The 130164-nt window shown below is 48.5% G+C and overlaps 2 protein-coding genes across 2 annotated transcripts; both read right to left on the bottom strand.

Annotated features, from left to right (window-relative positions):
- Positions 1 to 9430: 9430 nt before the first annotated feature.
- Positions 9431 to 73901, bottom strand: P3H2 (prolyl 3-hydroxylase 2; the record flags this gene model as incomplete). The annotated part of the gene is made up of 15 exons (XM_082287694.1): positions 9431 to 11002; positions 12081 to 12221; positions 13105 to 13180; positions 13342 to 13459; positions 13975 to 14125; positions 14216 to 14311; positions 14854 to 14981; positions 17636 to 17730; positions 18208 to 18248; positions 18732 to 18821; positions 20204 to 20346; positions 21460 to 21591; positions 24343 to 24532; positions 25457 to 25603; positions 73446 to 73901. 15 exons carry the CDS (start codon positions 73899 to 73901, stop codon positions 10910 to 10912), a joined length of 2097 nt encoding a protein of 698 aa, XP_082143820.1. The 3' UTR covers positions 9431 to 10909.
- Positions 73902 to 113047: 39146 nt separating this feature from the next.
- On the bottom strand, positions 113048 to 124358 carry CLDN1 (claudin 1). The gene is made up of 4 exons (XM_082288366.1): positions 124097 to 124358; positions 115942 to 116106; positions 115394 to 115478; positions 113048 to 114910 (listed from the first exon to the last, which is right to left on the bottom strand). The coding sequence occupies exons 1-4, from the start codon at positions 124317 to 124319 to the stop codon at positions 114748 to 114750; spliced, it is 636 nt and encodes a 211-aa protein (XP_082144492.1). The 5' UTR covers positions 124320 to 124358; the 3' UTR covers positions 113048 to 114747.
- Positions 124359 to 130164: the final 5806 nt, after the last annotated feature.

Genomic DNA, 130164 nt, shown 5'->3' with positions numbered 1-130164 from the left:
TGCTGTGCTGGCAGTCGTGGGCAGTGCTTGGTGTGGGGCCACCTCTCTCCTCGGCAGCAAGTCACCCCCGCTGCTCACCCCTGCCTCAGTCTCCAGGCCCAGCAGGGTTTTCCTGGCTGGGGTCTCATGTTCTGCAGGGAATCCAAACCACTCATTTGCACTCAAAGGTGTGGGCTGGGTGCTCAGCTCTCACGTGTGGACAGGCATTTTTCAGGCACTTCTGTTCAGGTGTTCAGCATTGAGCCCAACCATCTCCAGGCTTTACCTGCACTTCCCTCTCCCCATCAGCAGCACCAACATGAAGCTGGGCAGGAGCAGGTCAGAAGGGGAGGATGTTGGGGTGGCCCCTTGGAAGGGATTTTCAGCTCTGTCCTAGAACAGTGAACTCTAGCAAGGTGTTTCCCAGTTTTTTAAGAGAACCTCTGATGTCCTCCAGTTTTTCCTGAGCTTCCTAAGTGGAATCCCAGGAAATCTGCTGACTTCTTCCTGTTTTCTTCCTGAAGTTGTTTTCATTTGTTGGCTGGTTCTTTTTTTGTGGTTTGTTTGGTTTGGGTTATTTTTTTGGGTTTTTTTGTTTTCCCAAATCTCTTTGTGAGCCTCTGATTAATTCAGCTTCTGATTCCTTGGCAGTCACCTCTGGAGACAACGCTGAAGATTTCTACACATGTGATCCATCTTCTTCTTGGCTGCATAGCTCTCAGTGCTGGAATTGGGTAAGAAACGTTGCAACAGACCCAAGTACACCATAGCAGGGACGTTAGGAAATAAAATATTGCACAGTGCTGCGTGAAAAACTCTTTGATTAATTAAAGGCGTGGGTGGCTACACAATTGCATCAAATTATCCACGCACTGTGGCAAAATGCAAGATAAAGGCATTGATTTCTTTTTCCAAGGACACGGTCAAGCAGCCCCTTGCTGAGCCTGTAGAGAGTTGCTGGCCTGAAGGGGAACAAGAGTATTTCTTGGAGATGTTTTCCACAGAAACAGGAGGTAATGGATCATCTCCACCTGCTGTGCCTAGAAGATGCTGCAATGCCTGTGTGTAAGAAGCCTGGCCCAGGAGCAGTGCCCAGTGCCCTCCCCTCAGGGCAGTATTTGGCCTCTCAAGGCTACCCAGCCCTGAGCACTGGCATGTGGGAGCCAGTCCTCTCCCTCTGGCCTGAGCCTCAAACCCACAACATCCTTTGAAAATCCTAAGCAGGGCTTCCCTTAGCTGGAGGAGCAGCCTGTGGTGGTTCCTGGCTGCCACTGAGGGTGATTTGCCCTCCTTAGAGAAAAGTTTTATTCTACCTTTAAGTGACTGGGTAGCAATACAGTTGCTTCTATTACAGTTTATATTTTGGCTTTCCTGCTGCATAATTAGTGATTGAACAGGAGGAAGTCAGTGTTTAGGAGCTATCAGCAGGCAGGATTGTGCTGTGCATTGGAGGTTAAGGGCTCACAGTAAAAACGCATGCACCAAAACCACACACAACCTTGATTTTGCACAACTCTAACAGCAGTGACTCAGCTTGCCCTCAAGAAGAGATGGCTGAACGTGTTCCACCTGGCCCAGAACCTTATCGTTTCACCCAAGGGTAAAATATTAGCGAGTAACCATCAAGCCAAGTACGTTACAGTCAGGCCATGGGCAGCAGCTGTCTCAGATGACTTCAGCCTTGCCTCGGAGGTGAGGAAATTGGACATGGGTTGCCAGCAGCCACAGAAAGATGGGCAGGTGAGGAGGTGAAGGCACCCTGGATCCTATGCAGGCAGTGACCAGCTGCTGTCTGAAGAGGCCCCAGGAACCAGAGAGCTGACAGAAATTGGATTTTTGTTTGTTTATTTGTTTGCTGTTGTTTTTGTATTAGTGCCCCCATGGCCAGGAAGCAGAAAAGAGATGCCAAGGTGTTTCGCAGGACGTGAAGCCCAGCAAGAGAATCTAGATGGGAAGAAACTGTAGCTCTTGGGTCTCACATCTGCACTTGAAGTGAGGTGATGCTGGGTCCAAGGAGCACACAGGTTAACCCTTGCATGCCTGGTTAGGCCAGGGCATCTGGAATAGCTTTGACAAGGTTCTCAGCTAGTTGGGACAGGCAAATCAAACCCAGTGAGGCTGCAGAAAAGGATGGCCAAGACAACTATCTGTACTAATACAGGAAAATTTTCTAAGCCTGATTTGCTTCCCATGAATGCTGCTTTAGCTGGCTGTGAGCATCCCCCACTGTGAGTGAGAGCAGAGCAATGCTGACTGGGGTGGCCAGGCATGGCAGGGAGGGAAAAGGTCAAGGTGATGCTCCCAGAGCTGGCCTGTGTTCCAGGCAGCACTCTGCCCTTTTCCCCCTCCTAGGTTAGAACAGGATGATCCCTTTGGTGCATTAATCCCTGTTTATAGCAAGTGTGTCTGCAAGGCAGAGCTGCCCTCAGACTAATGCACGGTGACTAATGGCTTGCAGAGCTACTGAAGGAGGGCAAAGCAAAAAGTCCTGTTGGGTTTTCCCCAGAAGTTGCAGGCGTTTAGAAGGAATTAGCTGCAGCCATGTGATTTCTTGGGAAGGGTGGAAGTGCTGGAAGTGAGATGCAGTTTGAAGGCAGCAGGGGAGGACCCAGGGCAGTGCCTGGGGTGTGCAGCACTTGGGTCTCCCAGGACTATGCAGTGCTCACAGTGGGAGCAATTTGGGATTGCAGCTTTTCCCCATAGCCTGGAGCATGGGCTACCCAGCAGCAGCTTCTGACCTGGAAATTTTCATTTGCTGCTAGGCCCATCACAAGAGCAGGAGAGATGTTTGTTATCTTTCGTCTGGTGGCGCCAGCAGTTGAGCAAGAGTGGGAGGCTGGCTGCTGTATCCGTGCCATCCAGAGCTCCCACCTCATCCCGCTGGGTGGGGGACTCACAGGCTTGGTAGCATTCCTGGTATGGTGTATCTCCCCTTTTGTTTCAGCGTAATTAGTCTGAAAAGGATGTGGCATCTTCCACCTCAAGGGGAACTGCTAAAGACTCATTAGCAGGGTGCGGGTCGTGGCTGCAGGGGCAGCACGGCGGCGAACAGGGAGGGACGTGCACGGTGCCAGCTGAGCAGGGCAGGGTGTGTGCTCCTCAGCCAGGGTTTCTCGCTCCCTGCAGCGCCTGGCTTCGGTGCAAGCACGTTTACTTTCCCCGCGGCCTCTCAGGAGGCTCCAGAAGGGTGGGCAAGCCCGAGTTGCCCGGGAAGCCTGGTGGCAGCACGGTGGGCTTGCGGCTGGCAGCGTGGACCTGGCAGGTTGCTGGGCACAGAAGAGCACAGCACATCATTTGCTGGCGGCTGAACTTTTGGAAGATGCACGTGAACATCCGTCTCTTCATAGCCGCGAGCAGGATGGAAAAAGCCTCCCGGGCTGCTCTGCTTGCAGAGATGCTGTGAAGGCTGTGTGAGTCACCTGGGGATGCACAGGGTGCAGCCATGCTCCAGGGAAAGTCCGTATGCACTTCATCCCATCCCGAAGAGTCGGGGACACATTTCGGTGTGGGGATGGGTATTCTCAAAGTGTTTGCTCAGAGCACCTCAGGGTGTCAACCACACGCGGCTCAGGGCTTTCCCTGGGGACCTTTAGTGACAAACCCCTGCCCTGCAGCTGTGCAAAATGAGTGCGGCCATCACCCCACTGCTGATGGGGAGTTCACAGCCTGCCCCATCCTCTCCCAGTGCCACGAGCTGCTCATATGAAAGACTCTATTTTTCCTTTGACCCTCTGGCCAGAGGAAGGAAGGAGGGGCTCACACAGCAGCTTTTTCCAGTGTGCTTAGTGGGGGGAAAAAAATGCCGTGGGAGGTGGCCGAAGGCTTTCCCCGCCTAGACAGGGAGCCCATCTACCCACACCCAGTTCTGCTTGGAGGAGCCAGGCTGTGCCCTGATGCTGTAGGCAGGTAACTGTCACAGAGTAGATAGACATGAAACTACTCTGCCTCACCCAGGGCCAGAAGGGTTTTTTGAAAACAAAAATGAAGGGGAAAATACAGTCTCCACCCTTCCACCCATTTTGGTTGGCAAATCAAATAAAACTATCTCGGAGCTGGCACCACAGGAGCAGTGAATGCCAGCTCCCAGCCTCTCACATGAGGTGTCAAAATGAAAGATGAAAAAACAACTCCCAGGTGCCTGGGAGCCACAAACTGGTTTTAAGATGCAGGTAGGTTGTTTTTCCCCGTGTGGTGGTGGGAGCAGCCCCCCACAATCACCCCATGAGTGGGCAACTTCCCCCTGTAGCAGCTTGGTCACCCCTGAGCTATGGGCACACGTTGATTTGGCTCAATGAAAAGGACTTGGTGAGAAATGCATGTCACCACAGATGGCTTTCATGGGCATCCTGGCTTGGGGCAATGCAGCCAGTGACAACATGCTGAAGGGGACCTCAGGCTTGGCCATCACCTCAGGTGTGCCCAATGGTTGCAGGGACCCCTGCAAGGATAAACCAGGTACCAAGGTGCCCCACAGCTGGAGCTTCTGCCCTGGATGGGTACACTTGGCCCATGCATGTTTGGTTGCTGTAACTAATACAAGACTTTAAAATACAGGTGGGGGTGATTTCAGTGGTTTCACAGACAAAATTCCCCTACTTAGGGCTATGTACTCTCAGAGGTGGCTCTGGGTTTGCCATGAACAGACCTTGTCATGGGTGCAATGAAGATTTTTTCAAAGTTTGTCAGGGGATCCATGTTCTCCTCTCTGTGGGGGGGAAATCTTAAGACAGCTTCTTCACCTTTGCTACAGTCCAGTTACAGCATTGTGAGCAGCTGGGAGATGCTCTGCAGGGCAGTCACGCTTCTTCGCTGCTTCTGCCTCAATGCAGTCAGATCAACCACTCTCATTTCTTGCACTGGGGCTGCCCAAGGCACATTGGTGGCAAGTGGTGGCCTCATGTCTCACCAGTAAAGCGGGGAAAAGCCTTTAACCTGATGCTTTCAGCTGACATTAGGTGCAGAAGCACTGCAAGGAGATGATGTGACCCTGGGCTGCGCTGGGGTATCAGCAACACCCCTGACACTGCCGGGATCAGCCCGGCCAGTCTGATGCAATATTTTACCCCCGAGCTTAGGACCATTGCAAAAAAGCCATGTGTGATGGCAGGGTGGTTTTTTGTGGTGTTTTTCCCCTCGTGGCTCAGCTGCTGGGCTTGCACGCAAGGCCGGGCAGGAGCTGCTTATCAGCTCACCCCATCGCGGCAGCAGGAGATGGTGCGCTGCCATCTCTGCTGCTAATCTCATTACAAATAAAGGAGGAGTAGAAGCTAAACTGAGCTCATATTAATTCCCCCTGCCCTGCCCTGCTCAGCTTCAGGAAATACCTACTAGAATTGCCGTTCTTGTTACCCAAACCATCCCTGGAAACAATCATTAGCTGACTTGCTCCTTTGCCAAGGGTGGCCACTCACCAGCCTGCTCTCTTTGCCCGCAGGGCCCCCACGGTGCCTGCTCCCACCATGGCTCCCACCAGGGCACATACTGCAGGCTCCTGCACTTGTACCCTGCCACCACAGCCCCGCACGCTGCTGCCCGGCTGGACCACAGCTGGACCCCCTCCCCTGAAGTTCAGGGGTGCTTTCAACCAGAAACAAGGTGAGAATGGCCAGGCAGCTCTCTGAGTCACCTGTTTTGCTTTATCAAATTCCTCTAGTGTGCTGCACTTATTTTTTGTGGGGTTGGATGATGGCCAGGAGGTTGGGACGTGCTGACATTTATGATTTTTGTTTTTCTGCATAACAAAAGTTTTGCTAAATGAGAAGGAAACAAACTCAGTGCCAGCTTTCACCATGTGTTTAAAACAAGATAAAAGCAATTCTGGGCTGGCCGTGGTAACCTCTAGAGCTGTGGAGACAGCAGTTTCCACTGGGGGGATGGTCAGGTGGCCCACACACACTGCACCGTGCTCCCAGAGGATACTGGGGAGCTCTGTTGCTCTCAGGGACATCTATTGGACCTGTCCATGTGGAGCCCCAGGCCCAACGTGAAGGCAGGGCTGTGCTTGGGGTGAACAACAGTGCAGGATCTGACTGTGCATGGCTGCCTGTTGGTTCTGGTGCTCTCACTGACACCAGGGCATCCCATCTGTCTGGGTGCTGGTGTGGAAATGGGCTGGTGGGAGGAGCAGCACACATCTAAATGGGCCCATCCACACGTGGGGAAGAGCACAGTGTCTTGGGACCTGGCCAGGGTCATACCCCAATGCACAGACAAGCAGGAACACTTCCCCCAGGAAAAGGTGGCTCTTACAGTGGGGTGTGGACATAAGGAGCAGTTGTGGAAACAAAAGACATACTTCTTTTCTCTTTTAATATAGCTCTTCCCCGAAGCAGGACTAGCCCAGTTTTATCTCACTGCCAGCTGTTTTGTTCTTTTTTCTCTCTCCTCCCCCCTCCCCATCCCGGCTGGGCAAGGGTGTGGACAGGAGGAAACAACCTATTTTTTTTAATGACAGTTTTTCATGGGAAGATGTTCAGCTGCCTGTAAGTGCTCAGGTTGGCTCTGCCCAGGTGTAAGCAGGAAGGATGAGCAGGGCTCAGTGCAAACTCCATCTCCTTGTTCTGCCCACATCTTTTCCCTCTTGTTGTTGGAGACTCACTGTCCACATGGCCCTAAGCCTCCACAACAATATTGGCAAGGTTCAGTTGCTTAAAATTAATGCCTCAGAAAGTCTCTCAGGCTAATGCCTATGGAATGTCCAGGTTTCTTTAGACTGCAGCCACTAGACAAAAAGAGGTTTAGGTATTTCAGTCTTGAGTGTAGATTCAGCAACTTGTAAGTACCCACAAGTCTTATTTTCAGGTGATGTTTCAGGGGTGAGCTTTTGGCTGGAGAGAAGCTTTCTGCAGCCACTTGGAGTAAGGCATTTACAGCCCAAGGGGGCTCAGCCTCAGACTTTCTGCTGGCCTCTCTTGGAGGTTTTTCACTTACACAAGGTGTTTTCCATGCTCCTACCCTCTGCATGAGGCATCAGGTACCTTGCTGGGCTGTCATGACTCCTGTTAGCCACTGCTCCCCAAGCCTTGGTGCTTTTGCTCTCACTGGCTCTTCACACTCTGTTGCTGAATCCCTGGCTGCAAAGTGCAATCCTGTCCTTAATGCAGGCATCATTTCATCTGTATTGTCCTGAAATATGACTGACCTCCCTTTGCTGAGACATGCCTGTGGCACAGAGCAGGCTCCTCCAGGCTCCCCACAACCTACAGCAGCTTTGTGTAATGGGCAAGTGAACTTGGCTTGGGCCCACTTGGGCATCAAAACAAAACAAAACAAATCCTCTTGGTAGTGAAGGTCCCCTGGCATGGAGTAACACCATGCAGGCTTCACTTTCAAAACCACATCCACACCCAAACGCATGCACACACACACAGAACCACCTCAGTTGTTGTTTTAAATACTTTTAAATTCCATTACATTTCCTTTATGGGGAGTTGTTGTTTTTTTTTTCCTCGCTGACTGTCATAAATCAACCCTGCTAATCCCACTCTACTATTATTATTATTATTATTATTATTATTATTATTATTGGGAAGGGCATGGCAGAGTGCACAAGGAACTAAGGCACAGTTCAACCACCTCCATCTCCAAAAGGCTCCTGTTGCTGGTGATAGAACTGGGGAATGTATAACACATGACCAACACCTAAGTGGGTTGTGCTTCTCTTTGGTGGCCAAGCCTTGGCTAGAGGAGCTCGGAGCTGGCCTGGGAGCCATGAAGTGTGCTCTGGAATGCACATCAGCTTTGTGCTCAGTGCTGTGACTGCAGGCACTGCCTCCCTGCGGAGCTGCTTCACGATGGGGCTTTGGGAAGCAGCAATTACTAGACTGGCAGGTCAAGAGAGGAGTAACAATGTGAACTGAAGTAGGAGGAAGCAAAAATGTAAGTGCAGGTTGTCCCTGGGGCATATTTGACCAAGGAGGAGTGTATATGTTCAGTATTGTCGTCAGCTTTCTTTTCACAGGGATGCAGGTGCTCTGAGGCACTCTGGATGTGACCCTGACATCTCTGCCAGATACTAGGCCCCTGCATCAAATCTAAGAGTTAAAATTAATTTCTCAGAGTCCAAGCCACCTTGGTGGCAACCCATCCCACTGGGACACAAGAACCTGTGTTGTATTTTACCCCAAAGAGCTCTGCCACTTGCGCCTGTGAGGCTACAGAGTGCCAATAAACTTGGCACCCACCTCTGCTGTTGCAGCAGAAATACAGATCAACTTCTGAGCTAGACTTTGCCAGAGCAGAGAGCTGGAAAAACAAACAAACAGGAGAAGTGCCTTTGACTCACTGCATTCCCATTTCCTGGCTTCAGCCTGGCTCAGGCTGCCAGCAGGTCCCATTGGCAGAGCAGTGCAGTGAACAGCATGGCCCAGGCAGCGCAGAGTCTTTTCCCTTCTTGGGGATTCAGGGGCCATGTCTGCAACTGAGTCCTGAAATATTGCATCCCCCTGAGGCTGCTCCATGGTGCTGCACCAAAACTGTTTCACTGAGGTGTCTGTGGCCCTTCACACCCCAGCAGTGCACAGGGGCTGTGACTCCCTCTGCTCACCAAACTGCCTGAAGCATGTCCATGGTATGGAAGTTACTGCACAGCTGGATACAGAGCAAGGGAGATGGACAGGCAGCCAGAAGCCCACACACACAATCCACGCTCCTCCAGCATGGAGAGGGGGCTCTGCTCTAAGGTCTAAGGCAGGAAACCCCAAAGGGACAGATACCATCATGAAGCAGACCCCAAATTCCTTGATCTCTCCTTCTAACATTTCACTGAAGAAAGACAAAGACAGGCACAGATGTGTTTAGTTTATTTTCCCTGGATTTAGACACAGCTCTGGCTGACCACCACAGCAGCAAACAAACCATGACCTGTGCCAGCCCCTGCACCTCCTCACAGGAGAACCAGCTGGTGGGATCCCTGGGAGGGCTGGGGCTGCGCCGAGGGGCAGCTCTGCAGGATGCACTTGGGTAATGGTTGTTGGGGGATGGCAGCACAGAGCCATGCAGAAGGTGCAGCATTAGGAGTCAAGCCTTGGATGCAGCAGCGTGGTGCATGTGGAGGGACAATGAAATGGGTGTCAGCTCTCCAAACTGAACAGCTGCCCCCCCCTCCTTCCCCCCAGCTTCTCCTCTGGCTGTTTTGAAAAGGGGGAGGGGGCGTTAAGCACTTACAGAAGAGGCACTAAAGCAGGGAAGGCTCTTTGAAGGCAGAGACCTGGGGCAGTTCTTTGGGGAGCCCACATGATGAATCTTTTCAACCATCTTTGAGGAAGGGAGATAACCTCAAAGGAATAAGCAATGCTGGTGGCTCAGAAACACCCAGAGCTTTTTCCTCTGCAGATTCAGCATTGGAGGAAGTGCAGCAAAAAACTCTTCCAGCATTTTCTAGGCGGTAATAGTGCCCTCTTCACAGTCTGGGCACTTGTTTTTCCACAGGCACAGAGTTCCCCCCCCGTCTTGCCCAGGACCAGCTTTTGAGGAGGTCTCTACAGAAGGACAATCCTTGTCTACAGCCTTTGCAGCCAGTGACTGGATGGGAAGAGGGGGCTTCTGAGCCTGGGAGGTTTGAATAGAAACAAGCTGCAGGAGCAAAGACAATTCTCTATTGCAGATTTTAAGTCCTGGGAATGCCAAAACTGGCAGAGGGGAGCAGAAAAGGACTGAAGAAAGAGCCAATGCAGCAGGCAGCTGAGCAAAGCTGCTCAAGGATGTGAACTCCAGCAAAGGTCCCTGCAGTGTTTTCTGGATAGATTGCAGCCTTGCAGTAATTTCAAGGTTGCTAAAATCTGCCTTTTAGGAACTGCGTTCCAGCAGCAGAAGCAGCTGCTGGGTCAAAATAAAAGCTGTCCTTAGGTCTGGGACAGCAATTCTGTGGCTCAGTGCCTGTTCTGATTGAGATGGGGCTGCTCTGATCCCACACACAGGACTAAATTTAATAGCTGGGGAGGGATGATTTACTGGCTTAGCAGCAGTTACTTGACTACTTGCAAAAAGTGCTTTCACTGCAACAGGCTGGGTCAGAACCACTCTGAGCAAATAGATACTACTACACCATGAACATCTGCTGCTTCTGCACTGCCAGGATGGGAGGATGCAGCCAGGACACCCAGAGTACAGAGCTGCACCGTGACCATCCAACACCATGGTTCTTCCTAAGCTACTTTGCAACAGGAACTTGGAAATTATGACTGCAAACTTTGGGTTCTACCAGAGGCAGACTGGGCTGGAAGCTCTAAGTATGCAGTGTGAAACAGCATCCTTCATGTTCCCAGGCCATTAGCAAGAGAAGGGAATGAACATGAGTGACAGACCCTATTTCACCAGAGTCAGCTGCAAATCACATCCTTTCATGCCCGTGCACAGCTCATGCCCCTGCTCAGCAGCTGATTTCCGGAAGCTCTGCTCAGAATTAATGCCCAAACACCAACTTTGCATGGCTCCAGAGGTATCTTCATTTTGCTAGGATTTGGGTTTTCCTTTGTTTTTTCCCCTTAAAGGCATATTTCAAATGGTGAGGGACAGTCATTACTCCAGTTTTCGTGCCCCAATTTCCCCTAAGAGGAAGCAGGAGGAGGAAGACTGGTGCCTTAGGACACCTGAGATATTTCTCCAGCAGATGCGAAAGAGAAGCAGCTATTTTTGGTTGAAAAAGAAAAAAAATAGATTCTCCGAGGGTGTAGAGTGGGCTTGAATGAGTCCTGAGAAGTGCTAGAGAAGAACAGGGAATGCTGGAAGCAGAGTCAGCCCCACCAGGAGATGCTGGCATAAGGATGAGGGTTCCAGCAAAAGCTGTGCTAAACACAGAAGAGGCACTCCTGAAACTCCACAATCATATTAACCTGTTAATTTATACAGCATCTCTGTACAAAAATAGAAGGGTTCTAATAAGAATAACAATATTAAATAAATATTTAATAGAAAAAGTCTTTGGCCTAGTTCATAGCTCATCCTTTGGGTTGATGTTCATTTCACTGGGTCCTAGATGCTCCTGGTCCAACATTGCAATCACTTCATCTGCCTGGATTCGTTCCTGCAAGAGGGGAAGCGATGAAATGGTAACAGCAGAGCTTCAGTGCCTGCTCCAGCTAATTCAGTGAGGCTCAGGCTGCCGGGAGGACATGCAGCAAGGACTTTACGCCAGAACCAGCAGTGTAGGTGAGAGGATGGGGAGAGCCTGGGACTCGAGCTGGGGATTTCCTGGGCAAAATAAATCAAATCCTTTCCCCCTCAATACCCGATTTTCTCCTCCCTGCAGGGCTGCAGTGGTTGGGGCAGAGCTGATGTTTTGCAGCTCCCTTATCACACTCCACCAGCAGCCACTGCTGCAGCACAGCCTCCTTCTGTCCCCTCCACTTGAGGCTGATTTCCAGCTCCCTGGGCAGGGCTGATCTCCTACCACACAGGCACCAAGCCTGGAGGAATTTCTGCTAGTGCAAAAAATCTGAGAGACATTGAAGTACATGGCTGAAAAGAAGCTTTTCCCCAAACCTTGCAGCCCACCTCCATCACAAGGGAAAGGAACAAGGGGTTTGCATTCTCAATGCATTTAGTTTTGCTTGGTCTTGTATCTTTTATTTCTACAGACCAGAATTGCTATCAAAGAGAGGCAGGGGCTGGAACAGCAGCTTTTTAAAACAGAATGTGGAGGGTGCCTGGTGAAAGGCATCACAACCCAGATCTTGCAAGGCACCTTGGGTGCCCAGAGCCATGGACTTCAGGTGGCCAAAATGCCTATGAGCAGACTTAGCAGCACGACTCAGCACAGCACTCTGAGCTGTGGACGGCTCTGGAGGAGTTCCCCATCCATCAGGCTGCTGCCACTAGGTGTCAGAAATGGCCAGCCCAGCCCTGCACGGAGCCCTTCCATGCCCCACTCAGCACCCCAGCCCAGCACTGCACCCCACGGGCCAAGGGCAACGGGTGCCCAGGAGCAGGACTGGCAGCAAAAACCTGCCCCAGGACCACCAGCTCATATCATGGGAATGCTGCTGTGGGAGGTGTAATGGGAGGAAAACAGATGGACTGGGACTGGAGAATAAGATGGTCCTGGCTCCTGTGGGATGCTGGCTATGCCCCAACTCCCCTCACAGCAGAATGGAGGGACTCACCAGCTCTCTGTAAAGAGGGTCCAAGGTGAACCAGAGAGCCACAGCGCACCGCTGGCCTTTGGTGACCGCCTTCACCCCGTGGGGGTTCTCGCCACCCGACGAGAAGCTGATCATTCTCCCACACTTGGGCTTGATGGAGGCCTGCAGGGAAACAGCAACAGCAGGCTGGCAAGGAGCTGCACGTGCTGGCTGTGGCCAGGCTCACCATGGTCCAGGGCCTGGGACCTCACTGGACATCCCTTTGCATCGCCCCAGGACCTGCTCAGCTGCTCTGGGGGACATGTAGAGCTCTAGGCGTGCCTGGGAAAATGTGTGGAGTAAATAGGCAGGTGTGAAGCTTGCTCCTGCTGTGCAGACATCGTGCAGAAACGACAGTGGCATGGAGTCTCTGCAAAACTATAGCTGACCACCTAGAGCAAAATGGGGCCATGGTGTAACTCCAGGGACATCCAGGGTAAGCCTGGCATGGCTGTGAAACATCTCTTTCTTTCTTCTCTTGGCAGAGCCCACAAGAGTCCTGCAGGACCTCAGGAGGGAGCAGAAGTGCCAATCAAATCGACCCTCAGGCACTTAAGTAGACCCAATCTACCCTCCAGCTCCTCCAGAGACCCCAGCAGGGTGCCCAGACCTCTGTTCAACCACAAAGTGAGTGCCCAGCTTCCTTAATGGCCACAAACAGAGGTGAGGGCTCATGCCTGAGCCACATCCCTCTCAGGGTCTGATGTCCATCACGGTGACACACTCTGGAAGAAGAGACTTGGATCAGGCACTGCATCTGTGCAGGCACCAGTTCATGTTTGACCACGAGATGGGGTGGCAGCTCAGCAGTCCTCCAGGCAGGGACAACTACCAGCCAGCCCTTTGCCGGCACTGGGGGTGGGGAGAAACAGAAGGTCTGTGCTCCTCTGCAGCAGGATTTTGTATGGGCTGTTTGCAAGTTAGGAGCTGCAGGCTGCCCAGGGAAGTGCAGAGCCCTCAGCATGGACTACTGAGGAACAGCTTTTGGCCCGCAGCACCAACTCACCGTCACAGTTTTGGCATCCATCTCCGTGAAAATGAACTCGCCGCCTTCGAAATCTGCGTTCATGTACAGGAGGGCACTGGGGGAGGAAGTGGGAGATCCCCGTAAGGGCAGCACTGGGGAGGTCTCAAGGCTGACCCCCACCTCGTGGACAGATCCCACACTGCTCCACTAAGCCACAGGTGGGGGACAGCCAGAGGGAGGGAAGTCCCTAGGGAGATCCCCTCCCTTCCTTCCTACCTGTAATCCCGAAAGGTGTAGGCAGGAGGCTCCTTCCAGCACTCGTTGGCCTCGGGGTCCAAGAGGCAGTTGTCAGCATGGATGGGATGGCTCAGATCATTCCTTCTCTCCTGCTGGCCTAGGCAGAACCATGTGGAAGAAGGGGGAAGGAGAAGGGGTGGATGAGATGGAAATGCCATGCTCTGCGGGGTCTCATCATGGGGTGGGAGCCTACCCTGACCCCACATTGGATGATGTTCACAGGTGAGAGAAGGAAAGGAATGGCTGGGGAGAAAAGGCAACATCTAAGGACTCAGATCTGCACAGGTCTGCCTGTTCCTTACTGCAGGGAAGCGAGATGGAGAGCTGGGACTGGGGTGGAAAGGAGAAGGGAAAGACAGAGGAGGCAAGAGAAGAGGGAGGAGAAAACAGAAGAGTTGCAGACATGAAAATTAAGAGACATAACAAATGAGCTCCTTTGGGACAGCAGTGCCCACTTTTTGCTGCTGTGGGATGCTGACTTTGCCCAGCCCTTGGCCACCAATTTAAACATCAAGCAAAATGGAGCTACTCTGACCCCCCATTCATAAAGCCCCCACGGAGGGCTGAACCCCTGCCATCCTCCCTGCTCCACTGCTAGCTCCAATTCCTCACCAGAGAGGGCGGTGCGGCACACCAGGTGTGTGTAGGAGAAGTAGAGTGTGGAGTTGAGCAGGAAGTAGGACTCGACGATCCTGCGAGCCTTCTCACTGATGTCGTAGAACAGCCGGGCACTCTTCAGCGGGACACGGCCCTCGTAGCCATACTGGGCAAGGAGAAAGGCCAGGAGGGGTCAGTGTTATGTGCAGAATGGGAGGGAGGGCACAGGAGGAGGAGAAGGAAGAGGGAGCTGTACCTTGAGGGCTTTGAGGACAGTGGCTCCTTCAAATCTCTCATTTGGGGTGTGGGGGGAGGTTTTGCCCCTGTAGCCATCTCCAGCCAACATGATCCCCTGGAAGACATGAATACAGATGAGGGGTGAACTGGTTTGTCAGGAGAGAGGTGTCTGCAATGGAAGCACATGGCAGGCACCCTCTTCCCCAAATCCCCCAGGGCTGCATTCACTGGGCCAGGTGAGTTGGGTGGGAAGGTGCTGCAGCTCTCTGTGAACGGGGATGCTGGATATCAACCACCCACCTCCTACCTGGGGATGTTCTGGCACCCTCAGTCCCTTGCCAGGCTCAGTTAATGGTGAATGAGAAGGCTCAACCAGACTCATGGATTAGCATCCTTTGGGGTTGTGTATAACATGGAGAAAGAGCTCCTTCTGCCCAGGCTCTGTCTTGCAGCGTGTTCGTAAGAACAGCCCAAGATGGAGCAGCAGCTCCTGTGCTGCAGTTATGGGTGTGCTATGGGGACAAGCATCCACCTGCTCTCCACAGGCATCCCGGCATCAGCTGTAACACCCAGGAGCAAGGCATAAACCCAGAAGCTCTCCAGAGGCTGGTCATACATTCAGCTGTCACACTCAGCCCAGGGCCACTGCCTACTCACACTGGCCACCCTGTGCAGCTCCCGGCACTGCTCCTCCGAGATGACGTTATCCAGCAGCACTCGCTGGGTGCCATTCAGCTGCTGAGAGTTGTAGACAAACTTCACATCGCTGTAGAGAAGGGGGCCCCCTGAGCAGAGACACAAAACCATCCTGCTGAACATGCCCTGGCCTTGCTGACATCTTGTACAGCGGCTGGAGGCCAGCTGAAGTCACCCAGGTGCGCTGACAGGCAAAGAGCTCCACAGCAGAGAGCAGAGTTTGGCCTCCCATCAGTAACATAAGAAAGAGAAGCAATGGGAACACATGGAGATGAAACCAATTTGCTGCAGGAGCATCAGCATTTTCTACCATCTCAACAGCTGCCTTGCAAATGCAGGGACCACAGCCTGGAAACACCAAACCCCAGGGGGACACAGGGAGAGATATGGACAGTGGCTAACTTGGCTCTCTGGCCCAGCCATCAACACCATCAAGGCTGTAGGTTCCCACTGCATTTGTGCTGTGTGGATCCTGCTGGTTTGGCATGCAAAGCCACTCTCTGCAACTGTCATCAGTGTTTTTTGTCTTCTATACAGAGAGAAAACCTCAAGTGGTGCTGAGCTTGCAGCAAGCACTGCTCTCCTCCAAGAATGGGGGCAGGGAGTGGGTGAGCCAGAGCTCTCTGAGGACAATCCTCCTCCACTGAGGCAAAGGAGCTGCCATGGCTGTCCCTGCCATCCCTCACATCCTGCCTCCCTCTGCCTGCAAGCTTTTCACGAGAGGCTTCAATCCATCCCCATCAAATTTGACTGATCAAAAAACCAGAGCAAGGCCCCTAAACCACCATCTTTTGAAGTCTCTTTCTTGCATCTCCTCAAAGAGAGAAAATGAAATGAATGGTAACAACAGAAGCCTAAACCAGACGTTTCTCCAGGAGAAAAGTGAAATACATCTAAACTGTGGGGAAAATTATTTGTTGTCACAGAGACACAATGAAATAGAGGAAACAGAGTCACAGAGTTCCTCTCACCATGTGGCACTACGGAACTTCTCTGTGACAATGTTTTTGTAACTCTTCTTGCCTGTTGAGTCAAAACTGTGTTCTTGGCAGGTTTCCTTGGCCCATGGAGGACACATAACCCCCACAGAGCCCTGTCATTAGCCCACAACTTTATTTCTGAAGAGTTAGGTTTCTTGGAAATGGAAAAGATGGGATGTTTCTGGCGTTCACTGTGCTGATTTTGTTGCCTGATAACCACACTTACTGCAAATGCAGCTGGATCAGAAACAGGATTCTCAAATCCATACTCCTGGCACGCTCCAAATCAGTGCTGTGTTTTCCAGCTCAGATGTTCTTCCCCAGCCACAGGCACATGAGGGATGAACATGGGAAGCATCACTCACCACTTCCAACATTTCTTCTGTTCCTCCCAGGGATCTAGTGGGCCAGCTCTGTGCCATGGACACTGAACCCTTGTCCCACACTGACAGTGTGCTCCCACCTGCTTTCCTTGCCTCTGCCTCCTCTTAGCATCAGCAGAGAGACAGACCTGTTCCATGTCTCTGTGCTCTGTGAAAAACACCCCAAAGAAACTGAGGAATTCTTCGGACTTTTGGGAGTGAAGGCATTGGCAGAAAGGAGGAAGGGGGGAAGGGTAGAAGTATGGAAAAGTACAAAATTAAAACAGACCTTTTTCTTTCGGCCTTTTCTTTTTCCAAGTAAAAAGAGAGAAAGAAAAAAAGACAACAGAGAAAGGCAGCAGCTCGATGGACAAAAATCCCAGTTTCTTTTTGAATGGTTTCAGTTTTCTTTGTAAACAAAAACATTCTGCAAGTAAACCAGAATAAGAGCATAGAGAAAAATAAAAACAGAAAGAAGGACTCTGAAATTACTTGGTTATAAACGGCAAACAGGCCAACAAATGTAATTCAACCAGCTCTTGGCTTAAGCAAGATCTTTGGGATCTTACTGTGGTATTTGCCTATTTTATGTATGGCTAGAGAAGGGATAACAACACTCTGAACACAACACTGTGCAGCTGGACACAACTGAGGCTGGGGAAAGCTGTGAAATTCCCCAAAAAGCGCTACCATCCATTGCATTAGAGGGAGGTTTAATTGCCTGCTGCTGTGGAGCTGGCTTGCTAGAGACACAAGACACCTCCTGGCTTGAGACCCTGTTGTTTTGCAGCAAGGACTCTGCTTTGGTGCTTGGCTACAATATTGTTTTTCAAAATTGTTATGGGGAAAAATCCTGTCTTTAGTAGAAGATGTTATGGTATTTTCTGTGGTTGCCGAAAATGTGCTGAAATCAGTTGAAGTGTCTGCTGACAGGCTTATAAACAAGTGATTTCACGTGAGCTAAGACATGAAATCATAAGCTAATACAGTGTGATCCAGCACATTTAGCAAAGCATCAGGACCAGATGCTTCCAGCATCCCTCCTTCTGCAGCCTGGACAACAGGGAACACGTTGATCTTAAAAGCACCAAAAGAGGAAAGACTACTGTGTGCTGGTGTCACTTTCTCCACGGTGAGGAAGACCCAACCTCCCAGTTCCACATCTCAGGGCTCTGTCACCTCAGCAGGTGGGAAAAACACGTCCAAAAAGCAGTGCCCTGGGATCCACTGACCCAGAAATGCTGTGGCAGCACGAAGACTTCTCTGTCTCTTAAACAAAACTGGAACTCCTTAAATAGGAGTGGCTCTCACTGCTCAGTGGCCAGCCTTTGCAGTGTGTAGTCTCTAGCAATAGGAAAAAAAACCATCCCGATTTTGTTGAAACATCTCCATCAGCCTTACCCTCCTTCAGCTCTCGATCTGGCTTTGGCATGGGTTTCTTTGTCAGGGACAGCCGGGGCCCATCCTCTGGTTCACTGCTGATACTTGATGGGACACTGAGGAGCAAAAGAGAAGAGGAACATCCCAACTTTGGCCACAAGTTCTTGCACTTGCACTTTTGCACCCTTTGGAAACTAATATACAAAACCCCCAAACAGATCAGTACTTTGTACAAATGTCACAACATACAAGCTGAAGCCCTCACCCTGTCCTGTGGCAAACATCTGGGGATGGGAGCAACAGTTTCCACCAGCAAAGCACAGACACCAACAAATCTGACCAGCACCACTTGCCCCATCAATCAAATTCCCTCCAGACCATTGCTGGTTTTGAGGCACTCAGCTGAAATAAGGTCCTTGTGGGAATGTTTGTAATGGTAGGGGGCAATGGGCCCTAGTTCAGCCATGATGGTGAGCTGGGTGGATGGGCAGTACCCCCGAATGGCAGGCTGGTACCCCACCATGAGCACATCCCCTTGATCCCACCGTGGGGAATGGCAAAGCTGCAGCTCAGCTGGGGTGACTGTGGCTCACCTGTGCTCGTCCTGGCGGGGGCCATACCTGTTCCAGTAGTTCTGTGGGAAAAGAGAGAGGTCAAACTTCTTAATTTAATGCCCAGCCAAAGCCAGGGCATTACCTGCTCTGCCTGACTCCCAGGAACATCAGCCAGCCTCTCTGGATCCATCTCACACAACTTTGGGCAATGGCCTGAGGTCAGCAGATTGAAAATGTGAATCCAAACTGGCACATTGTGATGAGTACCTAGGAAGCCCAGCTTGCCCAGGCATCTCTGTCTCACCCCATCACCATGGCAGTGGCTGAGACTCAGACAGACCCCATGGCAGGAGAGCTGGACGAGGCTGTATGTGCCTCTCCATCACCCCAGGACTGCCTGCCTTTGCTTTGCCACCACTATTTTCCTATAGGGAACAAACCAGGCCAAGACCCAGCTCCCGAGTCACCTGCACAGGACTGGCTTTATAGCAGAGGGGAGGGGGGGAGCTGGTCCTACAGCTGTGAACTCCTACAGGTCCTGCCACAGCACACCCAGGCATTACCGGCTCCGTGTAGGCGTATCCCAGGCCGGCCGCAGCCACCTGCAAGAGGTGAGACTCCAGCTTGTGGCGCCGCAGCAGCGTTTTTGCTTCCTGAAAAGAGAAGGAAAACAGGAGTAGTTGCACATGGCAAGCTTTTGCAAGACAGTGGCAATGCACCTCTGCTTCAGAGGGGTTTGGTTTCCATGCAATGCTGCAAAGTCCCGTGGAGCGAGGGATGCTTGGAGCAGCCCCAGGAACAAGGCTGAGGCACTCAGTACATGACAGAAAATGTTCAGCAACTCATTTAGGAAGCCTGAATCCCCAAAACACATGTCCATAGCTGGAAGAAACTCCTGAGCGCCTTGGAGAGCCTCCAAATATCTGGGCAAAAGGCTGGCCAGAGAAATCCCAGGTGCAGAACAGGGGCAGGCTGATGGGGCAGGGACCCCGGCTGGACTGTGCCTCAGTTCCCCACATGGAGCTCATGGCCTGGCCCTGGGATGCACTCAGAGTGCTTGGATGGGGACCACAAAGCACAGCCAGCTGGAAATTGTCCATCAGAGGGCTTTATTTTGAATGAAAAGTCTGTAAACAAAACACTGGTATTTCTCCTAGAAAAGTATTGTGCAAAGCAAAAATCAATTCATTTGTTACAGAAAACTTCAAAACACTGTAAACAATTAAATGTTTTTGTCAACTTCAGGTTTTTTTCCTCGATTCATTTTGTGAGGAAAAACAACAATTATTCTTGTTTTCCTTTTTATCAGTTTGCTTTTATTTTTTAACACTTTACCAAATTCACCTCGATTTGCCTGGAAGTCAAGGAGTTCCCAAAGGAATGGAAAAACCAATTCCTGCCAACACTCTACTTATGGTGCAAGAGGAATGAGCAGGGCTGTGATGGGATGGGAGGAACTTCTGCATGGTGAGGAAGGCAGCCCCAGGGCCACAGATAAAGGCTGCCCAGACCAGAGAGGAAGCCAGTCCTGCTGGTTGATGGAACACACACAGTTTGGTTATTTGACCCCAGCCTAACCCTGTGACAACAAAGCTACTCCCTGCAGGACAGGCTGAGCCCTGAACTCCAAGCTAAGACACTTGAGAGTAATGCTGGGATCCCAGCCTCCCCTGGGAAATGTTTCTCAGCCTTTTGCTGGGTGTTTCATTGCATTCCTCCTCTGTGCATCCTCCGGAGCACTGGACAAGAGAAGGATTTACACTGTTGGTCACTGCCCTCCCTGCCCTTGCTCAGGCTTTACTAAGCTGAAGTCCCCATTTAAAGCAGATCCTGTTCACTGGCCTCTCCTCCACACCAGTGACTCTGAACTTGCACCCCAAAAATCACCACCTCAGCATCACCAGTGAGCCCAGCACTTCCACTTCTCTTTTCAAAGTGGTCTCACTGTGGGAAAGCTGCCAAGCTGCTTTTATTTTCAGCAGATTCTTTTACTAAAGCCTCCCACCAAGAGCTCTCAGGTGTCACTCACTCTCACCTTTCGGGGTTTGATGGTGGCTGGATCCACTGTACCTTCCAAGAGACCCTCGTAATAACCTGCGTTCTCCAGGACATCTTCATCATCCGGGTGGAAGAGCAGGTAGGACTTGGCACACTCCAGGGCTTTTACGTAGTCACCGACTGGGGGGCAACACAACAGTGGTCAGGGGGGCACAGGGGGCTCACACAGAGCCCAGGAGGGGACTGCAGGGATGAAGGCACAGCCTGAGCTCCCCATCAGCTGAAGGGGCAGCCCAGCACTTCACAAGGCTCTTTTCATGCCACTTTGTCTTAACCACTCCACTTCACCAGCAAGAAAACTGAGGCACAGACACGAGACTTTTCTGCCACCATGCACAGATCAGATGGTATCCAAATGGGATCCAACTGGATGGGCAGGATGTGGATACTGTCTGGCATCAAGCTGCTTCTCATCTGTGCAGCATCTCTCAGGGCCCAGGGGGTTTTACCCACCACATTAAACCTCTAACTGGGCAGAGGAATAAAGAAGCCTGTACACCACACATGAAACGCTGCTGACTCCTCCTTCTTTCTTTCCACTGTGTTGATGAATGAAGAATCTTTATGTCTGAGTAGAAATTTTGACCATTGTGCATTCTGCCCTCTTCAGGAAAGAGCTCTTTGCAGAATCCTGAGAGAGCAGATTTCTATTTTCTTTTATATAACAGAACATAATAAAATAGCACACAGAACCACACAACTGGCATTATTTTTTAGCACTGCTGACTCCTGACATTTTGCCATGCTGCCAGCTCCTGCGACTTTACTGCGAATCTTAAAATACTTGGCAATTGGCAAAAATTGGCATCTTGGGATAAACTTGAGCTAATTCATATATCTCTTATATTTTAATTTAGAAAATTTATCAGGTCATTTCAGAAATTGTGAAACATATAAATCCCAAGGATTTTAATATCAAAAGGCAAATGAAAGGATCCTAAAAAACACGATTTATTTAAAGAACAGTAATGTTTAAGCTAAAGGTTGGTCTTTTAAAACCTGACTGATGATCTAAAACACCTTCACAAAACTACTTAATTGTATTTCAGTCAACCTGACTTTTGAAGAGACAATTTCCACTGTTATTTGCTTCTCTTTCAGACCACGTCTCTGCATCACTGTAGTGTGGACACGAGGGGGAAATTGCCTTACTCCCACATGGAACAATATAAACTTGCACAAAATGAACAGAACTCAGCCAGGTGCTATGAGGAACAGTACAAGAGCCTTTACCTCTGTAATAGGCAAACTGCAAGTAGTCATAATGGAGGGGAAGGAAATTTTCAATGGGCGAGATCCGGCCCGAACGTGTGGCGAGCTCTCGGACACAGTCGTGTTTGCAGGCCAGGACCTGCATGTAGTGATCTGCCAAGAAAAGAGGGAGAAGGTGGCCTGAGCTGAGAAGGATGGCGACAGTGCTGAGACAAGGACAGACAGAGGATAAAACTCCTAAGCTGAGGGATGTGCAACTCACACTGCTTTGGTCCGGCAGGCGAGTGTGCACCGAGAGAAAGAGCTCAGGCTCCTCCCCAAAGCCAATTTGAGAGAGTTGCAGTTACAGCCTTGCCCCCCTTGAGAAACGCCTTCCTCCTTCTGTCAACTGTAGAGGGAGCTTGAGCATCTCTTTTGTGTGGCAGGAGCGCTGTTTCTGCCCAGGGAAGCTGGTGGCAGGGACTGCAGGTGGCAGGTAGCACTTCAACCCCAAGAGACAAACCCACAAAGCAAGCAGAGGTGTGAAGACAAGCGGCCACATGTGCTGCCACATGAAATCCAGCTCCAGACTCCCTTCCTTCACCTCATCTTTAATCCTCTCCTTTCCTGCAGCAAGGAAGGTCCTGTGAGGGCACGGGGAGGCTTAGCTAAGAGGGGTTGGTGCGGATTCTCCAGCACGGCCAAGCAAGGCACCTGCACCCCATCTGAAAGGTCTGAGGTGCAAATCTGGGCAGCAGAAAACCCCATGTCTGCTGCTTCTCAATGAGGAGGTATCTCCCAGGGAATCACGAACACATGGTAAACATCTGCCACTAACAAAGTTTCTTAATTGGTGGGAGTCCACAGTATAGGCATAGTACCAGCTGCACAGTTTTTAAAGCCAACACTGACATCTGATTCCATTTTAGAGCCTTTGCTGCAATGTACTTACAAATCTACTCTGCTTGCTCTGTCTCTGCACACTACTAAAAACCTTAAGGAACAAATACAGGCTTGAAAATAACCATGTGCTCAGCTACCAAAGCATTTCTTAGAGCTGCCATAAAAAACGCCTGAGGAATTTGCAATGAAATCAAGTGGAAACTCAGAACAGTGCCTATTTGCTCTTGACAGGTAGTCCGAGTAGTTATCTGACTTACCATACACACACAGGGTATTACATTAAGAAAAGCAAGAAGGGAAAGGACATAAATCATATTGTTGTAATTTAAAGCTGCTTAAGCATCCTAGATCCGAAATAATCCATCACTGAGAAGCACTGCTTTCTCTTGGTACTCTCAAAGTGCCCTAGAACTAGGGTTATATAGACTGGAATCAATTCACTGAAATGTATCTGTCCCTAGGGGGAAAAGGTGAGAGTGCTTCAACCTCAAGCAGCAGCACAGCAAAGCAGCTTGGGATTAAAGAGAGAAATGAGTTTCAAAGAAACCGAAACTCTCTTTTTTTTGTATATTAGTGTTCCCACTCCCTGTTGAAACATCTGTGCCTGAGCGCCTTGGACCAGGGGTGAACTTTGGATTATGCTGCCTTGGAAGGAACCACCTAGTTTCCAACAGGAAAGCAGTTGCATCACGTATCTTATTTCCCTCCCTCAACTCTCTGTTTTGTTGGGTACCTGAATGGTCCCGGGGTTTAGAGTTGTTATGCCCAGGCATCCCTGGCCAAGCCACAGCACTTGCAGGGACCATCTGGCCTGTTGTCCCTCCCAGGTGATGTGCTGCTCTGAGCACCACCACACCATGACCCTGTCTGTGCTCAGGATGGGCCAGCACAGAAACCCCTCTGCTCACTGGGGCTGCACCCGGCTTGCCCAGCACAGGAACAGTTTGTCCTGTTCGAAGAGCAGCAGCTTTCAGTGAGAAGGATGCTGGGTTTGCTTTGCCACTGAAGACTGCTCTCTTGATGTGGCCCCTGGGGTCCTAGTCAGGGCTCTAAAAGCAGGTCTGATCAGCTGAGAGCCACACTGGTACCAAGTCAGCCCTTCCAACACTTCTATTTTTCGCATGGGTAAACAAACCCCACCAGGGTAGCTTCCCGTCTGGTATGCTGGTGGTTTCTCCTCTTGGTTGTTTCAATTAGATTTCCTGTCTCGACACAAACAGAATTATGCAAACCCAAAAAGCAGTCTGCATCTGAGTGAAGTATTTTCCACACAAGAAGCAAGATTCCAGGGCTTGATGCTACTCCAAGACCATAAGCAGATAAATAAGATTTCTGTCACCAAACAAACCTTAATTTATTGCTCTTCCTTCCCTCCTGACTAATTAAATGTAATCTCATTTCTACTGAGAATGAACTGTTTTAATCCCCTCTGGCTCAGAGCCACACATGCAAATCTGAAGATTACATAGCAACGCTCAATTCTCTCCAGAGATTTCAGTCAAGATCATAATTAGGTGGGCCTCCACTAATGACAAATCCATCCTTTTGGATGGGGAGAAAATCCATGTTGCGAGCCTTTTTGGCAACTTTCCTGGCCCTCTGGAGCATGGCCAAGAGAACTCTGTTGCTCTTTTCATATGCTCTCAGAAACAGAAAACATAAACAAAGGCCAGCAGTGTCTAGATCCCAGGGAGATGTGCGAGATGTGTACAGGGGAAACGGAAGCAGTTAATGATAAAGCACCTAAACTTCAAGCTGTAATGGAAAGCTGCAAATGCTCCCACATCTGCAAATGCAATTCTTCTAGCCCAGCTTCCATTCAGGACCAAAACAAGATGTTCTAGTTCACTGTCTTCTGAGTTTGCACTTTCTGGGCTTCCAGGTGCCTCCTGCAGCGTTACTCACCAGCAGCAGAGATGGAAGGGAAAACACTTCACCAAATCCAGCCAAAGGCCCAAACTCAATAACTAAAAACATTTCAGGGCCAAGGGTGAGAATTCTAAAAATGCAAAAAGATCTCACCTGCAACAGCTTCATAGAGACCAGCCTTGTAATCCAGGTACTCGTGCTCCTCAAATCTCTGCGGTCCCTCGCACATGATCTGGCAATCCTCATCCTCGGAGTAGTATCCTTTCAAGGCACGCTCCAAGAATTCAATGGCCAGCTCGTACTCCTCCCTGTCATAGTGCCTCACTCCAGCACTGTAGTCCTCCTGCAAAGTAGGAAGGCAGAACACAAACCATGAGCAGGCTACACTGCCTGGACCACAGCACCCTGCCCTTGCCACCTGTAGATGCTTCTCAAAAGAAGGAACAAGGGGGCAGGGACAGGACAATCTCCCCAGATACCTACCAGATATAACCACTTGTACCAAACCGTGTTTAAGCCATCAGTGGACTTTTGGACCATTGGAACCTACTAAATCTGCCTAAATGCTCTTCTCAACTCCTCCATACTTAGGGAATTCTCAGTGCCACTCCTAGATTATGCATTATATAAAAAAAATCCTTTTTTTCTGTTTTTACCCTCCCAACAAATAACAACACTGAATGCCAAGGAAAAAGATTGGTCCTGACCTAGGAAGATTGTTCTTAGAATGGCCCTTAATGAGCACCTCCATTAATTACACCAAACAGCCACTCCTGCTCCCTTGAGTCTTGTGAAATTGGGAAGTTGGGGGTGGCCCTGGCATTTGTCTTGGGCTTTTGCTTTGGGGAGGTGGAAAAAGCTGACACACTCCTGCCTGCCACCCTGCACCCTCACCAGCACAGCCACTCAAGTGCATGTACCCCACCCAGGTGGGAGAACTCAGCTCAAAAGAAACACACAGGAGCCAAAATCTGTCATGGAGGCTTCCGTCGAAGCTGTCTGCTGGTGTGTGTTCGCAGCCATGGATGACCCCCAAGTTCTCTGAAGAGGGGGGCCAGGCTGGGGATGTAGCAATCAAACAAAGAGCAGAGTGCCTTGAGAAGGCAGGAGCAGGCTTACCTTAAAGGAAAATGCTGAAAGGGAAAGTTTGTTTTGCTGCACTGGTAAGAATCTCCCCATTTATAGATGCATCTCTCTTGGCCTCCTAAATCTCTCCTCTCCAGACTTGCTGATACTTAAGCTGGGCACCTCTTCAACTCAGACTCACCATGTGTTGCCTGGCCTCCTGGTCAATCAAGCTGACCTTCCCTGATGTGGTCTTGTAGTTCTCGAGGTCCTGTTGTATCTCCATGTGCTCAGGGTTTGCCATGAAGAAGGTGTGAGCTGCATTTGCTGCCTCCTCCAGCTTGTTCAGCTGTAACAAGGTTAGAAAGACCAGGTGAGGTTGGTGATGTAGGAAGGTGAACACAGTTTATGCATCCTCTGACATCCTTTTGACACCACTGGACTGGGAAATGATGGGATAACCAAGGAAAACCTGAATGCAGAGGCTAAAGAAAAAAGCTGAATTGAGAGGAAAGCCCCATATAAGTGAAATGGAAAGAGCTGGAGTTGCTGAGAGCCAGATATGTCACTGCAACTGGCGATGAGATCCAGCCTGTTTTCCAGCAGCACATCCTCTTAACTCAGCTGCTCCAACCCCCTGCATGGTCCCAGGTGGAAAGATGAGATGGAGAGAGAAGAAGAAAGCAGCTGCTGAGACTGCTCTGTCTACAAGCCTTGGAGGCTGAGCTATGTCCAGGCTGAGGGCTTCTACTTGGAGATGGGGACTCAGAACCATTTATTAAGCTCAGCTGTGTATAGCTGCAAAAGGCCTGACTCTGCTGATAGTGGCAGAGGTATAAAGAGAAGTTTATTTTGGTATACCAAGTTATTTTGGGTTTAGAGATTCAGAACTGAGACCAGACATTAGTTTCACCCTGGAGAAAGCCTCGTAAACAAACAGAACTGTTAGTGCTAAAAACATCCACAGCAGCTGCTGGGAGCATCAGGAGCAGAACAGATGTTCAGGTGAAACATCTGCATGAGCTAGCAGGAGAGAAGTCACTCAAGCACTTGCTCTGAAAGAAAGCCAACACCACTGAGTACCAGCAAGCTGCAGTGAGGTCCCTGGAACACATCCACACTCTGACCCAAACGTATCAGCCAGGGCCAGGCTAATGCTAGCCCTGGCTAGGCTGTGTCCAAGTGTTCTCCTTGACATCAAAACCCACACCAAGCCCTGTGCCAAGAGGCTGCTCCTGAGGCACCAGAGCCAGCAAGCTCAGGCACATCCATGTGACATGGTACAGCAGCTCACCTGCACAGGCACCCAGCAGACAAATCCCACCAGCAGAACGAGAACAGAGACCTGCAGCAAAGCATGAGCTTCACACCCTGCCATCCTGCAGCACAGCAGACAGGCTCCAGGGTAGAGACAGTCCAAGAAGCACACAGGAATATCCCCAAAAAGAAGGTGAAAGCCACAGCATCCCAGCCTGCTCCCCAAGTCTGCACACCAAAGCACAGCTGTGCTACAGTGCCCACATAAACGCAAAAAATTTGCCTTGTGTAAACTTCAGAAGTTTTTAAGGATTATCTCTGTACTGACAACATGTGCAGGGAAGCCAGATTTTACTGCAAAAACAACATCTATTCCAGTCTTTCATTTGGAGTTTTCCAAAGGACACCACTCTCCATAATAATCCCTTGGCTTTCCAGCAGGCATGAAAAATGACTGTAAGAAATTTTTAACTGGGACAGCACATAAAAAACCAAAACCCCTTCAGTGCAGAAGTTTTTTTTTTTTTTAAAGAGACATTCCTATTCAGAAACATACATTCCATTTTGAAACAGATCATTTCAACATAATCCCACTCTGGAAAAGTTCATTGCAGCTGGACACCATCGAATATGGAATAAAGGACTGACCAGAGCATCTCACAATGGGAATTTTCAGGTCCTGCTGAGTGTCTGCGGGAATGCCACTGCAGCTGGTAATTAGGACAGTCAAGATGGAACAAGAGGTTTGTTGGAGATACACAAGTTGCTGACCTGATCCAGAGGGCTCCTAAGAAGCCACGATTTGAGCTGCTTGGGGGAATTGCATTCCTTCACACCACAGACTTCTATTCACAAACAACACCCTGCCTGTGCAGATTTAAAAGAGACTGAAGGCATCTCAGAAGGGGAAGTGGTCCCTCAAGACACAACCTGCAATAGTCTGTTGTGGGATGTTCTTTTTCCCCTTAGTTCTAGATCCTTTCCAGAAGCTGTCAAAAACTGTCAGAGATCCCAGGATGGGCTTAGTTCTGGATAACATCCACCCCTGTGAAATGTGACAAGCCTGATTTCTAGACAATAGAAAATCCCTTTCAAACAAGGCTCACACTGTGTCTTGTCCTGCTGGCTCTTCACAGCAGAGATGACCTTTGGAGTTTGCTAAGCGGACTCAAAGCAGAACATTTCAACTCAACGCTTTTCAATTTATCATGTTCCATATTTGCCTTAGAAACACTCAAGTAACACAAAGAAGCCAACAGCTGCTAAGTTTGGGGGAGTTTTTAAGTGGGTGAGTGTATATAAAAGCAAAATTCCTAACTGGTAAGACACGTTCAGAGTCTAGCTCTGACATTAGTTATGAAACATTTTGGGGAAACTTTTGCCAAAACACTCTGAATTCACAAGGAGAGGGATATTTTGGTGCTTAAAGGTCTGGGCTGGGACTCAGGACACCTGGACTCAGTTCCTGGCCCTGTCACAATCTCACTGTGCAGCCACTGGAAAAAAACAATTTTGTTTTCTTCGTGCCTGGTTTTCCATTGTTTTAAGCTAATAACAATAAAAATAATAGCATTTCTCCCACAGAGTAGTAATTTTGTTTATTTGGATGGCAAGCAACTTGGGGGCCATAAGCATGTGCAAGCACGTAACACAAGGAGATTTTGATCTTTGTACAACAACTGCTGAATGAAAATCAGCAAGGAAAAAATGACAAATGTAGACTCACAACTTCAGTATGTGCTCAAAGGTCTGCTTGCTCACCCCACTGGAATGAGATCGCTGGACCATTGCTGCAGCTTTGCACCAAACCCTGTGTATTTCAGCCAGAGAAGACACATGAAATCAGAGCAGCAGCACTGAGAGAGCCCTGGGAACACCCTGCCCTGTCCTTCTTGATCTTAACATGCCAACATCTAGAGCCAAGAAGGGGAAAACACAACACGTAAGTGCTGCTGGGTTCTGATGCTGGAAGATGTTTATTTTCCTCATTGAGATTTAGGAGTGGTTCATTTCACAGAAAAATAGGAAAAAATATTTTAAGCAGCAGAACCTCAGGTGAAAGAATTTCAGCAAATGGTGAAGGCTCAGTTTCACTCGCATCTGGGACAGTGCTGGCTGGGCTTCGGTGGGATTGTGGCTTCCAGCCTGCAGAGGTGGCTTGGATTAGAAAGGCTGCTGTAACTGGAGCATTGTGCAGGAACAAAGGCTAGAGAAAGGACCTTGAGTGAGCATCTTGACCATCACTAGACAATTGAGCCCAATTCTCACTGATAACTGTTGAGAGAATCCTTTATGGAGCCTCCACAGGCTGCATGGTGACACATAACATAACACTAACAGACCCTTACTATTCATCGTCATTCTGGGACCTGTTAAGATATGTTTAAGTCAGCAAACTCCATGCTGAGCAATCTGATTTGTACCTGTGATACCACAGTCACCAACCACCTGGGCTTAAGAAACAAGCTGTCTCACTGAAACATGTACAACTTGCTGTTTGATTTTTCCATCACTTCGGCTGCTGTGTCCCCCAAAGAGAAACACAGAGCATTCACCTCATTGCTAACACCCACCCCAAACACCTCAGACTGGCTCCATGTGTACATGTTCTGAATTCACACTTGCCTTCACTACTTGCAAATGAATTCTTCCCAAAGCCCCTCTCATGCCAGATGCTCAGCAAGCTGGCACAAACTCCTGTCCCCTTCCCTAGGGAAAAGGCCTCACAGCAGCACCATGGCTTCAGATACAATGGCCCAAAAGTTTCAGTCCTTTAAGTTTGCTCTCTGGAGCTTGGCAGTGGGGATAAGGAAGTGGAACAGGCAGGGTGCCAGTGAGACAAGCACTGCACAGCTTTACAATCAGCTCACGCAGCCAGGGCTGCCCTCCCACCATCACTTTGCTTGTGTTGAGCACTGACACACTGAAGCTTATGGGGAGAAGCAGCTGTAGCCAGAGCAACTACAGGAATTCAGCTGCTCCCAGCTCACCCTGAGCTTTTCACAGCAAAAACAAGGATGAAATAGGTGCAAAAGTCAGAGGATTTTAGAGAGAATGTAGCCAAAGCAAACCAATTCTGACTGCCTGAGATGAGAGGTCACAGGTGTGACATAACCAAGACCTCAGATTATTTTTCATAATGAGTTCCCCTTGCATTAAACTTAATATCAGATTATTGGCAGCTGTCATGCATTCTGTGTTAGACTGTCCTATCGAACCTGCTTCTATATTAAGGTCTCTTCATCACATAAGATATAGCTTCAATTAGAACTTTTGTTTTTGAGGGGAAATGAAGTAAGGTTTATATACTGGAAAATATGTCAGAGTGCTCAGCATTTCTTGCCATGCCAGGACTGGACCTACCTGCACATGACCTCAGTTAATTCCACAGTGTATGAGCTTGGCCTGGAGCTTGTGATGAAAAATTTCAAACCATTCAGCTGACCTAGAAACCAAAGTCTCCAACCTTGAAGACAATCCCTGGTTTGCTGAACAGATAATGTTTTTCTAAACTTTTCCATGGCTCCACTGCTGCTGTGTTGTATTGAAGGCTTAGTGCACTGGACTCTGCAGAGGAAGGAGGCTCTGGAGTCTGCAAGCACAACAAGGGAAATAAAAGGTTCAGTGTCATGAAGGATTAATCTCGTTGTGTCTGTGCAAAGCTTACTGCCCAGGCGAGTAGGAGCAAGCAGCAGTGAGATGGCTATAAATAGCATCTGACCTTGCCTCAACTATTTTATTATTGCAAATAAGAAGGAAGAAATTCTCCTGAGAAATTAATCAGGAAATTTTTCCTCTGCTGATGGGTCACATATTTGCAGAATGATCCTTGAGCTGTTTGCAGCCCACCATGGCACCCACTGGCCCCACAAAACCACCAAAATCAGAGAGCGAGGCAAGTACACGGCAGGAAAGGACCTTAATCAAGTGCGGGGAATAGGCACCAAGAGCCAAAGGTGTGAGGCTGTCTCTAAGTTCCATACCACACCATCCCCTGCTCTCCAAACCTTTCACCAGTTTCTTGTCTTCCAACTCAAGATAAACAGGGTTGACTCCTATCCCTGCTACTGCTGTGATGAGGGGCAATAATGATGCATTCCTGGAGACTCCACATGTATCTTTTCAGAGGTCTTTTTCATTTTCAAAATGAAGACAACCTCTAGCCTGCTTTGGACAGTTCCTCTTAGACCACCCCAGCTTGTGTGCTGCTCCCTACCACTCACTCTGGTAGACCCAAATCCGAAACAGAACAAATTTGGACAATTGGCACAGGGAAAATCTCTCCTGAGAAAGGAAATTTAGAAAAGGTTTGGAGTTTTTTTGGTATTCCAACAAGCAATTTTCAAGACACAAACATAGCTGGATTGGTAGGTACATGGTCAAAAGAGCTGACTAGATGATGAATTATTCTCCAGAAAGTGGGAGATACTTGGAAATTTAAAATCAAACTGAACACACCACTTCAATATTTTTCATGGAAAAAATTATTTTAAATAATCAAGACAGAAATCATATTTCTTAATGAATCTCTCACTTGAGCCATGCTGGCATTATTTTATGTGTGCATGAGTCCATGCTGAGCAGACTGACTGGATAACCCTGTCTGAAAGGGCCATTTTGCATTGAGAAAGCGAATTAGATTGACACTTGCATTCTCCCTTCCTTCCCTCTCTGACATGCTCCTCCTGAACTGTTCCCAGGCATGTAAGAATGAAGATTTCCACACGTTCCTGGCTGTGCTTTATACGCTTCAGTGCACACTTGTGTAACAAATCCTGCACAAGGAACAGGGCATTACTCACAGCAAAACCACTTCCCAGCGGGAAGGACCCTTCCTGTACAAATTTCCAACACACTGAAGCATTGCAGGATTCATCTGCAGAGCAAGCAGTGGTAAATGTGTTTGTGTTTACTGAACCTTCGAGCTGACTGATTGTGAAATACACTCTGAGTTGTATTTTGTCCTATGTAGACACTCAGTTCTGTCCAACATACTCTGAGAGCAGCTGAGTTGCGTGTGAAACAGTATTTTCAATGAGGAAAACGTGGGATGTATTCAGCCCTCAGGAATGTGTGAGGATGGTTACCCATGAAGCTCCTACACCCCCGAGTTTTCCTTGGTCAGGTAATTAACCAGTGCCCTTGGAGATGAGTAGCATGGGAGAAGCAATACACTCACAGACTAATGACAACTATCAGTGCAACAAAAGGTGGACAGTATAAAACCAAACAGGCTTTCCACAGCAGAATTTTTTCTTGCATGTCCTTCCTCCTGTTGTTATAACATCCCTGTGGCAGCCTGAGTCTCTGCTCACCTGGAAAGTATCAAAGATTAGCCCAGGCATTTTAGGCTAATGAAATCGAGCAGCTGGGAACAAGCAGGATGTGACTATCCCCTCCCCAGGGACCACCAGCACTCCTGCAGGCCACTGCCTGTTAGACAAATAATGAGCTTTTAATCTGATATACTGACTGATACCAGAGAGGCAGGCAGTCCCCAGAGTCACGGAAATACCTGGGAGAAGAAAGGTGAATCTTGCTGAAGACACTGGCAAGGAGCAAGGGAGGCCTTTGCTATCAGGGGAAGAGGGTCTCATGCTTTTAGGGGAAAATCAGAACTAAACAAACTTGGCAGGCAGTTAAAAGCAGCTTTTCAGTTTAGATGTGAATTTTTTCCAGCATCCTGCCTCCCTGGATGTTGCAGCTAATCAAACTGCCCCGATTGATAACTGGGTCAGACTCCTAACCCAGCTGTCTCCACACTGGTATCTCTATAGAAATAACTACTAAAACACTTAAGAAAAACACGACAGAAAAATCTGAGACAAGCAGAAAAATTCTTACAGCAGGAACTTTCCTCCCTTTCTACGGTTTAGCAATGGCTCAGCACCTCTTAGAAGAGTCAGACATGATGAGCTGTTGAATGCCCTTTGGGAGCCAAAGTTTCCTGTGCAAATGCATTTGCTTGTCTGCTGCTACTTAACAACATCCAAACAGCTACGTGTGTCCCTAGAATACGCCCTCCTCAGAAGACACATGGTTTTCCATGACCATCCCGGAGCCAGGAACCCACAGCGACCTGGTGATAAATGATCCTTGTTTTTTGCAGCCCTTTTATGATGTAAATGGAATTTTGTCAATGGGTTTACAGCCTGTGCCAGCCTGGAAAGTCCTCTCCTGAAGAAGGTGCTGACTGACTCGCACAGTGACCATGGTCAGTTTATGGTGTTAGCACCAGAGCTTTAGTTTCAAAAGCAGAGTGCAGAGCCCTGAGGGTAGCTGCAAACAGGACTGTGCTATCTGAGGAAGAAGTTCTCTCTCCCTGCCCTGAGCTGTGATGGAGCAGCAAAGGGAGAAGCAAACAAACCATAAGTTTCAATGGGGAAACAGACTCACAGCATATCTATGCATCGTTCCCTCACCCAAAACCCTTGACAGTCTTCAAGGAAATGGTTTTAATTCACGTTTCTTCCAGACACATTGTTTCTTGAATACCTTTTCAAGGGCTCAAGTCATAAACCAGCGAATCATGCCTCACAGCTGCTGAATTCATGGAAACCATCATGATGGTGATGGACATTAGGGCACTGCAGATCTGATTAAATAACCATCGGATTCCAATTCAAGCATTTTGAAAAGTCTAAAGAAGACCTGCAGATTGGGGGTAGGCTTTGCTCACTGTGAGGGGAACTGACTGACACCAAGGGGAAGCAAACTCAGCTTATGCCTTAGTTGGGTTTGCAGAAAACTGCCATATTTGAAAAGAAATTTCTGTGCTGATTCACCACTACAGGGCCAGCATCAGGGCACTGCACTGGCAGCAGAGAGTTTGCAGAGGAAGGGAGAGAGTACAAGGAAAGAAGTGAAAATATATCCATAGTTCTGCAATTTAATCTTGGTTGGTCTGAAAAGCAAAGGAGAGGACTCGCCAGGGGTACTACCTGTATGGGCTGCCAAGTTCAGTCCAAAGGTTCAAGTATCCCAGGAATTTTCCCCCAGCAGTGGCTAGGGGTGGATACTTGTGGGCAAGGCACAAGGACGTGGCGGGTACACATTCACCCTCACACACAGGGCATTGCCTGCAATGTCCAGCAGCTTACAGGCTTCCTGAACCAGGATCTGCCTCTGGACCACTGTGCTTAAAAGCCACTGATGGATCTGTCCTCCATGGAGTTGTGTAATCCTTTCTAGAACTCATTTATACAGGCTGCAATAAATAAGGGGTTTAGGAGATTTTAAGACATCAGTGTATTATTTTCACCAGAGTACGTGTGTGGTTGAGAAAGACCTACCACTAGGCTATGTTAGAGTTTTCAGAAAAGGTGGAAGTTACTGCAAAGTACATGTTGACTCCTCAGGAAAGCATTGCAGCAGCACTGCAAATCTCCTCAGGTTCCTCCAATGCTCAATGTTCGTAAAACTCAAACCCATCTGAATAAACAGGGATAGGGCTTCCCACCAAAATGCATCTTCTGAAATGAAGGGACACGAAACAGGGCAGGGGAAAGGGTCCACAACCCACCCTCTCATCCAGAACACTGAGAGCACGTTGGGTCTCAAGGGCTGTTGACAGGATGAGTATGCTGGCATGGGATGGACTACACTGACTTCACAGCAGAGCAACTGCCAGACACGTTCTCTGCAAAATCTGACCCTGAAGTTTCCGGAGGAGAGGTTCCCTTTCATAAGAGCTGACACACGGAACAAAAGCATGCTGAAGAACCCACCTTCAGGCATTGCCACGTTCCGTTTACCCAGCACCACTGAAGAAATGTGTATTTCATCTGGAGAAGGTGTAACTCTACCCTTGCAAACGTGACTTTTACCCTCCTCCGGCTCCCCCAGCTTTGATGAGCATTGTTACTAATTTGAGAGAGGAATTGCTGGCTTTGAGAGAAGAGTAACACCAAGTCCCCAGACTGACACCTCTGACAGCCCCGGGGCACTGTATGGAGAAGTGTGCTCTGCTGTTCAGGCTCTTGGTGCAGCTCCAGAGGCTCCTGCGGAGTTACACCAGGGCAGATTTGGCTCATGCTCCAGTAGGCAAGGTCACATACCACTTGGACAATTGCCTCCATACATGACACACACCACAAGTCTCAGCTGGATTTGCTGCTTCTGAAATGAAAACACTTTGCTTGCTTTCCCCAGCCTTGGCTTGGTAATCGTTACTAAACACTTATCAGCTAGACAGCCTTCATTTCCTGAGAGCCTGGACCTAATTACCCCGGGAAACGTGCCGCTTTTTCTTCAGACGCTGAGAAATGCTGGTTTCTGAGCCCTTCTACTACAATGTTTAACTTTGCTCTGATTAGTAGAGGGTAGGGGAGGGAAGAAACACAGCCAGATCTCAAGAGGAAAATGCAGTGATCATTCACAGAGATGCTCTGGCTTCACTCTACATCATTAATAATAACAACAAAATGCCACAGATATTTCATCTCCCCTCCCTCCCTTATTAATCTTAGCTGAATGCTGCGAGGCCCCTGCAAAGAGGTATTATTTTCCCTGAGTTGCAGGTAAGGAGTCTGATGTCTCACAGCAAATCAGAACCAGACCTCGGGACTGCTGGTTCCTAATGCCATTCCTCGAAGGAGTCAAACAGGCCCTCACAGCTCCATCCCGTTATCAGGACATTCGATCCAGGACATTCGATCCAGCGGTGGGATGAAGGAGCCTTTGCCAAATGTGCTGCACACAGAGCGGTGCTTTCAAACCCCTCCTTTGTGCCATGGGGCCCACTGGGACGTTGAGTTACAATTGCCCACTTGTAATAGAGCCCAGAGTATCACCATCAAATCAAACTGTGGGTTAATTAGTGTATAAAAAGCCGCCTACAAATGCACAGTAATGGAGTTATAGAGTCATTAGCACCAAATCACAAGATCTGCTGCTGCAGCAGTGTCACTTTTACCCTGTGAGCTGCCCAGGAGCTGCTGCCCATTCCAGAGGGCTGCCAAACATCTGCATCCAATGGGAGCGACTTATGGCAAACCTGATTGGAGAACAAAGGTGAGGAGACTTGAGCTAAGGAGTTGTGCTTCCTCTGACTGAGGCTTCCAGGCACTCTCACTAATCCTGTTATCCTGGCTTGGTAAAGAGCTTACAGAAAGGCGGAGTGGGTCCTCCCAGTGGTGCGGCTTTCCTTTCACAATAATTTGTAGAATGAATGTGGGATGTGTCAGCTCCCAGTTGGACCGGTTCACATGTGGCCAAAGGAGTGAGTGACCCAAGAGGAAGTGGGCACATGTCTGTCCTTGAAAGCAGCCAAGAGATGTGCCCTCTGCAAAGGGCTGACCAGCGGCACATCCCACATTTTTGACTCTGGGTGCTCTCCTACAGGTGTGTACCTTCACCCTTCTTCCTCACAGCCACAAGCTGGAAATAAGACACAGACCACTACCCTGGGCAAGAGCAGTGCACAGACTGGGCACTTGGTCTGCACAGATTCCTGCACTGGGGGCAGATATGGATAGAGCCAGGCTGGATGCCAGCCACAGCCTGGAGGAACTTAAAGACATACAGTGTTCAACCTCTGACACCCTTGTGGCCCTGCTTGCTGGAAACCCTGTACAGACACACTCCTCCACAACCTTCTTCACATCAAGGGCTTAAAAGCATCTGTGGTAACGGATGACCTTTGCTGGTCTCTTACCCAAGCACCGGCTCCTCAGTTTCTCAGTTCTCAACCAGCACCAGGAAGCAACATCCTGAAGGATGCACATGTCACTTGAGGCATGGCACAGGTGTTTATTCCATCACTGCTTGCGTTGCTCTGCCTGCCTGAGATGGGGAAAGCAGCTGCTTGGTGCAGCTCCAGGGAGGGATGGCAGCCCTCCACAGAGGGAGCCCTGCCAGCGGCTGCAGGATGATCTGCAGCCCAGAGCCCGTGGGGAGCCGGGCAGGAATGCAGCAGGATTCCTGGGGAGCAGTGTGTCCCACAGGGATGCACAGGATGCACAGGCTATTGTCACTCACGGCACTGGCACACTCTGTGTCCCCGCTGCAGCCCCAGCACTGACATCACCCTGGCACCGAGAGAGACAGTACCTGCTGTCTGGGGCAAAGCTGTGCTCCACTATGCAAAAAATGAGGAGCTGTCTGCCCTTGCTGAGGACACAGCTGAAGTCATGCTCCCTGAGAAGCCAGTGTTTTCCAATTGCTGGCTCTGGTTCTGATTTAGTGGGAATTCTTCTGCCAGGCACTAAGCACCCCCATGACTCAGTTTCCCTGTTAAACAGGAGCACAAACCTTTTGGCCCTAACTGCTGGGAGGCTGAATGACAGCATTTAAATACCTCAGATGACATGTCAGGGCTTAGGACATTGCAAGATTTTTCTGTTGATCGGAAAATTATGCACTGGACTCCTGTAAGAGCTCACTCAGTCCTTATAAGTGGCTCTTTGTCATCGTTCCCATCCACACCCTGGTTCCTCTTTGAAAGGCAAATACCATATAAAGCTGTTTATAGAGACTGAGATCTAGAAAAGAGAAGTCAAATAGGGTCAGGCTCTCTATGGCTTTGCTGCCCTGAGCTGTGGCCAGGGGGTGGCTTCCTGCTCCCCCTGTGATTGCAGGGAACACTGACCCGTTTGTCTGAGGAGCCTCCGACGTGGGTGGGTGTCTCCTGCCCCTCCGCACAGAAACATTTCATCTCCAGTGGAAATAGCTAAGATGGAAAATGTGGATGATGCCAAGATTAAGAAAGAGAATTAGGGAAACAGCAAGCGTCCCTAATCAATCATGCTTGGACAGTGAGGGTTTTATGTGCACAAAGACTTCACTTAAATTCTTTTTTGCATTTATCCACAAGAAAGAACAAAAAATATAGTGGCTGAGGTAATTGCCAGATGTTGAGTCACCATTTTGCTTTCTGCAAATGTTTCCATTTTGTTGAAAACCCAATCAGCAAACTCAGGAACCCTTAAAAAAATTTATTTATTTAGAAAATAAAACCTGTTAGCAGCTTCAATGGCAGCACGTGACATGGATGAAGGCAGAGGAAGTCTGCCATCTAGCAGACTTCATGCCACTAAATTTTTCCTGGCCTGGAGCAGCAGAACCGAACCGGTCTCTCTCTCACTGGTACCAGGTCTGGTTTTCCCTGGCACAGTAAAGAGAATGCGTGATGAAACAGATATGTCAGTGCAGGGATTTTTAAAAGAAAATATAGCTGAGTATTTTAACAAAACTTCTGGTAAGGATACTAATCATCATCTGGTTCACAAAGATCCTTTAACTTGGTTAAATACAATCCAGGGTGACAACTGAGACAGGCAAAGACAGAAAGTCACAGAGGGCAGCAAGGCAGGCAGGATGTAATGACATCCTATGTGACCCACCCCAAACCCCTAAGAGGAAACTACAAGCCCTGAGAAATCCCATCACAGCCAGTGAGAAGGATCTGCCACCACGCACCTCTAACAATAGCTCAGAGCATCCCGGGCTGGAGAGCGCAGGAGCTGCAGCACTTCCCAACATTTCCGTTCTAAACAGAGATTTACAGCCAACTACTGACGGATTAAATAGGGTGAAGACTAAATCACAAGCCTATTGTTACATTTACTCAGTCTCTGGAACGTGCACCTAACCATAATACCGCATCTAATTTTGGTTTTAAAAATAATCACTTAGGACTTAGTTTCCACAAAACCCTTCTGTTTGACTTAGTGCACAACAGCTGTTCATTTCAAGAAGCTGCTGGAAAAACATTCATCTGCTCCCAGATAAGACTACTGTTAAAAAAGCAGAGCATCCTTTTAACACTACCAAAAAAAGAAAAAAAAAAAAAAAAAAGGAAAGATTTGTGCTTTAAAAAGTACAACTATGAAGAACTTTTGACGAATGTGTTTTGGTCATTGCTGAAGCTAATTCAAAACATAAATCCCTGCAGGTGTAACTTCACTGTAAACACGTGGCTTTCCATCCAAAATAAATCTGGGGCACAGAATAAAATCTGCATGACCTAAGTGGTGACTTGGCAAACGGCGCCATGGGCAGACTTGCACAGTTAGCACCAGTGCTGCATTCAGCTCTCTGGGTTATTATTTACAGGTGCTTCCTATGATGACAGCATCCCTCCCCTCCTGCTCTTGGGGAGCACTTCCCTGGAGCAAGATGCTCTGGAGTGCTCACGGTGCCGGGCTGTGGCACAGCCACTTGCAGCAGAAACGTTCCAGGAATGACATAAATGTAAAAAAGAACCCTGGTTTCCAGTGACAGCAGCAGAAAGTTCTCTGGCTGCCAGACCACAAACAAGCTGGAGGCGTTCCCCTCTCTCATCCTACTTGACACGAGACCTGAGCCAAGCTCCTTCAGCAGCTCTCCAAAGGATTTACCATGAGACCGCCCATATGTCCGATTCCCAGCTGCACAGGCCTGTCCCTGCCCTGGCAAGGGGAAAAGGCTCTGCTTTATGGGACAGATGCAGCAGCAAAAGCTCTGTCTGTGATGGAGCAGGAGAGACAACAAGCTCCATAAACCCTGGGCTGGATTTTATACCAGACCAACAACAGCAGTAGCAGCTTAAGACTCCTGGAAAAAAGAGATGCTCTGAGTGAAGCACCAGGGAGGGCCAAAGTCTCAAGAGCTGCACCCCTTGGTTTGCCCAGGACAGTGTGGGCTTCCCACTGCAATAGAGATTCAAACTCCCCTTCAGGTATGGGCTGAAGGCTTCCCACCATGCCTGGATGCTCAAACCAGTGCTGCAAAGCAACTGCTGTTTCTCATGTGCCATATCACTCATTTTTGTCTCATGCTCAATAGAGCAGGTCAACCAACCAACAGGTCAGCTGGCCTGGTGACATTTCTGGTCCCAGGCTGTTCAGGCAAAGGGGTCAGACTTAGGTAGCCATTAACTGCACAGAATAGTCTTCTTTGTCAGCAGATGACAGTGATCCACAGAGATGGCTCAGAGCAGGGCCAGTGCAGCCCCAAACATGTAGGAGAAGGTGGGTAATTCCTTCTCTCACCTCACCCCAGAGAGCTCATGAGCAAGGTTCAGGAAAGGCACCAGAGGCCAAGTCTGGAAGAGGAGAACAATAAGGGTGAGAGAGATAAAATAAACTTTCACTTTTGGAAAGCAGATGGGCCCAAACCATGGAAAAAGGCTTTATGATCCCTCAAGCAGGAAATAAGTGTTGACATGCTGTCATGTTGCTGTGTCAACAGCTGACACATCGCAGCAGGATAATTTCACAGGCTCCCACGTTAGTTTAAAAGCTCTCTTTGAAAGCACAGAGCTAGGGCAGAGGCACTTCAAGTCTTGCACAGCAATGGTTCTGCAGCAGATCCACTGCTGTGGATTCAGTGCCTCAAGAAGCAGCCTGCACAGAGAAGCCACAGCCAGCCCTGCCATCCACCGAAAGCATCTGCGGCTCACCACAGATGGCTGCTGATACAAGACCAAAGCACCAGCCTCCCTTCCCTTTCCCCCTCCAAGAAAACAGTACTCTGGCCCAAAGTGTGTTCAAAGGGTTCATTGTCTGGCCAACACACGCGATGCTTGAAGCTGGCCTGGAAGTTCTCAAGGTTCTGGACAAGGTTCTGCATGTCTCAAGCAGGCTACAGCACTTCTGAGAGTCTCTTTTATCCCTAAGAGGAGCTTTTTGTTTGCTTTTAACATTATGCGCCAGAAACAAAATATTGCTCCTTTCCTCTCTCCCTGCCTTTCTTACCGGAAGCAGGTACTGGCATTTTCACCAAAAAAAATTGCTGGGCAGTTTTTCTAAGGGTCTGCATATCTACATTCTCTGCATTTTTCAGCAGTGGGGTGCAAGAGCCAAATCCTTGAAGACTGGCCCACAGGGTCCTGCCAGGATGGAAACCAGAAGGGATATCTCCAGGAAACCTTGTATTCATTGTGTTGCCAACTGGAACTGCATTTCTTCTTCCAGCAGTGGGTCCAGCACAAGTCACATAGACAGATACCAGCAGAAAGAACAAAACCTGTGTCCCCTACAAGCCTGATGGAAAGGCTACCCCTATTCAGCACAAATTCTGCAAAGCCCATTCAATCTCTAAGGAATATCTCCTTTTAGAATCCAGTTTCATTTCCCAGCCCATGATACTAGAGACAGGCTCTGTGCAGATGCATCTCCCACCAACTTTTTCTTTTGAGAGTGAGCCTGCCTCTGGGAGAAGTTTGCTGAAGTTACCAAGTGAGTGCACACAACCCTCTCCTTGGAAAGCAGTACATTAGGAAACCGTTTGGGCTCTGACATCAGACAAGTGGTTTCGCCCATTAACCTATTAATTTACACTCTCCCCTGCCCCAGGTTAGTGCCTCCATGCCCTGCAGCAAGCAGGCACACTGGAGGAGCAGCAGCAGATCTGCTCTGCCCCAGCTGCAGTGCTGCTGGCCAGAGCAGGAGGCAGGATCCTGGGCCACAGCCATGACTCACGCTCCCAACCCTGCCAAATAAGTAGTTTTGGAGCAAGGAAGTGACAGGCAGACCAAATTAGAAAGCCGGTGAAACAAAATGAAAGAAAATCCTCCTCAGCTCTCCTTACTTGCATGCAGCAGGGAAGCAGGGTGTGCAAAGTGTGAGAGGTGTCAGGGCACGGTGTGGTGCTGCACTGACACACAGATGGGCTCTGTCCCTTCTTCTACCAGAGGGAAATGCCCTCTCCAGCATTTGACCACCTGCTCTAGTGGAGTGATGGCCATGTCTATGTTTGGCACACAGCAGGCAGGCCAATGCCCTGTATGGGTGAGTCACCACACTTCATGGGGTGCAGCCAACCACACTGGTGCTGGGTGGGTTTCCCTCCCTACCTTCTGCTGTAGAACAGTACAAGAAGCAATGCATGCCCCAAGTATTTCCCCAGCTACTGCGTGTAAGGCTCCATGGTTCTGGGCTCACACACAGGTGCAGGAAAATATCAATACTTACAGCCATGACAATCAATGGCAAATCTCCTAGTGCTAAGGGGAGCTCAAAATACAGCCCCAGGTAAAGTGGCCCAAAACCAGGTGCTCCAGGTTTGCCTGTTTCTTAACAGCCTGACTCCACAGCTTTCTTGGATGGTAGTACCAAATCTGCAGATGGGGAGAGGGGCACTTCTGAAGCTTCCCAGGGAGAAAGCCATATTTCTATTACTGTACCTTGACCACTGTAATGAATGACCCTAACAAGACTCAACCATGTGTTTAGCTGGCAAGAAGGGGTCAAAAGTACAGAAGATCAGCATGAACCACAAGCCCACAAATACTGGTGAAAGAAATCTGAACTAGGATGAGTGCCCTGCCCATAAATCCCATTGCTGTGAAGAAATCTGAAGGCATGGTGATGACGACCCCTCTTGCTTATGTCCCTGATCCAGGTGGTTTCCTACAGGAAGCTCTACTACATCCTGTCCCACACACACTTTGCCCCAAAACCTTCTTTGCCAAGTTTCGGCCCACAGCTGAGATTTGATAGCCAAGTTAATGACTTCAGTATGTGCCAGTTCAGAGCAAGGAGGATGAAAAAGTCAGCCTGACTTTTTCCCACAGCCCTCAGTGCCTGGTAAATGGGAAAAACATCAAGAAAGGGAGGAGGATGCTGTGCCACAGCCCTTGGGAAATCCTGCTGCGTGACTGGCAGGGCAGGGTGGATCAGCTCTCAGGCAGGCAGGGCAGATATTGTCAAGGAAAGAAAAGGGCTGATGAGGCTTTCTACCACTAATAATATCAAAATAGCATACTGCTTTCATTGGCAGTGAAGCAGAAAATGAAACGGTGCAAAAAGGAGAAGCCTCGGGTGAAGTGGACTGGAATAATGTCAGGTCTGCATGAATGACAACCCTCAAATGCCCTTAATACTTGAGTTTTTCTCTTGCACATTGGGAGGTCTGTGAGGTACAAGCTATCAACTCCTACTCTCCATCCCATAGGAATCCTCCCACACTCCTGCCTTTGCACTGCTGGTAAATTGGCAAGTGTCTGCAAGCTAAAGCAAGCCCCTGGGAAGTATGAGCCAGATGGCCCCACTGCCCACTCTGATGGCTGGGGGAAGAACATCCTCACTTGCTACCTCTGAGAACCATTAAAGTGCATTTCCTTCAGTGCAAAGGGGAGCAAAGATGCTTTTGCTGGCATTTAACTCCAATTATGAATTTTGGCTCAAGAGCCTGATCCACAGGCTCTCAGCTCTTAAATCAAAACCTGGAGAGGACATCTCCTTGCTGCTACACAGAATGACAGCTTAGACCTTGCCCGATTTTGGTGCTGTGGCTGTCCCATGCTGGGTCCCTCACACTCCACCAACCCACAGCCCAGACAGAGCCTGGGCTCTGTGGGGCAGGAAGGGTTTGCTAACATGCCTGTACACTGATTTATAAACTAAAGCACTGACTTTTTGTGACGGTCTACTGCTATGGCATTATAAAAGAAAAAAAGAAAATAACCAGCAGGAATACCAAAGAATAATTGAAGCAACTTACTGAAACTCTCTAGAGTGTTCCCAAATGACTTAATGAGCTTTTTTTTTTCTTTTTTCGTGCAGATCCTGTGTAGAATCCAGAGCACATGATGGGAGGGAAGCAGAATGCATATGAGAGCACACACCTAGCAGGTACACCCCACAGTGGGCCATAAAGGCACTGTAAGTCTTCAGGATGTTCCCAGGCCAAAGCTTCCTCAAGCATTACAGCTCTTATCATCTAAACACACAGGCATGCTCACACATGGCAGCAGCATGTTGTGACAGCATGCCAGCTGTCTGCAGACCTGCATGCACTTATATATAATGCATATATTGTAACAAGGGCAAACTGTATGCCTGGAGTCAAAGCTAGGTGGAAAGGATCAGTTTAGAAGTGGTGTGATGCTCCTCAGCTCCAGAATTCAAGCTGCTGGACAGAGTTCAAAGGTGTTTTTCCTTTTCTCTCTTTGTGCTGTCTTCTCCCCGATCACCCTTACCCCCAGGAAAAGCTGAAAGCAAATTATCTGTTAATTCACAAAAATAACTGAACAAATTGGGATGCAGCAGGGCTTAGCACAGTTCCCAGCTCAGCTGTCCTTCAACCCAAAACCAGCACAGCAGAGCTCAAGAAAATGACTGGAGACACCAGGGTGTGAGGCTCAAGCCTCACCCTGCCCAGGGCTCCACTGACCTTGCAGCCCAGCGACTGACACAGAGCGATGGGAACCTGCCAGCCTTTGCAGGAAGGGCCTTCAAAGGGTCAAAGGTAGGGACACTGGTGGCTGTGGGTGAGCAGGGCCATGGAGTTGGCAAACCCCTGTGCCCTCCCCTTCTCTGGGATGCTCAGACCCCGTGGCTTTTGCTGCCTTCAGCAGTCTGTGCAGAGAATAAGATGCCTTTTCCATACACAAAACGAATTATTTCCTTGCTCTCAAGGAGGAGACACTTCCCTCTCACACACCCATCAGGTTAATGCACATTTACAGCTCCTCCAGGGAAGGGAAAGTCCAGGGATCCCCACTGCACCTCAGATGTTTGGCACTTTGCTTCCAATAAGCAAGAAACCCCTTTGCTACGGGAGGGCAGCCTGGCAGAGCAGGGTCCCTGAGAGGGGAAGGGCAGTGCTGGGGGCCAGGATTTGGGTCTATTTGGCTGCTGGAAGCACTTCATCTGGCTGTGCCAGAGAGAAGAAAATAAATTAAATCAGTAAAAAAACCAGGAGGCTGGGGAGTTAATGTCATTAAGCATCTGACAGCTGGAAAATGTGAGCAGCCATTGTCTGCAACCCCCCACAGCTCCTCCAGCCAAAGCAGTTTGCTGAAAGCAGCAGCAATAAAGTGTAAAAGCCAAGACTGGAAACACTGACTCCCCTCCCTGCCCTGCTGCCCTCACTGAGGGAACAAGACAGCTCAGAGGTCACCCTGCCCCAGCTCGTGGGTCCTTGGCTTCCCTGCACCCCCTCCCTAGACCTTGTCCCCCCTTGCAGCTTTGAGGCAGCGGCTCTGGGATCGCTGCCGAGAGGCCTGAGGAGGCCATGGCGCAGCTCTCTCATCTGTCACCCACTCCAAGCAGCTGTGCTCCATCTCCACACACAGCTCTGATGCTCCTGCTGTCACTGTGGGGGTGAGCAAACTGCTTTGAGCATGGCTCCTGTCCCCACTGAGCTGCCATGGGGAGGGAAGGAGCAGGACAGCTACACCCCACACCACCAAAACCTCCAAAACATTGCTCCTGCCCCTTCTCCCAGTTCCACTGATGGGAGATGCTACAGACCTTAGGACCATGCAGCCAAAACAAAAGTGATCCTCTGCATCCCTTAACCTTCAGGCTACCTTCCCTTCCAGCAGCTGACCCTGAGCCCATGCCACCTTCCCCAGGCACAGGATGATGGTCACTGATCTGCTCCCAGCAGCACCCTGAGCCTCCTGCCAGTGTCAAACTGATCTGGTGCCAGCAAGAGTGGGAGCATTCTGAGAGCACTTTTGGGACAAACCTTGTGCTGGGGAGAAGATTTGATAGTAAACCACAGCTTTTCCCTTTAAAGCTTGAAGAGGATTTTCATCAAAAACATCTTCAGTCTAGTTCTGAAAGCACTGAGCTCAGGCACTGAAACTACATCTCACTTCACCTGGCAAAATGATGGGCAAGCAAACCAAAGATTCAATCCCAGGAAGTCCTTTTAAGCAACTCAAACTTATGGACAGATTTGTGGGACTCCTTTACCTCAGACCGTGTAGCAAGCTTCAGGTTTTATCTGATCACAGGCAGGCATTGAACTCCACTGTCACACCAGTCAAAGAACTTGAGGGAATTTCCATTGGTCCAGTTCAGTCTACTCCACACTTCAACAAGAAATGAAAAATTGCCTTCACAGTAGTGTGAGAATTAAATTTGACCTGTATCACACCCAGATGCTCCCTTCCACATGCACACACACTCTGAGGTCCCTCATAAGTTACTCTGGTGCACCAAATCCTGCAAAACACTGAATGACACCAATACCCCTTGGCCTGAAGAGCTCTTTGCTCAGCACCTCATCAGATGACACAGCTGCAACAGATCTACAGCAATAGCACAGCATGTTCACACTCCTACATAGCAATAACTGAGATCCCAAAGACATTAATTTCCTCACCACTTCCCCTGACGAGTCCCACGCACTTCTACAACAAACAGGAGGATTCTGATCAAGGCAATTCATATGGGTATAAGCCACGTTTTCCCTGGCATCTTTCTCACTGGATGCTCATGAACTCCAAAAACCACATAAGAGCACCTCACAGCAGCTTGTTCCAAAGTCTTTGTGTTCCCTTCCAGGCCATCTGCCTTCCTCTACCTTGCCTTCATCCAACTGGGAAACACACATTTAATTGCATTCATTTGTGTTCAAAAAGGCCTATTGAAAAGTAAGTGGATTAAAACCTGGTCTGGAAAAAAATTAAACCCTATTGCAGCACAGCACAGGCTGCCATGTAATGCAGGCAATGGGAATTCTCTTCTGCAAGAGGCATTAGGAATTTAATGTTGCAGCACAGCCAGCTGCAATGCACTTAGCAGATGTCTGAGACCCACAGCCTCATCCATCTACCTTTGATCTTATGTTCCACTCCTTCCTTCCAAGTCTGAACAGCCATTTAACCATGGCAGAGGCTCAGTGCACTTCTGCAGATGGATCTAAACCCCTCTCTGAACTCCAAGGGCAGGAGCTGCACATATCCATCTGCAGGCAGCAAAAGGGAACACCCACTCATTCACTCCTTCACCCATGCCACTGTCATCCAAGACCCACAGAGGGATAGTCTGCTTGAACGTGGCTTTTCCATTGCAGCAGACAGTTAATGCTAAAAACAGGCTGGCAGGGAGCTGGTGACTGAGTCTGAACATCAACACCTTCCTGTTTGCACTTCCCACCAGTGAGGCCAGCCAGGCCAGTGCTGCTCAGCCTCCAGCTCCCCACGAGAGGACCCCTGCACAGGAAGAGATTATGCAAGCCTTTCTTACCTCTGTAAGTCCAAGTCCAGGAGTGCAAGGTAGTAAAATATTACAAAAAAAAAAAAAAAAACCAACAAAAACCCGACAAAACAAAACAAACAAAACAAACAAACAAACAAAAAACCCCAAAAAACCAACAACCAAAAAAAGCAACAACCAAAAAAACCCCCGTGAAAGTAGAGTCAAAGAGTCAGACTAGTGAAGCACCAAGCTTGTCTACCCCATGGGTGCAGAGACATCTGAGTGCACAGCAGTAAGCAAACACAACCACTCTGCTTTCAGCCCCTTCTGGCAGCTCTGCTGGTGCTGCACTGCTCCACGCTGATGGGTTGCCCCAGATTCTGGCAACCACAGGACACCCACTCTCCACACACTCAAAGCAAACATAGGGATAGCCAGAAACAAACCTCCAGGACAGGCCATTCATGTCAGAGTTGGACTCAATAATCCTTGTAGGTCCCTTCCAACTCAGAATATTCTGTGATTCTGTGACTTGTTAAGCCTAAAACCTTCCCTTCCAATCCATACCATACCAAGCTGCTGGCTCGCAGATTTGGCTCCATGTGGGGAAGAAGGGACAGGAGAAAGAAGAAAAATTTGTAACAGTTTTTTGCAGTCCAGTGAAAAGGTTCAGCAGCATTTGGCAGATCATTAAAACCTGCACAAACCCACTGTGCTCCAGGCTTCCTCTGAGCTTTCCCCTCCCAGTTTTGCTTGCCTCCCTTCCCGGCGCAGCCAGGATGCAGAGCTGGCACGCTCTTACCGTTAATTAAGCAACAGCAATTAAGCAACACATTTTTAAGCGGTTCTCTCACAGCCGAGCTTGGGAAAAGGCTGGCTTCAGCATTGAACAGGCAGCTGTGTACAAAGTGCCAAATCAGTGCTTGACAACGAGGGAATTTGATATGTAAACAGCCTTGTCAGTAATTACCCCAACGCCTCCCGGTGAATTGCTGCGGCTTCGCTCCATTAGAGCCTCGACTTCCTCGGGGCTGAGCGAGCAGACAGGGATGCTGCACGAAGCAGGGGTTTGTCTGATGGCTAAAACAAAGCCCAGGACACTTAACAGGAACAACCTCACTGAATATTCAGTGTTGTGCTAACGGAGCCACGCGGTGACGTGGAGTGGCCCCTCTCAGCACGGTCTTGGAGGATTTATCCATCTGTCCCGCAGGCTCTGGGCTGATGTTTATTACAGCAGATTGCACAGGAGAGAGGCTGGCTTTCCCCAGTCCTTTGGAGCCGAATTCAGAGATTGCCGCTCTCTTCTCAAAAACTCCTTGGGAGGGGCCTGGCAGATAACAGGGATGGGGAGGTTTCCATCACACGGACAGGGAATTGGACCTAGCTTCCCTCTTCGCTCCAGCAGGAACCAGGGGCTTCATGTGATCCACGTGGTGCTGAAAACACGTTCCAAGATCCCTGAGAAAAATGCTGAGCAGCTCTCCCACAGACAGCGCTGAGCAGCTGCAGAGCAAGCAGTGCTTGGAGGATGCGGTCCGAGGCGCCAGGGCTGCGGCCGCGATCCACCAGGATGCAGCCACATGGAACAGCAGCGCCAGCACGGCTCTGCTCTGTGCCCCCTTTGCCTCCTCTCCGTGCCTTTGGCTTTCACTGGGACCTAAGAGCAAGGCCACCTAATCTGTGTGCTCAGGGACGCCTCAAGCAAAATTTAAACATGTTTACTGGTTTGTTGTTTTGCCTTTTTTTTTTTTTTTTAAATAATGGCTATTTCTGCTCTGCTCCAATAAACAGGCAAAGGTTGCCAAGGACACCCAGTAAATCCCACATATGCTCCGCTCTTCTCAGCTGAATATTTACAAATTTACAAAGTGCTGAACCTCTTCAAGCCATTCAGCTTCTGCTTTCATCTGTAAAGTCTATCTCAATGCTTCTGAGATTTTCCTCCAGCTATCCTAAATTAACAAGGATGGGAAACGAGGCTTCATCTGTAACCCTAAAGGTCAATCACATCATTTTGCTACAACGTGCCAAGCAGACACAAGACAAAAACAAACATACGAAGTTTCCCAAAGGTTTATGAGTGAAGAGCCCTCTCCCAAAGGAAAGCAAAAGCCCTAAAGTAAGGAGGATGATTTAAAGTAGTTATTTCTATCTGTCTAGATAGTTGTGACACATGCAATGCCTGGGTGCTAGCAAGATACCCCAAGCTATGTGGGTTTTCCAAGAGGTGATAAAAACATTCCTTGCTACTTTAGGATAATGCCACCACAAAAATTCTGCATTCAAATTTAAGTGCAGCTTCGCATACCTGCGGGGAGTTTGGCAGCCCCAGGACAGGCACAAACAGTTTCTCCCCACTCCAGCCCACAACACCCATGTTATGCTGCCAAGTATGAAGGAATCCCAGCCCAGAGACCAGGAAGATCTTTACAGCCTGAAACCACTGGGAACACCAAATAGCAAGTTCCAGATCAAAAACCACGTCACAGGATAGCCCTGATTTCACCAACATGGGCAACAGCATGCACTGCATGTCCTGAGCTCCACCAGCCCCATCTGGTACCACACTCCTTGGGTTCAGTTCCCAAGGAGGCAGTGGGCACTGGGAGCATGGGAGGAGACCTGCCTTAGCTCTGAGAAGATGGCACGCAGACTCCCAGTTATCCGGGGATGGTGGGATGTGCCCCACAATCTGCATTTCAAGGATCCAGAACCAGAAAGGTGAAGGCAAAGCCACGTCTCCAGCTAATGAGACTGGCTGGTTCTGCCCCTGCTACTTGTGCTGCCCAACAGGCTTTCACATTCCAGGGGAGCTGTCAAAAGGCCAAGTGAAGAGAAAAATACTGTCACTAACAGTTCTGAGCTATGGGGCTGGAGGTCCAAGCATGTCAAAATGAGTGACAGTGGTCTGAAGGGACTGCACACAGCTGGAAATTTGAGTTTCCTTGCTCCTGCCAAGGCAGAAGAAAATCCAGCATCCCACGGTAGCTTCCAAAAGGGTCTCCTTCCCTAACGCCCCCTTTTCCATCTGTGTGTGACTAGTGGGGAGAAGTGGCTGTGTCACCACTCATGGCCTGCTCCTGAGCTCCAGACCCTGTGCAGGGACTTGGACCACAATCCCCATCAGCACTGCTCTGGCTCTCAGTGCAACAGAGGAAATCATGCTCCACGTAAAAGTGGATTATGGATTTAAACTCCATGTTTGCAAGCTGTGTTTTCTCAGCACTTAAAAATAACCAAATATAAAGATGTATCATGAAAGCTTTTTCAGGGACCTCACTTTCTAGAAACTATTCAATTCTCAAAGTAACACCCCTCATTTCTAATTCATGCTTCACTGCCTTTAATAGCACTTTACCCCAAATCTGCACTCTCTCTTCTGCCTAAAGCACTAATTTCCATTACCTCAAGAGGTATCAAATTCCAAATTTTTGCTGCAGCTTCAGGTTTTCACACTCAGGTTACGGACACCTCATTAGCCTCCCCACATCTGGTTCAGGCTACAAGGTGCTCGTTCTGCGACACGCCAGAATCAGTCAACACGACTGTCTGGTTACGTACAGGCTCCAAAATGTCTCATGTATAAGGAAAAAAAAAGAAAAAAAAAATTAAATTAAGTAGACGGCCCATGAAGCACTGAGATTTGCAATTTTCTTCCTGGAAAACTTCTGGTAAGCCCAGTTCCAAAAATAATACTAGGAATAGCCCTCCGTGTGGGAAGGAAGAATTTTCTAAAAACCTTTGATCTCTGCGTTCCAGAGAAGGGAACTGACACATTAATCAGAATATATTGCTGAATGGGGTTCCTCTCTCACACCACGGGGCAAAACCAAAACGGGTATTTAAACATTGGTGTCCAGCTCCTGACAGAAATGTACTGTGTTGTTTTTTTTTTTTTCTCCCCAGGATATTTTTTCAATTAACAAAGCAGAAACATAACAGTTCCACACTTCCATAATGCCTGCTATCAACTCTCCCCTAAATCACTGCTCATCTCCTACTAAAATGTCTAACAGTTCTCACCTAGAATTTCATGCAGGTTTGTGTCCGGCCTTTTTGAATATGTATGTATGATGAAAATTTCCAAATATAATGAATTTATCCATGGCTACAAGCCTCATTTCACAGGTGAGACACAGGGGTGCACTTGGGGAGAACTTTGGTGGTTTCACTGAAGTGATAAATCCAGGTAGTCAACACTCCAGAATAACCTTGGAGCATCCCAAAACTCTGCAGGATAAATGTCACACACACATACCTCCCCTCCACCTAGGTTTCATCACAATGCAGAATTTACAGGAAAAGCACTTTCCAGATTGGACCCCCTGCACGCACCCTCCTTCCCAGCACTTATCACCACTCACAGAGGTCACCTATGGAGAACACCCACACCTCCCATCTCCTCCTTCACCTGATCAGGGTGCAGGGTCCTTGTCATCTAATTCCTCATTTTGAGGATGCTTCCTCATTTTGGAAAGAGCATCTTCAAGCTATCACTGGCCCCTTCTCCCCATCCTCCACCAGCAGCAGAGCCAAGTACCCAGACACAGGAATACAGTGCCGAGCTCACGTCCCCTTCCCAAATTGCCTCTGTCTCTACAGGCCACAAGCTGACAGCATTTGTTTGGATTCCATTCCTGGACAAGACCTTGCTTGAAGCATTTGATTTTCTCCACTTCTTCCACTTCCCTTCTGTAACATGAAGCAATCCTTTTTCCCCTATAAAAAAATGAAATTTGGAGCATTAACCTAAATTTGAAGGTATTTATAATTTTTGGTCCGTGCACTCTCAGCATTACCCTGCCAAACACTACTTGCTGCTGGGAAGGCTGACAAAATGTGATCAGCCAGGAACAAGTGAACTTAAACTTCATTATAGGATGGAAATTGGAAAAGGGAAAAAGGGAAAGGGAAAAAACAAATGGTATCAAACACTTGTCACTTTTGCAATGGTGTAGGATGATGACCCTGCTCAGTGACAGCTCACTCACAGACTGGTCTGCTATTGTCTGTCAGCAGTTTATGGCAAGTAAAAAGGTTATCAGCTCTCTTTGGAGATAACAGAGTGAGAGGGGAAAGGTGAAAAACACATCTCCAGTTCTCCAAAGACAACTTTAGCCCAAGGAGCACACATTCTGTGTGGCTTTATCCATTGACATGATTGCAGTAGACACACGTGTTGAGCTGCTTATTGATGCTTACATCACACAGCATATGAAGGGATATAGGAAAGCAGAAAGTCTGCTACCCAGTTTGGGTAACTGGGATTTGGCACAGCTGTCTGACCTATATTAACTTTCCATCTACTGGAGTACTACTTGGAGGAGATTCTTAACCACTGTTTTTGTATCCTGTGCTTATAGTTTGTAAAACAAGTTAATTCACAAAGAATCTGAGTTACCTCAGAGGAAGAGAATTATGAGAGACTTCCTCTGTCTGGATCTGATAATTCATTATCCAGTGCAGGGGAATTTGCTTATAAGTAAAACACTAAGGAACTATTGTCTTCACCAGTAGTTGCAGCTTCATGGAGCTATGGAGCTGCTGTGGAGCTGGCTCAGACCCCCTGCTATGACCTTATCCTGTTCACCAGCTCCCAGCAAGGCAGGAGGCTCCCTGAATGCCATCTGCTTGCAGAGCAATACCCTGCAGTTCTGCCCCCACTCTCCAGACCCCTCCTCATGAATCTGGCAGCGTTTTCCAGCCTGACTGACAGGCAGCAGCACTCAGCATCTCCCACATCTGCTGGCTTGGGGAGCACGTGTGGCCATTGCACTGCACACCCTTATGCAAAGGCTCAGCACCATGAACTCTCCTGCCCTGGGAACTGGAGAATCCCACTGAACAACAGGAAGCATTAAATCAGCATCTCCTCTGAAAAAACACCACAAAAACCACCCACGGGGCTCTTCTGCTCTTGCTCTTTTGGCTCTGAAACCAACTTCCTCAGCAAAGGAACCTTCTCTGACAGGAAATGCTGGCTTTGTCCATCCCATTGTCTCCAAAACATCTGCACATGCTGTCAGAGTTCTTGGGTAGGCAGCATCCCCCCTGGCCTGTGCCTGTGCCAGAAGGAAGAGCCTCCCTCAGCAGGAAGAGCCCTTTCACAAGCACTCTCCTCTTTAGCCCTGCACAGAGTTAACTCAGCCTTGCACCTATGAACACAAAGGCCACACCTGCCCAGCAAATGATCTGATTTCTGCAGCAATGGAAGGGCTAGAATAACTTGAAGAATGTGGGCTGCTCTTGCAAACAGCCTATCTCACAACAACATCAGTCCTGGCATTCCCACTGCAGGACACCAGCAGCAAGAAATGCCAAGTCTATGCTTTGGGGAAAGTGGAACCAAGTGAAACACACACCCAGCAGAGCTGGGGCAGGGACAGGAGGCAAGAGAAAGAGAAAATTACTCTGGAAGGTCTGGTCTAGGAGGGAGGACTGAAAACAGTTGGCTTTCTCAAGCTAGAATTGAAAACACAGAGGGGAGCTGAAAACACAGTTCAGATGCAGGCTGATATATAAAAAGAAAGCTGATGAGGAATCAGAGTATAGCCACTGGTTAGCAGCATGTAAAAATGTTTATCTAGGTATCAGGAAAAATAATGCCCAACTTCAAGGACATTTTCCTTTGGGAATTCAGGATTCTCCTCAGGAGGATTTTAAAAACATATATAATAAATATCTGGCATGCACCTATCTCAAGCAAATGGCTGGACTACCTAAGTTTTTTAAGTACCTCTCAATGCAGCATTCACATAAATCTATGATCTTTGAGAATTAATTACAATTTCTGAAAGATCTTGAGCACTTTTAATTCAGAAAATTTGCCAGCAATTGCTAACTGCCTTTTATATTGAAAACAAGCATTCTGTTTGTGCTCTGAACTTGTTTTTCTGTCCTTCCTTGAGTGCCCAGTCCTGGCCACTCTTGGGGACCTTTATTCTAACTGGATACAGCTGCTCTCTGTGTCAATTGCATAAAAACAAAAACCAAAAGCAAACCTCCTCCTCCCCCAATACCATTAATCATGTGTTCTCTAGTGCACACAAATGTTACTAAGAGTAACAACAGCAATAACAAAAAGCGTGGGACAAATAGGTTTTCTCACTAGAAAATCCAAATGTGGTTTCTGCACTGCATGTCCATAGCCTGTTATTGCAAGGAGCTTCAAAGGAGCAGAATTGCAGGGAGCAGTTTGTGACACATCTGGTATTGGGCTTTATCTGGGAGGCATCTTAATTGAAACAGAAAATTCGTAATTAAGATTGGAATCCCTAACAACCTTCCCAGGACCCAAACAGGAAATTCCAGGTAGGAAACTGTTTCTCATCCAACTCTGCCTCCTCCTGAAACCAGAAGTCAAAGGAGCCCTGTGTTGGCCAGGCACCTCTGCTTTTGTGCTGCCCCTTGGCACCCAGTTGAACCCAATGGTATAGACAGGAAAAGAGATTAAAAAGAGCTGCTTGACTGATATCACGGGCATCTTTGAAAACAGAGGGGCAGAAAATCAATCTGTAGTGCAAGATCAGTGTGTCAGGGGCAAGCAGGCAGCCACTGGTGCACCACTGCCTCCATCAGCCTTCTCCTCAGCTGGTACCTCCAGCTTCTGCCTCACTAACTGCTCACCCCCAGAGCACTCATAGAGCCTGTGATTGTTCCCTCATGCTGGGAAACATGCCTCCTTTCAGCTGGAGCATCTACTGCTAGAGAAGCATCAACAAGTCACTTGATGAAATTTACATCAGCACTTGACAACTTTTAGGACAAAAATAGCCAAAGGAAATTGGGATTAATCCCAAAACACACTAGACAATTCACATTTTTCAGGAGATGATATACCTGTCTCATTCCCAGTCCTTCATCTCCTCCAGCAAGATAAATAGCAAAGAAAACAAACCAACACCCTCTAAACTTTCCTTCTGCAAGGATCCAGATTCCATGAGACTAGTCTGCCTTGGCTGTGAGCTGGAAAATAATAAACCAGAGCTCTGTTCTTTCTCAAGGGCCACAATGAAGAAGCTGTGCACAACCAAGAATGAAAAAGCCCGTGACTCTGCATTTTCCAGGCTCTCCTCCAGGCTGGTTGCTTATAACTGAAGTTGTGAAAGAAGTATAGCAATTCTCTTCCCGGAGACATTTTTGATCATATATCAAAATATAGGCATCTTCTAGCATCTTCCCCATCTGCTTTCCTGAATCAGCACCACAGCAAATTCCCCAGCAAGGTTTCCCACCTCCAGGTGCCACAGCAGCTAGCACACAGCCCAAAATGTGACAGTCAGAAAGTGTCCTGAGTCCCCAAGAATGAAGCAGGAAGCCAGTCATCTCTCCGAGAAGCCAACACCAAGCCTTTGGAATTCCAATTCGTGCATGGAACCAACATGAAAATCCAGGTTGTTCTTGTGCTCTTTCCCTAAAGCATGAATCAAGTCCCTCAATTCTATTTTTAGTTGAAACCACAATGGGAGGTCTGCAAGGGTGGAAAAACCTGGGAAGTCTGAGATGCAACCTACATCATGTCTGGGCTGCATCTGCATGTCTCAGCAAGCTCTGAGGGGTAAGATCAGCATCTGTGGTAACCAAGAGCTTCCTCCTCTCCTTTCAAAAATGCACAGTTGTTGCACAGCCAGACTCTGAGCAAGCAGCGTATTCGGAGGTGAAGTAAAAATACTTTCCTTACCTAGCAGATTACAGCAAGGCTTTCTCAGCAAGGAGTGTGAAGTGTCAGCTGCCTCAGGGAAGCAGCTCCAGCACCACAGCTTTTATGGTAAAATGGTTTACTGCAATATCAGCCAGAGAGGGATCCATGGGCAATGCCAACACCCACTGAAAGACACGGCAATCCTCTGCCTTGGAAACAATTAAGGAAAGACCAAGAGCGTGTCTCTTGGTCTCACCCGGACACAAGTGTGTATGCACCAAGAATTGTTTCCACCCCACTTGTGGGTTTGGTTAGGTCTAACCAGAATCACAGGGTGGCCAAGAGTGGCTATACTGATGAGCCTGGCAGCACCTGGAGTGGGAAGGACATGAATTGCAGGTGTCAATTCACAACAACACTTTTAGATCAACCATTCACAGCTTGCTAACGAAGAGATAATTCTTGCCCTCCTGCCAACGCACACAGCTCCAGCACCCCTTGTGGTGTGGTGAAGCCTCCTTCCTTTTGTAGTTACCTGCAATGAAAATGTGCACAGCAAACCCTCCCACCTGCACAGCAGTTTGAATAGCTACACCACTGAAATTAATTAAAAAATTAAGAAAGGGATGGATTTCACATCGTTGGAGAGACTCATGCTGTCCAGAGCAGGGCAGAGAGAAGCCCTGTCAGCCCATTTCCCACTGCCACCCTTCTGGCATACACTGCTTTTTTGGTTTCTTTTTTCAACATTTTCTATGGAAGGCAACTTACTGGGCTCTTTTAGTCTTCTAAACTGAGTCATTCTAACAAGACATGGTGTGATCTGTGGCAAAGCACATAATAACACTTCTACTGCCTTCGTATATTTTCATCTTACTGGGGTGGTGAGTGCCTGGTGCCCAGCAGATTCTGACCACGGGCACAAACCAAGAGCAGGGAACTCTCACTGCTGCTTTCACCCTGCTGAACATGTACACTCTGAGTAATTTATTTACCACACCAGTGCAAGCACTGCAGGCTCTTTGAGATGAACGAACTCCAGAAGTTTGTACACCTGTTACTGCCTCTGAGCATCCCATCCTCTAGCACAGAGCAGAATCACACACTGGCTCTGTGCAGATTACCCATGAAAAAATCATTAGTTAGAGGGGGGAAAAGAAAATATAACCACCATGAAAGAGAAAAGCTGTTAGATGGGGTTTTGTGCTTAATTGCTCAGCTAAGGTAAACTTCTTGCCTTGGACCTCCCACAGCACAGCCAGAAGTAACAGCTTTTCTTTCTCAGGACTGAGAAGTCTTCTCATCTTCTTTTCATGCTTCAACAACTTTGTATTGGATATGAGCAAGTAATATCAATCATTTCTGCCTGATAGCTACCTTGCTGCTTTAGCAACAAATAATGTGATTAATGAAATTTTGAGGGAGAAAACAAAGGCTTTACTAAACACAAAACATCAGCTAAGCACTGTGAACTTTTCTTAAATTCCCTAGAAATGAAGAGCAGCTGCCTGGCACTGATTCCCCCAGCAGCATTTGAAGTGGGTGCTTCTGAAAAGAGACATGATCTTGTGCCTAAGAAAATAATCCCTTAATTTTATAGGTGTCTGAATATAAAAAAGGCTGAAAATGAGAGTGTCTGGGGAGGCACATATAATGCACTCCCTGGTGTCTAAAAAGTCTTTCCTTTTCCTCTCCAAGCATCAGCTAGTGGAACTTGACTTGATTTAAACTGGGAACTTGGGTGGTTCAAATAAGAAACCTTTTCACTTGATGTTCAGTTTGACATTGATTTCAGTTTTTTGGGGTCAGGCCACTCAAAAAGAAAAAAAGGCAAAACTTAAAATCTTTCCCAAATTCTAGCAGTATTCCACAGCAAGGAAAAGTCCTCAGCAGCTCCATGTAGTGGCTGCTGGCAGAGGTTTGCCTCAAATTTTTAACAGGATATTTTAGCCTCTCTACACAGCAGTGACATACACTGTCATTGTGTCCTTGGGTGAAACCAGATGAGATAAAAAATAAGCAAAAACCCCATTTTTTTGTTCTTGGGGAACTGTTCTGATCTATGTTACCAGTAGCAGGAGGAATCAGGCTGGAAGCAACCTGGGTGGGGCTGGGTAGTGAATGTGGGAAGGGGATATTTGTGCTGAGGAGGACTTGTACCATTCTGGGCAGGGCTGAAGTTCCTCTGCCAGGAATACTGTCCCTAAGAGAAGAAGCAATAGAGCAATCTTGTGACTGCTCACACCATGATGCCCTGCTAACCCAATGGTGAATCACTGACTCAATACACAAGGCTCTGGAACAAATTCTAGAGAGAAAGTAGGGAAAAGTCTCACCAGAGCACATCACGAAACTCTGGAGTTATTTAAAGCCCAGAAAATACCAAGAATGGCCCATGAAACAGCAGCTGTTTGGGACTGGTCTGTTATAAGCTACTCTAAAGAAAGCACTGAATATCCTAATTATGTTGAAAATTATACAGGCCAGCTTCCATATTTAGTACAGAGTGGCACAGAGATAGCAAGGGGACAGGACACATTCCTACTTCTTTAGCATGATGCCACCCAGATCCATAAGCAGTCTTGGCCTTCTCCCCTGTTATTTAAACTACAATAAGCCGTGCTCTGCCTTAAAGGAAAAAGGGGGGTGGGGAATGAATCCAGACCTTTGTGGGGAAGGTTTCAGTGAAAAGGCTGGCTGCTTTTCTGTGGTTACTGAGGTAATGAAACTTCAACAGGGGCTTACACAATGTCAGAGTGGAAGAAATTCAAAGCATCTATGAGAAGGGTTTTAAGTTACTCAAAAGCCTTACTGATACGATTTCAGAGCCAGCTACTCTGTTTGGACACCAATGTGCAAGTGAACACGTCTTTCCAAACCACATGCAGCCAGGCTATTCATACTCCCAGTCTTGTCCCAGCCATTCATAAGCAGGAGTGTGAAGCAGCAGGGCAAATCAAATGAATTACTTCATTCCTCCGGGGATATGAGCAAATGTGAACAAAGAAGCAAACAGTTACAAATTCAGGGTGCCACATTTTGCCAAGTTTTCTTCTATTGGGGTACTAAGAAAGATTCAAGGAATACAAGGAATACAAGTGTTACACTCATTCCTAAAGCTCTGCACCCATAAGTGCACACGAGTGTGTATGCACAAGCAAGCTCCAGGATCTCCCAAATTTACAAGCCTCCCTGCCCAGCTCTGTGGAAGATACCACACAGCAGTTTAACACACTAACACTTGTGCAGCTGGATACAAAGATGTATGTCTGGGGTAAAGCAGAGTTTGGGGTACTGCATCCCATGCCAGGGAAGTGTATTCCTTTTGCTAAAGCAAAGGCCAAAAGCTCTTGGAAATCCTCACTTTGTAATAGAAAAGGTGTTTATGGACTGGCTAAGACACCCCCAGTTGCTAACCTGGGACCCAGCAAAACACCAATCAGCTCCATTGTGAATTTTCTTCTGCAGCAATCCATGTCTCTGTAGCTCAGAAAAGACATGTGTCTGTGCTTGCTGCTGAAGATCAATGTCCTATTGTAAACATGAAATCTTCTAGTGTGATCTAGGAAAAAAAAATGAAAAATTCTGGACGTGCTTCAGTGATGAGAAAACCCAATGCACACTACCTGAGAATAACCCTGGTTAAACCTCTCTGCCTACCTGGCCTGGAAGATGAGTCCCTCCCGAGGAAGGACCAAATCCCCTGTGAGACAGTGCTGGCTTTTCTGGACACCTGGCACACAGGCTTTAAGCAGTGGAAGCAAAGCTACACGGCCTTCAAAACCTCCAAAAGTGACCAGCTGAGAGACATGAACAGCAGCTGTTTGCTTTGTGCAGGGTCGAGACCCTGTGAGGTACTACCATCAGCTCCCTCTTTCCCAGCCACAGTGAGCCTGCCTGGCTGCTTCAGTCCCAGCATGAACTCTTGCTCCAGTTTTCTGCAGGAAGAAGTTCAAATCCAACCTTTCGGCAAGTTCTTCCTTTCCAAAAAACCCATCGCTACTCATCCTCCTCAAACCCTGGTACAGGCAAGTGCCCCTCAATATGACAGCGTCCCCACAACCTTCTCCTCCAGTTTGGCACAATAGTCTGCCAAACACATTTGATGCTGTGACTCCTTTCCCCTTATCCCTTTGCCATTTCTCTTCCCTGCCCCAATTTTCTTGCTTATACTTCTCTTTCCGCTCTCCCATGAGTGGAAGACAAACCGAAATATGCTCCAGAGCTGAAATTTCAGTTCACCTCGTGGATTTGAAATCAAGCAGAGTATCAACTTTCCAAAACAAATCTCGGTGGATGTTGTAATAATTATTTTTCCAGTAATGATTTTTTTTTCTTGTTTAAAGTAAAGCAATATGAAAAATAGATAAAGTCTTGCTAGGAAGGGAGAGTCCCTCTCAGCAACTCTCCTCAAGCAGCGCAGCTGAGACAGGACGAGCTGTCAGTCCTGCTCAGCCCCATGGCTGATGGGTCTGACTCTCCTTGCAGTAGCTCATGCTTATTGTCAGGTTGCTGGTGAGGTTCGCCAGAAACCAGAAAGAAATAGGGATGTGTGTAGAACAGATTCCCAGAGTAATTTATGGTGAGCTATAAAATGGGATTTATGGTGTTGGGCAGTGGTGTGACAGAGGGATGGGAGTGGGTTGAGGACATTAGGACATCTAGGACACTTCATCCTCAGCCAGATGTGTCCTGTGAAATGAAAGCTGCTGCCCCTGGACAAGGCAGCTGGCTTTCCACATTCAGTCCAGGTCCCAACCAGAAAATGTTTGTAACTCAGGAACTACTCCAACGAAAACCCTTGAGTCACATTTCTTACAATGATCCTATCAGGCTTTGAAGGCCCAAAACAAGGAGAACCATTATTCTGCAGCCTGGCAATGATTTAGGACTCCCACTCATCTGAAATGCTCAATTTCCCCCAGATCCCATGGATATTATCAGGTTTTGAGGGCCTTTTAAACAGCAGCAGCAGCTCAAGGAAAAGCATCTGGCATAAAACATACTGAATGTATTGAAGTCAGAAAGATCCCTGCAAATGTATTAAGGAACACCTGAGTGTGAATTTCTGCTGTATGGAACACAGACACTGCTCTGGTGCCTGTGAAGGAGCTTTAACAAAAGGTCATGTTGGAAGCTGACCTGCCCTGGACCCTGGAGATCCATGTCTCCTCTTTCACGTGCAGGACAGTTGTGACAGTGAATTCTCACTGCTGTATGACCGCTCTCCTCTGAGGGGACAGTTAGCTCATGTCCTGCTAACAAGCCAGGCAGCACCACTGACTCTGAGCAAACCGCTCCATAATTGGCCTTTTGCAGCACAGGACATCTTTAATTAATCTGCTACTGTTTATGTGTGCTCTTCCTGCTGGAGCTCACTCACAGAGCACGGACACCACGCGGCGCATCTGACATTCCCCAAATACGTGATGTCAGTCGTGTCTTACAATGCCGAGTGCCTGGTGTGTAATTACTGCACATCAAACTCATCCCACAGATGGGCAAATCAGGGCATGGAGTGCTGGGCTAGAGCAAACCCAGCCGCTCCTGCCCTGCCTCACAGACTGTTCCCGGTGTCTGGGTCACACGCTCCCAAATCAAACACAGTTGTGACCATCAGGCGGTTGCTACATCTAAACCTGAGGTCTGCCAGATTTCATCTGAGCGCTGTGCAGAATGAAAACCCAACAGGCTGGATTCAACACACGTGGTTCAATGCACAGCTGTGCTTTAGTAAGTCATCAGGCATCAACCTGAGTCACTAGAACAGATGTAAGTCCATGGCAAGTATAGGCAGCGCCTTCAGCTCTTTTTCTTTCTGCACAAGCTGCGTCACACTCCCTTCCATTAGTCCTTACAACCTCCATCTCAGTGCTTTCAAATTAATGGACAGATGCACCCATACCATTACATATTTTACACAGTTTTATTGCTAATACCAGCAGGTCTCAAATCCAGACACCTGTGAGGACTCTGCTAAATCCATCACCAACTTAACAGTGCAGTCCATCAGTCAGAGCAGTTGTCCTCAGCATGGACCAAGATCAAAGTGTGCAGCTCAGAAGGCTTCAAACCCTGCTATTTTCAGCAGCCTTTGGTACATATCTCTGTCTGAAATTCCCTAGCACTGACATCCTTCTGCTGTCACCCGTCACTGGTTGGACAAAGTCTCTGATTGCACTCAGCAGCACCCTGGCTCTGAAACAAGAGATAACTGAGTGCTGCTTTTTGGCTCATAATGCTAAGCAAAAGCAGATCTAGTTTTCTGTGCTCAGGACTGCTAAAGCACTAAGTGTAGATAAGAGCAGAGGGCCAAGCTTGTTGGCACATAAAAGGGAGAATACAGCACAGCCAGAATTCTACTGCAGTTTTGCAAAAGGGGAATCTACAAGGATAACCTCCAAAACGCCTGATGATCCTCCTGGCACAGAGGAAATACTATAAAAAAAAAAAGCAGATTGTCCCTTCCTTGTCTTCCTACAATCTTTACTTTTCCAAACCTAGGACTCAAGAGCAAACAGAGCAAAGTTAAATATAGTTGAACTCTCAGCTGTCTGGGCTTACCTCTTCTCCCTCAATAGCAGAGAATAAGTTCCAAAGCTGTCATTAAGTGGCTTAAATAAGATGGACAGTAAAGTGATTCATATAATGCGCTATTGACCCAGCTGCACCATTGACAAACTGGCACTTAAAAGCACTGATAGCACCACCAGCATTCTGTTTCACTTAGCACAGTAATCCTCATCACTTCCCAAACACAATCCTTCCTAGGCTTGAGTACCTTCTTACCCCAATGAAATAATCCCTCACTCAGGGGCTAAGCACTGCTGGCTCTTATACCTGAGCACTCCCTCCCATCTCAGGTGTGCAGCACAGGCAAACACAAGGAGAGTTTTCCTGTTCATCTCCCCAGCCCCATGCACATCTGTGCATGTGAGAAGAGCCTGTGACACACACCTAGAGCATGCAAGAGCTCGACTGGCAATCCTACTTAGCAGGACTTTGTTACTCAGCACAGGCTGGCTGCAATACCAAAGCAACCCCAAAGACAGCACAGAAGATCCCGAAGGACCTGGAGCCCTTTCTGAGCAGGGTTCCACCACCTAGGAGCTGAACTGTAACATCCACCATGTAAAACAGCAGCAAAGGGACAGGAATGTAAACAATAAGCCTGAAACATGCAAACTTTCACTATCTAATACTTCTCAAAAGCGTCATGAAGGACGCTATGGCTTCTACACTGTGCTTTTCAAAATAGCTGAGTGTACTGATAGCTGGCAACTCACTGACAGCTTTAAGTGCTGTAACTTTCAAAGAAAAAGTCCAGATGAATGCTTATTCAGGTCTCTCTACGTGGTTTGGTTTGATTCAAAAAAGAGTAGAGGCTGTAAATGGTTTATTTAGGATAATCTAGCCAGATTCCACAGCAAGGATCCAAGAATATATTTGGAAAACAGAAGCACAGTGATTAAAGAAATAGTGATTTGGAGTTAAAAGCACCACTGTAGGAAGCCTTGTGCTACAGTGCAAAAGTCATTTTCTAGGGACTGTTCTGTTGAACAACCCAAACAGTAATCAGGCTGGAATGAGTCTTCCAAGATGGGAAAACCTCTTTTGTTAAGCTCAGATCTGAGTCTGGCAACATTAAAAGAATCATAGCCTACTCCAACTCCCAGAGCATCAGCTATCACACGGGAGAGTCCAGCTGCCAAAACTGAAACTGTCCTGCACATCCCAGGCCCTCAGGGAGCTACAAGCCTTGTCCTCTACAAAGCAGTGCCTTGCACAGCTGCCTCCTGCCACAGTGCTCGCTGCAGCCTTCCCAGCATCCAGGCCTGAACTGATGTCCCATGTTGTGCTTTTGTGACACCCAAGTCATTGAGGCTACAGGAATGAGACCTCAACCCAGCACTAAAGCACTGGGTGCACAGAGGATCTGCCCCTTTATAAGGTGGTGAGTCTGGTCAAGGAATGCTCAGGCCACAGGGAGAAAGATTCAGCCAGTTTGGGTGGCAGAGAGCAAACTCCAGCAGCAGGAAGGGCGGCTGGGAGAGCATATAAAGGTCATGCTGATGGCAGACAGGGGTGCAACAGTTTTGGCTCCCCCATGAAGGCAAAAGTGCTGCATGAAGCCTGTCCGAGCCAGGCTTCAGCTGTAACTCAGCTGGAGACTACAGCCCAGACACGGACATTACCTGGGGAGAGCTCTGGGGGAGCCTGAGGGTGTCCTTTGCATCCTCACAACACACAGGACATGCCTGCAGTGAGCTACCACAGTCTTGTAGCCCAGCCTAGGCTACACAGAAGGGACCTGAAGTTGACAGCTGAGTGGACAAGCTGCTTCCTAAAGTGGCACATCACTGTTTTATTTGCTATTTGCCTGCCTTGTAACAGGATCCAAGCTGAAACCAAGTTTTACTAGCAGCACCCCAGTGAGCCAAGGTAACTGGCTGGAGGAGCCTGTGACTGACCCTGGAGTGACAACTCCAGAGAAGCAGCAGAGCCACCTGGACACCAGGGTGCAACACTTATGTTAAAGAAAATAGAGTAGGACTGCCAGTCAAGGAACCACCACTGCCGAAAGACATTAATATTTAAAGCAAAGGGAGCAGTAGTAACCAGCTTCCCCAGCAGCCCACAATGGGATCTGCAGTTAGTGCAGCACCCTGCAGTGCCTACACACGGTGTGCTGAGTGCAACAAGGTTATTAAGAGCACAAGATGCAGAAGCACCACTCACTCAGCAAACCCTGTCCCAACCACCTGCTCTCAGCAGCACAGATCAGGACTCTGTATCACCATGCAATAAAAGTCTCTCCCAAAGCAGCATGACTTCCCTCTACACAAACAGCCTTTCCTCACCCACCTCTGGAGCTCAGTGCATTTCAAATTCTTGCTTAACAGCCTGCAAACACATCCCCAGGATTAGTGCTGCCCACAGGTAAGAAAACTCCAGTCCATTTTCAGCCCCTGCAGCACAGAGACCAGCAGCTCCATAAATAAGAAAAATGGGGATAAGACACAACATATTTTCCTCCCTTTCACTAAAATATTTTGCTTCATCACAGATCCTTTGGATGAGGTTGGCAGCCACAGATGGGGAGTGTTTTCCAGCAGCAGGACAGTGAAACATACCACAAGTCAGTGTTCCTCCTTTCAGACTCTTTCAATGAAACTTTGCAGTTTCTCGTCTGCTTCCAAAGACACAGAGTAACTCAGGTCACAGATGCCCCAGCATATATATAAACCTTAGAACAGGCAGTACCTTGGCAAAAAACCACTTTAAAAGCAGCTTTCCAAGCAAGGGAACCAACAGACTGTGCTGCATTCCCTGGGCAATCACAGAAACACCTTGGGCAAATATTTTGAAGGATGTTTTCCAAGCTCTTTCTCTCTGTACCACACGGATCTTTCCTGGGAAGGAATACTGCTGGCTCCATCTTCAAAAGGAGTTGCACCCGCAGCCCTGGGCGATGAGCTTCAGCACATCTCCCCACTGCACCCTCCGGAGTCCAGCCCTGACCTCACAGAGCTGTGGGTTTAGGCACTGCCCTACCTGCAATACTCTGAGGCAGGATTTGCCCACCCTTTTTTTTCAGGCAGAAGGCTCTGTGGATTCATGTGCTCCCACCTCTAACTTTGACAGGACACAGCACAGTCTCAGGCTTATCTTTCTGCAGGGACACGATGTGAGATCAAGGCCACCACTGCAGCTGCTTTGGAAAATCCACGGTGAAAAGCAGCATGTCAGTGTCTAGCAACCATTTTTGTGATTTTTCTGATCTTTTTTATTCAGGTATACTGGTACATTCTAGAGGTGCAGACAGTCCATTTCTGACAATGTCCCTTCATTTTCTTCTCCTTCACTAATTTTCTGTGACCTCCCAGATGTTCCCATAACCCTTAATAAAATCTTTAGTGCTGTAAATACAGAATTTTCTCCTGCCCATGGCTAACCCACACTTAAAACCTGCTGACTGCTCTGCACCTCTGGTACTGGTGACATTCTCCTGAGCAGCCTGTCTGCAAACTCTGCCTGACCCAAGAACCAGCATTAGGGCAGGGAGCAGGGGACAGTGGCCACTGCCACCAGGCCACCTCTCAATGGCCAGCCAGTCACCTCCATGCTGTGAGGGGACACATTCCCTGTCACCACAGCACGGTCGGCGTGCTGTCCCACACCCTATCTGCTTCCCACCCCAGCACGAGCACAGACTCAGCCTTTCATCCAATCCTGAAAGAACGTGTTTTTCTCCCTTTTTTTTTTTTTTTTAAGTGAACAAGAAGCTACAAGTGAGTATTTGGCCTTCACAGCTGATGGGCTGCAGCCAAAGCCTGCCATATGTTCCAGCTAATACACGTGGGCTTTGCTTCTCATCCAAGAAAGAAAAAATAAGGACATTTATAAGTTGGGATTCAGCAGGATCATGTGGGAAGGAAGGGGTGGGGAAGCGATGCTATTTTTGTTGCTGTAATTATTTGGTGGCCAAATCCCTGACCCTTGACGTCAGCCCTGGAGGGTCTGTTCAGCTGACCAGTTGTCATGGAAAGGAGAAGGACTGGTTGGGATGTACAGGCTGATGAGGTACAGCTCCTTGCTGCCTGAACCCACCCACAGGCAGACCCCCTGCCTTTATTAGTCATCACCAGCTCATGGCCAAGAAATAAAAATGTCAATACCTTATTGCTGACATGTTGGCTGGAAACAAAAGCATCCAGGGAAGTTCGTGCCCTCCTTCCTGCCATCTGTTACTGTTGAAAACTACAGGCCAAGTCCTGATCTCAGCTACCCCAGTGCTAAGGCAGAGAAACTCCATGGCCCTCAGCTGGGTCACTCCGGGTTCACTTTGATTTATCCAAACTCAGCCTGGCCTCAGTCCAGACTACACACATGGAAATATGCCCTGTGCAGAGTACAGGGGTTCCTACTCCTTGGGAACAAACCCAATCACAATGACTAATTCATACCACCTCCAAAGGAAAAAAACTAAGATAAATAACCCCTCAATTCCTTGCTCTAGACATCCAGCAGTGCTTTGAGCCCAGAATCCTGCTAGCAAGGCTCCAACAGTGCTCAGGAGGTTAGCAGCAAATGGCTCAGCTACTGACACGATGGTTTCTCACCACTGCCCATGCCATCCACGATGAAGTCACCAGTTGTACAAGGAAATGAGAATAATCCTTGTTGAAACCTCAGCCACAACTAGAGAGTACTGGGCATAAGTTTGCTTAGCAGGGCTAAACTGCATTGCTCATTCACATGCAGTTCATCATCAGCTGCCGTTTGTTATTCCTGTGGCCAAGGACAACAAAAGGGCTCCGCAGAAGCCAGAGCAGAGCTCTCGGACGTATGGATGAGATTTAACAGGCAGCACAAAAAGCCACTTAACAAATCCCAGCACACCAAGGTGCATGGACGGGGCAGCTCAGCAGCAAGGCTCTGCCAAGGAGCAGCCAGCAGAGGAAGGTGCAAAAACCACGAGAAACTAAGGAGATAAAAGAACAGGGAAGGAACAGATTCCTGGGTCACATCCCAGCAAGGAGTCTGGTTTCTCCTGCACTACTGGTGCCCAGTTTTGTTCCACTTGGGACATTAACCTAGCTCGTGCACTGGGAGGCCTTTAGATCAACGTCTCAAAGAATCCACTCAAACCATATGAGTCACACCTGTCTCATCCATCATCCAAGCCACATCACCAGGGATTGCCAAGAAATAAGGAGGAATCCAGGCTTACCTTATTTTCTCCAAAAGACTGAGAAATATTGCAGAGTGGGACCCACTGCAAGTGTATTTTGAAGCCCTGGCACGACTGCATAGCCATGAAGTGAGAAAGAGGAATTTGGCAAGACAAAAAGAGCAGCCCTGGCTATCAAATGGATGATTACTAGGCTGTATGAAATGAGCTTAGTGGGTCTAAGACCAGTATGTGTTTACTGGTTGTGTCCTGATTTGCTGCGCAGAGCTGTTCTAATTTACTACCAGTTGAAATGACATGGCAAACTGCAAACAACTGAGTTCTGCTGTTGGATTTGCTCTATTAAAAAAACAAAAACAAAACCAAACAAACCCAAACACTCAAAAAACAAAACAAAAACAACCAGCAGAAAATCACTACAACAGGTAGTCTTAATTTTTAGTACATCACCAGCCCATAGTCAAGTCCAAAAAGTCAAGACTGAGTCTCCTGTGAAGAGAGTGAGACACCTTCACCACAGAGACGTGCCTGGTCTGCATTTGCTGGCAGCAGAATTGAACCACTGGGTCACCTCCTTCCATCTCTGACAATACTTTCAACTCAAAACATTTTAGAAACATTTCAGAAACATTTCATTTGAAGTGGTCAGCAAGAACAGGAGCAGGGGCAGCTGGGTCAGTGTCCCAGGCTTAGGGCAGGACTAAATATTGTGCTCTAAACCCGGGACACTGACCCAACCATCAAGACTCAGAGTTTTCCATCTGCATAAACTGAGTTTATTTTTGTCCTAAATAATTTTAACTTTCTGAGCACTAACATTTATCCTCTGCTGAGGAGTAGGAATGCTTTCTCAGAAAATCTAAATAAAGAGACGTTCCAAGAGATTAATTCTGGGATCTGTTTATTTATCCAGTATCTGAGTAATACCAATTCTCAAGATTGAAGATAAATAAACACCACTAATAGTAAAAATCAAAATAATAATGATTATCTTTTACTATAGGTCTTTGTCTGAGATGTCATATAAATCCTGCAAAAACAAGACCAACTGCACAGGCAGGCCTTGCAGGACAGGTGGTGCCTGTGGTAAGAAATAGCTGCTCCCCCAAAGACTTTAAATTAAGAGGTTTTACACGTTATTCTGTGTCACTGCCCACGAGATGCTGCAAGTGAAACCATATTTACCCCAAAGGCTGTGGCTCACCCCCAGACAGGGCCCCATTATCTGCTTAGGTCCATGCAGCATTGTGGCACGAAGGAAAACTGAGCAAAATGCTCATGGAAAACAGCAGTCCTTGAGTGAAACAAACCAATTCCCTAAGCAACTACGTTGGTGTGAATCCAGAATTACTTCACAATCCCTAGGTGGGTAATCCAGATGTCTGTAAAGGAGACAAAAGTCTCTGGCCCTGTGAAACACACAGAGATGGGCAGCAGTGAGTAGTTACTGGAGGTGGAAAGAATTTGGTGGAGGTGTCTCAACAACCATGCTGAGGGTTGGTACAGGCACTCAGACACCCAAACGTGGCTGGTGGAGAGATCACACAAGCCCTGGCAGAGGGCAGAACAATTGGACTGGAGAGGTTAAAGGCCAAGGTTTACATACACAACTCTCCTCCCTTGGGTCTGGATCCTCTTAAATAGGGAGTTTTCAAAGGCAGAACTGGAGTCGGGCAATTATCTGTATTGCAAGTGTTCCTGAAGTCTGGGCTCCCACTCTGTCCCTTTTGTTGCTCTTCCGTGGTCTTTTATCAAGTGATTATTGTGTCTGTGCTGCATTTCAGACATCTTGGTGGCGTGGGTGGGCAGGACAGCACAGTGTGACCCAAGGACATGTTCCCAGCAGCACCCCCAGCACTGCCCCATCTGCTGCAGTGCGGAAGACCCGGCAGTGAAGACAAAAGTGGAAGTTCTTCCCAAACAAGACCTTTTTTTTAAAAAAAAGGAGCAGCTTTAAAGAAAAAATAAACAGCCTCTCCTACAACACAGAAAACCTAAACATTATTGTTTTATGCTTGCAACACATGAAGTCATGATGGTAACAGAACTGAAGAACATCTCAGACATGGCAAGGGGGGCACTCAAGACAAAACAGACTAAACCAGACATAGTCAGATTCTTGCCCTTTTTGCTCCACCTACAATCTGGCATTACTAAGAGAGAAGCAATGTCCAACATGCTGGGGACTTGTTTTATTTATTGTTTTAAACCCAAGCACAGACTAAAAGGCTTTTACTCATCTAGATCCAAGGCTGGTGGTTACAAACTACATATGTACGATTCCTGCCATGCTTCACTGATGTGCAACGGGGCATTCAGGCAACTAGGAAGACAAGACCACTGCAAGTCAGTATTTACAAAGTGGTAGGAAGTTGTCAGCAAAAGCACACCAATATCCAGAGAAAATTAAAACAGACTATAGCCATCTACCCAGCAAGCAGGCCAGGGAATGCTGTGGCTGGAAACAGGATGACACAAAGGAAAGAGACCTCAAGGAGAGGGTTGGTAAGGTAGAAGAGAAATAAGGCCTGGTTTTGCAATTGAGACAGTGATCAACTTTTCCAGGTTACTTGTTTTTGGACCAAGCTGATTTTCAGGAGTTAGACCGGGGACTGGAAGTAATGCTCTGTCACAGGGTTCATGGCAAACCATCCAGGGCAAGCTCCAACATGGCTCCTGAGTCAGCAGCTCGCAGCAGCAAATGCTGTCACAGTGTACGTTGTGTGCATTTCCTCCTCCACTCACTCTCAGAGCTAGAAAAACTCCAAAAAGCAGGGTTAGGAACATCACAGCCTGCAGACTAGGTTTTTACAGAAAAAAGATGACTAAAGCAGCAAAGCAAGGAGAAGACATGACTAATAAAATATTTAAGAGGGCAAAGAGATCCCACCACACCCACCTGCGAAGCCTAGAGGGTATTTCTTTGACAAAGACCAAGCAGCCAGTACACAGCAGAGACCAGCAGCATTTGGCAAACTGTCCTGCCTGTGGGACATGACAGCAGAAACCCACTGAAGAACCTTTTCACTGTGGGCTGGAGAGCCCAAGACATGCACTGCAAGAGTTAAATCCCATGTTTTCATCTCCTTCTGTTTCCACACCTTCTCAAACCCATCCCACCCTAACTGCCTCAACTAGCTGTACCCAATGTATTTCCAAATTACCTGAAAATATCAGCTATCCTAGGAAAAGGAGGAGTATTCCTACTTAAATACATACTGAGAAGCTGCAAAGAAGTCTTACAAACACATGTGGACTTGGGCTGCTTGTTCAATGCAATTTGTCTACAGTCTGTAGAGTCTGCAGTCAACCTCAGGAGCCTGATCCTGAGTCCAAAGCTGACAGAAACCTGCAGCTGAATCCACAAGCTGTCCCATTCCTGCAGTGCACCACAGTCTGCCCTCACATCATGCCAGAGTCACCAGAAACACTCAGATCACGTCTGTGAAATAGAAAAGTGGTCTTCAGAAGACCACTTTTTTTGTTTCTGTTTCAGAAAAGTACAGATAAATTAGGAAGTGATTGCTAGGATGATGGGGAAGATCACATCAGAGGCTGATAGAACGTGTTTTTATAGAGGGATAGCACCGGTATTTCACTACACACATCATCACCTCCCTGCCCCTTTACAGTACTCTATGCAGGAATATCTTGAGCATCTACTCAGAAGCAAGAGCAATGCAGCCCAGTGCAGCTGTTGCTATTGGCCAGTTTAAAAAGTCCCAAAAAAGCAAAAAAAAGAAGCAAAAGAAGTCCAAAACTTCCAATTCTAGCATCACGTTTCCACCAGTTCACTGCAGAGTCTCATTTACATCATCACAACTGGGCCAGGCTGTGCTGGTGCTTGCTCTGCAGTGAGAGGCCAGAGGCAGTGGCAGACCCCAGCCTGTTCCCAGGGCACCAGAAGGCAGTGGGAGGCCCTTCCTGCTCCCAGGGCATCTGGGTAGCCCTGCTGCTCCCAAAACAGCAGAGGCACACACAGTGCTGGCCAATGTTTGGCTGTGCATCTGTCCAGCAGAACTAAAAGCCTGTGCTTTTCCTACCCCACAGGAGTGTTGCAAGAATTAGTTCATGTATATTCAGCACCGTTTTTCAAAGTGCTGCACAAGAGCCAAACCCTTCAATTTTTTTCATCTGTTCCTTGCTCTGTCACCCCCTCCTGAAGGGATGTGTTTCTCCCCTCCTGAGAAACAAACAAGCACGAGGTCAGCAAGAGTGGGAGGTGGGAAGAACATTCCAGGCTGCTCCTCTTCTCTCAAACCACAAATGTCACCAAACCCTGCCATCCTTCCAGTCCTCTGTACTACTGCCCAGCATCCTGGCCTCATCTTGCAGCCCGGGGAGGAGCTGGACAGGGTACACAACAGGGTTTTTAACCTCATCTCATTTCCTCTTGGGTTTCAAGGAGAAAACACGAGGGCGGAATGGCCACCCCCAGAACTGTGCAGCCTGTCTGTGCACCCACAGCAAGGCAGGCAGGTTCTGCACAAGCCCTGCTTTGCAGCTCCTCTTTTCAGACAAAATGCTGAGCAGATGCTGCAGCCAAAGTCAACCCAGAGGGTGCAGAGCTGATGCATCCCAACCCTCAGGGAACATGCCAAAGCCTTGGCACTCAGCCTTGGCACTCAGGGGTGGTTCACATCCGAGTGTATGACTTTAGACCTCGTGTTTGGTGCAAGTGCAGGCAAATTCCAAGTGGGGTATTTTCTCCTGTGCACAGACTTGTTGAGCCAGAGCAAAAGGACAGTCCTTGGGAGCAGAACTCAGGTACAGGCAGCAGCCAGGTGAGGACGTGGACAAATCACTGCAGGGTGCTCTGTGGGATGAGGTTGGTCAGTGCTGCTTACAAAACCCAAGAGCATCAGGAAGGGTTAAAGAAAAAGGTATTAAAAACACAAGTCTAGTCAAAGAGTACCTTCCCTTGGCTGCAGTGCCTGACACCCAGACAGCCGTGCAAATACCAAGAACATCCACGACTCCATCAGAGAGCAGTGAAATCAGTGCTAGCATGAACATAAAATCCTCAGATGTTGCAAAAGCAAATTAAGATGAGTCACACATAAAATAAATTTTAAAAGGCTTGTTTTCAACACATTGCTCTGATAAACTCAGAATACCATTTTAAATGAGGAAAATAACCTCAGTCTCAGTAGAAGCACACCTACAAGCCCATACCCCAAAATCTTCTGGGTATTAGTAGTCAACCTCAGGAGCCTGAAAATATATCAATTTTACTGAAGTGGGAGACAAACACCCTAATGCTTTGTTTAGAGGAAAGTTTTTCAGTGAGTTTGACATCAGTGAGTCTGGAAAAAGCTTTGAAATCAGGGTAAGAAATCACTTAATTTTTTAGCATGACAAATTTTGCGTCACTTCCCACAAATGCTGACACTACATAGAGCATCTTTCATAGTAAGGACCATCAGCTGCACTGGCATTGCACACAAGCCAAATTACAGTTCCAGTTCACTCCCAGGATTTCTTTCAGGAACTCTATGCACCACATGGCCACTAGAGTTTAAGCCAGTGCAGTTCTAGTCCCTGACTTGTAAAACTGACATTAAGGCAATGACAGAAAAGGAAGCATAGAAAAAGCAATATAGCTATGATTTTCCACTTGGTTTCAGAGTGCTGGTGGTTTGCCTCCTTGATGTGTGGCTGCGTAAGCACTGCACCACAGGCACCAGCACTGCCTAGGAAAGGTATTTGCTTCTCCACCTGGAAATGGACTTCAGCAGAATCACCTTCCCTGTGCTCCGCTATGCAGGTCTTCACCTATTAAGTTGCCTAAAGCAACTAAAAGGTTATGAATGGGCTCAAATAAAGCAGAAATCCAGAGGGAGATGTTCCAGAAATGCTTTAAACATTCAGCTTGGCATGAAACAAAACTCCCACAGTTTCTGTCCTTACTAGTCATGAACAGGAAGACTTACTACAGGTGGCTGGCTTGATAGAGCCCAAGTCTTGAATGAATAAGAAAAGCACCATTAACTATCATGGTGTGGGTTGGTGGGGGGGGGGGGGGTGTTCGGGGGTTTTTTTCTCTGTTTTTTTTTTTTTTTCTTCTTCTTCTTTTTGGCAAGGAAGTTCAAAGAGTAACATCATTTTCTTATGTTTTTTACCAGTTATAAGGCAGAAGTTACTGGGATAAGAGGATGATACTCAGGATGTCAGTGGCTGCTAAATACTGACTGCACAGTGTTACTTTTGCAGAAATACTGTGAAGTATTTCACATCACATCAGGATAACGACCATCAGGTCCCTGCAGCACAGGTTACATATCCTCCAGCTTCACGTACAGTCCCAGCTCCTGAAACACGGAATCAGTTCAGCTTGTCTGAAAGGGAAACACCTCTGGCATTGGGGGGTTACTGAGGGGTTTCTGGGGGCTTTTCAATGCAGACTGAAGGCAGACAATTTTCAGAATTTTACTATGTTACACTAAAACAAAAACATCCTTTCCCCAAAGCAAACAGAAAAGCCACCCAAAACAAAACAGGAAACGCACAGGTAAGCCAAAGCTGGACAGAATCCACGTTGCCATCCAGGATTCTTTTTCTCAAGAACTGGCCATGACCACTGACCACACACACCAGTGAGAATGTTGGGGGGGACCACACCGGGACGGCTGACAGAGATGGCAGAGGGGGCACACCTGGGACATTCGGTATGGAAGCGCGGGTAACCCTTTGGAGAGGGCAGCTAGGAGGGCCGGGCCGGGCCGGCGGTGCCTACCTGGATGTATGCGCGCTGCAGGTAGCTGTAGGGCACCCTGCGCTGGAAGTCGGCGCGCACCTCCTCGGCGGCGCGGTGGCGGGACACGGCCCCCAGGCGCGGCTCCTCGCAGCGCCGCACGCAGTCTGCGCGCCGCAGCACCGAGCCGAAGAAGGGCAGGTCCCCGCCGGCGCCCGGGCCCGGCGCCGCCAGCCGCACCTGCGCTCGGCACAGCCGCCGGCACCGCAGCCGCGCCGCCCGCAGCTCCCGCCGGCTGCGCAGCGCCCGCTCCAGGCACCGCGCCGCGCCCGCGAAGTCCCCGCCGTAGTACGCCTCCACCCCGCTGGCGTACAGCGCATCGAAGGGCTCCAGCGGGCCGCCCTCCGCCGCGCACCCGCCGCCCGCCGCCGGCAGCACCAGCAGCGGCAGCAGCAGCGGCAGCAGCAGGGCCCCTCCGGGCCGGCTCCCGGCTGCCATGCCCGCCGCACCGCCGGGACGCGCCGTGGGCAGCGCGGTCCGGGCGCGCTCGGGGCGATGGGGTTCGGCGGCGGGATGCGGGACGGTCCGGGGCTCCGCGCCGTGCGCTCCGCCCGGCGGGGTCCGCGCGGTGCAACTCGGCGTGGTGCGGTCCGTGCAAGCGGCGCCGTGCAGTGGATCCCGGCGTGGTGGGATGCGGGGCTCCGCGCCGTAGAGTCCGCCCGGCGGGGTGCGGGGATCCGTGCAATGGATCTCGGTGTGATGGGACGCGGGGGTCCGTCAGCGAGAGCGGGGCACCGCGGGCTGTGCGCGGGGCTCGGCTGCGGTGGCGGCGGGGCCGCGGCTCCATGCACGCCCGGCCTGTGCCGCCCTCCCGCGCCGCCGGCACCTCTTAAAGGGCCCCGCGCCGCCGGCCCGCCCCGCCCGCGCCGCCGGCCCGGCCCCGGCCCCCCCGCAGCGAGCTGGGGGCGCGGAGCGGGCGCGACAGCAGCCGGGGCTGCTCGGAGCATCCCCGCTCCCCTGCGGCCGCAGGGGCTCGTGAGTGACGTCGGGAAATGTAAATCGTCCCGGGGTGATGTCAGCGGCAGCAGCGGCAGCAGCCTTTCCTCCCGCTTCTCCCTGCCGTGCCTCGCACCTCCTCCTGCCGCCCCGCATCCCCGCGCTGGCCTTCTTATGCGAAGGATGCTTGGTTTTGTCTGCCTGCGAGGCTGCTGTTTGGAGCCGGTTTTTGCTGGGTTCTCCACCCCCCTCGCCCTTCTTACCCCGGCAGCCTCCTGCCTTCGGGAATTCTGCAAATAAATAATCTGGGATGGGCACAGTGAGTGGCTGGCGAAGCTTTCTCAGCTCCCAGCTGTGTGTTTGTCTCGATTCCTCCAAGATTTCTCTCTTCCAATGCTGCAATGCCCTGCCCTGCCAAAAATGTTACTCATTTTTTTTGCATGAATTTTTATGCTTTTTTGTGACGAGACACTTGGCAATGCAGTCTGGTGACACATGAAAAAAAAAAAAAAATCTTAGTTGGCATTTTAAATAATCTCAGTGTTGAACACCTGTCAACAAGAAGTTTTTTATATTAACACAGTTAATTCGGCTGAAATCAGCTGTTCCTGAGTGAGGGAGAATGACCAAACCCTGGATCTGGCTAGATGCTTTACTGTGAGCTGTTCTGGGTTCTGCTACTCCAAAGTCTGTGCATACAGCACTGTGCTCAGTAGGGTCTCTCACAAGGCATTGTGGCCTTATTTTTTTCAGACATTTCAGGAATATCTCTACAGATATTGCCTATCTTCTCATAGACTAAAATAGCTGCAAATGGGAGATGCTTGAAATCCACTTGGTCCAGGTTTTGTTACTACATCAAGCCAGATGTTCCTCACGATCATGCTGTGCATCCCCCTCTGCTGCTCCAGCGACTTTGATCAAATCATGCCTTGTTTATACTGCTGTGTCCAGGATCAGGAACAGGGCTCGGCAGCCTCTCATCGGGCAAGTGGTCAGATTATGGAGTCAGTTTACAACAGTTTCACATAAAGGAAGTTTTTTTCCACATGGCTAGAGATTTACTAGAGTTCTTGGTGAAGATCTTTCCCATCTGGCAAAGATTTCATAACAATTGTCCTTGTTGCTTTCTTGCAAATTGGCACAAAATGTTTTAAAGGTTTGGGTGTCCCTCCACCCTTCTGCCTGCCAGGCTGGCATGCTGGGGAGGGTGTTCACAATGGGGGAGCACAGCACCCTGAAGGGGTATCTGCAGTGGGAGGGGTATGTGCTGTAACCATTTGCCTGTGCAAAACAAAGGTCTCAGGTCCAGATAAAGCCTTTTGCAAAGAAAAGTTTATCAGCACTCCTGGGGAGCAGAGGCGGCATTATGAGAGGGCTGCTTAAACGTTCTCAAGGGTCCCAGAGGTGCCACTGGTGACTGCAGAAATTTAGAGTAGGAGGGAGCTCTGCCCCAAATCACAGGGATAAAATGCTTGGCTCCCTGGGTGCAGTTGCTGAACAACGCATCTCTGACGATCTGTTTGCAGAAGTGCTGTACCTAATTCCACATTGCTTTCCAAGTCAGCAACATCTCTGCACTTGCAGAGGCCCTGCTTAGGAAGGAATGCAGCAAGTACAAGAGGCTGGAGAGAGAAGGAGGTCAAACAAAATGTTTTATTTCACACTGCTGCATGTTGTGGTCCAGATATTTTTTCTCATTAAAAGTCCTTTTTAAAACAGGGAAGAAATAATTCTTTGTTCTGACACCCTGCAGCCCCATTCTGCTGCCCTTCTTCCAGGGTTTTTTTAGGCACCCGCTGGCTTTAGGACTAGGCTGCCAACCACCCCACTTTGCAGTCTCCTTGCCTGGGATCTCACTTTCTTTGTTCACAAACAGTTGGCTTTCCCTCACCTTGTTGGTCTGTTGTTACCTAATTGGAGCAAAGAGCTCACCAACAGTTGGCACATACAGGGCTCTTAATCCAGGGTATCTCTCCGACATTTAGAGCACTCGCTTGAACAACCACCTTTAGTTCTATGACCCTGCTCACTGCTAGAGCAGCAACCAGATGGAAAGAAGTTTGCTGGTCCCTTTATTGTGGGTCTTGTTCTTGCAGAAGATCTGGACCATAACATCCAGCCGTGCTGCTGCTACAGCCATCAGCATCACAGGCAAGGTGGGCTTGCCTTCATGGAATTGGAAAGGAGCAGGGTTTGAAAGCCTTGCATATATAAAGACAGGGTTTCACCCAGTACAGCAATTACTGGTTTAGGATGTTACAACTCTGAATCAGGCCCCAGGATGCTTGAGATGTACCTCATGCCTTTAATGAAAGGAATAATTCTAAAAATGTAACAACTCAGCCCCTGTTCAGATGTTGATCCTGGCCCCTGTGCAGTTGTTTTGAAAAACCTTTTCCTACGTAAATAGGTTCATCTGAAGCTTTTTTTTTCCCTTGAAAACTCTGATATGTGAGTCAAACCACTGGTGATTTGGCAACAAGATAAGAGCAAAATTTAAAATGCCTTTCAAAATGGCTTTTCAACACGCACTTTAGAAGCAGACCTAGGTTCCAAGCCATCTCTCTTTCATTTGTAGACTTGCTTTCATATTTAATTGTGGACAAACGTAATTCCAAATCAAACACAGGTGACCTCTTCAGCCATGTACCTTAGTGAGAGAGAGTGCTTTGAATCAGATAGAGAAGTAAAACATACCCTTATTAAAGGGCTTTGGTTTTTGCCTCATGTACAAAAGTGAGAGTTAATTGAATATATCACATCCATTAGTTAAGTACTTCATGATTTAGACCCGAATCCATAGCTGAATTTCATAGAATGCTTCCATCTACCCAACACTGTTTTTATTCAAGAAAGTGTGAGAGTGGTTGTGAATGTCAGTAAATGTCAGGAAATTAATACCAAATAAAAAGATGCTACAATATTAATTACAAGGTGCTACAATATTAATTACACACCATATTTTGAGACTCTCCTAGGAAAAATCCATCATCAGAGTTGTATAAAACTAGTCTGGGTTTGGGCAGAGTGAAAGGATGAGTGACCAAGGAGGAATTTTCTCTGTAAATTATTATTCTTGGTATAGCAAGATGTAGCACATTACAACAGTGTAGAATATGGATGGAGAGAACACAAGGTGCCTGCTGGGGATGCCACTGCATGTGCTCCAGGTTTTACCTGTTGTTTCTTTGCTGATGACTTACAAATCTGCTTCCCCACAGCTGTCCCACTCTATGTTTGGGCCTGTCTCTGATGCATTGCTCTGCATGGGTTGCTGACGACCTGAGGTCAGCACAGGTGAACAGGTCTTTAATTTTTCTCCCTAAACATTTTAACTTTTACTTCCTTCTAGCAATATTTGTGTAGGTTCAGGACCTGGGAGCAGCTATGGCTTTCTCCCAGACGTCTGACCTGTGATCAAACACTGGCTGTTGTTATATCATAAACTACAATCCCAAGAACCCAGAATGTCCTCTGTCCTAGCAGGCCTCTATCCTGACATTTCTCCAAAGCATGTACATCTCATATCTTGCTGATGACAGCCTCTTTTTTTAAATGACTTCCTCTTGACATTACCTCTGCAGAAGCACAAAGTGATTGCCAGCAAAGCTTTGCTTAGAGTGTTGCTCTAAGTGCATGACCTGCTCTTGTATCTTCACATACACTGTCAAGGTCATCTCATATCCTCCTTTGCAGCACCCAATAAAGTTGCCTTGGCACAGGCTTGTCCACTTCTCTCTCTGCTGCACACCATTATTAATGTCAGCCTTGACAGCTCATTCTATTCTTTTGTGGTCTGTCCTGTCTCTCTGCTTCATTTCAGGGGATTTACTGTACCTCTGCTGTTTTAGACAAGGTTTTATGTTCTATAATTTGCTATTGCTTCTCTACTGCAGCACAAACCAAAACTAACTCCCCAAAGCCATCTCTGCAATCATCCCTCCATTGTGCCTCTTGAGGCTTTGGACATGTGTGCTTTAGTTTGCAAGTGCTTTGTGATACACAGAAACCCCTGTGCTGCATCTGTTATAAAAACCTTAATACAAGAGCACAGACAAATACAACACAAGGTTTGCTGTTGGCACTCAGCAGAGAAATACAATCCTATAAATCACGTAAGCAGATGATCCTTGTGTCTTCCCATGTGTAGACAACAGTATTGAATTCCAAGTGCCTTCACACTTTGCTTACTTGGAAACTTGGACTTGAGTACGGTTATAAATTAAAAAACAATAAAGTTCAAAAAGTGTAAAATACTGAACCAAAGGCACACTGGTGTCTTGAAGGAGTTGGCCCCATGCCTGTACATTTGAGCTTGGATTTAAAATACTTCCATGGCCTATATTATTTGGGACGATAATAATTAATGACACTAAAGAATTATTATATTGTGCTCTACATACCAGTTTTACTACACTGACAGACAAAAAGTTTTACACAACTAGAGTTGCTGTTATGAACAGGAAGGTACCTATAAATGACATAAACTGGGAAAATTAAATCAGAGACACATATGACACAGTTATTTTCAATGCATAGTCCAGAGTTAATGAGACGTGTGAATGGTTTCATTGTGTGACTGTCTGAACTTTAGCTGTAAGCTGTGGCAGTTTCAGAGGGTGAACAGGGTCCAATTCATGACTGCTGTAATTGGACCGAAGTTGGTGACATTGCCAAAATGATGGGTCAAGTGTAGAGCGTGTGCTCGCACAGCCGGAGCCTGGCTGCAGCTCGAGGAGGTCACACACACGGATGCATGAGGGTGGCACAGGCTGGCTGAGGTGGCCTCTGAATAGGGTTTGAGGGACACAGAATTCATCTAGGAGGGGCAGAGCCACAGGTAACACTTCTGTCTGACAACCTGCAGCCCTCTGGGGTGGTGTGTGAAGGGCAAAGAAAGAGAGGGGATGGCAGAGAGAGGCCACACAGGGCAAACCTCTTCTGACCCAAATGAGGTTGATGGAGATGTGTGGGTGTGGATGGAGTGGCCCAGACTCCTGTGCAGCTGGTGTGGATGTTTGCAGACTCACCCCCTCTCCAGAGAAAAGCTCCCCATGGAAGTCCTGCCCATGAAAACCTTTGGGATAAACATCTGGTGGATTTGATTCCCAGGTTTCCTGGTGCTGGCAGCTCTGCTGCCTGCAATGGGGCTGTTTGTCCCAAAAGTGTGAGGACTCAGCTGCTGTTGAGTGATGTGGAAGAATCAGAGTTTGTGAAAGCAAGATGTGGGCATCAAAGTGGTACAACAGGAAAATGCTCAAGGGCCTCTCAAAATCTATCTGAAGCAGTCTGTGTCTTTTAGCGGAAATGTTAAGTAAACCCTCATTAAAATCAATATAACTACCCCTAAATCCAGTGTGGCCATATATTTCCTCTGTATGACCTCATGCTTATTTTTCATATGTATTAAATTATAATCTGAGCACCTTAATTGTTTTTTTTTTTTGGTGATTCCTCTTATCAGGTCTTGTCTGGTTTCAAAATACCATTGAGGACTTAGAAAACATTTAAAAGTAAGATTATGTATAAGCCATGGGGAGGCTGAGCCAGCTCAGGTAGATGCTGCATCTCATCCAAAATATAATTTGCAAACAGCCAGGTTTTATCCACAGACCTTTCTCCCTGCATTGCCCAGCAGTGAGAGACTGTGACTCCAAGAGTAAATATTTGTCTTCCCCACAGAGCTCTCCACATGAGCCAGACCCCAACTTATTGAAGAAAGAAGGAAATGTCAGGCAGGGGGAAGAGGCCCACAAGGAGGGCAACCCAACAGGAGAGAATGGAGAGTTGTCGCAGTGGGAAACCCAACATCCTGCCTGTGAAAGGAGAGGGGTGGAGAGAGCAGCAGTGGAAGCCCAAAAGACAAAGTCCACTGAGGAAATGAGAAAACAATCTGGCAATGGTAGGACACACACAGCAGAGAGGAGCTCCCTGGTTAAGCACCAGAAATGATAACTGTGATCCATCCAGGACCACAGCAAATACCAGAGGCTCTCACCAACACTGGCATGGCAGAGGCATAGAGGGGACTCCTGTGCTGTCAGTCGTTCCCAATTTTAATTTTATGATTCAGTGAAAAAGTGGGGGGCTGAGAGACTAGGGAAGATATGAAGCTTCCATAGACAGACTTCTTTCACAAGCACTGGGTTCTCTGTGGCTCCTCTTTCATAGTCCATCTTTCCTGTACATTAGTGCAGTTCTGACTGAGCTGACCAAGAGGTGCACATAACCTCTACAGCCCCATCAGCTACAGCACAAGGGAAACCAGAAGAAATGATGTGCATTTAAGTATTAGTTGGAGTAGCTTTTGATCTCCTTAAAGACCTGCCCTGGTTAAAAGTCAAAAATCTTCATGAGGGTGAAGTGCTGTTGGGGCAGATCACAGACACACTGTGCATGCAGAGAGAGAGGCCCTGAGGTGATTAAAACTACACTCCAGAGCACATTTGGCTGAATCATTTTCACTGCAAGGTGTTAGGTTTATTCGGCCGTAGTTTTCATCCTAGAGAATCCTAAAATGTTCTGCTAATGCTATACACATAAAACTCACTTCACTACAGCTGCTAGGCAGATTGTTGGCACACTGCTTCCCACCCAGATGTGGGAAGGGAATAACCAACCCAGGACATCTCAGCAAAATCCTGTCTTAAGGGAAATTACTCCTGGGAAAGGAAGAAGAACTTAAATTCTTAACACTTTTTGTAATACAGAGTCCTCTGGGGGGGTCTTGGTCAGTCTTCACCGTTGTAATACTGGAGTCAGAGTGCTGGAGCCAACTGTGTGGCCCTGGGGCAAACGAGAGGAAACACCAAGAGCTCAGAGTTGTGCTGGGAGCCTGCAATGGACCACGCCCAGATTCACCTGGCGGTGGGTCCGTAACACCGACACTGCCGTGCTTGGCACCAGCTCGGGAACACACAGCAGCAGGGGTACCTCCTGCCCCCAGCCCACGAGAAACCTCCTAACACTCGGCCAGCTCCGGCTGAAAGGAATAAGGAGACAGAGGGTCTGTGGCCAGCTAAGGTGTGCAGGAGATTGCACCATCATTCCTCCTCTTATCCCATCTCTTGTACCTGTGTCAGTAGCTGGGGAGGCTGCACAGATACTGTGCAGGGCCATTCCTGCTGGAGAAAGGGCTGGAAGGGTTGAATGGAGGAAGGAGACCTGGAAGGAGTGCATTAATGTCATTATTTGCAGAACTACTGCAGGCCAGTGGAAAGCATTCAGTTTGGAAAAGATTCTCCCAATCCAAGCAATGACATGTTCCCTCATTCCCTCTCTTTCCTTCTCTTCCCCCATGGCTAATATTTAGGCTTCATTAAAGGTGAAGTAAAGCTGGACAAACTCACCTGCAGCAAATTTACTCTGGTTTCACAGTGGTGTAAATCACAGAAAGACTGGGTATGGAAACCATGGGATATGGTAGAAGGATACGAAGTGACTCCAAGAACAACACTCTGAGATCAGTATCTGCCTCAGGCTCCCCTGTGCCACCCTCTCCTACTGTTCTAAGGGATGCCAAGCTCCAGGGACACCAACTGCACACCAGGCAGCAGTGGAGGCACAGAGGGTGACTGTAACATCAGCTGTGGGACATATGGCAAGAACAGCAAATCCAGATGGTGATAATGAAGTGGAGAGGAGCAAATATCCTGTCTCGTTGAAGTGTTCCCTATAATTATAGAAATTGCAGAATAGAAACACTCTTGAAGAATGGGAAGGGAAATTGCCTGTGTTCCCTGTGGTGTAGCACTCTGTGAAAGCTGATGTTTCTCTGATTAGTGGCTGTTTCTCTGAGGGGAGCAGGAGAAGGCTGTGGAGGGAGCAGATTCCCAGCATACCAGGTGCTGTGCACCCAGGCAGGAAAGCAGGCTGCCTGAAATCCCCCAGGACAGAGGCACCCCTGACTCTCCTTGCAGGGGGACACCCTTTGCTGGCTCAGGCATGGAAGGTGAGCACCCCAGCAGAGAGGATGTCACTGGCACAGCCTGTTCAGTGCAGCTTCAGCAGTTTCTCTGGGGCCTTTTTTTTGGCTGAGGATGGACGGGGGGGAAGGGACAGATTTCAGCCTTACTGTAATCACTAAAAATAGACCCTAGTGTGCATTCCCTCCCTCTCTCCTACATTGCATTACCTCTGGGACTTGTCCAGAAAAAGATTCCAGAGTGTAGCCAAGAGGAGATGATGTCTGAACACAGTAGCAAGGACTCAGTTTTCCTTAATTTTCTAGTTTATGTTTCAGCTTTTAGTGGAAAATAAGTAAGGCACAGACAGTGCTGCTTTTGTATCAGCCCCTTGCATTGAAGGTCTCAGCTGTTAGAAATTAGACTGTGGTTACTTCTTTGACCCCTGTAATTTCTGTAGAGAGCAGTGATCTGGTCTCACAAGCATCCCCCTGGCCAAGCCTTCAGGACTAGGAGTGAAATTTGCTCTGTGTGCCAGGCCAAGGGTGGTTTTTGAAGTATATGTCCAGCAAAGGATAGCCAAAAGCTTCAGCAACCTTTTGCTGCATTAATCCATCATACTTCGACGAGCCAACAGCTCAAATGGAGCCTTTATGGAAGGAGAAGAGAGGTTTCTCATGAGAAGTGGGATTTTAATGGCAAAAGAGATATGTGAAAACTTTAATCTTAGTACCAGGTTGTGTTTCTACTTAAGGAGATTCTGACCTTTTTTTGTTAGGAAAGATTGCTGTGAACCTGGCTTTGCAACAGGCTGGATTGTTTATTTATTTCTTTAAACAGCCTCCATTGTTGTAAGCCAGGAAGGTCTCAGAGCAGCAGCTGCTGACGAGGCTGGCGGGTGCCCCAAAGCAAAGGTCACCAGAGCACTTCCAAAGGATTAGCAGCTGGTTGGGTGGAGATGCAGGCCCAAAAAGCATCTCAGAAGGTCCTTGGCCACAGCTGGATGCTGCTCTGGGGGTGCCTCGTGCCCGTAGGGATAATGCATTTAAACAGCACATGCTTGGATATGCTGGGTTGGATGGGTTCTGGGAGGGCCTTCACTGGGGAGTGTGGGGAGTGTGTTTCCTCACTGGCTCCCAGCTGGGATCAAGGGCAGTGAGTCTCTACCATCCTGTTTGCCATCCTGTGCTTCAGGGCCTCAGTTCAGTTGGCATCTGCAAAGGTAAAATTGAGCCTTTATTTATTGCTGGTGCCCCTGTTGTGCCACCAACAGCAACACTTGTGGAACTAATTGCTGCATACAGGCAAAACACAATGCTCAGTTTTGTTGTGCCATTTCCCACCAGAACCGCCAGCAGAAATCCCTTTCTGCTGAGATTAAAGTCCTGTGTGAGAACAAGAAGGGGGTTCTACTCCATTTTGGGCTCAGACATCTTCTTGCCACTTTAGTCACAGCAGAGCTTGAAATCTCTCCTCTATGGCAGTCCCTGAAGGGGCAGGCCAGAGCATCCTTGTGGCCAGGAGGTCTTTCAGATGGAGCTCCAGGCAGGCTTTCCAAGCTCAAGACTCAAACTGAGGTAATACACACGGCAAGACACTTTTGAGGGAACAGGGCTCTCATGTCCCTGCTACCATCTGTCTCCATGGGACTCCAAAATCCTCCTTTGCCTCTACAGAAGAGGCAGGCAAGGCAACAAGAGCCCTCCCTGAGGACTCGAGGATGCTCTCAGCTCCTGGATAGGGATGACAGAGCTGTTCAGAGGGCAAAAGGTCAGCACAGCCTTCAAAATTTTCTGAATGCCAGTGTGGAAAATGCCCTCAAATGCCTGAGCCCTGCAGCAGAGTGGGTAAAGAGGCAGTTCCTTACATCAGAGGGGGTTCTTCAATGCTTCACACAACCAGGCAGGGCTCAAAGAGTGACAGAGCCCAAAGAGAAAATAAATAAAGGATTGATGGGGTATGTGATCAAACCTATGCCCCTCTGGAAGTCTTAATGAGTAGTCAGTCTGTTGTTTTACAGACAGCAACCTATCTTGGGACAAATTATGCTGATACATTATAGGATTTTCAAACACATCTTGTGCTAATTTTCCAAACTTCTAGGAAAAGGAGAGCATATGGGGGATTTTGTACCTAGTTAATTTTATGGAGTGCATTGAGTAAGGGTGGATTTATTTTTTGAGCTAGACATCGTTTCAACCATGGCTTTGTGTTTCTTCATTGAGGAGGCAGGGTACCATTTTATTGCCTTGTGTAAATTGCTTGTTGTTTTATTGAAGCATAAAAACACTTGGCAAGGCTACAGCTTCCCATTATCTTTCAATTGGGTGGGCAATAATTCCTTAAACAAACACAAAACCTTTTTAAACCCTCAAATACCTAGAAATCAAAACAACCTAAGAACAGGGACGTCCAATATGCTGCGGGTAACGAAGAAACGAATGCACTTTTTAAATACTGAGCACAATTAGGTCTGGAAAACCACCTTGAAAGCTGAAATAAAAGCCTGTCTGATGTTAGCATTGCCTGCAGTGTTTCCTTGTGTTTCCTTCTGCTTCTGTGTCTGCCTGTAAGCCTGCTACACTGCTGGTTATAAGCACTGATCAAATCCCAAGGAACTGCTGATATTCTGCTTCCAGATGAGTTTGCAGATACTAATCCAGTAAGGAGAGGTGGCAAAGGGGAGGCTGGCAGAGATCCTTGTATTTGCTCAGCCGCTGGAGAGGGATGTGTGCCAGTGCTGGACTCTGCACCAGGGCTGTTGTGGTGTCTCTTTGAACACACACAGGATGGAGATCAAGCCATCAGCTAACCCCCTTCTGCAGCAGTCCTGCTTCTGTGAGAGCTGACCTCATCTCAGAAAAACCTCAGCACATTCAGCACATTCAGGAATTTGTGAGTCATCCCTGGGAAACTTTTCTCCCTTTGCACTGACATCTGAGCAGAACAGCTCATACTGCACTGGCCAGAGCTTCTCTACCTGGTGGGGCTTCAGGGGCTTTTCCCCACCTTCATGAAAGCAGCTTGCAATCAGGATCCTGCCTATCAGTGGCACCTGGAGTGGCTGTGCCCACAGCTGTTTTCTTCATCCTGATAGAGACACAAGGGACAGTCTCTAGGCCAGGGGGATGGCTCATGGACAAGACAGAACCTGAGGAGAGAAGACAGCAACATCCAGCTGTGATGACAGTGCTGAGGGTCAATACCTACATCATGGTCAGTACCAGGTAGTAGCAAGCAAGGGCCCCTGCCAGGGCTGTGCTCTTGGTGAGCCACCCTCAATCCCCCAGCTGCTTTAAAACTGCCATTCCCTTTGGCTCCTATCCTCAGCATGGCACATCTCCAGCCAGAGGTCACCTGGGAGCAAAGAAGCTGGCTTTGAGCATTGTTCCCCCGACATGAGGGATCAGAAAGACCTACCAAGAGCACTGTGCTCCAGTGCAAGTGAGAGGCTGCCTGGATTTTTCAAGCTCGTGACAGTCAGGTTGACAGTAGCACCAAAAGTCTGTGACCCTCTTCTTTCCTCAGCAGCCATGGCAGGTCTCTGCAGGACATTAAACATGGCTTTGGGGGGGTCCCAGAGGACCCTGCCCTAACCACCAAAGACGTAGGTGAAGACTGGAGAAGGACACATGTAAAAGCGTTCTTCAGCCCTTGGGACAGACTTGACAGGAAGAAATGAACAAGCAAGTAGAGAACCCAAAGTAAAATAACTCTGTCCATGTCACACTGGGGAGGTACCAAATCACCCATCAGCTGGTGCTAGATTTTCCCTAATTGATGCTGTATCCATCCCACACAGACTTTCCATGAGGGGAAACCATGCCTGCTAAAGGAGCCCAAGGGAGGTGTTTGGTTTTCCAGGGGAGCTGGAGCTAGCATGTTTATGTTAAGAGAAGCCCTCCAATATTTGAAGCCATTCCCATCTGCAGAGAGGGCCTGGTCAGTCAGATGTCTTCCCCAAATGTAGCATTTAGGAAAAAGGAGGCTAATTCCTGCTCTCCAATGGGAGAATGGTGTGGAAGGAGTTCGGACAGCTGGAGGAAATGGCAGTAAAGGCATGAGGAATTCTCATAAATCATCTGTGACTTTGGATGATCCAGTTTATGCTTATGCCAACATGCTCACTCTCTGGGCCAAACATCACTGATTTTATTGGAGTTTCCCCAGTGAGGCTTGGCTGGGATAAAATGGGACCTTTTTTCTTTAACTGTGTGTCCACTTTTTCATCACAAAACATCACAGGAACTCATTCTTCCCCATGCTGCTCCCCCAGCCTCGCAAGAACACAAACATTCCTGTGCAAATAAAATGAGCTTCTGTGCTCAAAAAAGCAATACTTGAGGTTTTCATGTGTCCAGCCCAAAAGCTATGTCAAGGCTGGGTTTCTTCTGCCCTGAACAATGAGCAGGGTCAACACAGAAGTGGGCAGAATTAGCCCCAAATACAAGAGAAACCAGCTACCAGCTGATGCCAGGAGCACTTAATCTCTGCAATGGTCTGGCCATTGAGACTTCTGCTGCACTTAGCACAAAAAACCTGAAGTCTGAGACATTTCAGTGACATTCAGCAATGTCACACCCAGACAATAAATTCTTGCATTTGTGAACTGCCTCTCAGCATGTCAGGGGGAAAGTGCCGGACAGGCACCCATGAATACAGCCCACCCTCTTCTCCCCCAGGCCCCCAACCATCCTAGTTGTCTTATATTTGTCCTAGCTATATTTTTCTGTCCTTTATCCAAACAGCTAGGAGAGAAAAGATCACTATGTTCCTCCCTTAAATATGTTTTGAGCTGGATTTTTATCATCTATCAGTGCTACCCATTTATTTCACAGAGCTTCTGTTGATTTCCAGCACAGACTCTAAGGTCAGGAAAACACAGAGCCAAGATCAGGCCCCTGGGGCAACCACTTCCCCCTGAAGGGCTGAGATAACTAACACCTCCCTGTACCAAAAGGATCTCTCACAGTGACAGGTGTGCATGAAAAAATCAGACAGAAGTCTCTCCACACACGGAATATTCCAGTGACTGTGAGGTTAAACTCTGCTACCACAGGGCAAGAAACAGGTGACTGTGTTGGTGTACACCAGTAATGGAGCTGGTCCAAGCATTAGATGCAAGGTTAGTTAGGCACCTCATCATGAGACCAGGAAACAGCATAACCTATTATATACACAGGAATTTTTGCAATATTTTTCTGTTATGACAGCACTTGGGGTTTGTGCAGAGTGCTGTAAAAATCCAGAATAAAAAACCCTCAGTCCCCCTCTCTCAGGATCTCACAATATAAAAACAGAAAGCAGGTAGACACAGAGAAAAATGAATAAAATAGAAACTTATGATGACTAAATTCATGATGAAAAGCAAACCCAGGGAACCTCCCCCTTTCCTCATCCCACCAAGTCCCCGGTTGTGGAAGAGCGTCCCAGCCTCCTGCTGCCTTCCCTGCCCTCAGTCCCAACCTGGCATCTTGCAGATGGGAGAGAGAAATTGACTCCCACTGTGAGTTATGGGATTAGGTGCATTTGACATTCATCCAGTAATCCAGAAAGATGAAAAGACACCAGTGTTGAGCCTGGCCAGGCTTCATGAAGAGGCATAGAACCCTGGAGATCCACAGGACTGATGCAAGACCAGGGGAGGGCGAAGACCCACAGACACTGAAGGCAAACCACAAATAAATGACTTTATAAGGTCATGCAAGGAAGTTCTCTGTTCCTAAACTGGCTAAGCAAAATGAAGGATGCTGTGAAACCCTCTGAAATCAGAGGATTTCAGAGCTGAGGGTGCTCTGTTCTGCTTCCTGCTGTTCCCACAAGCTGAGTGCTCTACAGATCTCAAGGGCATATTGTCCATTATTCACTCTTCCTTCCTCTTTCCCCCTCAGCATTATGGTTTGCTCACACCACAGAGTAGATGTTCATGTCATATGAAACAATTTCATCCTTTGTTTTCCTCCTCTTCAGCATGCAGCTTCAGGTCTTATTCAGTGCAAGTTTTTAAATGCTGTCCTGAGGACACCACTTCACTTTAAGCTTTTCTCTGACTGTTTTATGCGGTCTCTAAATGCTACTCTGGCATTCATTAATTTCTTTGTGCAAGAAATAAATACTATTAGCTCCATGTTAGCTGTATAAAATTAATCCACACAAAATCAAAATGAGATACAGCAACAAATTTTGGCGTGCCTCCTGGGGCATCAGTGTGCTGATTTTTCAGAGTATGGCATATTTAATCTATCTAGAACACAATCTATATTAACATCAGCCATATAAGTGGGCATCTGCAAGCCCCACCACACTGAGAAACTGCTACAAGAAGTTTTTCAGACACCTGTAACTTGTCCAGTTTGGGGAAAGCAGAAAACCTCCCACCCAAAGTGGGCACTCCCTGCCAAACCTCCAGGCTTGGGCAACACTTTTGTTTTTGCAACAAACCAGAGGCAAGAATGCACAAAACTATATATCTGTCCCAAATCTTGGCCACAGAGAATAGGACAATTATAGCTGAAACACCCCAAAACCACGGAAATGCCTGAGATGGACAGACCACATGGAAACCTTTAGCTCAGAGTATTTAACAGAGTCACAGAAGAAGGTCTGGGAGGTGGCTGCCCAGAAGTGCAGGTGGGCCCCCAGGCCATGCTCAGTGCCTATAGGGACAATCTGCAGCAGTCACCAGGGCTGACCCTGCTGAGGGACAGGGTCCTGCATCATGGCCAAGCTCTGGCACATCTCCCAAGCCAGATGTCCTTGCTCTGCTGCCCCTCGCTGGGACAGAGCCTTGAGGAGCATGGCTGAGCCTCATTAAAAGCAGCATGAGTAGGAGGTGGCAGTGGAAGCCATGTGCAGCCTCTGCATTCTCCTCCTCTGAGGCTGAACAGAAGCCCAGACAGATTATTTTCAATATCAACAATTATTTACTGGTCTGGGAGGGACTCTGCAGGATTGTGGCACAAGCTTTGTTGTCACAGCATCCACTCCCTGCTCCAGTGAATAATGAAGGAGCAACTGCCGGAAAGAGGGAGAAAAACATGCAGAGAAGCAGAAGGAGGTGTGCAGCACACTGAGCTGGGGCCAAGCTCCTGGCAGGGGCTGTGTGAGGGTGGCCCTGTGCCCAGATGGTGCTTGATAGGAGATGCACAAACAACTGGGCTGCACTGAGGCCTTGGCATGGATGTAGAGAGGCTGTAGGACTGGACATGCCATTTTCCCCTGAACTGTAAAACCACTTCTGGCCACTCTCACTCATTTGAAACAGCAAATGTTTGAGTGCTGGGCGAATTCCAGGTCAGATAGCTTCATTATGCCTGGTTAAATGGTCATGGTGGGTTTTAATTAAGCCATAATTCTTTTTGATTGCCTGCTCTAGGCATTTGTGCAACATCAGCAGACACTAACAGACAAATGTGTGATGGAATGCAGGGAGCTCCGAGCTCCCTATGGGCATACTGTAATTGTCAATGTTATGGCACCTTTCACAGCCAGGTAAACTGCCACTAAATCACTTGCACAGCAGATGTTGGCTATTCTGACTGCAAGCAGGAGCATCTGCCAGGATGGTTAACCTTCTCCAATGAAATCTGAAGGATGATGGCTCCAGAGCAAGCTGTTATGAATCCTGCTTGGACTGTCCTTGCTTTGGCTTGCCTAGAAGTAGAGAGAAAATACAGCAAAAATTGAACTTCTGGGCAGGTATGTGTTTGACTCTCAGATCCATTGGTGGCACTTGAGTCCAGCAACACAGAGGTTCAGCACAGTTTCCTGCATGGTGTGTGTCCTCCTTGCCCAGTGTCAGTGCTGGGCTGCGTGGGCTGATCTCATGATCTCCTGAGTCACAGGTTGGTTTTAATGCTGGCACTGCCTGAAACAGCCACGCTGGGTATTTCCTGGGCAAGGGGAGCTGCTGGCAGGCACCAGACCGAAGGCATCACACTCACTTTGTAGAGCAAGCACGTGACTCCTTCCTGAGGGTCTTGGTTCCCATGGAGATGCTACGAACATCAACACAATAAGGACTGGAGATAACCCTTCCTCCTCCGCATCGTGGACAGATTGCAAATAATACAAATAATGCCCAGGCGTTGTGGGGTTCATGGCCCCACTTTCTAAAAGAAGCCTGTTTGTTGCATGGTGCATTTGGGGTTGTGGAAAAATTTATGAAGTGTGCTTGCACTTGACAGCTTTTTCCAGGAGGGCTTTGTTGTTTTTCTTCCAAGAGCCTGCATCCAGTTACAGCCCGGAATATGTGATCTCACAGTGTTTGTATTTATACCTCTCACAAAACCATTTTTACAGCACCAGTATCTATAGGTTACTGTGAGGCACCGAGTGAAGTCATTGCAAGGTCACCTCCAGGGTGATGCCTCCTACGTGCAGCCCATCAGTCTGGCTGCAGGACAGCTCCAGCTGAAGCTACTCGCTGTAGCTGTGAACTGAAGAAACACATGCAAGGGATATTAAACTGATGAAATAACAAAATGTAAAGGGAAAACATGCTATAGGGAAAACACTCTCCTGGCTGGGGTCAGTTATGAAGATTTGATAGTGGAAGGGGGCTTTTCCATCACCTATTCCCAGATTAGGAAAACATGCAGTTCCCTGAGCAACAAGCTCAGAGGGCTGTTGCTTTCATGACTTCTTTAAACAGCCTCTGATGTCTCATGATTTCAAATTTCCATGGCACGGTACTTTTGTATCTAGTCCAAGATTCCTCAGCTCTCCTGGGAATATTCTCCCCACTACACAGGTGACACTCGTTACCTATCAGTGTAACAGGAGGCTGTGAATTGTCATCACACCGTGCAAGAGGTTTGGCTCTTGCATGGAGAGGTCTTTTTGCATCTCCTGAACCCATTCTCAGAGGAAAAAAAGTAACCTCCTTATTGGAGGAAGGGAAAACATGGCATAATAGAACAGAAGAAGAAGAGGTGCAGCAAGGGTTTGAATCTCAGCCTTTGACTCTGACCTTGCAGCCTTCCCTGGGTAGTTGAGAAGGAGGCACAGCCTTCGTGAGCTGGGTGCATGGAACATCCATAATGTGGGAGAAAAGCAGCCCATGGACACTGTGGCACTCCTGGAAATCTACATCTCAATGGTCCTCCTGAAATGAGCTCTGCTGCACACACAGCTGTGTGAGTCTGTGGAGTGGCACTTGGACCTTGTTGTGTCATAGAAGTGGGATAAACACAGGCCTTTTGGGTAGTTTGGCTCATTTGCCAGATAAGATCTTTGCTGAGGACAGAAATACCAGGCTGCACATTCCCACAATGAACTGAGGTTAAGAATTTTCATTTGAAAATTTGTAAGAATTTTCATTTTCAAACCTATCACTGCACTAAGATGATTCCCAGTGCTCCAAATGCCCAGAGTTTTAAGAACAAAATGTTTCCTTTTTCCCTCATTCAGGACTTTGTTGCTGTTGCTGGGCTTCGTCTGTTTTTATGAAAGACCTAAGTGATAACACAAGTTTTATCCTGTGGAAAACCTAAGCCCTCCTTTACTCGTTAAGGCAATCAATTTTATTCTGCCAAATAGCTCAGAGGCATTCCAGCACCCACTGGAAGCGGTGGTAGCTTTCTCACTGACTTCAGTGGGCACAAAATATTCCCAAGACTGGAAATCCCAAATTGCCTGCATCTGTTCTGCACATTTCTGAAGCCTTCCAGCTGCTAACAAGACCATCGTGTTGGAAGAACAAGTACAGCTACATGAAACAATAGTGAGAATGTGTGTCTCACTCTAAGTCCTGGTCTACTCCAGTTGATTGGAAAACTGCCACAAATAAATCAGAACTTGGCCGCACAAGTGTGCTGAAAATCAGGGCCAGCTTCAGCATGCTACGTGTGCAAGGAGCAGCCCTTGGCCTGGGCTTCGTGGGAGGGTATTATTCAGTGTTATGGTTTCTATGGCTGCCCCAGGAGTTTGAATGCTTGTCCACAGCCCCTTGTTCTCAGCCGCTTGGCTACGATGGCTGCAGGGGGGAGAAGGAGGATACAGCGCCCTGTAAACTGGAACAGTGAGAGTGGCTCCCTTTCTCTCCTTGGAATGGGAGACAGGGCAAGAAGGAGAGTATAGGAGTGTTACAGGGAAAGTATAGGACTGTATTTTGGGAGCTGGAGGGTAGCAAGCAAGCAAGGGGTCCATATTGCAGAAGAAATGTGAGATGCAGTGAGATTGTGGGGGGCATGGGAGGAGAATGACCCACTGGAAAGACGTAATGGCCATCCTGGCCTTTCTCTAACTCCTACCCCAGCTCCTTGTCTCATTCTGCTGCCCTCCTCTCAGCTCTTCCTTTGTGGCTGGAATGCAGGGAGGATCGTGGGAAACTGAGGCAAGAGCAGAGGAGGGACAGAGATGGCCAAGAGGAAGGTCTGAGGGTCATGCTGGGTGCAGGCAAGCCTGAGGAGACAGAAAACAGGCAGGAGATGACCACGAGGGAGTCCTCCCCGCTCCTAGGTGTGGGGGTGCTTGCCCAGGCTCTCATTCTGGGAGAGTTTATGCTCTAAAATATAAAATCAAATAATATCAGCCCATGGTGGAAGGTCCCTCTCTTTCCCTTCCCATGCACTGCCCTGTCCCTCCAGAGGGCTGATAACCTGTCCAAGTGACATGCTGCTCCCCCTCACATCCCCCTGCTCTTTGGTGTCCCACCCGCTCCCACCAAAACACAGTGGTGCCTCAGCCCTCGATTCATCTGCTCTTGGAGGTGTAAGGCGCATCCTTGCCACCTGGAAAGCATCTCACTTTAACAGGGAAAGATAAAAATGAAAATTAATTTGGTGGAAGTTGTAAGGATTAAGTTCACATAGTTCTTGCTAAGAGACTTAAGATGTACAAGGCAAAGAAAAGAGGAGTGATAGCACAGGTGAGGCACTGAGCACTGCCATCCCATTTTGATGTCTGAAGTTATAGCTGGCAGCCTCTTGAAAGGGATAGTCAGCATTTTAGGGACAAAGTCGCCTGGCTGTACTGGGAAGGCAGAAAACACACTTTGGGAACAAAGTCACGCTTTTTAGTGACAAGTGTGGGCTCGAGGGGATTAGCAGGGCACAATATCTTCCTTCTGATCCACCCCCCGGCCCTTCATTCCCTGCGAGGCGGGCGAGCAGCCACCCCTGCACTCAAGTGGGGCAGAAAGGGGCCATGGTAGGAAGGTCAGAAGCAGGAGGCTCCCGGGCGAATTCCTGCCTCCATCCTCCGCACGGTCCCCCGGCCAGAGCCTGGGTGACAAACGCCGGTACCCAGCAGCACAAATGAGCGGCACAACCGGGGCTGGGTGCGATACGGTGCAGTTTGGGGCGCTGGGCTCCTTGTAGCCGAGGACACGGGGTCCTGCAGGGCAGGATTTGGGGAGGGATGCCGGGATTCCGGGATCGCTTCCGCGCCCTCCGCCCGCAGCGCGCCCGGGGCCGCAGCGTCACCTGCCGGCCACTCCCCGCCGCTCCCGCCTGGAATCTCCGCGGTTCCAAGGAACCCTCGGGCGTGGGGCTGACCCGGCGCTGCTGAGCGGCTCCGCATCCCCGCGGCGTCCCGGAGCCCGGGGTCCTCTTCGCTGTGCCACCTTCCCCCGCTCTCTGCAACAGCTGCTTCCCCATCGCACGCTTCTTCCTCGTTGCCCCCTCCTGGTTCTGAAACGCTCGAGGCACGCTCTGCTCCAGACAGGGCTGCCGGGATTTACCGTGTGGGAATGTGGAAGTGGATGGATGCTATTCATGTGCTTCTTGCCAGCTTACTCAGTACTGAGAGCTTGCAAACCTGCAGGTGAAGCCAGTCCAACACCATCCAGGCTGTGCCAAGAAAGGCACCAGACTTGGTCCAGGGACCTGAAATCCCAGGCGTTGGTCTCTGCATCAGACAAATGAGCTGATGAAAGAACCATACTTCCCTGCTAAAAAAAATGAATGGGATCACAGCAGTTTTTTTCACACAGACTGGTCACGTCAGTCCTGACAAGGTCACGTACACAAAAGGCTGCAAAAACTCTTCTGGGAGACTTAATGAGAACAGTCTGCTTTACGTTCTCAGATGAAGTGAACAATGTTTGCCTGCGTGAAAGGCAGTAATACTAACATCACACTTCAGATACCTACAGCATTTTGCAGGGATTAACTAGTTAACCCCCATAACCACTCTAAGCAACTTCTGCTGAGGCATCATTACCCCCTTTTTATATATCACAGGTACTAGAATTTCTCCAAGCCCAAACTTCACAGCCAGCAGATGCCAGACTCTTGGCCAGTGGTCAGACTAACTGTCCTTGCTGCCATCTTCTCCAGATGGATGGATGAACAAGGGTTATGCATGCAGGTACAAGAGACAGTGCAAAGTACTTATCTGGCTGACAGGAGGGACCATGCTCATGATTTCTTAGGTTAAAGGGATCAACACACACCCCATGAGCAGCCCAGGCTGAACACTTCGCCTCAAGCAGAGCTGGAAGCCTGATGGACTGACTATCTCCAGCTCATTTTGTTTTCATGTATCAAGGAAAATTGTCAAGTTAAAAGCCTTGTAGGCTGGTGTTCCTGTTTATTTTATAATTTTGAAATCCTGAAATCCTACTTGGCAGTGAGTCAGCCCTGGGCTGAGGATCCCTTCCTGGAAAGTAAATCCAGAGTCCACTCCAGTATCTCAACATTCCCACTTGTGGGGAGTTTGCCAAGCTCTGCCCACAGACATCTCAGAGCAGGTCTTTCACAAAGCCCAGCCAACAGGACATTAATTGCCTGTGTAAGCCCCACACTAGGTTTTGTAGGATTTATGTTATTAGCAATGCAAGACCAAAAGGCCCCTCCCCAGTCATGACTGCTCCTGAGGTATCAGTTCCATTTGGAGATGGTTTTTGTGTTTAATGCCTTCTCAGCCCTCATATCCTCTCCTTGTAGATGCTAATCTGACTGTCCACCACCTGGATTGATGCAGAAACCCTGTGACTGTGGTTTCAAAGGTGTGCAAGACCCTCCATCACAAATGCTGCAGCCACCAAAGGAGCAGCAAGAGGTGCTGGCCACAACCCTGCACAAAGGTGGGACAGGCTGCCACAGGTCCCTGCATGCCCTGAGGAGCACTGAGTGAAGAGGAACACTGGGATGATGAAAAGTTGTTACGGGCTCTGCTTTAACTGCTGCTGGACTTTGCACTGAGGCCAAATACACCTTCCTGTCTTGTCCAGGGACAGCTGCCTGTGACACAGGGTAACATGGGCAGATGGGTACAGGAGCCTTGCACACTGCTTGGAGCATCTTCCCAGGACTTGCTGCCCGTGGCTTTGTGATCCTGTTCTCCAGAGACACCCAGCAGTGAGCAGAACAGCTGCTGGAGAGTTTGAAAATGTGGCTGTCAGCAAATGGGTCACATCATATCAGGAGCCAGTGTCCCAGCAGGAGATAAAGATTCCAGCCCACACCCTTCCTCTCCTCATAGCTAGACGATGAATTTCTCATCATTGTCCCAGAGAAATCCTCTCAGGGGAAGATCTGGAGGAGGATAAGAAGGATCTTGCAGACTGGTTCAAAGAGTTTGGAGGCAAAGTATGAGAACACACCACGTGGAGAGGCAGACAGTGGGGCAGTCAGGAGGAGCGGCACCCCAGTGTCACAACCAAGGGCAGGAACCCCATGGAAGGGGACAGACAGCAACAGACTGTGCAAGCCCAGCATGAGCACTGTAGTCTGGTTGGAAATCCACGCTCCGGGGAGCGGCTCAGTGCAGGCACAGCCTGGGTGAGCACCTGCAGATGGAGCTGCAAGAGCAGGTCCTGAGGAGCAGCAGCAGCATCCCCTGCCTGCACAGCCCAGGCAGGCAGCCAGGCAGGGCTGGAGGGGGACAGAGACTCTCACGTTGGCTCGGGAAAGTCGAGGGCTCACCAGGCTGGGAAACGGTCCTGTTTGGAGGAATCTGTGGTTCTCTGCAACTAGTTTCCTAACTAGGGTGAGAAATCTCAGAGATGGGGATTGGACAAAAATGCCCTGCCAACAGCAGAAGTACCCAAACCAACACACACTAACCCAAATGCCAGGATATTGGCTTAGAAAAACAGGCTGAAAATCGTTTTCAGTGCAGTTCAAGACAGGGAGTGGGACTACCATCACATGAACCTGGAGAGCCAGCCCTCACCTTGCCAGGCTTTTCAATTAGCATAAATATTCAATATTCACTGACCCAGAAAGATTGACCCTGTCCCCAGGGCCTGGCCATAGGAGATCCTGCTAGACCTTACTTAGCTTTCTGTCTTTTCCTGCAAGAACTCCTCTCAGAGGAAAAGCCTACATCCCACCTCTTGTCACTCCAAACATTCTGTGACCTCATCCAGCTTTGTGGAAAAATGTTAATATGAGCCCTCCTCCTACACAACCTCCCTGGAGCAGTGGCCAGAACAATGTCCCCCAGCTCCTCACAGCTGTATCTGTCCAGGGAGGAGACGGGGTTCCCTGCACATCCCCCTTTCCTGCCCCAGGCCCCTTCCCTGTGCAAGGCCAGCTGCTCCAGGCACTGCAGGGTGCTCAGCATCTCTGCCAAGCACTTCCCTGGCTCGGTGCAGTTCTCCAGCAGCTCGGCCGGCTGCACTCTCAGCTCCGCTTTGGAAGTGGGAGTGCTACAAGCAGAAACTCATCTCGGAGCCATCCAGGAGCAGCAGGTTCCCGCATTCTTGGTAAAAGAAGAAAAATAACCCCAACAAACCAGCAAGGCAGCAGAGCTGGGGGAGTTCAGCTGTAGCTACATGTGTGTCAGTCCATGGGGGGGTAACACTGGGGTGCTACAGTCCCTGCAGAACGCTCTGCTGGCTGGTAAAACAGTCTCTCTAAGCCATTGCACTTTGAAAACAAAGTCCATCCCTATGCACTCCTCCTCGGTCAGGCACTGACCCCATTTTACCTAGAAAATGTCCATTTTTGGGGGTTATTTTGTTTGAGGGCAGCCCGGAAGGGTGGGGGTGTACAAAGAGATGGTCAGCTGGCGAAAGAGAAATGCTCAGCAATAGAGAACATGTCTGCAGCCGGGTTCATTTCTCTGCTGAGCTCCCTGCAGCCCTCCGAGCCCATCTCCTTGTGCTCCGGGTGAGATGGGAGCCCTACCCATGGTTTCATTTCCCAGGCTCAGCTGCTCCCAAGTGATCCCGCTCCCTGGGAAGGGGCTGCACGACCCGGCTATCTGGGAGGCCAAACAAGGAAAGTCTTTCTTGGCAAGGGAGAAGAAGGACCTGGGAGGCCCCCTCGGCTCAGGTGACCCACCCGACCCCCATCGCAAACAGCTATAAATCCTCCCACTTCGCGCCACAGCATTCCCGGGCACTCCCCCTCTCACTGGAGCTGGGCCTGGCTCTCCAAAGTATGTCAGCGCTGGCCAGCCTCGGAAGGTAAATATGCAGCTGGCTGACTTACTGCTTATCAGAGGGGTTTTCTGGCTGAGAATGGAGCTGACTTTAAGCAGTGCATAGCAGCGCTGGGCATAAGCTGTCCGGTGGGGTTTGCCGGGCTCCCTGCAGGACCAGTTCTCCCAGATCCCTTTATCCTGCTTCATCAAAGGCTGAGTGTGGCCCCTGCCGGAGACCCGGGGCTGTGAGAGTGGCATGGGGCACTCTCAGCCATCAGCCGGACTCACTCAGGCTCTGCACGTGCTGAGTTAGTGGTGAGCAGTGCATTTCCACGGGCACAGGAGGATAAGGATCAGGACTGGCACCGGTATCCCCCATGGATGGACTACATACTCAGCAAGTCTTTAAAGAATGGTTAACTTGATAGAGATTAGCTGAATCTCCCTATCTGCCCTCAGAGCCTCTCCCACCTCTGTTCATTTGCAACAGAAAGCTGGAAAACAATCTGCCTCAGCGCCCTTCCTCCACTGGTTTTCCCCCGGCTCCAAACCACTCCAGCAAGGCTGTTCACAGAGTCCCCACATTCCACTGTCACCTTCTCACCCTACACCTCCACCAGCCTCTCCTCCCCAGCCAAGACTCCAAGCACTTCCCCCTCTCCAAACCCTCCCTTCCAGGATCACCCCGCTCTACCTCCTCCCACCCTAAGTCCTTTCTTGCTGGCTTTTTCTCTCTCCACATAAGCCTGCCTGGGAGGTTTGGCTATTTGCTCCCCACGCGGGGCAAAGCCCTCTGGCAGGGCTGTCACCTTGGCTCCCTGCCACTCAGCATCACAATTTTGGCTAGCCTGGGGCAAAGGGGAGCCCATGGGTGACCCTGCTAAAGGCCAAAAAGGTCCAGAAGCTTCCCGAGCACTCTGCCTGCGATTTAACAGAGTTCACAGGTGCTCAGTACCCTGGAAACCCGGTGTTTTATATAAGCGATTGCTAATCGCCACCACGGGGCTTACCCGTGGAAATGGCACATGAATCACACCTGGTGCAGGTTTCAGCTCCTCCTCTGGCACACAGAGAAATGAAATGCACAGCTGAGATCTTGCAGATAAGGGTGACACAAACTTGTTCCTGTTCCCAAGTGCCAACAAGGGATCACCCGTGCAGGAGGCGGGACGCTGCTTTTTGGGGGTGCTGCTCCGCACCGCGGCTCCTGCCCCATCCCGGCGCTCACAGCACAAGCTGCCAGCAGGGAGATGGCAGCGTCCTGCCCGGGGTCGGGACTTCGGGGGCCGCCAGCAGGAGACCCACATGGCAGTGGGGTGCGGGGTGTGGGTGGCAGGCAGAGGAGTGCCGGCAGAGTCTGGCAGAGCACTTTCCAGGCAGAAGGGCCGCGACCCATGGGGAGCCGAGGCGGAGCGTCGGGCAGGTGGGATGAATCACGCCTTCCTCCCAGTTTCTCCCCATCGATTCTGAAAGGAGCCGAGATGGCTGCTACAGATACCAGTGTGTGTGTCCTGTCCCCCTGTCCCCCGGCTGCCCTGGGCTCAGCCACACACAGGGGGACTCATCACTCTTCAGTGACTGCACCACAGAGATCCAGGCTACTGAGGATTTGTAGCCCCTGACACAGAGACCCAAGATTTCTAAGATGTTTTTAAGATGTTTCTGGTACTTTGGTTAGGCAACGTCACTACCTGCTCAGCACAGTTTGCAATGCAAACACCACAGAGGGACCACTTCCTCCAGAGCTGCTCAGGGGAGCCAGGACCTGCCAAAACTCACGATCGCTTTTTTTTTTTCAGTTCAAGTCCTTAAGGCTTGACTGCCCTTGCCTTTCTGATTCACACCCAGCTTTCTGAGATTCAACAATATTATCCCCGAGAGTTTTAAACTCAAATACATAAAGGAGTCACATGCAGCTAACCTGAATAATGAGCTTGGCGTTTCCAAGAGACAGTACTTCGCCAGTCCAGCCCAGCTACCCAAGGTGTGTGTACCTCTGAGTGATCACACCGAGTAGCATCTGGATATTTGCCACCAGCACCAAAACTTTCTATTAAACCCTCTTCTGGAGCTGCAGTGGTTCATCATGGTCCTTTGTTTCAAATGGATGGAAAGACTCATGGCTCCTGCACAGGGGAATATTCCAGCCAGGGATACATCTATCACCTCTTTACCCTTGTGCAGTGTCTGCATTGGACCTGGAGCATCCCAGTGCTCAGACATCCTCTCTCTCTGATTTTTTTTCCTGCTTCAAAAACCATCAGTTTCCAGGGGCAGAATATCCCCCTCATTTTAGGCAAGACCTGTGCTGAGAGTTATTGTTTAGAGGGTGCCAGCTCTGAGTTGCTCCATACTTCAGTCAGGAATGCCTCTCTTTCTTTTCTTTCTTTTCTTTCTTTCTTTTATTTTTTTATTTCAGGAATGTTGTAAGTAAATTCACAGCTGAACAACAGTGGGAATGGAAACCCTCAGAGCTGAGGGCTGCCTACGTTACAGGTATGGTAATTCCAAACTGATCCTCCTTTGTGCTGATAACAGGGCTGGCTATTGTTTTCCTGAAGTCCACATGTCTGAAAATACCGCAGGCGTAGATAATTGCAGTGAGCATGTGCTTTTGAATCTGTTTCTAAAACACGCCTGGGATTTAAGCTTTTTAAAATCATGACCCTGATTCTGCTTTTTTCAAACTCAAAAGCAAAAATTCCCTTGGCTCGAAATGAAGAAGGGTCTAGCTCTTAAATAAAACTTACAAAGGGGAAAACGTGCCCCTTTTTTCTTTTTCTTTTTTTGTGATGAAAGAACAAAGCTTGAAAGCTTTCAGCACTTCCCCAGCTTCTTTCTCTCCCCCTCTCCCTTTGATTTTATTCCCATTTTCACGTGTAGAAAGTCAGATCTTATCTGAAGTGACAGGACAATTTGAAGCTCTTCTGCTTTCATATTTTTCTCTATTGATTATGCCCATTAGGTTAAGCTTTGTCTTTGGCTATAACGGGTTTCTTTCAGCTTCTGGTTGGGCACTTGGCTCTCAAGGGCCACCCTTTCACCCTTTCATGTTGTGCCACTGGGTAACTGAGACTGGAAACCTCATACAGCTAAAGAAAGAAAACAAGTGAGGGATAGCTGAATGAGCAGGATGCTTCCATAGGCTGTTTTCTGGTGATAACCAAGGCACCTTTTGGCTTCTTTATTGCCTAACAGGGTAGTAGAGGTTTGTGGACCATTTGCTTGGGTTCTGAACTTTCATTTTACTGTGGATGGATGTGAGCTATTGCTCTTCAGTTCCTCCATCATCGACACACCAGCAAAGCACATGACACACAATGGAAAAACAGAGGGAAAGTCCTGAATAAATTGTTCTTCAGCTAAATATTTTTAGGACAGGACACAGGAAAGGAAAAAAGAAAATTTGACCTATGTACCTGTGTGCCTCTTCCCTATCTGCTCTTACAGCCCAAAAAATTTTGGCCTGGCCAAGGTATAAGGCGCTCAGAGTTACATCACTGTGGGGCTGGCTCAGCCAGGACAATGTGAAGTTGTAAACAAGTTGTTACTCAGGCTTGGTTCCCCCTGGTGTAGCAGGGCTGCACGGCTGATGTTGTGGATCCTTCGGCTCCCTGTGTCCCAGCTCAGAGGGATTATAATTACATCTCACCTTACCGATCTTTTTGCCTTGCCTGAATTGCTTCCACAGACCTGCTCGACTTGTTTGGCTGCTGCTTACTATTCAGCACAAGCCCCCACCCACTGCCCTTTCATGTACATTCATATTTGTGTCTAAAAGCCACAGAGGGACATTTTTTGAGGGGGAAGGTGATGAGTGTTTGCTGCTGCCTGGACCCCCGACTCCCCAGAATCCTGGGGCCAGCTGCGGGGCAGGGGTGAGTCCTGTGCTTGTCTCAGTGCACAGAGCAAGGACAAAACAGTGGCTGGCTTGGTGAGTGAGTCACTCCATTTCAAAATACGGAAAATTTAATGAGATGCTTCCTGAAACCTGAGTTCTGCTCCCACAAGGCACAGCAGAAAATGCAAACCAGGATACAGCAAGAAGCTAAGGTGAGGGTGTACAGACTCGATTAGGGACAGAGTGGGGCCCTTCCTGCCCCTCCACTACAACTTCCAAGTGGATGTCACACAGGCAGATGCAGGCAGTGCTGATGCAAACAGCCTCTCCAGGTGAAACTTTGCTCTCTCCAATGATTCCAGCCCCAGCTTCTCACTGGGCCTTTGAACAACATGGCTCAGACACTACCAGTAAGAATTCCCTCACTCAACACAGGGCTGTTTTTCACTCTAGGCTTGATCCTACCTGTTACAATTATGTGTAGAGGAGCCTGATAAGGGTTAAGGATGACACAGGAGATTTCAGACTGCTCTGACTCTGTGTGAAGAAATGGCCCCATGAGCAGCAATGAAATGGAGGGGGGTTCTTGCAGCAGGCATCTCACTGACTTTGCATTTTGATGTTGCCCTTTAGACAATGACCTCAGCCTATGGCCACAGTTAAGCTTGCACTCAAATCCATAAATCCTAGAGTGACTCTTGATCAAGTGTCTGATTCACCTGACTCTGAAGTCACACCATGATTTAGAAGCTGCTCCTCAGTAAGGTCAAGTGGGAGAGCTGGGCTGAGTCAGCCACCAAGACTGCTGATCCACTGGTCTCAGCTGGTGGGAATGGGACAGGCTCCTAGCCTACAGCTCCTCATTCAAGGGCATCCTTGCACCCAGCAGGATCCCAAGCTGTGCCAAGGTGTCCAAGAGCAGAGTTCCTTGAAAGGAGCAGCTCAGGCTGGATGCCCTGAAGAACTGATGTGCATTTCCCCAACTTCTGCCCCAGACATGCACAAAGCCAAAACCAGGGCCAGCTTGAACAAAGACAGCCTGTGCTGGTGCTGACATTTGGGATATCCATGTGAGAGATGGAAGATTTAATTCATGTTCCTGCTCTGGTCAGTTTGGAGGCTGCAAATGTCCTCCCAAGGCAGTGCCCTAACTTTGAGCTGGTGGCTTCTCTGGATGGCTCCCTGTCCTCCACTCCAGCTGAGGTGTGTCTGGGTGTGAAAACACTCATCAGGGACTCAAGAGGAGCCTCTCATGCTCCTGGTGAGTCAATCACCACTCTGGACATCTGAGTGACTCAGTACCTGTACCCAAAGGCTGGGCTCCAGCAGGTGCCATCCCTCCATTCCTGCTCCTCATGCACTGCTGTTGGGCCAACACTGTTGCAGGAAATGGCTCCTGGCTTCTATTTGGAGGGCTGGACACAGGCTGGATACAGGGGGAGAAGGGATCATTCAGGTTTCATCAGACTTGTGAGACATGCTGGCATTGGAGCAAGCCTGAGCATGACTTGAGTGAGGCAGTTGGGACAGCAAATTCCAGGGGAGGAGAAACTACATCAGAACAAAGAAAGTTTGTTTGAGGACAGAAACACAAAGAAAAGTCCTCATTGTTTCAGTTCTAAGAGAGAGATTAAACTGTTTCTAAAGTTAGGTGACTGCTCCCTGCCTCTAAGCCATTCCTCATTTGTCACCCAAATTATGTTTAGACCTGGGGCAGCACCTACCTGTATTAAACTGAATTATTTGCATCCAAAAAGAGTTGTTAAAAAAGAAGGTTCAGGCAATGCAGCTTATCTTGTTTATCTGACCTCCTTTGACATTACGGTCCAATGTGTATCTGTGGCAGAGGCAGAAGCAGAAAACCTTCCTCCACCGGGACACTGCTGCTGGTGCTGCCAGCTCATCTTGGAGCTGTGACCAGGGGCCTGCTCCCTACTAAAGCTGCTGCTGACCTTAATGGAAAAGGGGAGAGCTTTTTTTGGTGACTCACAGCATTGAATATCATGTTGGGAAAAGAGCAGCTGAGATCAGTAAATTAGCTTGCTTTCATTTACAAGAGTGAGTGTTCTGTTGGATGGGGATCAGGGAGGCAAAGGGTGGTTTGTTTATCCAAAAGGAGAAAGGACTTAGTTTAAGTTTTGGTGGCTGCTGGATGTCCAGAGTCAATAGCCAAGGATTGCCTCAGGGCAATTCCAGGTGGGAAAATCTGATGGCATTTTCAAATAATACCAGTCTGGAGAGATCGTGATCATTTCTGGATTTGAACTGATGTGAGCACCCAACTGAATCAGGGGTTCACCACTAGTTTTGTCTCTTCAACCACATTTAGGACGTTTTATCGTAACTCAAGAGCTTTCTATTTGATCAGCTGCAGACACAAGCTTCTGCAATCAGAACCAAGGGATACCCTTTTCTGGTGGGGTCCAACACACCCCTTCCTGCTCTAGCAAAAGAAAAGGTGAACATGTTACATCTTCGATCTGCCACCTGCTTAATTCAATCTAGATAAAAGCTGGCTTGTAGCTCATTACTGTTTACTGAATGGTAACTATGGACAAGCTCTGTTACTTTGAATATGGATCTCAACCAGATGAGAAAAGGGATACGATGCCAAAGGTAGCTGTTCTAGCAGGATAAAAGGAAAACCTCTTCCCTTCCTGTGTTGTTACAACAAACAAATGGACTTACCCTTTTTCCCAGTGGGATTCCCACACAAAAATAACAGAAATTGCCCCACAAATGGCAGCAGTCCCAAGTTTTCATTACTCTTACGATGCTGCTAGAAGCCTTTTTCAAGCAGATGCTGGCACTGGCCCTTGCAAACTTAGTCCAGTGTGTGTGTCACCTACAGATGTGCATGCTTACACAAACACACTTTCTCCTGCTGGTCCTAGTCAGAGCAGATCCCCATTCTCCACTCTACTGAGCAGTTAAACTTCACCCTGCTGGAGGGCTCCCTGTGCTGGGCTGGTTTGTGTTACACTGACACACACACACACAACGTTTCCAAAAGACAGAATTACCCTGAGAGCCTAACTTCACCAGTCAGCTTAAGATTTGACTGCTCATCTGTAACAGAATCTTGCTAACTGGTTTTCACAAATGAGCAAGAACAGCTACTGCTGCTTTTTTTAATTGCTTCCATCAGGCTTAATAGGATGAATGAGGGAACTATACAGAGGCGGGTGTGGGAATGCGTCCCAGGTTGCACCCACCACATTCTTCTGGTCTTCTCTGAAAGAAGATATCATCACTGCAGTAACCAGCCTTAGCCATCCCACAGGTTTTGGGGACGAATGGAGATGACATCCTCCCTTCCCCACCTGCCCTAGTCAACCAGAGATAAGCTGTGGGAAGCTGACTCTGTGCCCAGCCCGTTCCTCTGATCTGTGCATGCAGCTGCCTCCACAAACAGAATTAAAGCCACATGAGAAACATCCAGCAGGAAAAAATAAATCTCTGACATGGAAGAGATTTCACTGCCAACAGGAGCCCCAAGGATCATGAGGATGAAGAGTTACTGGTGTTAGGAGCAGACCCATGCTTGTGGGGAGGGACACCTTCTTCCATCCCAGGTTGGGTGTTACGGCACATCCAGCAGCAAGTGCACTGATGGTCTCCACAAATGTGCAGTCACCTATTCTGAGAAGAAAAGCACCACTACTGGCACTGGGCAGAAACAGGCTTTCATAGGAAATCGCCTCAATTGCTCTCGAGAGGAAAAGCTATGACTCCGAGAGGAAATTTTCCAGTTTTTATTAGCTACATTGTAAGTTGTTTTGCAGTTGAATTCCATGGAAAGAAGGAAGTGTATATTCAGCTTTTATCAGCATTTTTTTCTGAACTTCTTTTAGTCCTGCCAAAAGGTAAAAACTCAATGTCCTGAAAGAATCTCTTGTGGGAAGTCATGGACATTGTAATCACTGCTTTTAGCTCCCATTTTTCCAAGAGATGTGAATCATAATTACCCATGTCACAGGGGAGTCCCAAACAAACCTCTATCTAAATCTCATCACAGAAGAGATTAGCAGATCCCCTGCTTTACTTGCACGTCTGTGCTCTGGCAGGAAGGGAGCAGAGCTTGCCCTGCACTTAATGTGCCATCTGCAGCTGTTCTGTAAGAAATGCTTAAATGAACAAACTGGAACAAGACTATGGTCAGTTCCAGGACCCTCTGTGCTGTATTTGTCCTATCATTTCCATAGGTATCCCTTCTTCAAAATGAGTAGGAACAGCCAAGTGATGCCCCACAAGGGAGCCCAGGTGCTGCAGGCTCAGGAACGCTGAGCTAAATATTGGCTGCTTCACCAGAGCTGTTACTGCACTCCAGTCATGCGTGAACAAGTTGATTTAAGTGTATATATTTGGTTCTGTCCCACCCTTACTCTATTATGTGTTTTTCCAAGCTCTGAGCTGTTTTTATGGCACCTGGCATAGCTTAGCTGAAGCCACTGCTCAGAGGGCCTGAGGGCCGACACCATTTCTATAACACTGAAATAATTTGGGTTAGAAGTGCACCAATGGAAACCTCTGCCAGTTTGTGTGTACTGTGTGTCACTGCCCCTTTCACAAGCACAGATTTCATTATCCAGGTGAATAATAGGAGGAAAGGGAGGGCTAAGTTCTGAACACCAGGACACAGATAAGCAAGTTTGCCCATATTAGAAGGGGGTAAGCTGGCTTAGAGAAAGTACTTCACAAAACAGTTTGAATCCCCTCCAAAGCCCTTGTACTTTTGGGTCCAAGCAGACAAAGCAATGCAAGCCTTCAAGTATTCTTGGTGTTGACACACACTGCTGAGCTCTGTGTATGCCAAGATAAAGAGGCAGCCTCCAGTAGTCCATTATTCAGTGCTAGACAACTTGATTATGATGGAAACAAACTACTCTTTTCCAATATTGACATTGTGATCTATGGAAACAAGTTCTAAAAGGCCTGTCACATTTTGAACTACTGCTACAGCTGTAATTAATGTTTTTAACTTATTTTGAAACACCTGATATGTCTTCTTTGGAAAAGGGTTCATGCTGAGTGCAATTCTGTAAAAGCAATTTTCATCTGCTCCTAACTTTGGTCTTGATGTCATCACCTTTCAAATCTTGCCTGAGCCTGGCTCTGGGAACAAATTGTAAGGAAATTCCTGTTAAAACATTGTCTTGCAGTGATCAGGACTAACTCTTGCCTTCAGTAGAATTAGGTGTGTGCAAGGAAAATTTGGTCATTTCTCTGAAACATAGAACTCCTTGTAGACTCTTACTCAATGTTCCAGCTTCTGAGGAATTCTGCAGAAAGCCCGGGAGCTTTGCTGACCTGCCTTGCCCAGGGAGTTACCAGTGCCAGAAGTGTGGTCCTACCCCACTGGTCTGCTTTTGTCCTTGCCTCTGAGCTGCAGGGTCTCAGCCCAGCTCCCTGCCTTCTGCCGGCCTGACCACCCACTGGCAAACCCAGCAGAGAACTGTTCAGCTCTGTGTGTTCCAGAGATGGCAAAAAGAAGGAGTCGAGAACATGCTGCTGGCAAGGATGGAGCAAGGGAGACCTCTTCCTTTCCAGGGCAGCATGAGGACAGCGTGGTCCATCTTTATCCTGTGCCTGCAGACAGAGTTAGTAACTCCTCACGTCTGGGCAGCCCCACACCAACACACACAGAGCTCTCTGAGCCTGTGGTGGATTTGTGGAGGAGGAGAAGAACCAGCACAGATGACGGAAGACTCAAGTCCAAAGCCTCCTGGATCTGTAGGCACTTCACCTGGTTTCAGGCATTTAAGGTTCGGGGCTATAGTTTGCCTGCTGCCCATGTGAAGCAGAGTGTTCTAACTCACTTGGCTGCTCTGAGGATGATGAAGAATTTAGGTATAAAGAGCCATGCAAGTCTTGGGAGAGAAATACTTGCTCTGGAGTTAGCTTGAATTTCAAACAAGTATTTTCTGTATCTGCAGGGCTTAGTCCTGCAGTCTTACCCTGAAACATGGAGCAGACAGCCTGGAGCAGTTCCATGAGCTCAAGGGCTGCATAGGTATAAGCAATTACTACTAACAAATCCAGCAGGCAAACAGAGAGGCATGCTTGAGCCATGGCAGTGTTGTATCCCAAAGCAGGACCTGTTCACAGAGCAGTAATTACTTGCTGTCTGTCTGTCCAGTATCACCCTGTCACCCCAGCCTGTGTCTTGAGATCATTTGTGGTATTTCCGCTATCACTGCTGGTACTGACAACAATATTGTCACCTTCGTTGCCTGGACTCAAAAAAGCACCAGCTAGAGGAAAAGTTGTAGATGGGGGGATGGAGCTATGTTTTCTGACACTGCAATCAGTCATTTGGGGCCAGTTCGAAAGCATTAGGGAAATACTGCTTGGTCCTGTGCTGACACTTGAAGTCTAATTAATCTGGGCAGTAGTTCTTAATGAAGAGTGAGTGTCACTGCAGCAGATGCTGGGCTGTCACATCCTACCTGGGTCTGGAGGATTCAGGGGGCTGCTCCCACCCACGAAAGCCCCAACAGCTCAGCCCCAGCTGAGCTCCTGCCCGTTATTTTCCCGAGGACTGCCCAGCCCCAGCCCTGTGTGGCGTTGTTTTCCATGTGGATGGAACATACTGCAGCTCCAATGTGAGTGAACACGTTAACATCAACACAGCCTTTTCCCCAAGCTAAACATATTACAGCATCAGCAAATTACAGGGCACTCTAAATTAGACTCCCTCTTGCGCAGACTCTGCTTGCTGGGCCAAGGCCACATCCCTCCCTGAAGGAAGGCGGCGGCCGAGGTTTCATTACTCCTCATCTCCCCTGCTCCATGCACAGGGCTGCCTGGGCACAGTCACATTTCTGCTCATGCTCCCAGAGCACCCATCCCAGCATGTACTTCCCAAAGGATGCTTTTGTCATGTTACAATATGACAGTGACCAGTAAATCCCAACAAAAGCGACTGCCCATAGCTCTGGGTCAGTTGTGAGGCATTTCTACTCATTGGGGGAAAAAAGCATGTAGGAAGGGACTGGCTTCCCCCTTCTGTCCCCAATTTCTGAGGACCTGAAGTCAGGAAAGGTTCAGAGAAGACCCCAGAGCACCTGTGTTGAAATCCTGGAGTCAGGTAAACAAGCAGACCTGGCTCTCTGACAGACGTGTTTTGGCCAATGTGTTTTTACCAGACCTTTTCTAGAGAATGCAGTGTGGAGAAATGTTATTGTGGCTCTGGGAAAACAATAATTAAAAGGAACCACTGAGCTCTTTTCCCTGGAAAAACAACAAATGCAGCCCACACTCTCCCATCCCCCTTACCGCAGCTGGCAGCCTTGCTCGCAGGAGTAACCCGGGGCTCCAGCTCTGCCTGTGTGTGACAGAGCTCTGCCAGCCCCGGGGCTGAGGCTCTGCCATGCACACCTCAGGGCAGCCACCCCTCCGGGAGCTGCATTTAACAAGAGAGGCCCTAAAAAACAAGCAGAGAAAGAGGCACACAGGTAAATGATTATTTACAGCTGCTGCATGGGGAGCGTTACACAAGGGGAGGGTGGAGCGCGTTCCACCGCCCTTCCACGGCTTGTGGGCAGAAAAGCCGATCACCGCCGTGATGTTGCTACTCCCCCAAGACGGAGTTAATACTGTTTACCTTGTAATAAGAATGCTATTTCTTGCTTTTTTTTTCCCTTGGCTGAGCTTGTTTTCAGTCTCCCCGGCTGCTGTCCTGCTGGGGCAGCTGGCTCCGAGGGCAGCCAGGAGTCCTGGGCTGGGAACAGCAGCATCCCATGCCTCCCAACTGCTGAACCTTGCTGTGTGGTTCCCATGCAGAGGGAGGTGAATCCATGGCAGGGGAGAACACTGGTACTAGCACTGAGAAACTTTCACATAGCTGGGACTTTTCTAGGAGCCTGGGAAGTAAGAAAGCTTGGCACTAGCTAGTTCTTCCCTCACTTTCTTCTTTTTTTTCCATTAAAACCCACCTTCAAGCTATAGGACATTGGCAAAGTCTGTCTTTGTACCCCTCAGTCATCGGGATCCTCTGCCCTGATGTGAAAATGCAGGTTTTTATGTCAGTCATCCTTCACCTTCCTGGACAAGAGCCAGTGATGTAGCTTTTGCAGGCTTGGAATTTTATGATGTGGCAGGTGAAGTACAAAAACACCATGGTAAGAATGGGGACTTGTGCAATGTCCCAGAAAGTGCCACCCAGCCTGGCTGTACCAGTCAGCAACAGCCTGGTATTGTCAGGTGGACCTGCCTGGTGATGAAAACACTTTTCCAAATAGTCCTTCCAGCAGGAGGGAGGACCTGTATGACCATAGTGAAGCAGGACACAATGGAAGCAGAACCAGGCAAAAATATGGGAAACTTAACATCAAAATTCATGTTTCTGACATGAAACCTGCTCCTGGGGCCTGGCTGATGAACCAGATAGGAGTGGAGAGAGCAGCTTCTGTGCCTCAAGGCAAACCTGGCAGATGTGTTATCCAGGTGGGTTGTCTAGGGCTTGGCCCCCAGCCATTGCAGAACCCACAAGCTGATGGTTCCTTGTGGCCCCTGTGGCAGCAAAGCAGGAGCACCCACAGGCTCCACAGTTCCAAAGGCTCCTGGTGTCCACAGTAGGTCCCAGTAGGAAATGTAGACCCTAGGAACACCAAGTCCCTGACGCAGTATGCTAGGAATCCAGGCAGGGCTTTTCTGGAAAAGCAGTAGGAGTTGGGATGTTTTCCAATCAAGCACATGAGGCTCAACAAAGGAGTGTTTTTCCCTTTCTGATCAGTGATGCAGATGCCTGAGTGCAGGACTTCAGGAGCTGCAGAAAGGGTCAAAAGCAATATGCTATAGAAGAACAAGCTCCTTGTCGCAGGCTGGACTTCTAGAAGCAGGGAAACAGCAACGAGGCAAATTGAAGAACCAGTGGGAGTGGAGGAATGAAGAGTCTAATGAAGGGGGACAAGGAGGACACCCTTGCAATGCTGTTTGTGTTGCAATCCAAAGGCCAGTTTGGAAAGCTCAGATCAGTTGCCCAGTTGGATGCAAAGCCCTGGCTGAAACACGTGATTGTTGTGAGCCTGTGGCTCCTCTGCTCTGTGTGGCACCAGCCACCTCCTCTGCCAGCTGGTAGGTGCTAAGATGGTGGGCAAACCACATTGTGGGCGAGTAATCTTGATGGGATACACACCAGTGCCAGGGCTTTGGCCACTTGCGAGGTCTGACATTGCAAGATTTATGGAAGATGTCCCCACCCATTGCAGGGACACAGACAAGGTGACACATAAAAGTCCCTTCCAGCCCAGGCTGTTCTGTGATTTGACTGCAGACCTGACACTGTGCAAAGAGCTGACCACAAAATAACTTTTCAGGCAGACTCAGGTGTAAGACCCTGGAAGATGCTGCTACCATTGGCAGCTTTTAGCTGTCCTTTGTGAAAACACTGAGACAATTTTGCACCACTGTCACTTCATTGGCTGTCCCAAAGTTACTCCAAATGCCTCCATGCTCAGGCCAAAGGCTTGAGCTCTTTCAGTCTGGTTACTCACCTAGATTTGTAAATCTGCTGCTTTTTGAGCAACTTAAGAAGTTTACTGACTTTCCTGGGGTTTTCTCTTAAGAAGAAGTCCTTCATTAACTTCTTTCGCTTGGTAATGCCATTATTTCTGCTTCTGCCTTATATTAAAAAGATTCTGAGCTTGAATAAGTGTTCCACAGCCATCAACAGCTGTCACTAGGTCTCTTGGCTATTTCTGGGATCTTAATTGTCAGTTTTCAGTGCTTTAATACTCTTTAGATATGTGTTCAGAGCAATACAGAAAACAGAGCCAAATTTATTACAAGAAGCTCATGTGCAAATCAGAAACTGAATCTGAAAAAGACATTGGGCATCAACAATTTCTTAAAATTATTGAGTTGGAGAAGCCAAGAAATCCAACAGGCTGATGCTATTTCGAAAACATCTAGAGATCTCTTACTCCTTTTAAATATCTAAGCAATATAAATGAGCACGTAATTCCCTGCATAGTATACAGAGCTCAGGCACTATGTGAATAATAAATATGATATGGAAGAAGATGCCAAGAAGCAGTCAAAGTTCCCATTGTCTGCAGAGACAAATGCCATCATTTCATTGCAAGATGGCTTTAGCAGAAGGAATGTCAGTCACGTGCAAAGACTGAAATCCAGTGAGAAACTCCCCCAACTTTCAACCCATGCAACTCCTTTTCTATGCAGCCTACAGCAGAGATGGCCAAAGGGCTGTAGAAAACATGACCGAGTACAATTGCATGATCATGGAAGAAAGGCAGGGGAAGTTAAAGTTTGGCTTTGAATTTCATCCAGTTAAAAGTACAGTAAACACATAAACAAGGTAGCCTCTGGCTCCTGCCCCTGTGCCAGTCCCACACACAGACCTGCATCTCCTGCAGTGGTCTATTTTTGCCAGCTGCTGAGAAGCCCTGACCATTTTATAGATGGGATTGCTTTCCTCTCCTTCTGCACAGGAAACTTCAGAGTAGAACTTGCAAAAGTCCTTGGAGAGGGAGTGAGCACGAAAACATGGGAAAAAGTTAATCTCAATGGAAATCCTTGACTAATTGACAGGTTGGAATAAGAATGACCATAGACCCCAAACTATGCCAGGCAACCAGCCTGCTCCAGGCACTGCAAGCTCACTCAGCCAGCCACATGCCTGGCTGTTTTGCTCTGCCAGCTTTACAAGGCCTAATTAGCTTTGCTCCTATTGTTTGTAATTACAAAAGCAAACAGTTCTTGGGGAGTGAGGGACTAGAGGCAGCTCCTTGACTGAGCTTAAGAAAATGTTTTTAATACATTTTGCCTCTCATCACAAATACTTAAAAGTATGAAAGGGATGAACTCAAAAGCCTGGTGAACAGAAAAAGGTTTCCAGGGCAAGTAGAAGCAGGGGGATAGAGCCTTGCTACACCCTGGGGAGGTATCAGTGCAGGTTAGAAGACACCAATGCCCAACAGGAACCATTCTCTACCTGGCCTGCAAAAAAGGTTGTGCTGTCACAATAGGAGAAGCACACTACACTCCCTAAAGAGCTTTAGAGTGAGATGGAAGGAGCCACACATGGAGCAGCAGGACTCTCACTGATCTGAGGGCACAGCAGCTCCCCTGGGAACACCTTGGCTCCACACCCCATCCCTCCCCCATTCCTGCAGCTCCCACTCCCCTGCAAGGGAGCCATCTGCCTTCCCCCTGCCCCTTCCTGCTCCACCCAGGGTGCAGCCTGCCTTGCCAAGGAGCAGAGCAGACCTTCTGGTTCCTGGGCTGCAATCGGAGCAGATTACTGGGTGAGCTTCTGCCAGAGGCCACAACTGCCTGACTCACTGCAGAAGATCTGTCCCCACCTATGTCTGCTGTAGATACACACGGCTAAACAAACTCCATCCTGGCAGACAGGCTCCCAAAAGCCCAAGTTCCCACTCTTCACTTCCATGTGCACCATTCCAAGTTCTGCTCAAAAACAAGAAATGAAGTAGTAGTCTGATTTTCCTTAAAAAAGTCCATTTATTGAAATTTTTAAAACACTTTGTACAAGTTCCCAATACAAGCATCTGCTCCCTGGCTCAGGGTTAATGCAAATACAAAAGCACAGACTTCAGCAGCTCTTTAATGTGACCTGAGCTGCCATCTCCCAAGACAAGAGGTCTCTCGAGGCAGCTGCTGTGCACAGGCAATTCCCCATGGAGAAGGGGAAGCCACATGGCCCAGCTCCAAGTACAGGCCAACATCAACTCACACCTGAAGCAAATGCTCTGGTTGGTTTCTTTTAGTAACTTTATGCTGCAGGAGTCAGGTAAAACAGAGGTACAAGGCTTGTACAGACCACCAACATGGTACATAGCTCAGCCAGAGGCTCTCCCTGTCTACAGAAGGAAATCAAGAGATCTGATGCCTCTGAACATATACACAATTATAAAGCCTGGTCAGAAGCACCAGTGTCCTTCTATACAAAAAGGTCAAGCTTTGGAGGAGTGGCACCATCCCTTTAGGAATTACAAGACTTAACTCCCAGTGTCAGCCAACACCAAGTGACTGACTGGGTGTTTCAGGGGAAGGGGTGGGAACCTTTGATGAACAGCATTATTATTATTTTTTTTTTGATATGACTCAATATGCAAGGATGGCTACATCTTTAAAATGTTTGTTTCTTCCTCTTTGGTGAGCTTGGATTACAAGCAAATGCCATAACCTTTGGGTCAGTTTTCTTGGAATTTGCCTTCCTATCATCACTGAAAGTGTTTACAAGAAACAGACAGGATGGAATGGCAGCGTGTGAGGTATCCTTGGGGAAACATCAGGGAGTGGCAGTGCATTCAGTTTGCTTTAACACAGCTAGCTGCATCAGGCAAACAGATTTGTTGATCTGCTGCCAAACTAAGCCCAAACAAGGAAGACTCGAGGAAAGAGGAGAGTGTTAAAAGGTAACCTGTAACACACACGAGGGGATAAAGCTTCAAGCTCAGCTGCCAGGGTGGGAACAGGGAGAAACAATCACTGGCAGCTCTTAGTGTCTAAGGAACAGCTACAGCCTCAGAGAAACACAGTGAAAACAGAAGGCAATCCTTTTCCTTGAGCTCTTCCCTGGCACCAGGGAAACCTGCAGATGCTTTGGGAGTCTGATAACTTCTGTGGTCTCTACCTCACACTGCATCTTCCATTGGCCAACAGCATGTGCACAGACAGCGTGGATTTCCACTGAAGTCACAGCAATTTGTTTCTGACTCTTTGTCTGCATGGCAAGGAGGGTGCTGAAGATGATGCCAATAAGACAGTACAAGAGAATTTTATATCTCTTCAAACATTCCTACATGTAAAGTCTTTTCCCCAAAATTATGTTTCCCCTTAAGCTATTGGTTTCATCATTTTGTATATAATATATGTTCCTTTAATTTCTACACACACCACACTGGGCTCTAACTTAATGGGATATGGGACTGAATTGTTACCATCTATTTTTAAAAAAAAAAACCAAAACAAACAACTAAAAAAAGCACCAACATCCGTCTATAAAAACAGTATCATTTTCCCTTTTACTCCCAAAAACTAAACTTAACCCAAGCTTGGAGGTTTCATCTTTCCAGTGGCAATACCTATGAATCTAGGCTAGCCTTCCTCCACGGGCTGGGAGAGAAAGGAGAAGTTATGTCCAGTAGCAAAGAGGATTACAAAAATATACACATTTTTGGGAGAAGAGGAAGGCAGAACCTAGAGCCTGGACTCTGCTCAGGACAGTGGCATTGTAGTGTCCTCTCCAAAATGCTTTCACTACCAGTGCTGGTGGTTCCTCTTCTTTGTTTCATTATACATAATCCTTCCCTGTGGAGGAGGCATTTTTTGGGTAGCCTCGGGTGGGTGGATATGAAGTTTCTCTCCGTGGACAGGAGCAGCAGAGGAAGGATCCCCCCAGTATGGCCAGAGATGCAGCTGCCCAGCCAATGAAGAGAGCTGACCCAAATTCAAATCTAAAGAAAGAAGGGAAAAAGTGAAAATCACTGTAATCCAGGGGTATTACTTGGAGTAATACATTCACACAAAGCAGAAGGAAGCCAAAACTGGGATGGATCTGGCTTCCTGCAAGGCAGCAGCTTGGAGCAGTCAGGCTTTGTTGACCCTCAAAGCTCAGAGCTGGCTTTGTCCAGTATTTTGGGTCACCCCACAGAGCTGTAAGGCCAAGCTCTGTGCAAACCAGGCCTTTAGCATGAAGTGGGGTAAAAATCACAGAAGTCCCACCAGAGAGGTCTCTGGCAGGGATGCTGCCTTAAAGCCAAGACCTAAGAAGCACATGGATAATGAGATCTGGTCCCAGCTCTTCCTGCACAGTTTGGATATAACCCAGCTAGTTCAGAAAATTCCCTTCTTTGTTTTGAGCAACTGCTACTCAAAACTAAGCTCTGTGAGTATTTGTCATGCTGAACTACAGTGTGTTACACCAAAAGGGTCAGTACCTGGTGTTGACAGGGGTGAAAGGGTCATAAAAGGCCCGAGCCACTCTGTTGCCGTACCACGACGTGGCCACCAGTGCTGCCAGACCTGCACGTAAAGAGAGCACAATGTCATGGCTTAAGAAAAAACAATCAGCAGAATCACTGCAGTAGAATCAGCATCTGGAATAAAGCTGAGCTGCTGCTACCCTGGAGGTTCTGAGCTGTTTCAGTTAGTGCTGGTTGGGAGAGAAGGTAAGAACAGATTTGAGGTTTCCCCCAGTTACACTGCAGCAAAGGCAGGACTGCTCTGCTGACAGACTTTTTTCACTGAAGCAAGGTCAAACTCAGCTCTGCCAACAGGTACAGAAAGCATGAAGTCCATACAGAGAGTGCAATGCCAGGGCCAAGATGCCTCAGGTAGCCTGAACTACTGTGTCAAAGTCCTCTAAGCAGTTCCCAGACCAAAATGCTTTTGAAGCAACACATCAAGCCCTTGCACATCCATCACAGGATATATGCCACCTAGGAAACAGCACACTGAACACTCAGCACATCTGTAGGTTACCAACCTGAAATGATGAAGATCACCCCACCGAAGACAGCCATCCTCATCTTCTTCACCTGATCATCTTCCATGCACTTCATGCATTTCATGCCTGTCACAGCAACAAACACTCCGACAAGCCCCAGGAGTATTGAAGCCACCATCAAAGCCCTTGTGGCCTGCAGGCTGCCTGGAAGACATTAGGATTTCAGTTACCCTCAAAGAAAACTCAAGATACAAATCGAAATTCAAATTACTGGGCTCAGCAATCATGTATCTAAATATTCCCACTCCCTGGTACACAGGATACATCCAAGCAAGACATTCCTTTTCAGCTTTAGTCTCAAGACTGTCATGCATCGGGATCAGAGGACTCAGCTTCTTCTAAAATGCATGGCAAACAAGGGCAGGCAGAGGTTTTTGCAGGAAATGACCTGGGAATTGCCCTCAGACATCTTTTGTTCCTTGATCATTTGAATCCCAATTGGAAGGACATATCTGTTTATCAAAAGAAGTATTCAGATTTAGGCTCTACCTTGACAAAGTACTTAAGCACACGTTTTAATATGAATAGTGACATACATATGAATAGTCCCACAGCAGACAGCAAGGCCCCTTAACTGCTCAACACTTCCAAAACCTGTCTTTTATACAAATAACTCAGTGCTGATTTAGATTTTTTCTTGGTGCTAAATTCTCAGTTTGAGTCACAGAGGGTACAAAAATACAATTGCAAAAGAAATAGGATTTTCCCAGCCAATTCAAAAATACTTTGTTTTCTTTTCTACTTAAAATATTTAACTGACTCAAAGACACTCAAACGCTTAAAGAGCCTCTTGTGCTTTGAAGAGTTGGAGCCTGGGGTGATGCCTCCCGTAGGCAAGCATGGAATTTGCCTGATTTCTCAGCAGACAGACTTGATGTACTTTACCCAGGATTTTGGTTTTATATGGACTCATCTGAAGGCATTGACACACTAACGCTAGGAATGTGAGCTACTGAACTCAGATTTTCTTGATAACAAAGACAGAAAGACAAGTAGTGATATAAACAAAGTCATTACTAAAAAAAACCCTCAGGTGACAAAACACCTGACTAGCAGTGCAATAAGAGCCTGAGCTTTATTGTCTGGCAAATCAAGTTTGTTTGAACAGCATGGATTTTAATATACAGCCCTGTAAAGCCCTGAGAACAAACAGGGCTGGTTAATAAAAGGAATAAACTCCAAGGAGCATGCTATAACCAAGGCACAAGTGTCCCCTGACAGAGAATCTCAGGTCTGGAGCTCACCCCTCAAAACGCCCTGACTGCATCCTGATAGAACTCTGCAAAGCATTTCAGGCTTGAACAACTGCAAGATTTAAGCCTTCAACAGAGCACCTGCACACTCAGTCAGGGCTGGCATGGTGAACCCACCCGAGTCCCTGCCACAACAATGGGCTCTGTGGCTCAATCTGAAACTCAGAGCTCACACCTGACACCAGCTAGGAGGAGAGCAAGGCCACACAGCCAGCCCCTGCAGCTCCTTTACTACACTTTGTCCCACAGAACTGCTTGTGCAGGAAAACTCCTGTGACCCACACCAACACCAATCTCTAATTCTGCATTAAAACAGATCTGGATCTGCCCCTTCACACACAACCTTATTGTTCTGTAAATAGATTATGAAACCACTTACACACAACACAAAAAGACAATCAGAGCAACAGGAAGGAACAGATGAGTGTTTGCTTTCTTGGGAAAAAGTCCTCCATCAGCTTGGCTAATATCTCTCCCTTTCTTCAAAGGGGAAGGTGACACACCTCCGCACCACCCATGTGTTAATCAAAACCCATCTGCTGCACCGAGTACAGAAACCCATTAACAAAGCCATTTGTCACTTTAGCATAAATCACCACTGCAGATCCAAACTCGTTTTTAATTGATTTATCTCCAGTGTCAGAGATTACACTCCAAGTATAATTTCTATCTTACAAAAGTAATGCCAATGTTCAGAACTGACAGGTTGCCACCCAGGAAACCCAACTCTGCCTCCATACATTAAATGCCAAATTGTGCCCTACAGCAGCAGCTCCGGAGAGGCCCATGGCTGAATACCAGTTTGTACTACGCATGGGAAACTGTATTTTCGGCAGAGGTACCAAACTGGTTTTATCAAGACTACAGTAAGTTGGGCTCAGTCTTGCTGCAGAAGAAATGACTTTATAGGAGAGGGTTTTGAAAGAGATCTTTCATGAAGCTCAAAATAGGCAATGCTATCTTCTAAAAACTAGAAAACCAATTATAAGGGTGGGAAGAAACATTTCACCTTCACACACAGTGCCAAGGGACAAACACAGGGAAATGCTGGAAAAAGTTTATACGACCTCTAAAAACCCAACTATGAAACCCACTAAAATCTCAAGATGTTTAAGTATTAACTGGATGCATGCCACGACAGCTTTGCAGGAGCAGCCGAACAAAATACAGCATTGTGAGCATTCCCCAGGGCTGCCCACTCTCAGCAGACGCTGGTGGGACAACTCCTGGTGCCCTCACCCCCTCCTCATGCATGGCTCCATGGCATAAAGGGACAGAAGTATGTAGGAAACTCGATGTGGGACAGAAAAACAGGTTGGAGCCTTTGCAGAACATTCTGTTCCTTTGTCCCAAGAAGCTGTAATGTGCCATGACTGTGTTAGCCAGCCATCCTCCACCCGCCCCGAGCTCCCAGCACAGCCTGGGAGGCAGCGCTTTTGTCCTCCTACCACTTTTGCAATGTGTGCAGTGCACTGGCCACAGTTAATCATCATACAAGCTCCCAGTTATTAACTATACATTAACAGATGCGCTGTCAGTGGAAGCTTCACATCCACGGGCTGGGAAAGCTATTTTAATAATAGTTCTGTTGTTCACACGGGCCTTTCCAGATGCTTTAAAAATCCAAAATTATACAAGTACAATATTGTCTCAACCTGCTAAACAGGACAGGCTACCGACAGCAAGTAGAAGTAATCCACAGCGATTTAACTTTACAACTTCTACCATATTAGAGGGAAAACAGGATTTCCCCAACACTCCTTGCTGCTGCAACTGTCTCGCCAACAGGAACAGGAAAGCCCAGGCAGTCTTGGGAGCCCTTGGGGAAAAAACAGTCCTACACAAGGTGAGACAAACTGGTCTGGCACCAAACAACAGCTATCAGACAGCAACAGTATTTTGTCAACATAAACCAGTATTGACTCTGAAGCCAAGCCTTTTGATTGCTGGTTAGCAATGAGAGACATGGCCTGAAAAGCCCACAGCAAGAACTGAAGAACAGAGGCGTAAAACTACTGAAGACAGTTAATAACATATTTGCATTCTGCAAGGCCTAAAATAACAAACATGCTGCTGCAGATAACACCTGTTTCACAGAATAAGCCCCACTTGTTTTAAAAACATTCTAACAAACCATTCAGAATTCTTGTTAGTGGTTTCTGAAGCTTAAGTAATACTTTTTCCTTCCCATAACTATCAGCTGAGACAGAAGTAATTGCTGGTAACTGCTTAGTTATATAAAAAAGTACTTCAGTATTTCACCTGCAGATGTTTGAGGGTTTTTCTATCATCCCATTTCCTTATTCAATGTGTTTATGTCATTTATATTACAGAAAAGCTGTTGGGAAAGTGCCATGGGATTTTTGTAATGCCTGTTTGTAACGCAAAATTGCTGTAATGGCTCTGCGTGCAGATTATTCTCTGATAGGGATGCTCATCAACTGCCTTAATTTAAAATAAGGACTTTTCCTTCCCTTCCCATGGGCCTCCATCCAGCTAACTGATGACAGAATACAGGTGAGACAGATGCTGTGCAGCTCCCTCTAATCCTTAGGAGGGAAGTTCCCCAGGAGCTACAAGCACCCCTGCAGTATAGGAAGCATGTTCCACTGTCCGCTTCCAAGAGAAGTCAGCAGCCTTCAAAGCCTTCCCACCGGGGTTTCACGAAAGCTGGATCCCCTGGAAGGAGAGGGATCTGAGATCCTGCTGGTCTGCCCCGCCTGCATTCGAAAGTTACTTTTGTGCAGTAGAGAGCAAGCAGTTAACAGCTTCAGAGGTGGCCAGCAAACATCTCTCACACTTCGCAGTCGTTCTCACTGCACCCAAAAGCTGCTAATGGCTTGGAGGCTTTCAACCCCCTTACCAGACCCTGCAAAGGCCCACCCTGCATACCCATCAGCATCAGATTCCAATCTGCACACTTTTAAAGTGCCTCCCTACAAGTCTAGAAGACGGTACAGAGGTATCGAGGCAGAGCAGGGACTCTGGGTCCTGTTTTTTGACAAAATGGGAAGGTTGGGAACTCCCCACTGCATGCCCAGTGCAAAGAGGCAAGTTCAGTAGGTAACAGTGGGCTTGTACGCTGCGTATCTGAAAGCACGTAAGGTTCAATGTCCTCCCTCCTACGCTCACTGACAAAGATTGGTGGCAAGACAAGCATGGTACCACCATTTCCAGGTTCCTGGTCAGAGGAGACCTGGGCAGCCTGTTTTCCCACAAAGCTTGGAAATTCCCTTACCAAGAGATTTAGTAACACATAGTAACAGCTAAAGCTGCTTAGAAGCTGCTTGTAGAGCAATAAAGCCGGTGTGTTGCAACAGACTCCCGTCCCCTCTTGCAGACACACCAGGGCACTGCACAGGAACAGCCTCGGTGGCATTCCAAGTAACCCTCTACCTTCTCAAAGCCAGCACAAGTGAGACTTTTATCGCTCAATCATGATTTTTCATCAGGAAGGAACAGGGATTGAGAAACACGGTAGCAAATTAACCCTTAACCCACATGAAAGCACAGATACCACCAGCAGGTTCTACCTGCTTAATCAAGATCTAAAGATGGGAGAATTGGACACATGTCCCTCATGCTTTGTCCCTCCCTGGGCCACCCTCCCAACTCCCCTACCACCAGAACTGAGCAGCAGTAACCTGAGCATGAACCGTTCCTTCCCCCACCCATGCTCTTCCCCAGCTCCTGGAACAGGCTCAGCCAGGGTGGTGGTAAAGGTGTAGGAGGGAAGATTTCACATTTCAGCGATGTTGCTTGACCCAGAGGGCATTCAAAACCTTGTTTATTTTCTGGGCTAGGGCACAAAGGCTCATTGTGGATGTACTAGGTTTGGTGATGAATTGATAGGTGAGTCTCAGCTTGTCTCAAGCACAGAACCTCTCCCAGCAAAACCAAACAGGTCGATGAGTATCTTCAGCTATAACAGCCTAGACAGGATCCAGAACATCTGCTCTGAACAGGAGAACGCGATTAGGTGGGGCTGAAAACTTTCAGAGAAAGGTACCAGGAGCCCTACTCTCTCCTGTCTGAGACCATCCCCCTGAGACTCCGAGGAGTACAAAGCTGAGCTAAGCTCCATGGACCATGCTGGAGGGCCACAAGAACAATGCTGAGGCTGTGCAATAAAGCCTTGTTGCAAGGGTGGCATTTGTTGTCTGAATGTCTGCGTGTGGCCACACACTGCTTTTCACGTAAGCCAGCAAAACGCAGCCTTTCTGTTGCCTGAATAGGAGCAGTGACATAAGCCCTCAGCTGAACACAGCTGCGGGAGAAGTGCCAGCATGGGTGCACTCCAGCAGTGTGCCCACACGGGCAGCTGGAGGCCCCTCGGTTGGCTAATGGTGCTCATCAGCTTCTGCCAACCCCATCTCTGCCTTGCAGCCAAACACTGACACATCCAGAGCAATGGCAACAGCTATCAGATACTCCAAAGCTTGCTGGCAAAGCCTTCCAGCATTCCCACAAACACGAGTTACTGCAGGTGCAAGAAGGTTCAGTCCTTTCCACAGGGACAACGTAATTACAGATCTGAGCCTCTCCCATCAGCACATGAGGCTCTGACATGTGGCTCAGAGCACCTGGGGCATGTGAAGCTCTGGCAGGAAAGCGTGGCCAGACAGAAGTTCTGCCCACACAGCTGTGCCACCTTCACCAGGACTCAGATGAATGCAGTAAGGGAACTCTCCACTGCACCTGTCCCGGGGTGTGGCTGTTGAATTGGCTATAAGCGGTTTGGGGGTTTTGTTTGGTCTTTTTTTTCGCACCTCCATCCAAACCAGCATCGCAAGTCCCTGCCCAAGCCCATGTGGCTGTAAGACCTTTAAGGGATATGAGGAGGGAAAACGACAGATAAGGTGTATTTCCCCAGGCATGATCCGCTTTCAAACGGGAAAGGCACAGCCTAAGCAAGCTGAGGGACCGCAAGAACGAGGAGTCTTTTTGCCAGCCCTCACTGATTTTCCCTGTGAGGATAACATCCCCTGTGATATTTGAGAATTCTCATGCATTCTGTCCTGCAGAGCTCAGAAAAGGCCACTACAAGCTCAGCCTCGGTCCCCATCACCTCCCTCCCTTGCAGCCCTGGAAGAGAAGAGCCCGTATTGTTCAAGGGACAAAGGTGAGGGGAGCAGCTGGTTTCGGCGCTCAGTCCTGAATGGGCCAGGTCCGGAGGGCCTGGGGCAGGTTTTGGGGAGTCTGTTCAAGGCGGGCTCCGCAGGTGGGTCTCATTTACAGCACAAAGGGCTGTATACAGCCCCCGAGGCAAGGTTACCTTTCGCAAGCTATCCAGGGGGTGGATGGAGATTCCTCAGCCGCTGCTGGCATCTTCGCCCCCCACCTCCAGTGAGAGATAAGAGGCTTGAAGCTGATCTTACACATAATTACCACTCCGGACTGTGCGCTCAGCCCTGCCCCGATTAGCACAGCCCCGCACCCTGCGAGTGCCAAGTGGGTGCGCAGCACTCCCGATGGGAGCAATCCGCACCTGCACCAGCTGCAGGGCCCACGGGGGCTTGGGGCAAGGGAGCAGGAGAGACTGATGTGGGCTGGCCACGAAGGTGGGTCCGGCTTCTCCGCGGGACATACAGGAAGGGCCGAAGCAACCGGACTCGGGGACACTCCCCGCGGACCTCGGCTTACGTGAAACTGCCTGCTCGTTCCTTTGGGAAGGAGAAGGTGACCAAGGTGGCAATTATTATTTTATTAATTAGGGAAGGATGAGGGTGCTCCAGGACTCGGGATGAGACGAGGGGTATTGAGAAAGGAGTGAATTTTTTTTAACCCCTTTGGGTGTCAGCATAAGTTATCTGCCCCAGCGCTCTAGAAACAGCCCTCTGTGTGGCTCCAGCTCGGCTTGAGCATCCGAATGACACCCCAGCAGCCAGGCTGATACCCCAGCCAGCCGGGCTGCAGCTCCTGCCTGCATGAGATGGCTTTGCCGCCCCAGGACAAGATAAGAGACCCAAACACTATCTCGGCACACCGACCTGCCTAAAAACTACAGGCAGTGCTACCTGGGCAGGAAGCCAGCTCACCTGCCAGCCCTCTGCTTAAAAGCCCCACGGGAGCAGCAGCGACTTTCCCAGGAAACAAAAGACCAAAACAGTCAAAGGCAAATAGGACCCGTGCTCCAAAAGCCCACTCCGGCCACGCTGCTGAGCTCTGCTCCTGCTCAGCCGTGCCCAACCAGGGCTGCCCAGTCCTTCGCGGGACCTCCACAGCCAAAAGCTCTTGTTCGCAAACAAGGCGCTTTCCGGAACACGCGTAGAGAATCTGACCTTTCCTCCCCCCGGGACATTTTCTGGAGGGGGACGGGCAGGGGGATGCGGGGCAGCTCCTGCTCCTGCCCGGGCACTGCCCCCCGGGCGCCCCCGCTCCCCGCCCGGGGAGGAGGCACTGCCGAGGGTGCCCCAAAAGACCGTCACCGGGGAGTGACCCCCAGCTCCGGCAGGGAGAGCCAGCGGGGAACCCCAAGAAACACGCATCCGACCCCCGACAGGATTACGAATCATGAAAGAGATGGGGGACCCCGAGCCCCGCACCTTCAGCCCCGAAGGGACAGGCTGAGTAAATCCAACGGGACAGAGACCATGACACCCGAAAGGAGTGGCACCCCCATCGCGACAGGCACTCGGAGGGGCGAGGGGACGACACGGATGACGACGACGGAGACAGGACACTGGACGTGCAACAGGACTGGCAAACCCAGTCTAAGTACTTCAGCCTGAGCTTCCACAGGACCGACACCGACACGGGGTAATGGCCCTGCGGGACTGGTACCCTCCGCCCCGACCGGAGCAAGAGGCGCTGGGGCGGAGGGGACAGCCCCGACGGGACGGACACTCCAACACCCTCACCACTTCCCAGCCCCAACTTACTCTCCAGCTTGAGCAGCGAGTCGTACACCTTGCACTGGATCTGCCCCGTGCTCTGCATGGCGCACGACATCCACAGCCCCTCGTAGAGCGCCTGGGCCGTGACAATGTTGTCCCCCGCGTAGGATGCCATCTTCCACTGGGGCATGGCGGTGCTGATGATGATGCCGATCCAGCCGAGGAAGGCCATGACGAAGCCCAGGAGCTGCAGCCCTCCGCTGGCCATGTCTGCGGGCCCGGGGGACGGTGGCGGCGAGGGGACCGAGAGCGCGCGCCGCACTGCCCCGCGCGCCGCTCTGCCGCCCGCGCGCCGCCCCGCGCGCCTCTTAAACCCGCGCGCAGCGCGCCCCCTGCCGGCCGCGCCCCGGCCCCGCCCCGCGGGGCTCCCGCGGCCCGCGCAGCCCCGAACGCGACCCCTCCCTCAGGGTTTCGGCCTGACCCACAGCCCCAGGTGACCCCTCCCTCAGGGTTTCGGCCTGACCCATAGCCCCAGGTGCCCCCCGCCCCGCCCTGCCCCTCCCTTTGGAGAAAGGCCTCGTGGAACGGTCCCTTCTCTCCCCCACAGCGGGATGAGGTGGCACCTCTGGATGTTTTGGCACCTCCGAAGGGTGCCCTGGTTGTGCTCGTGGATCTGCCCCCTCCTAGAGCTGGGGGTCCTGAGAGTGAGAACCCCCTCTTGCTTTCCTTGGGACTGGCAGCCCGCTGCTGTTCTTCACCTGCTGGAGCTGTAAACTTGGCTGTCCCTCCCTCCAGGAGCCAGCACAGTGGGCAGGGAAGTGGGGATGGGGCTGTGCCGGTTCCACTTGTCCAGTTGCTGCATGTGTGACCACCTTGCCCAGCCACCTCAGTGCTGCCAGGCAAGGCAGGGGGGCATTCCCCTCCTGGCAGATTCGCTGCCTGGCTCCTGGACATGCAGCACACGTGGGACAACCAGCTACAGAGGAGGCAGTAGAGCAGTCATGGGAATTATGAGTACTACGATTTTGAAGGGCTTTCAGAGAGGCAGCTGTGCAAACACTCATCATCCACGTACAAATCCAAACTTTTGAACCTACCATTTTAGTAAGAACAGTGTCCCGTACACCTCTGCGTTAGTGGGAGAAATTTCACTTCAGTGACTTGCTAAATTTTCTTGAACCAGGGGATTACAGACCAGGAAGGAGTGTCCTCTCTCTTGGGTGTGTGTTTGTCCAGTTACTATAGTTTCCCTTTCTCTTGCGTGAATATTTGAATATTGACACATCCGGACTCAGAACAGGCCAAGTGAAGAAATGCTGTCTCCTTCAGAGGGCATGGCACGAGCTGGGTGGTGCTGCCTGCTCTCACCACAGGCTGGATGGAGGGGTCCTTCAGCCTGGACCTGCTGTAATCCCAGACTCTGAGATAAACAGGTGGTAATTCCTGATAAAGGTCCTGCTGGAGGTACGGATGGGGTTGCATTGTTTTGACACCGTGTTTTGCTGCATTCTGATGACTTAGGAGATTTTGCTGGAGCTGCTTCCTGAGATTTGCAAACAGACAAACAGGCTCATGATTACCTACCTGTCCTGTGCAATGCCGGGGGGTCAAAGGGGAGAAAAGCCACTGCAATCTTGTCCGACCGGACAGATACAAAGCAAGGCTGTTTTGCTCTGGAAACACTTGGGGCTGCAGGTCCCCACTGTCCAGGCAGCAGTGCTGGTGTGATGAAATCCACCCCAGTTGCCTGGTAGCAAACTTTTACAGTCATGTTTTTTTCACTTTCGAAGGAATAGGGAGCTGTGACTCTGCATCTGAAGAATTTTCAGTTTTCCTGTGTCTCCATGGACCACAGTTTCATACTTCTGGGAGTGAAGAAGAAGAAAGCAGTAAAGTTTTCTTTGGCAATGCAGAGATAACAAAGTAGATGCATTTATCTGCGTATTCATGAAGAACTCTGATACAGGGAGCAGGGAAACCAGCATGGTGCTGGCTATTGGAGCTGGTTCCTGTGAGGAACAATCCCTTGCCTGGTAAAAAGGCAGGGCAGAAACTCATGTGAATCTGAGGAGAGCAGTTAGGAGTGTCTGGATTTGATCATTGACATCTGCATAGTCATTTCAGTCCAAGAGTGTCCATCTGCCAAGGAATGTGCAGTGTTTCCAGTGCTTCAGAGCACTGAGCTGACTCACCCCTTTCCTGACCCTCCTGCCAGCCCCCACTCCGACAGATTGGGCAGCTCCTCACTGACTCCTGCAGGGCAAGGTCAGATCTGGACAGGGTTAAAAGCTACCAAGACACTTTTAGCAGGTTTAGATCCTTTGTCTACAGGCTCTAAGCAGCCAGGACATGGGGGAACAGAACCATTCTGTATGGGAAGGACTTGGACTTCATGCTGAACTTTCTAGGAAAGCACAGGGAGGAGTCCCGGGTGCCAATGATCCGACTGTACTTGTACTGGGAGGGACATCAAGAGTGGTCTTGGGGAAATGCAGCCACCAGCATGTGATGTGTGTTGTAGCACCCTGACCATGCTGCTAGCTCTTGGATGGACTGAAATTCATGACCACTCTGTCCTTGGGAAAATTTGACTTAGGATTTATCTTAGAATTTATCCTGGTGGCACTTTTGAGACAGTTTGTGCCAAATCTGTCTGTAGTGTGAGTCTGACTGCTTGCTCATACAGTAGGACAGCATGTGTGCTCAGTTTCTTCCCCTTCCAGGAGGCCACGGAACTTACACTGGAGACAGCAATATTCTGTGAGGGTTACTGAGGGATTGCAGCCTATATCTGCCTGGAGATGGACGCTGTGCTCCTGAGGGGCTGTACAGCCATCCCACTACTCCTCTGTCCCTGATGGTGCTGCACTGGGCAGTGCTACTGGGTGACAGCGTGGCCTTGGGTCAAACAAAGCCGATGAAAGGCAATAAGGACACACATCCATGTGCTCTCGGACCTCCCATAGTCCTCATAGGCTGCAACACAAGTTTCCAGTGTCTCTTTGACCACTGAACATCCCTGACAATCTGTACACAGAGTTTACACAGTCCCCTCATGCACAGTGCCAGCCTCATGAACACCCAATTTGTATTTTGCTTTCTAGAGACAATTTGAGGTTGGTATTTTTTACTCATGTTTCATGAAAGATTTCAAAACCCAGAAACTATTTCTATGGAATCATCACAAGGAATTTACATAGCAAGATAAACACTGAAACTCCACTTTTCCCCTTCATCACTCGTCGATGTTCTCAGTGCTCTGGAATTTGCAGAGGATTTTGCAGTATCCCTAAGAGCACCTTGTCTCCTCTTCTGCACTTCCTTCCTTTCTTTGAGACATAAAATACCTTATTTCTTTTATTGGACGATTTTCTGCACTGCTTCAATGGGCAAAATAAAACCTCTTTTTACTCCATAATCACTGTCTTTCCTCCTCTGCCTGAGGTTATTTTGTTTTTTTTTTTTTTCATTGGAAGTCCCAAAGAGTTTTCACTCTATTTTCACCTAGTTTTTATACCTGACTTTTGGGAAATACCATTTCTTCAGATCATTAATCTCAGCTGAAAGACCTGGGTTTATCCACGATGTTGCAATCTCCTCTGTATTCTCTAGGCTAAAGGTACTCCCGTAGTGACAGTCCTTAGTGATTGGCCTGCTCTTAAGTAAACATGCAAGTTGAATTTTTTCTCCTTTACAATAGCATGACCAAGTGAGAAGAGGTGTGTGCATAGACAGTCCCTGAAATCAAACTGGGGTGTTTTTGTCTACAGTTAGAGAAACTCCTCTAATTGTTCAAAGAGATTGCCCTCGCATACCACAGCCCTGGCTGCGCTGGCCAAATGCTCAACACCTTGGTCATGTCACTCCCTTGGGGGGAGTGTGAGTCAGAGAGCAGCCTCAGCGCTGTACTCAGCAGAGATCTGAGCTCTGTGGGTAGTAAACGATACCTGTTTCCTTTTCTGGCAAAAACAAGCCTTAACACTTGCCAGGACTTGCAGGTGAGCAGCCTGGTTTCCTCTTCTCTCAGACATTTCTTGGGGAAGGTCTCACTGTGCAATGCCTGTGTTTGGGAAGCACAGGTTCACATGTGGTTCCCTGTCCTTGTGCACACCAAAGCTGGCCCCCGGACTCCCCTGACTTCATCCTTGAACTCATGTATAAGGGTAAACATCTGATTGTAAGTTATTGTAAGTATGGGCAGGTGCACAGAGCAGCAGGTGTGCAGAGCAGGCACAGCTGCATTATTCTGGTTTCAGAGTGAAGGCACAAGCTCCATAACTGGACCAGAAAATGGGAATGGCCAGACAAGAGTACTCCAGCCCATATTTCTGGTAGCAGCCAGTAGTAGAGCCAGGAAATAATGCAAGCACAGTGACCCTTCCCCAAAATGTGTTGCAGCCTGCCCTGATCCACGTCTGAATATAACTTGAGCCGGTGCCAGTACTTTTAAGTTTAATTTTATTCACTCGATTTTCCCTCCATAAATTCAGCTGCTTGTTTTTTTTAAACTTCTGGCACTTGCAGCATTGTGCAGGAAGGAGTTTTGCAGATTTACTGTGTGCTTCACAGGAAAGTGCAGCACCTTGTTTCTTTTGAACCCTATGACTTGCTGTTTCATTTGAAGTCCACAAGGTTCTGCAGGAAAAGGGCAGACTGGTAGAACCACATGCGTTTAGCTCAAGTTTACATTGTCTAGAAAAACACTAAAAAGACTTGGTTGTTTATCTGCAGGCTGCTTTTTCTTCTCTCTCTCCCACTTACTCCTCCATCCGTCCCGGAGAAACACCCCAGCTGAACCTTAGCTCCAAGCACTGTTTTGCAGGCAGCGCCCAGATGTCTTTGCCCAGATGTCAGGAGGATCTAAGGCCTCTGCAGATCTTCCCTGGGATTAGTCAGGATTGTGTCCAGCCCTGTCTGCAGTGAGGGGCAGACTGTGTTTGACCATGGTAGCAGCTGAAGCAGCCAAAGATCACAGCTTGCAGGGCTGGAGAGGGCAGCAGCACAAGGAAAGCTTAACCCTTCACCTGCTGCTCACTCCTGCAGGGCTGACATTCAGTACAAAGTTTTACAAAAAGGTTATTGGAGAAGTCTTCCTTCAATGACTCCTATTGCCTAAAAACCACAAGGCAGTGAACAGCACCAAAACCAGAGCTTTTGCCTGCACAGATGAATTGAAATTGTCATTTCCAGGAGCAAAGCTCAGATTTCCTCTTTGGTGTTGAAATTTGTGGTTGATGGAGGCAGCATCAGTTGGAGGGGCTGATGGGACTTATTTGATATTGATTACATACAGGGAATATATTCTGAAAATATGTTTTAAAATAGGCTGTATTAATTACTCCTTCTCAAATATTGGGGACAGAAACAGCATAAACCTATCTATGTTTGGTCAGCAGACATGACCTGGAATTCCTAATCAGCTGGAGATAAACCAAGCTAATAATCAACCCTCTTCTTGCAGTCATTCAAACATTCATATTTTCTCACTGGTTGTAATGAGGTTACAGTTTTGGGAGTAGTTTAATTCCGCTCTTCAGATGATGGATTTCATCTGGCTGTAGCTAAAATGTGCTTATATGTAACCCACCGAAGTTGTGTGAGGCTGGCTGAACTCCTGACTTCTCCTTCAAACCTCCCTCCAGTGAGGGCTCTGAAAGGAATCATGTCTCCTCCCTGGCTTCTCAGTTTTCACCTGTTACCTTTGCTTTTTCTTCTCTTCTGAATCAGCAATCAGCCAATGACTGCAAGGCCCAAGACTGTGCCTCAGAATGCCCCAGAAACACTGGAATCTTTCTCGTCTGTAAGTAAGTGGTTTTGGCATGTGTAAAGCTGTTCTTTGTGTGTCATTACCCACAGCTCTCAGACCTCAGGGCTTGCCCATGCAAGGCAGTGAACTGCTGAGGAATAAAGGTGGTCCTGCACTTGGCTGCTCATGTGTTGTTTCCCAAAGCAATACTGGAAGCCCTGATAGAGATTCCATGGCACAAAACTCAACCCTTGGAGGCCAAGAGATTTGACCCGCATGGTAGGATTTACTTTGTTTTCAATTTTTCTATTTTAGTATTGTTCTTTCACAGGACATTCTGTACCAGAGGCCAGATAGAAAACAAAAG

This window comes from Coloeus monedula (assembly GCF_965178545.1).
Source record: "Coloeus monedula genome assembly, chromosome: 10".
Taxonomy (NCBI): Eukaryota; Metazoa; Chordata; class Aves; order Passeriformes; family Corvidae; genus Coloeus; species Coloeus monedula.
This window is presented reverse-complemented; position numbering and strand designations above follow the sequence as displayed.

Excerpts from the sequence above, each read along its gene's own strand:
- CLDN1 (XM_082288366.1), bottom strand. The coding sequence starts at position 124,319 with ATGGCCAGCGGAGGGCTGCAGCTCCTGGGCTTCGTCATGGCCTTCCTC. Across the intron at positions 116,107-124,096 it reads CTCGCTGCTCAAGCTGGAGA|GCAGCCTGCAGGCCACAAGG; the intron begins GTAAGTTGGGGC and ends AATGTCTTCCAG. Across the intron at positions 115,479-115,941 it reads GGTGATCTTCATCATTTCAG|GTCTGGCAGCACTGGTGGCC; the intron begins GTTGGTAACCTA and ends CTTTACGTGCAG.